This window comes from Drosophila busckii, chromosome 2R (assembly GCF_011750605.1).
Source record: "Drosophila busckii strain San Diego stock center, stock number 13000-0081.31 chromosome 2R, ASM1175060v1, whole genome shotgun sequence".
In the NCBI taxonomy this organism is placed as follows: Eukaryota; Metazoa; Arthropoda; class Insecta; order Diptera; family Drosophilidae; genus Drosophila; species Drosophila busckii.
In genome coordinates, this window is record NC_046605.1 from 6,121,661 (window position 1) to 6,243,556 (window position 121,896).

At 36.9% G+C, this 121,896-nt stretch overlaps 10 protein-coding genes across 15 annotated transcripts; 4 read left to right on the forward strand and 6 right to left on the reverse strand.

Annotated features, from left to right (window-relative positions):
* Positions 1-24,698: 24,698 nt before the first annotated feature.
* On the reverse strand, positions 24,699-42,188 carry LOC108596879 (protein inscuteable homolog). The gene is made up of 4 exons (XM_017983056.1): positions 42,103-42,188; positions 29,754-30,038; positions 26,908-28,623; positions 24,699-25,701 (listed from the first exon to the last, which is right to left on the reverse strand). The coding sequence occupies exons 2-4, from the start codon at positions 30,033-30,035 to the stop codon at positions 25,168-25,170; spliced, it is 2,532 nt and encodes an 843-aa protein (XP_017838545.1). The 5' UTR covers positions 30,036-30,038; positions 42,103-42,188; the 3' UTR covers positions 24,699-25,167.
* LOC108596880 (phosphatidylinositol 4-phosphate 5-kinase type-1 alpha) lies at positions 33,242-42,121 on the reverse strand. Of its 2 annotated transcripts, none has more exons than XM_017983059.1 (2): positions 42,103-42,121; positions 33,242-35,717 (listed from the first exon to the last, which is right to left on the reverse strand). In XM_017983059.1, the coding sequence occupies exon 2, from the start codon at positions 35,709-35,711 to the stop codon at positions 33,417-33,419; it is 2,295 nt and encodes a 764-aa protein (XP_017838548.1). In that variant the 5' UTR covers positions 35,712-35,717; positions 42,103-42,121; the 3' UTR covers positions 33,242-33,416. The 2 variants fall into 2 exon arrangements, with proteins under 2 accessions (XP_017838548.1, XP_017838546.1); XM_017983057.1 differs by lacking the exon at positions 42,103-42,121 and adding an exon at positions 36,860-37,472.
* A 16,937-nt stretch (positions 42,189-59,125) lies between the features above and the next one.
* Positions 59,126-62,287, reverse strand: LOC117134630 (luciferin 4-monooxygenase). Its single transcript, XM_033295084.1, has 4 exons — positions 61,925-62,287; positions 61,677-61,869; positions 60,515-60,637; positions 59,126-60,462 (listed from the first exon to the last, which is right to left on the reverse strand). The coding sequence occupies exons 1-4, from the start codon at positions 62,274-62,276 to the stop codon at positions 59,487-59,489; spliced, it is 1,644 nt and encodes a 547-aa protein (XP_033150975.1). The 5' UTR covers positions 62,277-62,287; the 3' UTR covers positions 59,126-59,486.
* A 683-nt stretch (positions 62,288-62,970) lies between these two features.
* Positions 62,971-65,607, reverse strand: LOC108594791 (CG17999). Its single transcript, XM_033293304.1, has 4 exons — positions 65,200-65,607; positions 64,946-65,144; positions 63,992-64,111; positions 62,971-63,934 (listed from the first exon to the last, which is right to left on the reverse strand). The coding sequence occupies exons 1-4, from the start codon at positions 65,540-65,542 to the stop codon at positions 62,971-62,973; spliced, it is 1,626 nt and encodes a 541-aa protein (XP_033149195.1). The 5' UTR covers positions 65,543-65,607.
* Positions 65,608-79,219: 13,612 nt separating this feature from the next.
* On the forward strand, positions 79,220-84,145 carry LOC108594792 (carbonic anhydrase 13). The gene is made up of 3 exons (XM_017979931.1): positions 79,220-79,376; positions 82,886-83,797; positions 84,139-84,145. The coding sequence occupies exons 2-3, from the start codon at positions 82,914-82,916 to the stop codon at positions 84,143-84,145; spliced, it is 891 nt and encodes a 296-aa protein (XP_017835420.1). The 5' UTR covers positions 79,220-79,376; positions 82,886-82,913.
* Positions 84,146-86,730: 2,585 nt separating this feature from the next.
* Positions 86,731-87,044, reverse strand: LOC108597273 (immune-induced peptide 4). The gene is made up of 2 exons (XM_017983736.1): positions 86,935-87,044; positions 86,731-86,870 (listed from the first exon to the last, which is right to left on the reverse strand). The coding sequence occupies exons 1-2, from the start codon at positions 87,008-87,010 to the stop codon at positions 86,818-86,820; spliced, it is 129 nt and encodes a 42-aa protein (XP_017839225.1). The 5' UTR covers positions 87,011-87,044; the 3' UTR covers positions 86,731-86,817.
* Positions 87,045-87,885: 841 nt separating this feature from the next.
* LOC108597272 (immune-induced peptide 14) lies at positions 87,886-88,176 on the forward strand. The gene is made up of 2 exons (XM_017983735.1): positions 87,886-87,995; positions 88,061-88,176. The coding sequence occupies exons 1-2, from the start codon at positions 87,929-87,931 to the stop codon at positions 88,132-88,134; spliced, it is 141 nt and encodes a 46-aa protein (XP_017839224.1). The 5' UTR covers positions 87,886-87,928; the 3' UTR covers positions 88,135-88,176.
* Positions 88,177-88,270: 94 nt separating this feature from the next.
* Positions 88,271-96,551, forward strand: LOC108597271 (inositol-pentakisphosphate 2-kinase). 2 transcript variants are annotated; one of them, XM_017983732.1, is made up of 9 exons: positions 88,271-89,039; positions 89,469-89,621; positions 90,064-90,164; positions 91,935-92,153; positions 92,231-92,289; positions 92,916-93,062; positions 94,445-94,976; positions 96,112-96,326; positions 96,385-96,551. In XM_017983732.1, exons 1-9 carry the CDS (start codon positions 88,721-88,723, stop codon positions 96,533-96,535), a joined length of 1,896 nt encoding a protein of 631 aa, XP_017839221.1. In that variant the 5' UTR covers positions 88,271-88,720; the 3' UTR covers positions 96,536-96,551. The 2 variants fall into 2 exon arrangements, with proteins under 2 accessions (XP_017839221.1, XP_017839222.1); XM_017983733.1 differs by having other exon boundaries at positions 96,395-96,463.
* Positions 96,552-96,753: 202 nt separating this feature from the next.
* Positions 96,754-99,969, forward strand: LOC108595785 (calcium and integrin-binding family member 2). Its single transcript, XM_017981077.1, has 5 exons — positions 96,754-97,073; positions 97,173-97,207; positions 97,449-97,591; positions 97,726-97,848; positions 99,440-99,969. Exons 1-5 carry the CDS (start codon positions 97,023-97,025, stop codon positions 99,655-99,657), a joined length of 570 nt encoding a protein of 189 aa, XP_017836566.1. The 5' UTR covers positions 96,754-97,022; the 3' UTR covers positions 99,658-99,969.
* A 755-nt stretch (positions 99,970-100,724) lies between these two features.
* LOC108594793 (homeobox protein orthopedia) lies at positions 100,725-121,641 on the reverse strand. 4 transcript variants are annotated; one of them, XM_033293010.1, is made up of 8 exons: positions 121,398-121,641; positions 120,821-121,111; positions 114,166-114,455; positions 113,542-113,697; positions 102,856-103,060; positions 102,630-102,743; positions 101,999-102,168; positions 100,725-101,939 (listed from the first exon to the last, which is right to left on the reverse strand). In XM_033293010.1, exons 2-8 carry the CDS (start codon positions 120,849-120,851, stop codon positions 101,562-101,564), a joined length of 1,344 nt encoding a protein of 447 aa, XP_033148901.1. In that variant the 5' UTR covers positions 120,852-121,111; positions 121,398-121,641; the 3' UTR covers positions 100,725-101,561. The 4 variants fall into 4 exon arrangements, with proteins under 4 accessions (XP_033148901.1, XP_033148902.1, XP_033148903.1 ...); XM_033293011.1 differs by having other exon boundaries at positions 113,542-113,676; positions 121,398-121,640; XM_033293012.1 differs by lacking the exon at positions 102,630-102,743 and having other exon boundaries at positions 121,398-121,639.
* Between the last annotated feature and the right edge of the window lie 255 nt (positions 121,642-121,896).

Consider the following 121,896-nt stretch of genomic DNA (forward strand, 5'->3'; position numbering starts at 1 on the left):
ATTTCAGCCAGGGCGCACTTCCTTTGGCTCGTTAGCGGCGATCCACGTGCAGATTTATGCTGCCCGCTAAAGTTTTCTATACAGCTTTGTTTTCTATTTTTTTTTACAATATTTAGAATTTACGATTGTTAAGTCATACAACTTTGCTTAACTAACTCTTGTGCCTGCTGCCTTTGTGCTGTTGTTTGTTGCTTTGAACATTTAATTAGTGTCGCCAGCAAGTCGGCTCAACTCGATAAATAAACCCAGGCAATGCTTTTGTTTTTCATAGACGCAGCTCACGCCTGTGGACTGTACAGTGGACACTCGGCCATTTAGAATGTCATAAATAAGTATAATTTAAAAGTCGTTGTAATTAAAGAGTGTACACTGTATGCTTGATTTATTTATTTTATTTTTTTCCAGTAACTTGTCATTATATTAAAAATACTTGCTTGCTTGCTTTTGACATTTAACAATGGCAAATGTTTTCTGCTTTTGACAATACTTTTAATGAGCTTTTCACATTGACAATTTCCGCGCGTTGCTTTGACAACAAACAATTGATTGTTAAAATATTTTGTATAAGTCGAAAAAATCGCTACAAATATTTTTGTTCATAAATAAATACATTGATATCGTTTAAGCGCAGAAAATGTGGCCATGCAAAAAGGATCTGCATTTGCGGAATGGTTTCTTTGCTGGCTTATCGCGCTTGCTTGGCTCGGGCTTATGGGGCTTGTGAGCAGGATAGTTATAATAATTATTATAAGGATAATGATTATAATAGTTAGGATAGTACGTAGAAGGATAGTTTTGTCCGTAATAATTGTGATATTGGGGATACTTTTGGGGATAGTGTCCATATTTATATCCCCAATTATTATAATAGCCGTGAGGATTATAGTAGGGAGGATAATATGGTTTCTTACTGGTGGGTTTAGTTGTTGGCTTTTTCGTTGTTGATGGATACCAAGGATAAGGATTCCATGGATTAGGATACCAAGGATACCATGGCTTTGGAGGTGGCTTCACTGTTGGCTTTGTTGATGGTTTCTTTGTTGTTGCTTTTGTTGTTGTTGATGTTGATTTTGTTGTTGCCTTTGTCGACGTTAGCCACCAGGGAATTGTTCCCCAATAGTCCCATGGATTTGGTGATGGTTGTGGCGCTTTTGTTGTTGATGTTGATGGAGGCCATGTCCAAGTTGGAAATGTCCATTGTGGTGGAGTCACCACAGTAGTCGGTGTTTCAGTTGATGCAGCAGCAGTTGGAGCAACAGTGGAAGTTGCAGGAGCAGCAGTCGATGAATCAGTTGGCTCCTCAGATGCCTCCTCCTCTACCACTTCGGGCTCCTCTGATACCTCCTCTGGCTTCTCTGATTCTTCTGGCTCCTCTGCCTTCTCTGGTTCTTCGGAAACTTCTGAAACCTCTGGCTCCTCTGTCACTTCCTCTGGAACCGCTGCATTATTTTCAGCTTCTTCGGCTCTTATCACATTATCCCAATACGATCCAGGATACTGATATTGCGGATAGTAATAAGGTGGGTATTCATATGACTCAGCATCTCCACCGAAAGCTTCACTTGCACTTCCCGCACGCAAGTTGTCCAGACTAAACTCCTCGTCGTATTGTCCTTCCAATTCAGTGGCCAAAGCCAAGGCACAGCCAAGTGCCAGCCAAACGCAAATTTGTTGCGTTAATCTCATTTTGCAAACTGAGCGACATCCAAGCTCGCGTCAATCGTTTATATACAGCATTTATACTAATCGGGCAAGCATAAATTTATAACTATCGCTTATCTTGCCAACTGACCGCATTTTTTCGCTCGTCTGACCGTCCATAGAGGCGTTGCCTTTTGGCTGTCGCTTTGAGTCTTTATCAAATTTGCATACATGCTTAGCTATAAAATTAAGTTGAGAACATTTTTTTCTTTGTATATGGTATCAATACGATTTACATGAAATCACATTAACGGTTTCTCCCAACCACCATTTACATATATTTGCTCGAATTTTTTTGTATTCTATTTATTTTCTTTTTTTTACTGCTTGCAAAAAATATAAGCAGGTGATTAAAACTGTTTGCAAATTAAGCTTTTTATGATAGCTAAAAATCACTTATGCATTTGTTTATTAAGCAAAAGACAATTTGAGCAATCAAGCAAGTCGTAATAAAAAGAAAAGAATAATATGCAATTTACAATTTTAATTGAATAAGTTTATTTCTTTAAATTCTTCTTTCTGCGTTTAAATAAAATCAGTTTAATTTGATTTGTATGTTGAACTTTCTTTATTAGTTTACTGAGAAAAAATATTTTAATGTTATTGCAGATATTAATCGCAAGCAAAAGCACCGCGGCGTATCTTTTATAATATATGCAACAAATCAACATGACCATAAAATCATCTAGTTTAGTCAAATGTAGATTATAGTTTTCTAAAATGTTTCAAAATAGAAATTTAAGCACGTGGTGCGACTGATCTATTTCGAAAAGAAAAGAAGTTATCCATAAATTCCAATTATTAGCATATTTATAGTGCGGCAGATTCATACACTGATGTCAGATTTTACTGCATGTACCGTAAGTAGTTTTGGGTATATAAGCCAAACTAACCTGATTTTTCAAACAGTTAGTTGCGATCCGATACGTTGTTCACAACATGAACTTCAAATTTGTTCTCTGCCTATCGCTGGCACTTTGGTGCAGTGTGGCCTTGGCCCAAGAAGAAGATGAGGTCGAGCAGAATGATGTGAGTGTGTCGGCGGAGGCCGCAAACGATGAGGATGAATATGAGCCCGGATTCGCTGTCATTGAGCCTGAAGCAATTGCTGCTGCATTGTGGAAGCCAGGACCAGGCCCAGGACCCGGACCAGGAGACAACGACTGGCCCGGACATGGACACGGTAACTGGCCCGGACACGGATCAGGACATGATCATGGACACGGTAACTGGCCCGGACACGGATCAGGACACGGCCACGGCCACGGACCTTGGTATCCCACTACACCAACAATTAAGCCAACACCCAATTTCCCCTGCAAAAAGGGATATCCATGCCCGCATCCCAATTACCCAGGACATCCTAAGCCTGGTCATCCAGGTGGTTTCCCAGGATATCCCGGCCATCCCGGCCATTACCCAGGATATCCTAGCTATCCTGGTTTCCCCAGCCATCCTGGATACCCAGGCTATCCTAGCCATCCTGGATACCCTCACTATCCTCACTATCCTCATTATCCTCACTATCCTCATTATCCTCACTACCCCCACTATCCTTATCCTAGCAAGAAACCCACAACAACAACTAAGGCACCCAAAAGGGAGGGTACTAAGTATTGCAAAAAGTGGCTGGGAGGTGGCTACATCTGCATCAACAAGGATGAGTAAATTCAAGGAAACAAATCAAATAATAATTTTAAATTAATTGACGAAAAACTGCATGTTGCATAAATTATTTATTTTTATTTATACTATTTAATTAAATAATTGACTGTGCTACAAACGAATTAATTGTGTTTTATTTTACTAAAAAGCTAGAAATAATTTGGCAAAAAGAAGTAAATTAATATTTTTTAATTTTTTTTATTTTAAGAAAGTACAAAAAACTGTTCTAGGCAAGACGGAAAAAAATTTCTTTAAGGCATTCAATTCGATGCTGTTTTGTATGAAATGTTTAATAACTAAATTTTATTATATAAGAATTAAGCTTCGGCTCAACATAACAATAAAATAGAAATAGTAACTCAGTAATAGAATGTGAAAGGCTTGTTGGCATTTCAAAGCTTAAATTAGAAATTTTTAGCACAAATAGTTTCTAACTAAACTCAACAAACACAAATTTGGCGAACTGACGTTCGACTAACAAAGACTGCGCAAGCCAGCGGTTTTATATGGCATAGCATAGACAGGAACATGGCCGATTTTGGCGTATTTAATTACTTGCATATGCAAGCTCAGTGCTTTATGTACTTAATGGCAATGCTGTTCATTAACGCGCAGTTGCACTCATTTCAAACAATTGTTGTTGTTGCCACTGGGCGTTGGTGGTGCTGGCACTGCATTCATTTTGATGTTAACTGTAAACTGATGCATCAGTTGTTTGGCGCATAATGAGCAAGTGTAACAAAATTTGGTCGAGCTGGTTGGGGGGTGTGTGGTGGGGCAGCCGCAAATTGTGCGATTTTACGCATTAGAAGCTTTGTGGATTTACAGGAATTTTTAAATTTCAACTCATTATATGTTAGTTGAGTGTGTGTGGGCTTTCAATTTAGTTTGGTTAACAATAAATGAAATTGCATATGCGCATAATTTAGAACAATTCATTTAGTTGCTGCTGCATGTTGCATGAGCTAAAGACATGCGCGTATAACAAGCATACGCAGCGTATGCTATGTAAGTTCAAATCAATTAGCAGTTGGTAGAGCTGCCAAGTGTTATGTATGTCATTGATGTTGCTTATTATTATTAGCATGATTATTAGACGCACACACGCGCACATAAATGAGCTGAACTTGGGTGTTATCGACCTGAACCCGTGTGCGTTAGTATTCAATATTTGAATTTAGTAACTGATACACATAACAATGGCCATTTGCCACACACACACACACCCAAGACCTTATAAGAAATTGTAGCTGGTTGCTGTGCCTACTACAAGCCAAAAGCCATATCAAAGCAAAGCCATTAGATGAAAATCGTTTTGCCGAAATTGCCACAATAAATGCTAAAATGTGATTGTGCTTTAATAGTGCTGCTTGACTTTGACTTTGACGTGCTCCCTCCCTCTAACTCTCTCTCCCTCAAGCTGCATGTGACATTTGTGTGTGTGTGTGTGTGTGTGTGTGTGTGTATGCTTGGCTAGACATTCATAGTTATGGCTGCAACAGACAGCACGTGGCAGCCAGCATGCGAATCATATGTCCACATTAGCAATCGTCTGTCTTATTTTGCTTTGGCTTTGTCAGCGTGAGATCTTCTATATGTCTCGCTGCCAAGGGCAAATCCTTGTTTCAATATTCGTAAAGCTAAAAGCAGCATAAATTGACCCAAAAAGCATTTTCAATTTTCAACTGCCACACACACACACACCCAAATTATAGCTTGAACTCATGAACTTTAGACTATTTGCTTTATTTATGTAGCGACTGCATTTAGAGACTTTATTTGATATGCAAATAAAAGGCATTAACAATACGACAACATTTTAGGCCAAAAAACACAATTCAAATAAAGCAAAGTTTTATTAAATGAGCTTGAACCAAAGATTTATGTCTAGACTAAGCAAAACAAGTGTTGAGCAAATTCCATTAAAATTGTAGCAGAAGTTGAAAAAATTTTACAATTTATGAACTTAATGCTTCGTTAGTTCAGAATTTGTTAATTGTTGTTAATAATTTGTGAAATTAATTCTTGTGGCTTCAAGGCAATTAATTTAATGTGACTAAACAGCAAGAGCAAACATTAAATCATTTTAAAATGCGTTTAAAACGTTTGCTTCCAAAAATTTAAAGCAAAACGCTATTATATGTTAAATATTCAAGAACAACTGCTATTGACTCGCTTGTTCAAATATATTGTTGCTATTATTTAATTTACTCGAGCAACTTGTTCACTCGTCAACAGTCGAAACACAAATGAGCAGCAAGTGATTCCACCAGCCTCTCACACTCGCTGATCAGAGCGTAAGAATAAAATCTGAGAGCGCACGCCGCTCAGAGAACGTGAGCGTCAGAAGCGCTGCTCGCAGCTTTGGCTCGTCTGCGCTCGATCGATCGCTCGTCGTCGATAGCGTCGCTGCTTTGCTAATGAGAGCGCTCATCGTATGTTATGTGTGGGTTTTGTTTTGATTGGAGGTAGACAAATTGAGTGTGGGAAGCCGAGCAGCCCTCAGGCATAGAGCTAAGCATTATCTGATTTAAAAACAAAGCACTAAAGCCGGCGTGACAACTAAAATTTGCATAATTTAAACATTAAAAGAAATGTGCTTATGTAAAGAATAACCCAAATTTGTGGAGTAGCTATTAAAAAAAGTCTCTAATAGTATTTTAGAATATTTTCTGAGTCTTACTTTTGCTTTAAAATTGTGTGTTTCCAATGTTTTGAATACAAATCGTTTGTAAAGAAATAAAAATAAAATGTGTTGCTTAAAAATCTTTCATAAACATAAATTAAATTATATATAAAAGTTCAATTTATATGCTTAATAAGTGAAACTAAGTTAATTAACAGCTATGCTAATAGAAAAAATAGAATTGCAAATTAAGTGAAAACGATGCGACAGCTTCAAGTCTTTTGAAAAGCCTATTGGAAATGAATTAGCAGAGCCAAAACTATACAAAAAAATTATAAAGCGCATTGAGCTAAAAAAATTGGGCACAGATATTTGCCAGCATAATTAGCCATTTGAGTTTGCAGCTCATAAAGCGATTTTTTCAGCCAATAGCTTTGAATCTATTACAACTTAGTTGCTTGTGCTGCTGCTTTACACTAGTCAATAGCCAATGTGCTTGCTACATACCATTTATATATGCATATGTGTGTGCCTGTGTGTGTGTGTATTTGTCATTGTGTTGTTAAAAGCCAGCGCCATTGACTTTGACAGGCTGATAAGCAACTTCAATCGCTACAGGGCTAAAACTCTAATTGTGCGCCTGTCTGTAGATGGCGCTCGATAGCAACATTGCAGGCAATTTATTTGGCTCACACGCATACATACGCATATGTATGTATATCTGTTGCCAAACATAAAGCAGTAAAATAATTGGGCATTTTGTTAGGGGCATCTATCAAAATGTATCAAAATCTCGCTCGTGTGCACACAATGCGCTGACAAACGAGTCTGACTTTGGCTTTAAAAGGTTTGCCACAAACACACGCACACACACACATGCACAAACATACATAGCTCGGCCTTTTTTTGGTTTGGTTTGCTGTTTAGCCGTCTTAGACACTTCGCACACAGCCGTGTTAATCCACACTAATTTGCTGGCCATAATTCACTGCAAGCACAACTGAAAGCTGTTTCAACTTGACTGCGCGCCTTGTGTGTTGGGGCTGGAGCTTGGGGGTTTTTCATTTTCATTGGCAGTGTGATGAATATCAAGCAAATTATCCTTTTTAATTGACAGCTGCTGTGTGTGTGTGTGTGTGTGTGGACTAGAGGCTCTGGCTGGACTGGCATTAAACCCTGATTACGCGCTAAATTTATTCTCTTTTTTGTTTTTGGCTAAAGCAAAAGGCAAGTAAAATATGGCCAAGGCACAAGGACAAACAAATGAGGACTAACACTGTGCCCATTTTCATGCTCGTAATTTCTTGTTGGTAGCCAGACTCGTCTCAATATTATCCGGTCAAGCGCATTTCGACTTTGTCTTTTGCTCGCTCGCACTTACGCACAATTTTCTTCCTTTTTTTTAAAGCATAATGAAACGGCTGCGTCATGCTGTGTAGATGGCCACCCACCATCGCATAAATAAAGTAACTGTATCTGTGACTTTGGCCGCGGGTTCGCGCGCTCGCGTCAGCGCCAAGGACAACAACTAAGCCGCACAGAGTTACGTGCGCTGGATTTAATCGATGGACTTAGTTTATTGTTTTGAAATTGAAATTGCCAGCCACTCTAGGCGGCTTGAGCTCAGCCCAAAATTAATGTCTGTCCCGTTGAAATTTAATTTCATAAATATTTGACATATTTTTTGAACGCAAGTTTATTAAATTTGTACAATTTGCCTAGCAATTATTTTTATTTAATACGCATTTAAAAAAGTAGCGCACGTGGCAAACTCTTCAAGCAAGTTATGTATATGTGTATGTATGTATGTGTGTATTTGTTTTATGCACACCTTTCGCCAAGTTGAAATTTAGCTTACATTTCTCTATATATATTTGTTTTTATCGCAAGAAGTAAAAAAGTTTTGTACGCTCGGCGTAACAAAATATTTTGTAAAAAACACAAAAACCAACTTTTGCTATTAAATGAAAATAGAAATTGCTTTGCTTTCACAACTTGCTTGGGATTTACTCAGTAACAACATATTGTTACTTCAGGCATAACCGCCCAACAACAACACGCGCTTGAGTTTGCTCAAAATATTTTGAGTTCGAAGCAACATATTGCCGGCATGCCAAAAACGATATCAGACCTAATGGTTTATTTATAAAGCTCGGCAGTGCAACAAGCAACAGTTTCAACGAGCTTTTTTGCGAGTTTCTAGTGTTATGCATATTTCGTTAATTGCCAAAGCCAAGGCCAATTATAAGCTCAGTGTGGGTGTGTAACAAATATTTAACAAATGTTGCAGTTAATTGTAAGCCAAGTGGGTTGCTGGTAAAGGGTGCGTTGCCTTACCTAACAAGCAGCTGCTAGTCTGTGAAGTTTGCAGTTCTTAGAAGGAATTATAATAAGCACTTTGTTACTAACTTGCTTGAATTGTTTATGCAGCTACAAATAAATAATAAGTAATAAATCAATAATAAAAGGTTAGTGAATATACCAATTCTTTGTACTTGGAATTTTTTAATAAAGTAGCAATGTCTACAATTGAATCTTAAAATAAAGCAAGCAGCTTAGTTTAGTTTTCAGAAATGTACGCATGATAGCAATTGATTTCACAAATGAAAATTACTCAGTTAGTTATTAAATGTGAAGCAGTGAGCCATAACGAAAGGTTATAGTCAAAATAAAAGGTAAAGCGTTTCCAAGAATGAAGTTTGCAATTGCAACTTATTGAACTTTAAACTATTCAACTAAGAATGCGTATTGAAGCTCAATAATAAGCAAGGATTATTAATATTGTAGCGTAAAGTAGCTGTTGGTGCTAGGCTACGGAGGCAATCTGTCGTGTTAGGTTGGCGGTTGAGCGATAGAGCGGGTTATGCTGAGCCGGGCTCAAGATTTATTCCAACGTTAGGCGCGGTTGATTATTAAATGTAGAACACTAAGCAGTTCTGTAGTTTTAATGGCATTTATTATAAAGATTACTAGATTTAAGTTGGTATCGTAATAAGTAAATTAAATAAAATAAATGTGCGCACATGCAATAGAAACAAATCTGATCTGCACGATGCCCGGAAGGAAAAGAGAACGAGCCAGAGACGGTGTTGGGCCAAGGCCTTAGATTAATTTGATAATTTGAACTGTTTTATATTTGAATAATTTTGAAGACGTATTGTGTCACCCTAACAACAATTGTTATATTATCTAATGTATTTTGTGCTTCACACACTCATTCTTAAGAAAGCTGCGCTTGCCTTTATAATTGTCATACCTTTTTTAGTATTGTAAGAGAAGTAAAATAAATCGGTCACGTACACTTGACAACTCGTGTTGTAAATATCACCGCCCACCCTTAAACAATTTCATGCTACGCAGGAAAACGCTCCTGATCCTAAAGACGGGAAGCGCACAGTGCTAGATGCTAAACGCGCGAAGGGACGAACGAGAACCACGGCCAGGTCTAGGTCTAGGTCTAGGTGTCCGACCGATAACAGAACTTTCGGTGGTGGTAGGCTGATTCCACCGAAGGCTCAGCTTATCGGCTCAGCTGATTTCGTTACAATATAACTCTATACTTTTTATAAATAATTTAATGCTTTAAACCTTCAATGCTTTGACCTTACTTCAACACTTACCTTAAGGCTTAGCAACTCATACCTCACATTCAATTCAATCTACTTGAATTCAATTGTAAGCACATTTGCCTAACGCTTTGTTTTTATAACAGCGCAGCTTAAATTTAATATGTTACTTGAGTATTAAAATTAATTGGGCATTTGCTGTCATTAACTTGGAACACACATTAATAACTTATTAGGCATTCTAAGTATAGAGCACACATATGTGCGTAGCTTGACACAAGATTTCAACAGAAAACGCTTTGTTGTGTAAATGGCTTTAATAACTGTGTGTAGCTAGAAAATTTTGCGGTTTCATTTAGCAAGTTTTGCAACTTGGCTATGCAGACTGACAGACACAAAAATTCATTAGTTAACCAGGCAGCACAAGAGGTAGAAATATACAAACTGTCATATTATCAAAGCCACAGACACAAAATAACACAGCAAAGCAAAGTTTGTATGCGTAGATACATTTGTTATGTCGCATGTCACACACACACACACACACACATGCATATAAACAAACATATACGCAAAATCTAATAATAAATGAAGCAGCTGTCTCATTTGTCTTTCATGTCGTTATGTTTGGCTACAAATGCACAGATTTTCAATTGGCATTATTACAAAGCAAATACACACACACACATATGTGTGTGTTGTGTGCGTGTGTGTGTAAATTAACAATTTATGGTTTTGTCATATATCAATGCGGCGAAACATAAATGCGCACATTAATATTGTTTGCTACAAAGTGCAACAGTTGAGCAATGTATGTGGCAGCAGCGGGTTGCGGCGCCACAAATTAAGCACATAAATTAACAGCCAAAAGCGTTAACGCTGCGTTTGGCCTAAAAAGTTAAGAGAAAATTTCCTTCTCTTAGCTGCTCATTGCGCTTGCGCATTGCTGGCAACTAAAATTTTAACTAATTTCAATGCACATTTATTACCTGACGCTGCTAATTAGAAATATCTTGGGAGCAGCAAAAGTTATGCCAGCCAACCAGCCCAAAAAATTAAGGCAAGCAAGCAAGACAAACTTTGCAAGCAAAAGACTAAACTAAGCTTGCCACATGTGGCAAGTAGCCTGAGGCGCACACGACACTTGCCAATAACAGCCGCACCAAAAAAACAAAAAGAAAGCATAAAGTATTCTGTGCGCTTCAAGGACAACGCTTGTCAAACTTAATGCTCATACGCAACGTACGCCCAGCAGCAGCAGCAACTGTTACTGCAATGCCAACGCATTTGGCGACGTGTGCTAAATTAAAAGCTTAGCTCGATATGACCTCAAGTGTCAATGCATTGAAAATTTATAATTCAGCCCAGCCTCAATGCGCTGACCCTGAACGACACTAACGCTTACAGCAGAGCGTATGTGTGTGTGTGTGTAAGTGTGCGCTGAGTTGGCCATTTTGCTTTATGCTGTGCGATTGTCTATTGGTGACGTTGCCACCTTTGATTTACTTTCAGCTGCAGCAGCAGCAGCTTGTGAATTTTATTAAATTCTTGTGGCATTGAGCAACTTGCAAGCTGTGGAAATTCAAATATTTTGCAGCAGCTGTAATTAATTTTATGTCACAGTTTTATTAAAAATGTTGTATAACAAAAGAAATTATTTGCTAAAGTCAAATGTAGTAAAAGTATTGTGGCAAAAATTTTGTTTATTTATGCGTATGCTTAATATTAAGTTAGCAAAGAATATTTTATATAATTGAGTCAATACCGCATTTAAAGTAAGAACGCAGAACCACGACAAACGCTTTTTATTGAGTATATTATATAGAAGAATTTGTATTCTAAGTAAAGCGAAACAAATGAAAAATGCTATGGCTTAGAGATGTGCAATTAACGATTTAATTTGCATAGTTCAACAAAAAATTATAGTAAAATTAAATAAAGTATAAGTTATAATTAAATAAAGTAAATAAAGAATAAGTTATAATTATGTTTGGAATAAATATCAAACTTAGATGTTGTGCCTCAAAATATTTTTTATTTTATTTAAAAAAAAGCATAAACTTAGCTAAAAATGCATAACAAAAACAATTTTATATTATTTAATATTTTATTACAATGCGCAGCTTACAAATCAAACTCATTGCATTTGCTTAAACGACTAAATCGTCTGCAGCCCATTTGCAACATTTAGTATATCGAATTTAAATGACAAAATGTTTAAGAACTAACGAAACAAAACAGTTATAGTTAGAGCTTGAAACCTTTTGAAAAGTACGTAAGTAGACGCTTATGCCTACTTTGAAATACAGCAGTCTTGAAAACAAGTTAGTCAATGTAAAATGAAGCCCTTTTTGCGCTCAGGCCCAAACCAAACCAAGCAGATAGCAGCAGCCAACAAAACGCGCAACGAGCAACAACACAAATTCTAGAAGAAATACTGCCAAACACAAAAAAAAAAGAGAAGAATAAAAGACGATCGACTTGTAGGTTAGGTGGGCGGGTGGTGGGTGTGCCAAAGTTCGACTGGCACCTTAAGCAACTTACCTGCGTTGCTGCGCCCACAACTATGCAGCAGCATTTGTATAAAGAAAAATAGAGAGAGCAAAAAAATAAGCAGCTATGCAGGCATAAAATAGAAATGCTAACTGCAGGCGCAGCAGCAGCAGCATGGAGTGGGTGGTGCGGGGCGGCGTCAGGTTTGCGGCAATGCAACTTATGCAAATTTATTGGAAAATGCTTGGCAATATTTTTGCGTTTTTTAGCGCGGCATTTTCTTTTGTGCTCATAACTTTCCTTTTTTGCCAGCGACGCTGCTGCTGCCATTTTTTTTTTTTTTTTGTTGGAATTTTATTTGTACATTGAGCTGACGTCTTTTGCAGTTCATCTTCAATTTTATTGTGTGGCGCAAGTGGGCGTGTTGGCTGCGGGGGCGTTAACGTCTCTTTGATATGCAAGTTATTTTTCGCCACAAAAAGGCTTCACACAAGACAACAAACCAACCCACCCACATGCCTAGGCGCGTGTGTAGTCAAAGCAATGGGCGCGTGAGTTCGTGAGTTGGGCATGGGCATGACTTTGAGTGCTTAGTTTGACATGCAATTGCTGCTGCAGCTGCGGCAAGGACCTTTTTGTATGCCAGCAAACATTAATCAAAAGCTGCTTGGCATACAGTTGATTGTTCTTATGCTTGTTCTACTGCTTGCTTGTTAGTGTAGCTGGCATTAACTAGTTTCTGTTGCGTGGGCGGGGGAGAGCGCCAGACTGGGCATCATTAATTTGTTGGCCAATTGTTCATTGCTGCGCCAATGTTTACACTATGCTGCAGCAACTGAAACAACAACAACAGCAACAGCATTTGCCTTTGTCATTTTGGCCATTTTCTGCACGACAGCACAAACATTTGTGCGGTAATTTTATTTCAGTCTCTAACTCTGATATGATTTGTTTTTGCTTTTGTTTTTGCTTTTGCTTTTGTTTGTTTCTGCTGTCACTGCTCTATACACTTAAGCAGCTTAAGCGAGTTTTTGTGCTCCTTCAGTTGTAACTGCGTAATTAATTACAACAATATCATTTATATTGCCAGTCAGTCTTCTTTATATGTGTGCATGTGTGTGCAAATCTATGCTGCATAAAGCTCTTCGGCTATGCTACCACTAATCGCTGTAGCTAGAAATTAAGCAAATGTTGCTCATTGTCAGACTTAAAGCAAAGTGACCCTACTAAATTTTTAAGCTGCATGACATTTTATTATATGAAGCAACCCTTTCGCTCACAGCGAAAGTTGCTTGTGCGCAACTAAAGGAATTCAATGGTTAAGGATTAAGCGTTTTGATTTACCAGCTCATAAGCAGCGTTGAGTTTGAAAGGATTAAATGCTGCTAACTGCATTGGCTAAATATTAAAATTATATTTTGTTCAATAGTAATTTGCTTTTCATAAGCCACCAAATTGCAGTTCGAATTCTGAAAGGGACAGGAAAATAATAATATTATAACTTAAAAATAATAATATATGTATGTCTCTCCATAAGCTTAACCAGAACTTATGATAAGCTATGAAAATAAATATATAAAATACCAATTTGCATTTCATAATCCATAAATTTGAGCTTTGATTGAGACAAAGTAAGATAATAATATCTTCAAAATAATAATATTTATTGTAAACTGACAATGTATATGCATAAACTTAAACAGAACTTATGATAAACAACATAAATAAATTTTAAAAAAAATTTAAAGCATAATAAATTTGATTTAATCCTTTATGACTAAATTGTTGAGTATTTATTTTACTGTGGAAAATTCTTTAGCATACAAAACTTGTTCAATTCTTCATCAAATTCCAAGTAACATTCACTGAAGTTCTTATTTAATTTACTTATATTTATCATTTAATGTTTTAACCAACAAAAGTCTAAAATCGAACATTTCAATTAAATCCTAAGCTATTTACGTCTCAAAAATTCTTAGGTTTGGTTTGAATTCAATAAATTAGCCTGTTAATTAGTTTCAACTCGATACACTTGTAACAATGTCTTGTCTCCATTTACCACATTAGTGTGACAAATGCTATATGGGGCTTTATGTTAGTGCGGCTAACTCATTTGCTAAGCTGTCACTTGTGCTGTGCTATGCTGTGCTCTGCTCTGCTCTAATGATGCACTTCATCTATGCCTTAATGAATAAACTAAATTACCGCATTTTGTGTGTGTGTGGGTCACTGTGTGTGGCAATTGCAGGCTCTGCATTTGAACAGACACATCAATTAGCATATATATGCGTATATGGCTATGCCAGCTGCTTACAGGTAGCAGTTGTTAGCAATTTGCTAACAAAATGTCGAGCTGATACTAATTTAATTAGCTGCCACTTTGGCGTGGCAACAGTCTCTGTCTCTGTCTCTCTGTTGCAGTTGCAGCAAACTAATTAAAATTTATACAGCACAAGTGCCTTGCACATTTGTTAGTTAAGTTAAACAATTTTTGCATAGCAGCTGGCGCTGGCAAGGGGGGCGTATGCGCAATGTGAGGCAATTACACAGCAACATGCTTTGGCAGCAGCTTGTTGGCGAATCAATCAAATGCTTTTGTGAGTAAATCAATCAGACAGTCAATTGTGCTCAGTGTGCTCAATGTTCGTTGCTCGTTGCTCGTTGCTCGTTTGGTGGAAAATGGCTATTGAAAAGCGTATAAATCACGTATACGCACGCACAGAAGGTCACACAAGCTCAGCTCAAGCTGCAGCTACAGCAGCAATCATGTTGCATGCTGTGTTGCACGCCCAGACAGACAAACAGACAGACGAACAGACTAGAGTATGCATCAAAGGCTTGCAAATGCTTTAGCTAAGCTATTCGTTATTTGATTTTGTGTGTGTGTGGGGCATGTTTTGAGTGGAATTAGCCAGTCTGCACCAATGCAAAAAGCTTTAAATTTTCACATAGCTATGGCAATTAGTTTATGGCACACTGGGGCACCTTATGCCAGACACGTTTCAACTTAACTGCCTTTTAAATTATCACACCACAGCTTTGCATAGAAATTCAATTACTTTTGCTCTACATCTTTCTCTCTCTCTCTCTGTGTGCTTTGCTAGGCTGCGCTGTTCACGCTTTGATGGCTTACGAAAATTGCTGAGCAATTTTTTAATAACCATCATAAAAATTCCATTGCTTGGACAGCAAATTGACATACCTGTCTTTCACAGTCTGAGCGCCATATTTGACGCAATCGATCATAATATACCTTTTTTTTCTGCTCATAATGTTATTATGGTTTTAAGCTCGCGCATCAAATTTACATTACACTAAATGCTTAATGACCAACAAGTATGCGCACTGCAATGTCGTTGGCCTCTCAATTTTATACGCTTGTTTAGCTGGCAGCGTTTAAATGGCTGCAGCGTGTCCATTAAAACTCAAAGCCAAAGAATTGTTGCAACGCCGGCGCTCGCAGTAAAGTATGCTATTAAAATTATACCTTTTGCGCTAAGAAGAAGAAAATTACAAAAGCCAAAGCAGCAGGCATAGTCATAAAAGTTTGCATATTAATGACGTGACTGACTCAAATTATAGCCACAGCATAAAATGCTAGAAAATATTTATAGATAGATTTGTTATCATTTTTTATGCAGCTTACATTTGCTTTTTTTATACAATTTTTATAAAATTCCAATTTATTCAAATGTGTATTTTGCTGTTAAATTAGTTTGCTATTTACCTAATAATATTTTACTAAATTATACTAAACTATACTATAATAGGATATAAGAATAACTAGGTTATAAATCTAGTTGACAAGTCTTGGGGGTGTTGCCTCTTAAGTCTTGAAAATAAATCAATAACCATTAAAAATTATTTTTATAATAAAAATCGAAAAATGTAGGTTTATAGACGGGAAGTATATACAAGTTAAGGTGTTTACAAAATTTTCCTAACACGTCTGCTTATATTTGATTTTTTTGCTTGAAAATTGTTCGATAACAGTTATTTTCGGTCCCTGTTTTTTATGCAGCTTACAATTTGCTTGAAATTCAATCTGCACTTAGCCATTTATTCACTTTCATTGTATTTGTTTTTCAAGTGCAGCCAATAATTATAACTTTTAAACTTTTTATACGCAGTTGAGTGCCATAAATAAACATTTAAAAATCGCATGCTATTGTGCTGCAATTTTAACAGCTTTATATTAAAGTTGCAGCAGCAACAGCGAGAGCGAGAGCGAGAGCGAGCAAGTGAAATGCGATAAAACTTTAGCGGTTTGCTTGTAAAGTTTTCCCTTCTTTTTACTTCAATGCACGCTCACAAACAAATTAAGGCATATATAACTATTTTTCAATATAAAATGCCAACAAGGTCGTTGCTGCCTGATGCTTTATGTTGGTGGCGGCGTTGGCGTCGGCAGCGGCTGCTGCTGCTGCTGGGGCTGCCATTTAAGCAACGTAACTTGAAATAATCGAACTCATATATAATCCAAGGCATGCAGCTTGCCTGTAGCCAAATACACACCCGCAGCTGCCAGCGGCATGCAAGAGAATTTTACACACACACATGCACAGATATAAAGCTGTATGTGTGTGTGTGTGTGTGTGTTTGATGCTTGGGCTCCTTAGCATAAGTAATAAATGTACTACGCCGCATGAGAGAAATCGCTTGGAATGGCAGCAAAATAAATTATCAAGCTTCGATTTCACTATTCGTAGATTTTCCTCACACACAGACACACACAAGCACACACACACACATATGTCTGTGCATACATACATATAACGCTCCAGTTTCATTTTATACTTTATGCTTGCTTTCACGTTTTTTGGGCTAAGGTTATAAAATTGATATGTAAAAGCAAACTTTGACCAAACACACACACACACACACACGCATACATACACATAAAGCAGCTCTGTTATTTGGCACTGACTTTAACTTAAATAACATACAAATTACAGTTTTAATGCCGCTGGCTTTGTGCTGTAATTTGAGCCGTTTGCCGTTGTTGTACTTTTTGTTTGCCTTTTCAAGCATTGGGGTTAGCAAAATATTTGCCTGCCATATAAAGTTACACATACGCTCTGGTCAGTCAAGGTCAACGCTAAGCGCATATTTCATAAATTTCAATTATTGAACAATTGACAAAAAAAATAGACGCTCAAGGCTAAATCTACAAATTGCACAATGCTTCAAATAAAAAAAAGCGCATACGACATGTGTGCAACTGTGTGTGGTGCTTAGCATTGGGTCATGTCAAGCAAATGTTCAACACTGTCTCATTAATCATGGCACAGCCTCTGTGGCACACTTTGGGCTGCTGCTCTCCTTCTTTTACTTTTTGATTAAAATTCAACTTTTGACTCGTCCATTGTAATGGCTGACATCATTTGCTTGCCCACTGCTGACCACCTGTGCCAAAGCACACACACACACACGTACACAGCATGTGTCTGTGTATACAAAAGAGTCAAGTTCTTTGTGTGTACACGTAGTAAGCCTAACACCCTTGGGCCGGTAATCTTTCAACTACCAACAAAATATTAAAATGAAAAAAACCAAATGACTTTAGCATTTGTTTATAATTACAGACTGCCAGCATGCGCTACAAAAATTTATAAAAATTACAATTAACATATAAAAATTATTAATTGCTAGCGCTTCATTTTTGCACTTTTGATATTTTGTTTATTTTTATAGCGCAACTGCTCGTCATGCTTTTACTTTTCGCTGTAACTAAACAAATTTTTTTTTCATGTTGGTCAGCAAACTTAGAACAATTTGAACTTTTTAGTCGCTTTCATTTTTTTATATGCGCATGTATATTTTGTTTGCGGCAGCAGCAGCAGCAGCACAACGAATTCATTTATTTCAAAATACGTTATACATTTTTGTTGCCTACTTTTTGGCGGCAGCTTTTTTTTTAGGGTCGCTTTCATTGTGCAGCTGTCACGTCCGTCATCAGCATCAGCTGCCAGACTCGAAAGCCCACTACGTGCCGTGTGGTTGCTGCCACACACACACACACAGTCTGTATGTATGTATGTGTGTGACTGTTTGTTAGTTTTCATTACATGCTCACTTTTGTTGGCATCAAGTTCGTAGAATTGTTTGCATTTGACAAATGAAACTGCCCAACATTGCTCTACAGCTGCTAATTATGTAATTAATTTAACGCTCTGCTATCGATTTCAATTTCAACTAAAAGCCATGCACAAATATTTGTCGGGGCAAGCAAAACAAAAGCAAAGCGCAAAGAGTTGCGCACAAAAAGCAAAAGCATTTGGTAAATTTGCTAAAATAGACAAATAAAAAAAAAGCGCAAAAGCGCAAGCAAAAGAAATTCCTTTTAATGTGCAAATACTTACGGCAGCAGTGCAAATGCATTGCGTTTTGTTTGTTAAATGTTAAAGGCAAGCGCCAATGCGCTCGCTCTCATTCTAATGACTTTGGCCATTTGTACAGCGCAGAGCGCAAATAGTTGCGTTAATTGGCATAAAATGCAATTGAATGTGCAAATATTTAAAGTTAACTCTTAAATTATGTGACTGCTTTAGGTACTGGCTGCGACCATGTGTCAATTTCTGTAGCTGCCAACTGTTTGACAGTTTGTGGCAACATCAGCCACAACAAGTATTTGCCATTCCCACACAACTGATAAAATGAGAGACACAAAAACTCCGACTGCATTTTTAGTTGTAAGCACTTGTTTTGTTCTATGCATTTTACAAGCGCTTGTCTTGCTTTATATCTTAACAATGCCACAACAGCATTCATGTCATAATAAAAGAGAAAAAAAAGCACAACAAGCTGCCACACGCTCAAGCAAGTTCGATCAAATCCTAACGCCAGCTAAACCACAAAGACAATCTCACCCCCCACAACCAATTGCTGCGCATTGCGGTCGACAAATTTTGATTGTTGCTGAAGTTTTAGCTTGCCAATAACACAGAAAGCTCTGCAAATTTGTTGGCCTAGGCTTGTTGATTGTCTGCGGTGCATGAGCTGCAGCTCCAGCTCCAGCTGCTGCTGCTGCTGCGGGTTGGCTGCTCTTTTGGCAAGCCCAGTTGGCAATAAAGCTGATAGCAAAACACCTCGGCATACAATAAATATAGTTTTTGGTTTAAGTGTTATGCAGCAGCAAATATTTTAGTTAGCAGTGGAAATCAAGACCAGCAAACAAGTCTAGCTGGGCTATTGGCTTAAACTTATTAGATTATGAATATGTCTAAAATAATGCTAAAAGCTCTTCATACAAATTAGATTAGCTTGCCTTAAACAGTTAGCAGTAAGTTAATTAGAAATGCAAATGTCGTTAAGAAACAGCGCTTAAAAGTATGCTATATTAAATTACAATTAAATTTAAATTCTCTGCGTCCAATTTAATTCATTGTTATAATATCTTATAATTGTGTATATATTAAATTACAATTAAATTATTTTATAATTTATAAATATTTTATTATTATAATTACAATTAAATTATTTTATAATTAATTCATTATTATAATTTCTTAATTTTATTTAGTTTCGCCTTTGGCTGCAACAGCCTGCAAAAAGTTTAAAGTCTTCTTAGTAAGCGTTAGAATATCAAATAAAATAGTTTTTAAATTATTATTAAATTGCGTATGCCTTGTTTAATTTAATCACCTCAAATATGCCAAAATTGAAATTTATAATTTCTTAAATTTAAATTTTTTACTGCAAATTGTTTACGTCCCCCTTTGGGCTGCGGCATCTGTTGTGTCCTGCGGCCACTTGCAGTTAACGTTAAAAGCCTTTTGGCAGTTTTTATGCTTATGCAAACCCCCCCCCCACCCAAGCGAAACTTTGCGAATTTTCAACTGCGGCCTGGGCATGGCATACATTTTATGCACTTGCAATCAATTTACGCTCATAAATTCCATGTGCTAAGCCCCTGCTCCCCATAGCTGTACCGCTGTCTGTCCGTCCGTCTGTCTGGTTGGCTGTCTGTCTGTCTGCGGCGGTTTGAGTGGTCACACCGTGTTGTAGCTGTCGTGCACGTCTGGGGCGACATGGGCCAAATAAAAGCTAAAAGCAAGCATAATGGTGCTGCTTCCAACACTCGCAACCCTTTTTCGGCTGCAGCAAATAAAAATTTATGTGCCCAGCACAGAGCACAGCAAGAAGTATGCGCGCTGCAAATAAAATATTGGCTAATAATCGCATAATAATACCAAAAAGGATTCGTTTTTGGCCAATGTGCGTTTGTGCACTGGGGATACGTGGCGTATGCGCAATCTTACCTACGCACTGCGTAAGCCATTTGCAATTTGATGCTGGCAGCGCTACTTTGTGGCAGTTAATAATGCTACGGCTGTTTATGTGCCAGCTGTGTGTGCTCAAGCTCGAGAGCTGGAGAGTGGGGGCGTGGTATTAATAATGACAACTCGTTTACTGCCGCGCATCAAATGAAGCTCAATGTTGGACTTACTATGCCATAAGCTAAAGCTGCGCCAGCTTCACAATTGTAGTTGCAACAGTGCCGCAAGTGTAGTATATAAAATAAAACGCGTCTCCCTGTGGCAACTGATAAGCTGCTGCCTCCGCTGTCTGTCTGTCTGTCTCGCAGTCTTTTAAACCACAGCGCCAAACTGCAGAACCCGCAGCATTGTGCTGCGTTTAAGTGCAATTTTCCTTACTGCCACTCACAGTCTTCCTCTCTCTCTCTCCTCGCTCCATCTCGCTTACATTGATACATATGTTGTGCGCATAGCAAGTGCCTACAAGTATGTTTAAGCTGTTGACTGCGCCAGCAGCGCTAGTAAAAGTTAACCCAGCTATTATTACAGTGCCTTTTGTAAGGCGTAAGGACTTCATCAACATGTTTGCCCAGGCTATTATAACGGAAAATACAAAGCGCTGCAGCAGCAGCAGTAAAATTACAAACATATTGTTGCCTTCAGGCGTGAGCTTAGTACAACTCAAACTACATTGAGCTAAATGCAAAGCAAGAACTTTTATTTAGCATAAGCCGCAGCATATTGTCTGCAGTATGGAAATCAGTATAAGTTACCTGATATTAAACATAGCACTCAATATAATGCTTAAAATTGATCAAATTGACTTTAAGTTTGCGGCAAATTATTATAAATTGCTTAAGTGTTTGTCAACATAACTAAAAAGCTAAAATTTTATACTCAAATTATTAAAATATTTATTAATAGCAAGATTTTAACATTTTTAAGCAATATAATATTAACAGACAAATTTTAAAACGTATTTGAATTTTTCTAAAATTAATTGCAAATATTTCATATTTTGAATTATTACAAATATTTTAGCAATATTTAAATATAATTATTATTTCATATATAAATATAGCAAGATTTTAACATTTTTAAACAATATAATATTATAATACAGTGAATGTTTAAAATTTTTAAACGTATTTGAATTTTTTTAAATTAATTGAAATTATTTAAATGGCTTTAATTACAAATATTTTAGCAATATTTAAATATAACTAAGTATAACTAATCTCAAACACATCAAAAATATTTATATGAAATTAATCAAGATTTAAACCATTTTCAACATAATTAAATGAATTTTATAGCAGCTCAATGAATATTCAAGTTAAATTGTTTTAAAATGCATTACATAAAAAAAGCATAAATGTAGTGAAAGTTAAATGAAAGTATTATTGAAAATATTGAAGAGTAACAAAAGCTGCTCACAACCATTTGCAAAATATTTAAATTATATTGCTATAAAAAATTACAAACATTTTAAAAATATTTTAACACAATCAAAAATGAATTTTACAATTTAAAATAAATGCTTAAAATATTTAGCTTCATTTATATGCAATAAATAGTCAGTAAAGTTAAAATAAAACAAAATTCAGCTGCAAGTAAAGCAACAAACCAAAAGTAAAACAAAGCAGCAATAAAAATGAATATGCTTAAAATATTTTACTTGATTTATAAGCAATAAAACAAAATTCAGCAAATGCAGCAATAAAAACGAATACAAAATGTTTATATAGCTAATAAATAAATATTTCATGCATATACAAATAAGTAATAGAATTATGTCAGTTACTGTAAGTTAGTCTACACTACCCCAACAGCTTTGGTCTGTTGCCTGTCATTGTTGCACCTACGCGCTGCAACTTTAGTGTAACTTGTTACTTTTAACGCTTTTAGCTTGTTGATAGTCTAAAAGTTGTGCAAAGTTTGTTAACATTTTTTTTTCGCTGCGCTACGCTTTAGCTCACTTGTTATCGTGGTTAAGTTTGTGGCTGTGGCTTAAGCAAACTTTAATTATGTTGCTAGCAAATTAAACATGCGTATGAGCTTGCAACTGATGTAAGCGCGAGTTGTAGCTGCTGCTTTGACACTTTAAACTTGGCTAGCAAAAAAAGAAAGAGAGAGAGCAGCAAACACAAAAGTAAAAGCGGAAAACACACATTTCAAAAACGCAAAATGTGTCAGCCACAATATGTTGGCTGTGTAAACAAGGCGTGGCAGTCACTAGTGTGTGTGAGTGTGTGTCTGTGTGTGTGGGCAGCCACATGCGGAAATCACTAAAGGCATTTCCTGTTCGCCAACGCCAACAACAAAATGTGTTGTGTTAAAAACGAAATGTATGCGAGCAAAAAATTGTGAAAGCAAAGAAGTTGCACCTATATATAGATAAGCTAGCGAGGCTTGGGGTCAATGGGTCGTAGCTTTAAACGCAGCCATGTCACACAAGCAAACAAGCTTAAGTCTCTATATGTGTGTGTGTGTGTAGCATATTTCTATTCACACACACACACACACTCCGACTTTAGCTACGGCGCAGTCATGCAAAATATGCCGACATTAAATAACTTCAATCTACTCTAAAGAACTTGTTTATGCCCAAGCTATGATATAGGTACGCGCTTCTATGGTATTTGTCATAGCATAGATATGCTTAAAAAATGTTGTGTGCATGTATGTGTGTGCATAGCAGACAGCTTTTGAATTTAAGCTGGCTGTCAATAAACTTATAGCTTGGGACTTGCAGCAATTTTCAATAATTGTAGCAAAATTATATTTAGACATAGCTTTAAATTTAAGCTTTGCTAATAATTGTAGCAAAAATGAGTTAAATTATATTTAGACATAGCTTAAACAGTTGCTTAAGTTAAGCAGATTTTGCTTTAATGCAAAGTTGAAAGCGCAAAGTCAATCATTTATAGTTAGCTCTAAGTACTTTCTAATTTAATAAACACAAATTTAGTTTTTTATTATATTTTAAGCAATGCAACAATTTAAAATAATTGCAAAAAATTGTAACAATTTTGTTTTAAGCATTTAGGTCATAGCTTAAACCAAGCTGCAAAGTTTAGAGCTCAAAGTCAAGCTCTAAATGCTTTCCTATAATAATAAGTACAAATTTAGCTTTCTATTGCATTTTAAACAATTTAAAAAAATTGGGACAAATTGTAAAAGTTATATTTAAGCATTAGGCCATAGCTTAAACTAAGCCGCTTTGGCTTTATGCTAAGTTTGAAGCTCAAAGTCAATAATTTATAGTTAGCTCTAAATGCTTTCTAAGAAAAATAAATAAATAAAAATGCAGCTTTCTATTGCATTTTAAGCAATGCAGCAATTTAAAGTAATTGCAAAAAATTTAAAAAATTATATTTAAGCATTTAAGCTAAGCTGCATTTGCTTTTATGCCAAGTTTAAAACTCAAAGTCAATAGTTTATAGCTCTAAATGCTTTCTAAAAAAATTAATACAAATTTAAAATAATTTCATTTATATTTTACAATTTCTATTACATTTAAGCAATAATTTCAACAAACTGTAAAAATTGTATTTAAGCATTTAGGCCATAACTTGAACTAAGCTGCAAAGTTTAAAGCTCAAAGCTAATAGTTATCAGCTTTAGTTATTAGCTCCAAGTGCTTGCTAAAATAATAAATAAAAATTTAGCTGAATTTCATTTATATTTTAGAATTTCTATTACATTTTAAGCAGTTTAAGCAATAATTGCAACAATTATTTAAGCATTTAGGCCATAGCTTAAACTAAGCTGATTTAGCTTTATGCTAAAGTTTAAATTCAGTCATTATAGTTAGCTTTAAGTGCTTGCTAAAATAATAAATACAAATGTAGCTTTCTATTATATTTTAAGCAATGCAGCAATTTAAAAAATAATTGGAACAAATAGTAGAAATTGTATTTAGGCCATAGATTGAACTAAGCTGCAAAGTTTATAGCTCAAAGTCAAGCTCTAAATGCTTTCTTTTATAATAAATACAAATGTAGCTTTTTATTATATTTTAAACAATTTAAAATAATTGCAACAAATTGTAAAAATTGTATTTAGGCTAAGCTGCATTTGCTTTTGTGCAAAGTTTAAAGCTCAAAGTCAATAAATTATATTTTAGCTCTAAATGCTGACAATAAATAAAAATTAGTTTGCATTTTAATTTTAGAATTTTCCCATTATATTTAAACACATAAATCAATTGATTTTTAAATAATCATAAATTTTTATTCAATATAATTTTTAATTGTTACAGCATAACAAACGTATATTTATATGTGTGTGTGTGTAAAAACAATAAAACAATAGATAAACAAAAAGAATTGGTTTTTTGTCTGCGCTGCTGCTGGTTGGTTATTAATTAATAACTTAATTGCTTAGATTACGTTTTATATACAAAATGGTTGCTTTAAGTACTGCAGTTTATAAATTTATGTATATTTGGCACAGAAATTGACTATAAAATAGATTTGGTTATGCTGGAAAATATTTACAATGCACTTTAAACAAATCAGGGCTGGGGCGACAATGCACTTTAAACAAGTTTGTTAGTAGCAACAAGCATGCAAAAGTTATGTTGATACAAGCTCCAGGGGCTGCTGCAGCTGCTTGGTAGGAAATATAAAAAATTACTTCGTTTATATTTACAAGCAATTCAATTCGAGCTGGAGCTGGAGCTGGAGCCGGATACGGGTCACGCAGTGACCAGACAAGCAATAACACTTGACGCACGTTCGGACTTGCTGTCTGTCTGTCTGTCCGTCGTGAACGTGCGCCAAGCTACAAAAAAAGAAAATAAAATACAAAATAAGCGTAGTGGCCACTCAGGTGTGGGCAGCGGCATCGGAAACTAGACGAAACTCTCTTGACGTGTTAAATTGAATTTGAGCGTTGGCGACTTTGACTTTTTTGTTGTCGTTGCCTGAGCCTCGGGCGTCTGGTGCGCGCTACTGAAAGCGCCACTTGGCATATCCTGTGACGTCGCCGTCGCCAGCAGCAGCAGCTGTTCCTGCTGATGTGACTGCAGCAATTGTCGCGCCAAATGGGAAATGTCTCCACTGTAGCCAGCGCTATTGTCCAATTGAGCAGCTGTAGCATTTATTGTCGAGCTGGACGCTAGCGATTGTCGCAGCAGCTCCGGCAGTCGCCATTGCTCCACCAGCTCAGCGCCGAGTGTGTGCGAGTCCTGAACCAAACGCGTCAGCGTATGCAGCACCGACTTGATGCTGCGACGCTGAGCATCGCATTCGGCACGTGAGCCGTAGGTCTTGTAGAATTCCGTTTGGTAAACGGACGTGATGAAATTTATGATGATGCCATTGGCCAAGTGGCTATGGCACTTCTTGTTCAGCGACATGTTGTGCAGCATCCCAACGATTTGCTCCTGCAAACGATATAAAAACCAAAATGTTGATGAGCAAAAAGTAAAGCAGCAGACATACATAAGTGTGTGTGTCAGTCTGTTCGTATGTGTGTGTGTGTGTGTGCTGGCCAAAGGCAAATGAAAAATCGTGGGCAAGATTGTGAAAAAATTGCTTTGCAAATGCACAAATAAATTTTACGAGCCACAAGCAATGCTTTCAATAAAATTGCGCTTAACCAGGGCTGCATAGCAAGCAAAAAATATTATGTAGTCATTTTTTCAATATTATTTTTAAGCAATGCAAGCTTATATTAAGTTTTGTAGCAGCTTAAATAAAATTTGGCATAAGTACTTTAAGAAAGAAATATATTTTCATTACTTTGTAGCATAAAAGTTGCTCAAAATATTTAAATCAAGCTTAATTAAATGTTTTAATAGCTCAAATGAAAATTATTATAAAATATAAAGATTTTCAAATACGATTTTTATTTATTTTTAGCTGCTTAAATATTCTTTCATAATTTTGCAGTTTGAGAATTAAAATATATTTTTGTACGCATTAAAAAAATTAATAAAAAGATTCAGAGCGTTAATGTTAGTGATAAATTATAAATTGGTTGTCAGTTTGAGAATAAAAATATATTTTTGTATATAATTAAAAATATTTAAAAAATTCAGAGCGTTAATATAAGTGTTTCAGCCTCAAAAAGTTAATTTTTAATGCTTGCAAGAATTTTAAGAGCAGAATAAATTTTATAAGCGCAAATTATTGAAAAATATTTAAAGCTTTGCTGTTTTTTTTGCTTTTGCACCTTTGACATTGAAAATTGAACATAAATAATTTTGTTGTTAGTTTGAGAATAAAAATGTATTTTTTTATATAATTAAAAATCCTTAAGAATTCAGAGCCTCAATTCAGCTTTAAAAATAAGTTACTTGGTATTCAAAAAGATAGTTTAAGTATTGCAAAAAATTTAAAAGCAGAAAGTAAAATTCATTTTTTTATATAAGCGCAAATTATTGAAAAATATTTAAAGCTTTGCTGATTTTGAAAAGGTAAATTTTTAATGCAAACATTTTGGAAGCAGAAATTAACGCAAATTATTGAAAATTATTTTAAAACTTTGGTGATTTATTTGCCTTTGCCTCTTTCGACTTTAAAATGTTTGTTTGCTGTGTGGCCCCCAGCCCTGGTTAACGAAAATTTAATGCTGAAATGTAACTTACATAGAGAAAGACGCTGATGCCGCTGCTTTGATGCTCCAGCGTTGAAATCAGCTTGAAGATGGCCTCATTTGACATAATGGAATAGTGGGAGGTCAGCTCCATGCGGCTGAGATTGTTCAGCGCCGCAGCGCAGAGCAGCAAAGTCTGCGAGCAGCAGTCCGGCTGCAGTAGAGCGGCAAGTCCAGCGACGAGCGACTCAGCAGCAGCGCGTAGACCAGCAACGCGATGCTCTGGGCCATGCCAACTGGCGGTGATTTGTGCGAGCAGCGAAACCGCCTCACGACGCTCAATGGCGCCGCGTTCCAGCTGCTGCTGCGGCTGCAGAATATCGCGCACGATTTCTATGCCGCCACAGCTGCCAAGCTGCACAATCGCAGGCGGCGCGCAGCAAAGCGTAGCAAGCGCACGCAGCGCCAAAGCGCGCACCGAGCTCAGCTTATGATCGAGCACAATGAGCAGCAGCGCGCGCACAGCTTCGTTCTGCACAAAAGCGTCGGAGAGCGAGGCAAATCCATCGTAGTCAATGTTCATCAAAGTGGCCAACATGTTGATGTTGGCGCGCAGCAGCAAATCGCAGCGACTTTGCTCAATGCTAAGCACCAAAATGCGCGCCAAGCGCTGGAAAATGAGACGCAAAGCGATAAGCGTATGTCGCTTAAGCAGCTGCACATCGTCCAGCAGCGATTCGAGATTCATGTAATGCTGTCGCTCAAGCGAATAACGCGCATCTTTGCCCACTGTGCGTATTTGCTGCAGCTGCTGATCGTAGCGACGACGCTCGAGACGATCCTCATTGAAAAATATGCTGCGTCGCTCAAGCGTGCGCGTAAATTCATCAAGCTGCGTTAGCAGCTGTGTGGCGCTCGCCAGCGCTTCAGGCAAAGTGCAGGCCTGTTGACCATTCAGCACGCGCTCGCAGCGTTCGAACTGCGACTGCAGCTGCAGCGCTTGCTGCTGCAGCTGGCGCATTAACTTGGCCACAGCGCTGTTGGTTATGGTAAAGTTTTTGTAAGCTTCCTGCGCTATGGATTTGTGCTGCAGCATGCACATGACCTCAGGCTCGCAGCTCCAGCGTTGATCGGTTAACCAGCTGGGCACAGGTTGTGGCTGCTTCTTGACGCTGCGCGCTGCCTTGGGCGTGCTGGTGCTGGCAGTAAAGCGACTGCGCAGCGGCGACAGCGGCTCCAGCTCCTCATCTATGCCAAAAGTAACAGTTTCATTGTTGTAAGGCGGCGGCGCTTCACCCAAATAAACAGTTTCATTGTTGTAAGCAGGCGGCGGCGCTATTAGCTCCAGTTCATTCAGCTGCTGCTTTGACTTGCGCTTGCGTCTACGCGCTGCACGCGGCGGCGTCGCTGCCGTCGCTTTGACAGTCATATCCTTGTCATCCAGCTGCATGCTATCCAATTGCTCAAACAAACGACTGCGGCTTGCCTCATCATCTTCAACAGCTTCATCATCAGCCACTGCCTGTTGCGTTGTTAGTCCACTAAACGAAATGCGACGCGTGACGTTCACCAATGGCGAGTAAAAGGCCGAGTTACCCACACGGCGTATAACAGTGGGCGGCGTTGCTATTGAGCGCAGCGATGTGGGCGAGGCACTGGGCGTCGCCTCCTCTGTGCTGCTGCTGTTGAGTCCCGCGCCTGCTGCTGCTGCCGCCGCTGCCTGCGTTTGGCTATTGTGCTGCTCCTCATTGTCCGAGAAACCAGAGTCCTGTCATTGAGTAAAAGAACACACAAGCTGCTCATTAGTGCATGCATAATAAGTTTGACAGCAAAAGGATGTACCCAGCATTGGTTAAGCAGGAATTTTTCAAATTGAATAATATCAAAAAAAAATATTAAAGTGCTAAAGAATTGCAGCACAGCCTCAAACTAAAGCAAAATAAGTGAAAGATACAGCACTGAACTGTTAATTTTACAAAACTAATGTTTTAATAATAAAAATTACGCATACGCTATGTGGCATATATGAACGCTGCTCAAATGAAATTCATAAATTTTTTTGCATATTAAGCGTGCAATATTTATTAAATATTAAAAGTTTCAGCTCAATAGCTGCAATATTGCCAATTATTTAAATATTCTATTAATATAGTGAAGTCTACAGACATTTTAATTATTATTAACTAATTAAATCAAACAAATAAAAACTCGCTTAGATATATGCCTACAATTAATTGGCTTGAAAGATTTTGGGCTAAAATCTGTAATAAATTGCTGCTTATTAAACATTGCAAATAAAAATAAAATTAAGCGGGACTTAAAGAAATTTATTTAAATTAAATTGAATAAATAATGAATAAATTGAAGCAAATAATAAATAAAATGAAATAAAAAATAAATTATGAATTTTAAATTAAATTAATTTAAAAAAGAAATGTTATCGTAATTGTAATTGATATTGCAGCAAATAAGTTAAATTAAATGAATTAATTTAAAGTTCAGTTAAAATCTGTTTAATAGGTAATAGCTAAAATCTTTAATAAATTTAAAAAAACATTGCAGAGAACATAAAATTGAGAAGAGAAAATAAAAATTTCTTAAAGTAATTTATTTAAATTAAATTGTATGCGATATTGCAGCAAATAAGATAAATTGAATAAATAATAAATTATGCACTTTAAATTAATTTTAAATGCTGTTTCAACTGTTCAATTATTTTCACTATATATTAAATATAATAAATTAAGAACTTTAAATTAATTTTAAATGCTGTTTAAACTGTTCAATTATTTCCACTATATATTAAATTGAGAAATACCAATTTTGAATATTCTACGCTAACTTCTGCTTCTGCCTTTGTATATAAATTTCACTTGAGTTAAAATTTAGATAACTCACCTGACTGCGCAGACTGCCGGGACTGTCGTGCTTATGCCAGGATAGCTTCGAGCAATTCTGCTCATCATCCTCCTGTATGCTGGACAAATTGCCAGCTTGATGTGATTGCTGCTTCTCCTGCTGCTGCTGATGTCGCTGCAAGGCGCTGTCCAATGATGCGGGTTGCTGCTGCTGTTGCTGGTAATTGTAATGCGAGTAGTAGCCACCGCTGGTGAAGCTGCCGCCCAACTGCTGACTCTCCGAGCCCCACCAGACTTTACTGTAGCTGCGCTGAAAGGACATGGTCTGCCAAAAAGAGAGAGAGAGAGAGAGAGAGAGGGACGTATGTAAATCAGTTGTGCGATGTCAATCATTTAATAAATTGCCTGGCATTTGCTACGAAAAATCAGCAAACAAATTGAATTTAATTAATGTCAGCTTAATTTATTTTCAACACGCCCACAAAATGTCAACAGCTTGGGGTGTAAGTTTTAAAGTTCTCTATATATTTTTTTAACACGCACAGACAGGCAAACAAATATATATATATAAACAAATACATGTGTATAGACAGACAGCCCCACGTGCATTGTATTAATATCCGTTTGGCAGCAGCAACAACAGAAAAGCAAAAAAAAAATAAAAATAAAACAAAATTAAATTTCCGCACAACGACACAAATCATGATTTTAATCAATATACATAGCTATCATATATACATATATATGTAAGTATGTGTGTGTGTGTGTGTGTGTGCTGGTCAGCTTTTGTTTGTGAGAGCGTCTGACAACTTGAACTTGCAGCTGATTTTCGTTTTGCACAAAAGTTAATGCAAAGTTGCTGTTATCAAAATGACATTTGACATATGGCAGACATAATTAGGAGCCTAAAAAGCTGCAACATGTTGTGTCTGCAACAGTTGAATAGCTAAGCAGTAGCGTAGTTTGAATTTTGAGCAGGATAAGTTTGCATTTTAAAGCAAATTAGCTATTTAGATCATTTTTGGCAGCGCTTTGAACAAAGTCTAAATAACTATTTATAAAAATATATAGACAGGTGCGTTGTCTAGTAAAATGTATTTTCTAAATAATTGTTTTCTTATATATAAAAATTTGTATGCAATTTTTTTACTTTAAATCATTAAAGATTTAAAAATCGCTGTGAATAAATTAAAAGAAAATCTTTAGACATTTCTACATTTTAGACTTAGGGTTGCTCTTCCTGCAGTTATATGAATAGATAGGGGCGTAGTTTGGTAAAATATATATTCTAAAAAAAATGTTTTTTAAAGGCAAATTTCGTATTTTAGAGTTTACTAAGCATTTAAGATTCTCCCTTTCAATGCTCTCTGACTACGCCCTTGTAGCGCCTTTTAGTTGTAGTCCCTTTCAAATTAATTGAATTATAAATTATTTCATTTGGCATTTCCAACTTGCCGCTCCCCACCGCGGCCAACCAAACTACACCCCTGCACATTTCTATGTAATCGCTGTAACTGTAACTGTGTTATAATTTCAAAGTAATTGATGTATATGTGGTCAAGTATTTATGCAGATTTTGTTACCCCAAATGACTTTCAGCAGCAACAGCAGCAGCAGCTGTGCACCTGTTTCAATCCCGAAATGCAAATGTTATAGCACATTTTATGCTCTATTATGCAAATAGACGAGTAAACTAATTATGCAACACACACACACACACACAAACAACAATTGTTGTAAATCGCGCTTTTAGCAATATTACATTAGTTTTTTGGCTTACTGACTGTTAGTCGGCCAAAATTATTATGCGGCTTGACATTAATAAATACAGCAAAAATTTGTGTATTTATTTATGTTTTTTGGGCAACATTTTTGTGTGTGTGTTGCGCTATTTTGTGTTACGAACTTTTTGTATTTTATGCATTTGCACGCAACTAAATAAATATAAAAAACAACAACAAATTCATGTGTAAATTGCGCGCACTGCATTTTTTTCGTATGTAAACAAATATTTTGTTATTTTTAATCAAGTGCAAATATATTTAAAGCAGCAATTGCTTTTATAATTGCACACGCAGCTGTAAATAACAAAACGGTGTTTTTTTTAATGTAATATTATACTTTAGGCAATTATTTAAATTAATATTTGCTTTTTGATAATTGAATACAAAAAACTTGGCTTTTATAAATTATTGCATATATGTATTAAATATATTTTATTTTGTTATTTATTTTTTAAGCTTTTAGTTGCTTAATAAGCAGACGTTATTTTTGTTAGTAGTTGATATTTAATTAAAGCTTATATATTTTTTTTTAAATTTTTGCGTATATTTATTAATTTTTATTTTGTTTCGTTATTTATTTTTTAAGCTTTTAGTTGATATTTAATTAAAGCGTAAATATTTTTATTTATTTTATTTAAATTGTTGCATAAATTTATTAAGTTTTATTTTATTTAAATTGCTGCACAATTTTTATTTTATTTTTGTTAGTAGTTAATATTTAATTAAAGCTTATATATTTTTATTTTTTTTTATTTTTGCATATATTTATTAAGTTTAATTTTATAGTGTGTTTTATTTTTTAAACTTTTAGTTGCTTATTAGTTTATATTTAATAAAAGCTTATATATTTTTATTTATTTTATTTAAATTTGCTGCATATATTTATTAAGTTTTATTGTATTTTATTTATTTTGTAAGCTTCTAGTTGCTTTATTTTTAGTAGTTAATATTTTTTTTTTTAATAAAATTGTTTATTTTTATATAATTTGCAATATGTTTTTAAATAATTAAGACTTATATTTTTTTAAGGCTTCAACGCTATTTATTCTGCAACTTTCCGTTGTTTATTCAGCACTTGCTTTTTTTTTTAATGGCTTGCATTATTTAATTAATTTTACTTTATATATTTTTAATCATTTTGGCTACAATGCAAACAATTTTTGTATGTTTTTTTATGCAGCTGAGAATACAAAATAAATGATGCCTGTGTGAAAATCTTGTTTTTTCGTCGAGCAAATTAATGAAGAGCTTTACGAGTGGGGATTTTGTCTCTGGTCTGGCTTTTGTACAATAATAAATATGGCCAAAATGGCTGTTGGCGTATCACGAAACGTTGGCCACAATGTTTGGCTGCAAGGCGATAAAAATTAACGGTACTTAATGCCAATATGGAAAATCATTAAGTGATTTATGGGCGCAGACACTGGCGGCGCTTTAAGGACAAACAGTTGAATATTGTTAAATATTTTATTTATTATGTACAATAATTACTTAGCAAATACAATAATAAACGCAGTTTTTTTTATATATAATACAAATAGACAAATGTCGAGCAGAAATAACTAAAATAATTAATGCTGCTAAGTAGAGAAACAAAAGCTATAAACTTGGCTATGAGTTAAGTTGTTCGTTTTTTTCGAGAGTACAATAATATCATAGAAAGAAACAGAAGTAGACGACAAAAAATATACAAAAAATAAACATAAATTGCCACAAACACACATACGAATGGGTGTGTGTGTGTGTGGCAAGTCAATTAACAAACGCGGCACATAAATTTTCATATTGCAAACAAATACGTTTATTTTTTTGCTGCTGGCTAATCAAGATAAACGAGCGCTGCGTTACGTATACGCAGTGGCGTGCTAACAAAAAAAAATGTTTGAAGTTTTTACTGTAGTTAAGCTTATTTATTAACATTAGCGCGGCACATCGTTGAGCAGCAATGTTGTTGTATAGCTTGGCGCTTGCATATGCGACGTTTTGCTTGTGGCATGCAGCGTAGCTGTGGCAACGCCATTGACGCCATCGGCAGCTGGCTGCTCATCCAAGCAGCCTACAGTGGTGACCTGCACACACGTTTTGGTTAACTGCAAGCTGCGTGTAGTGCGCGCTGGCAGCTGCTGCTGCTGCTGCAAGTTGCCATTGCTGCGCGTTTGGCTGACGCTGCGTGCGGCATGGCTAAGCGACTCATCATCGTCGCTGTAGTCGCTGCTGCGCAAGCTGCTGGCATAGGAATAGGGCGTGCCCAAGCGCTGCAGCTCGCCATTGTTGTTGTTGTTGCTGGCGCTGCGCTGCTGCAGTGTAGTAGTTGAAGCGCCTGCTGTAATATCCTCCTCGCTTATGTCATCGAAAGCAGGCGGCGGCGTAGACATGCCGGAGAGCATTGTGAGCGCCATGGGGCGCGCTGCATTTGTAGGCGTGGCACGCTGCAGCGGCGTGCGCAGCTGTGTGGTGGAAGTTTTGCGCTTGGAGGGGGAATGTTTAAGCGGAAATGTGGGCGTTTTCTTGAAAACCTGTTTGCCCATGGCGTCCTGAAAGCGTTTGGCATAAAAGCTAGGACGACATACAGAGACTGTGTCGCCATTGTATAAGATGCTCTTAAAAGTATGCTCCAGTTTCTTTTCCAAGCGATACGACTGCAATATATCGATAATTCCTATGTAAAGCAGCAAGCGCTCATCGTTTTCCGAGCGCGCGGGTATGCCGCCCTTAGGCTCATCCTCACACTCCTCCAGCGTTGCATCCAAATCCGCGGTAATGCTTTCCATTGCCGTCGAATGCGCTACTAGACGCTGGCGATTCATGCTGCGCGTGCGATTGAGTCCTTGCGCTGATGTACTCGGTATGGATGCATAACTTGCTACCGCTTGCAGCTGCTGCAGCTGATCCGCTTCGGGTGCATCATCTGCATCTGCAAGCGGCGCGCTTGTGCCATCGCGTCGCTGCAGCTTTGCGCGCGCATTGCGTATGCGCTCCTCACGCTTCTCCTTCGCTGCTATATCCAAATTATGTATGCCCACCAGCAGCGAATAGTCCATGATTTGAAAACTTTCCAGCACCATGCAGTCCCGTTTGATTGTATTCATTAGCGCTGTGTACGTATCTGACTCCAAAAAAATGCCATTCGGATGATGCTCAGCAAAGTCCAAATCCTTGAATGTTGGACTTGCTTTTTGTCGCTCCACTTTGCTTGCCTTGCGTCTAAATGTCGAACCCTTTAAATCATATTTGGCATGCATTTTAATATCGGAAGGCAGCAAATTGTTCATGGCCACCAGTCGCACATTCTTCGAATTGTAATTGAAGCAATAGAGTCCAAAGAATTTTGGCAGCAGCGTGCGCGGATTTTGCGAGAGATTCATATAATAGCCAGGCAGCAGTTTTTGCAAAAATTCGCACTCCTTTTTCTGCACCGTTTTGATAATAAACTCATCGTCGTTGGTCAAATAGAATATGGAACCGCTGGCGCCAGGATTCGACAGCTCACGCAGCGGTGAAGCGCACATGGACAGCAAAAAGTCATCGGGTTCGATATGAAATAAATCGCGAAAATAGCGAAACGCTATAGGCGCATAAACTTTGAAACGAAAGTCGCTATAATGATGCGCTGGCGTCAAGCTGGAACCATCTGGTGGAAATGCTATAGTTTCCATTTCCCAAAAGTCATTCATAAGCAAATCTCGCTTCGGTTTGCTGGCCAAACTGCCCACTGTATGTTGTATGCCCAGCTGTATGGAGCCCATAATTTGCTTGGATTGTATTTTCTTGTAGGTCACTTCGCCATCGTCTTCGACGCGTCGATGTCCAATCTTTTGCCTGCCACCGGTGGTTGAAGGATTACGCGATATGGCTGCATCTCTTATGGAATTATCGCTGTACACTTTTGTTAGCTGATTGGCTGCAATATTATTGAGCTCCGCTTGCATCAACGCGGTGGCATCTGCGCCGCCATGTGCAGCGGCTGCTTCGCTGAACAGCTGCCGCGATGTGCTCGGCGTCGTCGTTGGCGTTGGCGTCGCTGCCGGCGTGCTGCTGCTTATATTGTTAACTGTTACTGTTGTTATGGGTGTTGCCAGCTCATAGTCAATGGAATGCTGCTTCTGTAGCTGCGGCGGTGGCGTCGACGGCGTCTCTGGCTGTGGCTGCGGCTCTGGCGTCGTTGGCTGCTTCTGGCTAAGCGGCGCCAGCTCCAGCTCAATGTGTGACTCCATTAAGCGCTGTTGAAGTTGGGGGGGCAAAGGTTAGCCAAAGTAGGCAATAAATCATAAATGAGCAGTAGCTCGCAAACTGTAAAAGCGTTTAGCTCATTTGTATGTATGTGTGTGTGTGTGTGATGATTAAGCTGCAGTCGCTGCCTACAAAATTGTCACGTTTTGCAGCACAGTAAACACTCAATATAAAGCACAGCAAATTAAATAAATATTTAGCTGCTGCTTTTTAAATTTAATTTTATTACTTTTTTTATTGCTGTGTTTATTAGTTTCTAATTACACAAGTGCTTCATATCAAGTGTCTACTGTTTTTTTATCATAAATTATAAGTTGGCTGCCAATTGCATTTGCAGTTTGTTTAAATTGTTTGCTTACTCAGCGCCAGTCACGCCCCTTACAAACGCCCACCCAGCAGTTTAGCTGCTTAGCTTTGTGACTGTCAAACTGTAAGTCAGTTTGGTCTAGCGTTTATTTAATTTGCATTTTTATGTTTTTGTGGCCAAACAATTAGTTTAATGCAAATAGGCAATTCATTTATTTTGTTATTGAAATGGAAAGCGTACACACACACACACACACATGCAAATAGATAACTTTTGTGTGTGTGTTTATTTTTGTACTTTTTGTCACACGCTCTTTGCGTTTATGCGGATATAAAAAAGATAGCAAAAATATCTAAAGCAGACAGACAAAAAAAATGTATTTAAAAAACGACAAACGGAAAGTTTTTTGTTGAATGAAAGCATTATAGATATAGAAATTAATATATGTTTATTTGCTGGCTGGCTGTATTTATTATTAGTATTTTAGCGAATGCCAAGCTGTGGGCGTTACGCGGGGCCATTGGTATTTTATCTTATCAGTAAAATACAAAAATAAATAGCGCAGCATTAACATTGAAGTTCCAAGACAACTTTGAATTGCTATTAATTATGTGAAACGTTTTCTAACATTAACAGTGCGGCTTAACAGCTGTCATTAACATAGCTAAGGTCAGGCTTAACATTTTGTAAGCGCAACTGTTGTTGTTGCACTTTACACGCACACACATACACATATGTAGTTTTTTATGAGCTTGCAATTAAACGCGTTTGCTTTTAGTTTCTTTGCTGCTGCCCATTTATGAATAAATTTATTAGCGTACTTACAAAAAATGCTTAAGCCTCGAGGGTATAAAACGCCGCTAAAGGTCACACGCACACACACACACACACACACACACTGAGTGACACTCGTATATCTATTATACGCGCTTGTGTGTGTGCAACAAGTTGTTGAATTTCTTTAGTGCTCCAGTCGTTTAGCGCTTGCTTTGTTTTTGTAAAATACTTTCAGCTGTTTGTTGTAGGTGGCGCTGCCGTTTCGACTGCGCTGCTGCTTCTTCTTTTACACACGATCAAGGCGAAGCGAGCGCTGCGCTGTTCTCGTCGTTACGTTGTTGTTGCTGTTCGATTTCCAGTTGATAAATTGTTTTCATAATTTACAACTACAACAACAAACTCAATGAGCACATTCGAGTATCTATATGTACGTATATATTTTATTTGTGTGTATCTACGAATGACGTCGGCGTCAGCGTCAGCGGCAGTCCAAACACAAATTTTTACTAAATGTTTCGCCTTAGCCGCATGACGAAACAGCTGATATCGGCTTTAAATATAAACTATAGCCAACACTTGAGACGCGCGCGCACGTAGTTAATTTACTACTATTATTAACAAAGTGAAATCGTTTTTTTTTTTCTACTAGCAGCAGCGCTCAGCTGGGCGAACAATTCAGTGTGAGTCAACGTTGGTTAAAAAAAATTTTTCTACTGCTGCTGCTGCTGCTGCGCTTTGCACGCTCATTTAGCGCGTTGTGCGCTTTGTCTAAGTCATTCGCGCAGTGTTGAGTTTTAACAGTAACAGCGCGCGCGCTAACAGCAGCTGTTAATCGAGCAGCGCTAATCGGTAATCGAATGCAGCAGTGCTGCAAAACGCAGCAAACAAAAGACGTTACGATTTGAATTGCGACCGCAAGCACAAAACAGAGCAAACTAATTAAATAAAATGTATATACGCCAACAGTTAAGCGCATTTAGTTTGTTGTCTTGCCTAATTAGATTACGCGCCGACCACAAAGTATGCCCTGAAGCCTGCTAAGCTGACCTCCACCCACACCCACTGCTTATCCCACCACCCACCAACAAATTTGAACTCTAGGCGCTATTTGTGCTGTTAATTTACGGCAGCAATTTAATGCGCCTCATTAGCAGCCAAGTCTGCGTTGTAATTTTCAATTGATTAAAAAAGAAAAATAATAATAATATACAGCTATGAGTAATACTAATAGATGCTGCTGCTGCGTCTCATTAAAAATACAACGCAGCCTGGGCTATGACTAAATGTTCATTACGAATGCCTGGCAGGCATTTATAATATAATAACAAATGCCAATTTACAATTGAGTCTTGGCCATGCTGTAAACTTAAACAGCGCTAAGCCGCATAATTTCTTTTGTTCATTTTTTTGTGGCTGCTGCTTCTTGATTGCTTTTGTTTAATTAGTTAGCTAGTTAAACAAAAGTGGCAAACAAATCGCATTCATATGCAAATTAACACACGTAATAAAGTTGTTTACAGCACCAGAGCAATTCTTTATAAACAGGTTTTTAATTTATTTAGTAAGAAGGTGTCAATAAAAATTTAAAAAGCTAACAAACTAATAAGCTTGACGCTGTTATCAATACAAAAGTTAATAAGTTATGCATATTTTACAAGAACATAAACTTTTCATATTTTTAAGCTTTCAGCTTCAATCATAAAAGTTCACCTTTCGCTTTGTAAAAAATACATTTAAACTCATAATTTATGCAACACACGTGTTGTTAACGCTTGATATGGTAGCTAACGGTAAACTGTCTATATAAACTGAGCGCAGACGCTTAACAATGTGTATAACGATATGCGCTTTGATTAATTTAAGTTTAACACAAAAGTCAATGGCAGCAGGCACAGCAGCAATTATTTATGCATATTAAAATGAGAGACTACAGCAATAATAATATTAAATAATAATAATAATACAGCAGCAGCAGCAGCATATGGCAACTATTATATTTTATATATATATCCGTAGCACATATAAATTGCATTTAATTAATTTGATAGCGAAACAACAAAACCAAAAAGCCAACAATGTTTACATATACGCATATTAATGTTAATAGAATGGCATAAATAATAAAAAAGGGTTAGCTAGAGCATTGGAAATTTGTACTTTAATTGCAGCACTAAAGCTTAATAATTTGTTGTTTAGAAAGTTAATAGACAACTTGCATAAATTTGCAATCTATATTAAAAAATACTTTTGAGCATTAATTCAATCACTTAATTATTAATTAATAGCAGAGACCGTAACTGTTATAATTTTTATTAAAAAAAATTAAAAAACAACACTTTATTTTTTTTTAATTTTATAAAAAAATTATTTTTAATTATTAAAATTGATTAATTTATAAAAATTAAAAATAATTGTTATTTTTCAATTATTAAATAAAAATTAAGACATAACTTTTATTTTCAATTTTTATAATAAAAAAGTTACACATTAATTTTTTTAGTGTAGATTGAGCGCATTTACTTAATTAAGCGGCACTTTAAATTTTTAAACAGCCAATGAACAATTATTATAATAAATGCAATTTTTGTTGTTATTGCTTTTCAAGTGGCAAATAATGAAAATTGAATAAATGCAAAATAAGCGCAATAAATTTTAAGCGCTGTGTTAAGCATTTCCCATTTGTTTTCATTTTCATAGTTTATTGTTGGTTATTGTTGTTGTCATTTTTAATAATAAAAAGGCAGCACGCTAGCTGCTTTTTTTTTAATAAATATATTTTGTTGGCTTGGCAGCTGTTGCATTGATTATAACGCAAATTATTTATATAATGTGGTGGGCATAAATATAATTTGCCACTGTTTTTTATATTATTTGCCTTGATTGGTCATTGCATAATTAATTATTGTCATTCAAGTGACAAACAATTAAATAATAAATCAGTTTAAGTTTGTTATTTCGATTTTTGTGACCAATAATTATGTTAAATAGATGTCGAATGTGGCGGCTTAAAGAAATTCAATTGTGATGAGCTGAGCAACAATAAAGACGTAAACAATTACGCTACAAACAATGGCGCAACAATAAACTAAAATAACAATTGCCAAATGGCCGTTAAATAGAATTGCGAATGGCGAAATTTATTACAAAAGCAAACAAAGCTCATATTACGGTCCATTGTTGCATGCAACTATCGCACTTAGTTATGAACACTTGGCACACACACACACACAAAATGTCAAAGCTGCGGGCCATTGACCACGCCCCCCTACAGCAATTGCTCCATATTTGTCGTATTGACATTTTCAATGGAAAATCAATGAAACATTAATTCTATTTAATTACCAATGTTATCAATTGCAACATTTTTCGTTTCATTTAAGCCGCAGAGCCAGCAACTAACGGTAGCTAATGCTTTCAACTATGTTAAACATCAGTCCAGACATCTCGGCAAGAATGTGGATGTTCCAGTAATGAGAACGAGCTCAAGTCCAGTTCGCTTCTCTCTCTCTAGCTGTCACTGTGTGTATCTGTGTGTGGTCATCAGTTCTGCCGCCTTGTAATCAAGCCCAAGCCAAGTCGCCCAGGTGTTAGTCAGCATCTCCATTAATGTTTAATGACTGACGCTTTAACAGCTGTGCAACATTTTTTTGCAAATGTTTATAAATACAAATTGCAGGCAAATAACAATTGCAATTCATGGTGTTGTTATCATTGCAAATTAAGCGATAAGCTAAGCTCATTGATTGATTGATTAATGGCAATTAAATGCGATAAGTTGCTTTCTTTAAAAACAAAAAAACTTTCAGTTAGCTACTCAAAAACTTAATTAGTGTTTCAATCTGATTACCAAATTTTCAATTAGCTCAATTGCCTACAATGTTGTTGAATTTCTTTTAAATTTAATTCCTAGAATTTGTATCTAGTCGTTCAATAAGCCTACAAACTGTTTTAAGAGAAAGTTTCAAGCTTAAATTTGTTTTCTATATAAAAACAATCACAAATCTCCAATTTGTATAAAATACAAATTGTTTGTATAATATATAAATATAAAAATTGAAAGTGTAAAATTTTATTTACTAATTTCACTTTCAATTTTATTGGAGAAAGCTTATCTTATCTTAATCTTATTTAAATAAATAAATAAAACACATTTATTTTGCTGAAATCTGAATTATTAAAACATAATTCTAACTCTTAAATAACAAATACATTTTTATTAAGAATTGCGTAACTAATTCTACTTTCAGCTTTTAGAGAATTTGTTTGTTTTATTAATAAAATTATTTTGGATAAGTGTCAAGTTTAAAATAAAATATTATATTTTTGTATAAGAACTCGTAAGCTAATTCCATATGTTTTATTTTAAAATTCTTTAAAGACTTTTTAATTATCTTTAACGCTGAAGCAAATAAATGTAAAAAATTTGAATAAATCTAAAAACTTAAAGAGTTCTTAAATAAAATATTCTATTCCTTCTATAAGAATTTTTAACTTTAAGTCACTTTCAGTGTTTTGCTGTTTCAAACCAAAATTCTATTTATATTTATAAGAAATTAAAATGCTTAAATTACTTTCACATGTTACTTCCTCTAACCTTATAAGCATTTCAAACAAATCGCATTTGTATATTTTTTTCAAGCAACCTAATTAAAAATTTCCAAATTTTCTACTTGCTTTTTAAATGCTTAGTCAAGTAATTTTTTATAAACAAAAGCTTTGCAATTATAGCTCAGCTGCGCAAACTCATTTCACGATCAGTCACTTGCAGCTGTTAAATTGAATTAGGAGCGGGGCTGAGGTGGGTTAAATGGGTTGGGGGTTGTGGCTAAATGCCAAGCTGTGTCCCTGTGTGTCGTGCGGATGACTCATGGGATCTACAAATGCGGCACGATATAAAACCAGAGAGAGAACATTTAAGATACGCAAAAAGCACAAACAAAGCAGCGGCGGCTGCTGCTTACAAATCCCTGAGTCATAAACGACGCTTGTGGTTTGGGATTGGGGAAAACTCTTGGTGCCAGCCACTGGGAGTGCTCTGAATTAATACAATAACATTTCACACACACACACACAAACAAAAGCTACCGTGTTAATTACTACGCACATGGCTTTTTGCTAAGAGGGGGCGTATTAAATATTTTTTTATTTTTATTGATAAGGCGCAAAGTACTTGTTGTCTCAAGCGTTGGGGTTGGGGGCGTTTATTGAGGTCAAAACATAAATACCATTAAAGCTTATATGGTTGTAAAAATATGTTAACGCTTTTTATGACTAGGGCAAGTTAAACTTACCGTTTTATCAATAAATGTAGTAGCTAATCCCAAAAGTTTATAATAAAGTCTCTGTATTTCAAGCACGTGTCATTTGTTTATGGTCAGTTTGTTTACACATACAACAATAGATAAATACACAATGCACCAAGCACTTTAAACCGTTAGAGCGAATAGTTTTACACTAAGCGTAACGCGATAATATTTACGTATAAAACGCGACGTGTAACGATCGCAGCGCTGTCTGCGTTTGCGTCTGCGTAGTCTCGCAGCTGAACGTTGAATGACTCGAGGTTTGACTCACAGCCCAAGCAGCAGGCAGCGTGAGCGCAAGCAAAGGTGACGCACATTACCTGAGAGTGAGAGCGAGCATGTGTTGGCTCTCGCTAAGTCAAAGCAGCGCTGTCGCCGGCAGCTGCTAGCGCCCAAGTAACCCCTCTGCCTTGCATTTACCGTTCTTGTTGTTGTTGTTGTTTGCTTAATCATATTGTACACAAGTTTCGCATAATGCATGCGCATTGTTCGCTTCAACGCTTGTTGTAGTAGCTCGTGGTGGTTGTTTTTTCTTTTATTTGCTGCTTTCTTATCACTCGCTCTCTGCTGCTGCAGCACAGCTGTTCCCTCATAACAAATGCAAACCGGTAGCGCATGCCAAAGTGAGAGAGAGCGCGCCCGCCCAAGTGAGAGCAACTAAGGTGCGATCTGTCGCTGCTGCTGCGCTGCCTGCGCTCTCTTTCTCTTTCTTACTAAGCATGCGCGGCATTTCATTCATTTCGAACGTCAGCTGCTGTGATTTTCTTGTTTTTGCTTCTTATTGTTGTTCTTGTTGCTGCTGCTTTTGCGTTCTTTCAGTACGTAATTATATTTTTGGCGCTAATTTTGTACGTTGCGTAATTTGCATAGCAGACGAACACGTTAATTGAGTCAGAAATGTTGCCGCCTGACAACGAGGTGCGCTTTAGCAGTTTGTAGGGCATTTCCGTTGCGAAAGTTTGATAATCAAGGCACTGCTTATAGATAAGATTTCCCATATATAGTTTGATAAACAAGCGAGCCATCGATCGACTTACGTTGCCTAAACGGGCAGTCAATTATTTATAGCTGAGACAACAATTAAATAATTGCACAATTGAAATACATACATAATTGTTACGAACGCCCACCTGCCAAAACAATTAAAACCACCCACGCGCAATGCAAAGAAATTTTTGCCAATTTTATAACAATTTACTCATGGCAAGCAAAGCCAACGCTCAAGTTCTCGAGTGCCAAGCGCAAGTGCGTAAAAGTAGTTAAAAAGCAATATGCGATGAAGAGAGTGGGGGGCACAGAAGCTGTAGGCGAAGGGGTGGCGCGGGGGGCGCTGACGCGCTGTTGTTGGGTGTAAATACCAAGCGAAACGTAAGCAAATTACAATAGAAAATAAGTGAGAATGCACAAAGGGTTCGGCTACATCGACTAGACAGTATGCGCTACAATTGTTTAATTGGTTGAAAATGCTGCTGAATAAGAAAATTAAATGAATTAATTATGTATTATAATTGATAATTATTATGTTTTAAGGTATACATAGTATAAAAACATTAATAAAAAGCATGCATGCATTAAATTAATTATAAATGTTTCTGAAGCAAATATACAATATACTTTTTAAGTAGTACAATATTTTTGCTGAAATATGACTAAGCTGTTAATAAACTAAATTATTAAAAATAGCTTTGTACTGGGAATAGTATGTAAGCTGTAAATAATAATAATAGTATACATTACATATGCTTGCAAATATATGCTTGTCAAAATATGACTATACCGACAATAAATAAATAAATAACAATAATAATAAAGAATGTTTAAAATGTAAACGTAACTGTAAAATGTTTGTTAATGGTATACGCTATATAGAATCTAACTTTAACTAATACAAGATTTATAATCAATATGCTTGCCAAACAATTTAAGTTGGCAATAACTGAAGAAAAGGCTTTTCATAACTATGTATAAGTTAATTAAAAATATTAAGTACAATATGCAAAATAATATAATATATAAGCTGGCAATATTAAGAAAATGCTGCTGTTTATAAAGACTTTATAAAGTGAAAATTGAAATGTAAATAATTCCTAAGTTTGAAATTCTGAAAATCTGTCAAAACATGATTAAGCATATTTGTGATTTATTTCAGATTTTTTAATTATATTTTTTAATTGCGGTGTAATCAGTTTTATTCCGGGTGTAATCAGTTTTTTTCGATTTGCGAGGAGGGGGAGGTAATAAAAAATATAAAATAAAAGCGTTAGGGTTTGGGTATAAAAGAACCTACATACAAAATTTGGTTGCTCTAGCTCTTATAGCTGCTGCGAAACAGTTGCTCAAACATTCAGACGGACAGACAGACGGACATCGACTCAGTTTGTCTTGCTGATCAAGAATCTATATACTTTGTTGGGTCTGCCACGCCTCCTTCTCCCTGGTACATACATTGCAACAACAGCATTTTTAACCAAAAAGGCCAAAGTGTATAATAAATTAAATAATAAATAAATACAAAATGTTTTTTAGGCAAGAGTCTAACTTGAACTGATATACCCCACAGGGTTAGAGTAGTTAAGTCGTTGTCACTGACAATGCAGTAAAACTTTTGCAACAAGAATGTCGAACTGTTTACAAAGAACCGAATTGCAGAGGACATACGAGTACGAATACATATGCACACATATACAAATACATACATACATACACATACATATGTATAAAGAAAGTTCAGAGGGCACACGGCGAAAGGAATTTCGTTGAGTAAGCAAGCAGCATGCAGCGCGTACTACAAACGGGGCAATATAATTTGTCAGTTCAAAGACCTCTGCACGTAAGCAGCATCCACAGTAGCAACAAAAACAACCACAACAACAACAACAACTTGAACAACTGAAAACAGGATGCAAGGATCTACGTGCATATTTCTTTTTTTTGGGTTACTACGCTGTTTACATTGCTGAAACGAACTAGGAAGAGACAAATGTGCCAAGTGTGCCGACGTGAGCGCTGTCCGCGGCGTTTCCCCCCTCTCCCCCCTCACTCTAGACACACCCGCGCGTCATGTAAAAAATGTAATCAATGTATTTTTGTCACGTTAACGAAATTTAGACTGCTGAGCTAGAGAACGAATGTAGTAACAATAACAACAACAGCAACAAGGATGAGCATGTGAAGTAGCAGAGACAGAGTCTAGAGTGCAGCTGCCTTTGAGTTTGGATTTCAGATTTTGTGTTTGCTTTTGGTTTTGCTTTTGCGTTTACCTTACACGTAAATAAATTCAATTGCAGTTAGACTGCTGTACCCAAAAATTTTGCACACACACACACACACACACACATTTGCTGTAATTATGCTCAGTACAAATGTCGCAGCTGCCTTTGGCGCGAGCGAGTTACGTTTATTGCTCTCTCTCCCTCTGTTTGCTGCGCTTCAATTGCTCAATTGCATGTTTTGTTAGCTCCCCTCGCTCTTTCCCTCTCACTTTGCTGCTCTGCTGGCAGTGATGTGTGCCTTATGCCCTGACTTCAGTTTCACATTTCACCCCCCGATTTTCTGTGAGCGAAGAAAACTTAAGTGCATTATGCGCCTGCCAGCGTCTGCCAGCTGTCTGCACCCCCTAATGCTAGTGCGCTCTCTCTTTGCCTCTCGCTCGCACATGTAATTGACTCAAACGTTATCGTCTACGACTATGGGCTACATATTTTTCGTTATGCTGCATTGTGTAAAATTTATGAGCAGCGCATTTGTTCAACTATTTATAGCCAAAAACTGTAATTGCACAACGGTATGTTGGGCACAGGCGATAAGAGCGGAATTTCGAAAAGTTTATGTTTGCGATAATAAAATGTAGTGACTGCCCTCGTAGTGATGACCAAGCGCAAAGTAAATGAAAACAAATATGTACATACATGACCTATCCATAAGTCAGCAGCACATATTTTATTATTTTGCTAAAGTTCACAATGAACTTTACACGCGACTTATCAGTCAGAATGACAAATTAAATAAAACTATTTGCAGTTATGTTTTAGATAGCTAAAAAAGATAATTAAAACAAACAAAGCTTAAACAAACGTAAGCAAGGTGAATCATGCGTGATTATGCGAACTGCTTATGTGTCAGCATCAGCTTAAGAAAGAGAGCGAGAGAGTTAGCACAACTAAGAGAGAGTTAAATGATTAAGCGTCAGTCGCGCTCTTGACAACAGCAATTCTTATTTTTATGTTTGTGCTGTCTGTATATCAATTTATCAATATTGGCTGACTGCACAAAAAATTTGACTCTTGCACGGCGCTTCAAATTGCATATTTATTGTATTTGCATTTGTTGTTGTTGCTGCAGTCAGCAGCGCGCTGCTTATCGCTGTCAGCGCCGCCGTCTGCGCGGCTCTCTGTGTCATCATAAAATAATATGAAAGGGTATTGAAGAAAAAAAGAAGCAGAAAAAGTAGAAAAACAAACTTGCCGTCAAGAAAAATAATTTAACGACGCCGCGTCGATGAAATCAAAAAAACAAGCCCTGACAGCAGATAGCGACAGCGCATCGCGACGCCAGCGTTGGCTTCGATTTCAGCAGCAGCAGCAACAAGTCTGCGCTAGCGTCGCAGCTGCTGTCGCTCACTTGGCGTTGTCGCTCGCTTGTTTACCTTGTGTCAGTTGCCAATGCAGCGTGAACAAGAAAAAAAAAATGCGAAACAAAAGACAACTAGCGTCTAAAGTTGCAGAGTGTTATCAGCAAACAAAAAAAAAAAAGCGCACACCACCTCGCCCTAAGCGCCCATATGCGTTAGAGTGAGATGAGTGAGTGCTGGCAGCATTGACATTGTTGCCACTTTATGCGGTTACTTTAAACGCGCCACTAAAACGCGCTGCCATAAAGTGTCGCAGCAGCGGCAGCAGCCGCAGCTTGTGCGTGAAACTAAAAGCTTTAATGCAATCAGAACGCTTCGCTAGCAATTTTCTATATTCTCTACGGCGTAGCTTAATAGAATCATCAGCGAGCTGAAGAGAGTGAAAGAGAGCGAGCAAGAGCGCTAAAAATGAAGTTAATACTTACAAGCTTAGGTTAAGTAGCTGATTATATAAAATTATGCTGTTAAAGTAAGGGTAATAATTAAGCTGAAGTAACTTTTTACTACTTAATTAAATTAACTTGCAGCTTAAGCCTGTAAATGCATTTAATCATTTTAATTAACAAAAGCTGTTATATACTAAAAAATGATTATTATATTCGCATATTTTACTACAGTTTCTATTTTTGTTTTATTTAATTATTATTTTTGAAAGTAATTTTTATTTATTTATTTATTTAATGTCAACTATAAACAGTCGACGGTAAAAAAAAAAATTATTACAAAAAATATTTAAAATTAAATTTTTGTTTATTGAAGTTACTCATAATTTTAATTATAAAAATTTGCTAAATATAATATTACTATTCATAGATTTTAAAAGCGTTGTTTGTAAATTTTAGTATTTTGCTATAAACTTCACCAACAGCCATTTATTTATTTATTAAATATTTTGCAAATTAATTTTGTATTAAGGTTTTTTATTATTTTAAAATTTTAATATTTTAAGTACTAGATATTAGAAAAATAAAGTATGACATAAAATTAAGCGATTTATTTAAAAAATATTTAATTATGCAATTTTTAGCATAAGTAATAAAACTACAAAGATTTCAAAAGAGCAATAAATTTCTATAAACGTTTATTAATATATTACTTTAAAAGCTAATTTGTATTAAAGTTACTTAGAATTTTATGTATTTTTTTATGCTATATATTCACTTAATTTAAATGTACATGTTATTTTAAAATGAAAGCAATATATCTTGCAGAAATGATTGCTGCCCACAGATTTTTTACAAATGCACAAATATTTTGCTTTAGCAATTTTCCTAATAAAATATACATTGGGCAAACATGCGTGGGCATTGATTACGCAGAGCACTCTCTTATGCTTATATATGTATATATATGTATATAGATAACTGACGCATATACATAGTAAACATTGGGAGGATTTACATGCTTAGCTTCAAGCTGTTTGCATTGGCGTCAAAGCAACCTTGACCATGCAATAAGTATGTGTGTGCGTGTGTGTGTGTATTATCAATGTCTGTTGGCTTATATAGACTTTGCTAAAAGCGCTCAAGTGTCGCTTATTAAGTCATAGCGCATTGGGGGCCAAAAGCAAGAGTTCAGAAAGCACTTGACGCCCACATAAGTATGCTACACACTTATGCAAGTCTTGAGCTTGGAGCAGCTGCTCTCATAGTCGTTGTGTGTGTGTGTGTGTGTGCAGCGCGTAGTAATTTACTATTTTAGTAGCTTACCCAGCACACAAGCCAAACACGCGCTTTTGTTTTAACGCCTGACAGCGTAAGGAGGGGGGGTGTGGGTGGTAAGTGGGATGCGCACGCTTCACTTGAGCCGCATTGTTGTTTAAACTTGTGCTGAAAAATCACACAAATTTACAAGTGTTGAGTAGCAAGAACAACAATAGCAACAAGTAAACAATGCAGCGGCTTTTATATTAACAAGCCGTAAGGCTAAAGCAAAAAAAAGAGAAAACCATAGAACAAGCGTAAAAATATAATACTGTTGACAATGACGCAAAACAAGCGAAAAACATTGCATAAACTTGGCCGCATATGTGCGTTGGTGTGTGTGTGTGTGTCTATGTGTGTGAAAATTTATGCTGTGGAAAATAATGCGTTTGCACAAGCTGCGGCGCACGCTTTAAGAAGAAAGCGCCAAACTCTTTTTCGCTTTGCCATTATGGCTGCTTATCAGACTTTGTGTGTGCGTCTGTGTGTGTGTGTGTGTAATAAACATATGTCGCTACATACATGCGTGGTTGGCTTTATATAAGAGCGAGAGCAACGCGCTGCATTTGAACAATGTGGGCGCTTTGTTGTCGTTTGTCCTCAGCAGACAACAGCGAACAATTTTCGCTGCTGCTACTTTTTTTACTTCATTTCTCTTTTGCTCGCATGTGTGTGGCTTGCACTTGCAAGTTTACTTACTTTATGTATGTGTCTGTGTGTGTGCAAAAGCCAAAATATTTGAACAATTTGCGCTGCAGATTTCCTTTGGCAGTGTCAGCCGCAAAAAAAAGCGCCGCTAACTGCCGCGCGCAGCGCTCTCTTTCTTCACTCTCTCTTCGCTGCCGCTCTCTTCCACATGTTGTGCGCTTCTGCATATGTTTTGTCTGCTCTCTCGCTTGCTCTTTAGTAACTGCAACTCGTTTAGCATCGTTAAGCTTTCCACTTTCCGCTTTTGTATGTCGGCCACATTTCTCCTGCTAATATCGTTAAAATGTTATTACAACGTAGTTTTTGCTTTAAATTTTCGCACTCTTTGCTCCACAACCCGCTTCCTGGCAAAATTATCGTTAGTTTTAAGTTTTTCGCTTTATATTTTTACGTGTTTCTTTCCGCTTTTCTTTTTTTTTGGCTGCTGGATTTTCGCAACATCGTGTAAAATTAATTGAATGTAGTTTGCCTGCTGAGCAGCTGGCCAAACGAATAGCAGCATAAGTATCTGCAGCTTTCAGCTTCTGGCGCATAAAATTTAGACGCTTTTTGGCCATGTTGCCAGCCCTGGCCGTGCCCATTATGCTTACAAGCGATTATTTACTTAGTACCCAAAGCCACTGCGAGTGCCAATACGTTGGTTGCTGCGCTGCTGCTGCTGCTGCCAGCGAAAAGCTATTAAGAATTTATAGAGTTTGATGCTTTACAAGTTTTCGGGTTGAAGCTAAAATTATAAAGTTTGCTGCCTAATAAATGGGGTATTTGCCATAAGTTTTGGAGTTTAATGAGCTTAAATTGTTGTTTATAAACAGCAAAAAAAAGTGCAGTCTGCTGCCCGCGTTAATGCAATTTGAAAGTGTTTAAGAGCATTAGCAGCTTATCTATAGCAAGGCATTTTATTAAGTAGTGTTGCAAATAGTAGTAGCGAAGTAAATTTAATGCTATAACTGTAGCAGCAAATAAGTAATGAATTTAGTAGCAGCTACAAATCTTTAGTTTAGGGTTGCAGCTCTTATTTATAAGTTTGCGAAGAAATCATGCCATGCATGGAAAAACCCAGTCTAGTTACAGTTACTTCAAGCGCATGCTGCGTCGACAGAGAAGCCAAACGAACATAGCGAGCTTAGACGGCCGACGTCACAGCGCAGCAGCGAAGAGCTTCGTTCGCAGCTTACGCTCTCTTAGCTGCCTGCACTCAAATTTTCTTAATACGAAATGCATCCACCGCTCCCCCGTTTCACGAAACACACATCAATTATATTCTCGTACTAGCGCTGTACCTTCTAATGCTTTTGCATTTACATATTTTGTTAAGAGAATTACGAGTCATTCAGCTTGCTTAAGCTTTGTGAGAGTACTTGAAAGTGCTTAAGAGCATTAAGCGCTGATCCTTGCAAAGAGATTTTAATTTGTGGTGGTAAATGTAGAAAGAGTCAAAATTGTACTTCAATAATCTGTAAGTGAATACAAGTGTCTTATAAAATACACATTGGTAGTAATTGTAGTAGAAAATATGTATAAAACTTAGAAGAGCTACAAATTAGTTTAGTTTAAGGCTGCAGCTCATGTTTATAACTTTTGCTAACAAATCATGCCATGCATGGAAAAAACCCAGCCTAGTTACAGTTACTACAAGCGCATGCTGTGCTTAGACGGCCGAAGCAGCAGACCGACGTCAGAGCGCAGCAGCGAAGAGCTTCGTTTCTGTGCAGTCGCAGCTTACGCTCTTTATACAAATTGCCGCCACCTCTCACCCACGTGTAGAAACTCAAAACTAAATATGTTCTCGTTCTGGTGCTCTACCCTTGCATTTATTTGGTTTTGGTTTTTATTATAATAAAGAGTCATTCAGCTTGCTTAAGCTTTGTGCGAGTGTTTAAGAGCATTAAGCGCTAATCTTTTGTAAGAGATTTTAATTTGTAGAAATTGCAGGTGTAGTAAATTAAATTGTTATTTTCATACTGAAGAGTAGCTGTTAATGTAGAAAATAAGTATAAAACTTAGTAGCAGCTTAAGGCTGCAGCTCATGTTTATAACAAACAAATCATACCACGCAATGAAAAAAAACTCTGTCTAGTTACAGTCGCAGCTAGCGCAGGTAACGACAGCGAGCCGCAGCAGAGAAATCAATCGTATATAGCGAGGTTTTATCTGCAGCCGAGGTCAGAGCGCAGCAGTGAAGAGCTTCGTTACAGTTTGATATCAGTCGCAGCTTACGCTCTCTTTGCCCCTCTCGTCTAGAAACATAACATGCTAAGCTCTTTGCTTATATTTTCACAGAAACTCTTTAAGCTTTCTTTACGCATTGTTAAAGTTCTGTTTTATTTCTTAGACTGACTGTCTATATAATTTATAGCCATGAATGCATTTTAAACTAATGCCATTGACATATTTGCAAGTGGCTCGCTTTGTTAGTGAAGCTGCATAACTGTTAAATATTTAAAAACTGCAAAGTCATAATATCAAGAGAAGGCATTTAAATCATTAATGCAGTCTTGCTTTGATTTACAGGCAAAGACAGTTATGTTTGCTTTGAGCAAACTTCAAATCAAACATAGCACACATAACTTGACTGAATGCCCCATAGAATATGTCACACACACATGTGTGTGTGTGTGTGTGTGTGTGTGCATAAGTGCATATGTGTGTAGCTATGTACATAGATACACGCTTGATTTATCTTATCAGTCGGTATGGTGTAAACGATACTTGAAACGATTCAATTGCCCGCGCTGGTAACTTCTCTGCCGTTACTTTTCATAAAAAAAAAGTTAAGAAAAAAAGTGCAGAGACAGTAAAATTATAACAAATATTTGTCTTATGCTTTAAGCTTTAGCTTTTAAAATGCCCAGAGCGATAAGCATAGAGACAGACACAGTTATGCGTGCTGGCTGGGAAATATGTACATTTCCCATTTTTTTCTTTTCATTTTTTTTTGTTATTTGCTTGAGCAAGTTTGTCTCTCTTACTCCTGCACGCAAGACATAAATCTATATACATATATATATATGTATATATAAAATGAAATGCGCTTTCAGTTCGTTCTCGATTTAATAATGTTTTGCAAATATTTGTTCGAAATAAAGCATGGCAAGCATATTTTGCTCGGCAAATGAGTCAAGCTCTATATATAGTGTGAGTATAGTCGCTGTGCTCTGCTCGCTTATATAATCCCCACGACCTTGGAAATATGAAATATGCCCACGCATTGCACTAATGATAAACTCATTTCATCGCTGGGAGGTGCCAACAAGGACACGCATGTCCGCATAGCCGCCCACTTAATTAGAAGTGAATCTATATATTATACTAACTATAATCAAGCGAAAGGCTGCGGCTATAAGTAGTTGACGCTTAGTGATAGGACATAACTTTTCTAGGAGCTAAAAATAAATATACATTCAAATTAATTTTGCTATTGATTATTTTAGTTTTTAATCAATTCGCATTATTTCCAAAAGCGAAGAGCCACAAGTTAGTTATACTAATTATAATATGCATGCGACTATAACAAACTGTTGAGTTTAATAAAACATTAAAAAAACAAGTTTTGCTTACAAAATGTAAGAAAGTTGCTTCTAATTTAAAATAAATGCTAAGTGTATTGAATTTAATGCATATCTAAAATATGTAGTTATAAATTTTAACTATTTTTAAATATTTAGAATTTATAGCAAATATAGAGAAAACGGCCATAAGCATTTGTCGCTTGCTTAATATTAATATAAAACTAATTGTAAATCAATTCGGATAAATTCCTTCAATAGAATTCGCTTATGTATTTATTTTAACTTAATTAAATTTTTTTCGAATTATTTTCATATAAAAATTCTTTATTACAAATATAGATGGTGAGTCTATAATTATATGATAACTTTTAAAAGTGCTAAAAATAAATAAAAAATGTATTGTAAATAAATTCTGACTCTCAATTTAACTATATTAAATTATTTCGAATTATTTACATCTATATATAATTCTTTATAGCAAATTTAGAGAATGAGTCTATAATTATATGTATCATATAACTTTTAATATAAAATGAATTGTAAATAAATTCTGTGTATTTATTTTAAATAATTATAATAAATAATAATTCGAATTATTTTCATATACATATATAACTTTTTTTGTAGAAAATAATTATATGATAAAAATAAATATGCTATTAAATTATTTCGAATTATTTACATATATACAACTCTTATGCTTAAATTAAATATAAAATGAATTGTAAATAAAATGAATTCGCATTCGTAGCTCTAGCTAACTATTTTTAATCATTTCGTATTATTTTCTTGTTAGCTAAACCGCATACACTTCCAGCTTAAAAGAGTTTTCCTTTTGGGCCAGCTCATAACTTAAGTTCGGGGCTCTGCATAAATGATATTATGGCAGGCGAGTCCTTTTTTTATTTCGCTCACACAGCTTATCAGCGATGAAAAGTGAACTATTAGTTCAGCAGTGGCAGCAACTTGGCCAAAAGGCGCTCAACTGAGACGGGGCGAGTGTCTGTCTGTCTGTCTGTCTGTGTGTGTGTGGCGTGTGGCAAGACAGTCAGTGGCACGTAACCCAAACGAGTTTGCCTCTATACACATTTATATACAGAGACGTGTGGGTGCTGCCAAGCGTGGCACAGGGATAACAGACGGTGGGCAGGACACGCGTCCTTTTTCCTTAGGCCATCGCCTTGGCCTGGACTTAAAGTTATATGAAATTAAAATGCTACAGGCAGCTGCGCCTAGCGCTCTGAATAATGGCCGAACAACTATTGAGAGAGCTCTGGTATATTATTTTCTTTTAACGGCTTATCTTAGCGGAAATGTGTGTATTGACTGCTTTGACAGTTGCACTGCCAAAAGAGAGATGCAAATGCCGTTGCTTATCTCTGAAAAGAGGCGAAGCTTTTGTTGTCTATTCTCTATTGTTTGTCTATTGCGTGTGTGTGTTTATCTCTAACGCCCGCAGCCAAAATTTTGCGCTTTACACTTTTTGCTTTTAAGCCCAAAATGCCGCTTTCATCAATCAAAAGTGCGTGAAATCAAAAATTTATGCCTCATTGACTTGTGTGCCGTAGCGTTGGGGCATGCCCCAATGCATTTTACCTAAAAAACAATAAATAAACAAACGCAACCAGCAGCTAAAGTTAAAGATATATATGAGCATAAAATGCCAACATAAAAGTAGAAGCTGCTATATGTAAGATAAATACACGGATAAAAATATTATAAATATAGAATGGTATAAATTTAAACTAAATTGCAGCTTCTAGAATTTTATTTCAATTATAAAGAAACAGTTTTCTATTTAAAACTTATTATAACAAATTTTAATTTTTATGGGCGCTTGTGATAAATAAAAAATTGTGAACTGACCCTTAATATAAGCCTGATATTTTAAAATTATTATGCATTATTTGTGCCAATTTTATTAAGAGTACAACATTTGATATAATTAACATAATTAAGAGAAACATAATTAACATAAATACGAGTATAGCCTATAACATAATAAATAAAAAATGCAATAAAAAATTATATATAAATTAAATACCTAAAATAAATTTGTATTTGGAGATAGCATCATAATTTAATTTCAACATTTTAAATAAATAATAATTATAATAAGTTAACATTGAAAGTAGACACAAATATTTAATTGCATGTTAAAGAATCTAAGAAATTATATAATTAATTTATTTTTGCAGTGCGTAATGTGTGAATATTTTATTTAGAATAAAAAATAAAATATGATTACCTAAAATAAATTTGTAATTGGAGATAAGTAGCTCTAAAATTTAATTTCAATATCTTAAAATTATTATAATTTAGTTTCAATCTACTTATAATAAGTTAAAATTGAGACAAATATAAAATTGCATATTATGATCGATATAATTAATTTTTTTTTTCAGTGCAATAAATTAAATTCACTTAAGAAATATATTTTATATTAATTTGAAAGTATTTATATTTTAAAAGAAAGCACAATTAATTTTTAAATTGCAAATAGAAACAGCAATTTTAATTTCAGGAATTATATTTAATATGAAGAGTTATATATTTTAGCATAATTAATTTTTCTCAGTGCATGCATAGCGCCTGTCGACAATAAAAATACAAATTTTATTAAGCCCAACATCTTAAAATGCCAAATCCCAGTTGTTAAGCTTCAAACAGAGAACACTTGGACTATTAAACACGCACCTTTGCTTTTGAGGCTGTGGTGTGGCAAGTGGGCGTGTCAGACCCACACATACACAAGTCAGCTGCAATACAAAAAGCCGTTAGCAGCTGTGTCCAAGTGTGTTTTGGTTTTGGCATTAAAATTGCATGAGCTTGAAGTTGATTTGAATGTGGCCGAGAGCTGAACACAGAACACACAGTGGACACAAAGTGGGTCACATAGGCAACACACACACATGGACACATGAGTGGGTGCGAGGACGAGTGGGTGGCTAGAACTGAAAAATGTATCAGCTGTGCACACGGCCTTGCCACATGTTGTACTCCCAGGCGTCGGGACATGTTTGGAGACAGCGCTTGGACATACGCTCAACGCTCAGCGCTCAGCTGCTCAACTATGCGCATTGATAAGCGACTGGTTAGCTAAAAGTAACGGTCTGTTATAGTTGCAACCCTAACGACTCAACTCAACTCAACTCGACTCGAATTGTAATTTCATTTCGAAATCAACGCACGGCAGATGTGCCGCGCTCGCAGTCGCGTCGGCGCAGGACACGCACGATAGGACATGTGTTCAGCTGGGACATGCGGGAACATGCTCTCCCTCTCTCTCTCACTCTCTCTTAGCGCTAACAACCCTAGCACAAAATTATGCTTGTTTAATTATCAAAAGGCTGCTTGTTCATAAAAATTCTGTAGGGTTTGCTTGATAGACTGTCCGTATTTTGTTTTTGTTTGTTTATTGTTGCTATTGTGGTTTTTGTGTTTTTATAAGTACAGCCACAAGCTTGTTACATTGTTGTTGCTAACATGTTTCATATGTTGCGGATATCCTTCGACTGCAGGCTTTAAGAGTTTTGCATAAAACATAAGTTTTGTTTGTTAATTTCCCTTTAGCTTTTGTTGCTAGATTTATGAGTTGAAAATATCCATTGTTTGACTTTAAGCATTTTGCATAACTAAAAGTTTAAGAAAATAAGTAAATAATACTAGCTTATGGCTTACTTGCTTAATTTTTGTAACAGTTGGAGCTTAAAAATTTTCTTATTATTTTATTTTATTTATTTATTTAATGTCAACTATGAAAAGTCAATGGAAATATGAAGAACAAAAAATATCAAAAAATATTTAAAATTATAAATGTATTTATAAATTAAGTTTTTGTTTTATATTTGATTAACTTGTATATTGGAAGTCTTAAACCGACCATTATTTATATATAAATATATATTTTACTTAATAAGGCAGCTAATAAGTTATAAGCATAATTCGAGTTCGAATTCGATAGTATAAATTATTAGCAATGTTCGAAAAAAGTTTAAGATGCACTAAGATATTGAATTTAATATTTAAAGCGCATAGTTTGAATAGAAGCTTAATTCGAATTCGAATTCGACATTATGAATTGCTGGCAATGTTCGAAAATAGTTTAAGATGAACTAAGATCTTGAATTAAATATTTTAAACGCACAGTTGGCATTTTGTCGACAGCGAATTTGAGTTTAAATTAGCATAGAAAAATAATAGAACTAAAAAATTCTTTTAATTAAGTTTCAAATATGGCAATAATAACTTTTATGCTTGCATTTATTTTTAAACTTAAGCGCTTAGTTATTAACAAATATTTATTGCAATTTGTATTTGAATTGTATTTTTACTGTGAGTCTAAATATTTATTTAACAACAATGCAGAAAGTAGTAAAATATATTGACAAAAATTAATCAGCAGCTTAAATTGATTTTAGGCTTTGGCTCTTATAACATTTGCGCTTGAATTAATTCAAATGTTAAATTATGTATAAATATTTATTTAAATTTAACGTTCGCTGCAACAAAATTTATACAATTGTTGCATCTATCATTTAATTTATTTATTTATTTCATATTTCTGTCAAATAAAAAAAAGATAGAAATATTGTTGAAAAATGTTTATTCTAAATTCGCTTTATAACTTTTGTGCTTACATTACTTCAAATGCTAAATTCATGCTTAGATTGCTTACAAATATTTATTAAAATTCCCTTTTTTTTTGGTTTGCTACAGCATTTAAACTATTTTGCATTGATAGGTATTTATTTAAAAATAAAGCAACATGCTGATATTTCAGATGTTATGACAAAGGCCAAAACAAGTGAAAGAGAAAGAAAAAGAACAAGGAAGAAATATTGTCGAAAAATGCAAATTCAAAAATTGCATTTAACAAACGATTGCATTGCATTTTGTCTGCACAAAAGCCAAAAAATTTGTTAGGGGGGTGGGGCAAATTGCATAACAATTTGTGTTTTGCAATCAACAATAAGATTTAATAAAATTGTTAGGCCAAACAAAAGCACAAAAAAATTTGAGCATGTTATGCAGGCAACCGCAAAAAGGAAAAAAATAAATATAAAGAAAAACTATTTTTGCTTGAGATAGCAACAAAGACTGGAATTTGCTGTGTGTAGATTAAAAGTAAATGTAAATGTAGTTAAAAGGTAAAGGATATGTTTGCAGCTTAGGCTTGAGCCTGCAGGCAACTGTTTCGAGTTGTAACTCAACTCATTCAGTTGGACAACTCATTCATTGGCTATGCAAATCCCGAGCAGACAAATTTACACCTTCGGTTGCAGTTTGCAAAATCCCAAAGGATAATCCGCATTAGTTGCACAATGGCCACAGAGCATATTGGCCCAGAGCTTAGCTCACACACACACACACACACTCTATTGCTATCTCGCTCTGTCTGTCGACTAGTTGTTAGTTAGTCACTGTGGACTACAACTTTACGCAAATTGAAACGTGTTTTGCTGCTTTTCATTTGGCATTTGTCAAATGTCCAAACGTTCAAATGTTAACCTCAAAATGTTCCAGTTTCCAATAAAATATGTATGGCATATTGCAATTTTAATTTCCCAATTCATTTTATGTGCCCCGCTGTCTTTCTTCTTTTTCCCGCAGCCACAAATAACAAATTGCTTGTCATTGGCACAACAGCCAACATATCCTAGTAGACGCATATATAGAAACTCATTCAGTAATTCCCACTGCCAATGCCCAGGACCATTTTCCATTTAGACTCCTCGGCTCTGGCCAGCTAAAGCCTTTATAGCCAAGCTGTGCCTGTTCATGTCTCTATGTGTGTGTGTGTGTGTGTGAGTACATTGCATTTACAATTTCAATCTCGATTAAAATTCATTGAATCTCTTGCATTAGTTGCCCGAGTGTCTTGCCCCTGCACCGCACAGTGGTCTGTAGCTTATGTTAATTTGCTGAAATGTAGCTTAAGTTTACAGTTTTGATAAGCACTTAAGTGAGTGAGTGCATTGGTTGCCAATTGAGTTACTAGCTTAGTAGCCAAATAGTAATTAAGGGCGTAGCAGCAAAGTTCCTGTTAATACCAAAATAAAATTGCAGTTAAAATAATAATAAATAATTGGAAGGTTAGAAAAAACGAAGAGAAAAATATTAAAAAAAATGTCAGTGTATAAAAAATATATTAAGCAGTGATTATGAACTAAATTAACCCTAAATTACATGCTGACTACACCCATGTCAGAAGCTCTTGCTAGAGGATTAGATTGGATTGGATTACATTTTGATAGACAAATTCCCGATGATCTGAAGGGTAATTCCAAACAGAAGAAAGCGCAGCCTCAATTCTGCACTGCCTCGCTCTCTATTAAGTAGTAGATCCTGTAGTGAATTTGGTTTTTAAGTATTAATAAAATATATTAATAAAATTAAATACAAGTTTACACATTTTAAATACCAAAAAAATGTATTTATTTATCTGTTTATTTTATAAATATCTAAGCTATAGCAAGACATATCGCCCTTTACTATTTTGTATCGTTATTGTTTTATTTTGATAAATAAGAAAGCATTAAAAGTTAGGCGCAGCCAACAGTTTGATATACTTAAAGTCTCTAAGCTGAAACAGACAGACAGACGGAAATGGCTCAATCGACTCAGCTTGACTTGCTGATCAAGAATATATATAGCTTATGGATTTGCTGCGCTGTTGTGGCTGTTGCTCAACTTTATGATACGCTTTTTCATTCGTAATAAAATCGCCAACAAATAAATTCATTCATTTAATGAAATATGCTAATAAATATATTAAAAATGCTGCTGCTTCCTGTGAACGTAGCCCCAATAGTTATTAAATTAAAGTGCTACTAATCCCAGTTCTTGGATTAATGCTGGCACCTTGCGTCGCTGCAGCTTATCATTGGAAGTCTTGGGAAATTCACACATAAAATAGACGCCTCCACTTATGTGATACGCCGCACTTAGATGACGAGCGACAATGTTTCTAACTTGATCTGGCTGCAGTTGCTCACCCGCCACATCCGCTGAGCGCACCACAGCACAGGCAGTCAAATTGCTGGAGATTTCATGAGGCAGTCCAAATATGCAGGCTTCACTTACGCCCGGCAGACGCAGCACAAACTCCTCGATCTGCTCGGGATATATTTGAAAATTGTTCGACTTGAAGACATCAATATCACGCGTTTGTATATAAAGATTGCCCTCGCTATCCAGATAACCAACATCCCCAGTGCGCAGCCAAGCGCCATCGGCACTCAGCGCACGTGTCGTGGCCTCCGGATTGCGATAGTAGCCCGCCCATTTGTAGCGCAGGTGCACATAGATTATGCCCATTTCATTGATGCCCAAGGGCATACGCAGCTTGTCCAGCACACGCAGCTCGACATTGCGCATAACTTTGCCCTCGCTGCCCAGAGGACCGCCAAGGTTTTTGCTAATGCCACCCACCTCGGACATGCCATAGCCCAGCATGAAACGCATATTGCCTATGAGCTCGTACATGCGCCTGCAGACAGCCTTGCAGACCTTGGAGCCGGCGCCAATTAAAACGCGCACCGAGCTCAATTGAGCTCTAAGCGATGCCGCGTCGCTTTGATGCTGCGCGAGCAGCGCTATCTGATGCGATGCCAAGAAGAGAAAGCTCACCTCATGCTTGGCGACCAATTGCAGCAGATAGTCCACGCTATAGGCGCGACTGCTGATTATGCGTTTGCAGCCATTGAGCAAGGAGCTGAGCAGCACATAAGTGCCAGAGATCCAGTAAAGCGGACTAAAGCTGAAGAGCACAGAGTCGCGTGTGTGTAAATTGGGACTGCAAAGAGAGAGAGAGTTGAGCGAGTGTGTAGAAGAGAGCAGTTGCTTACTTTTTGCAATTGCAGATTAGACTGCGATGTGAGCGAGTCACACCCTTGGGCATTCCTGTAGTGCCTGAGGAGCAAATTATGAAGGCAGTGTGATCGCCATCAAAACCAGGGCAGGGCACGTAGCTGCAAAGATTTATTATTGAATAACATATTTTGAATAAACTCGAATATGTTAATACCGCATTGATTTGCAATTGTAATAATAATTAATTCAAAACATTTTATATCATATGGCTATTTTACAAATAATAATTTAATTGATAATATTTAACATTAAGCAAACAATCAGCATTCAATTTTAAGCTTAACTTAGTCAAATTGATTAGGCAGCCCTTGCTCTTTGCGACTCTCTCTTAGTACCTGCCTGAGATCATAATACAATAATATAAAGTAGCGGTTTGCGCTCTTTGTTTTGATTGTTGCGGCTACTTAGCTTCAGTCGCTCTCGCTCACATCGTGTATAAAACGGAAAGGGCCAGAGCGAGCAAGCAACAAAAATGAAGACGAATCTGATGAACCCAAGAGCACAATCCGTTACCTTATATTATTCTAGCATGCCTACGCTCTTTCTAACGGACTCTTTCTCTCATGCTCAGCAGCGTCAGTAGCTTAGGCAGCGACCCAGGCAGCACTTGAGCGAGCGCTTCGGCTCTCTGCTAAGGCAGCGACCAACAAGCTTCGTATTATGCGTAAGCTTCGGCCTTAGCTAGGCGACTGTTTTAGTTTATTACTAGTGCTCAAGCTAGTCAGTCGTCATAGCGTCGGTCGCAGGCTTATCGCTTAACACGTGATCGCTGACTGTCAAACTTTTTTCTTAGTCTGCTGCTCAATACATGGAAATTCATTTGCATAGCAAAGTTTCAACAAACGTTTGGCATATTTTAAATGCTTTTATATTAAATATGCTCAGCTATTGTTTTTAACAAATATGTGTAACAACTGAGCTGCTCATTCTGAATTTTGAGGGTAGTTAAAATAAAATTAATTCGTTAAAAAATTTTATTATCTATTTCCTGTACTTTTTTGCTGAGAATTTGCTGCAATACCTTATATATACCACTGAAACTATCAAACTACAGTAGAATCATTTATACAGAGTCTAAGAGCTCATAGTACACTTAGTTATCTAAGTCAAGATAACAGTATTCGTATTCCTACTTACGCAGCTATATTTATGTTATTATCCTGCTCCAAAAGCTGGCTAACATTACAGACTCCTTCGAGCTGTCCATTGACCAAATATATCAAAGCCGGATCAGCCAATTGCTTGTTAACAGCTTCAATTGTTGCAAAGTTTTCCACATCGCAAAATATAAGCTTGGGCGTAGTTATATCAAACATATACTTGATCGTAGCTGCAAATGTGAATTTAATTAAATTAAATAGATCCAGCAACTTACACAGACTTACCCTCATCGAATTCTGGATGCAGTGGATTAATGGGCGTGCCGCAAAGCAAAGCTGCAATGACAACAGCTGTGAGGTAAGTAGAATTCCCTGCGCAGATGCCAACAACATCACCGAACTGCAGACCTAAGCGTCTGATCGCTTGTTGCAAGCTGAGCGACTGTTGCGCTAGCTGCGCGCCTGTTAGTTGCACGCCCGTTAGATCGCAAACTTGCAACACTTGCTGCGCATTCAGATTCAACACGCGCATGGTCACTTCACCTAGCGTCATTTCGGGTCCGTAGAACTCTTTGCCACGTGGGCCGCACCAGGTGCGTGTGGCAGCTTCATAGTGCACTGCACAATTAGCGCTCATCGTTCGTAAGCGAAGCACGCTATTAAACTAAATGTTTTAGAGCGTCACAAAAGCGTTTTTATAGACACTAACTGGGAAACAGCAGTAAAGCTTATGGCCACTTGTTAATTGCTTAAACACGTTGCCAGACAAGCTGACGACCGAATCGATGCAACGTCAAAGTGTCGTCCCCAGTCGCTTGTTTTTGTTTAAATAATTAGAATATATGCTTGACTTGTTAATTCGAAGCGGACAATTAGCTTAAGCTTAACTCTGGTAATGACTGTGCTGTTCTAATTAGCTTAAGGCACTGTTAACAAAATATTAGAACAAAAATATTCATAAAATATTTTTAAATTTATTAGTGCAAAAAATTTGAAGTAAACTGCAGGCTTTTAAAAAATGCTAAGTAACCAATATATTGATTTCTAAATTGTTATTATTTTAAAATGTAAAAATATAAATTATGAAAAAAAAATATAAATATTTTCTATACATATTTAGTAATTTATTGTGTCGCATTATTTGTATTTTTATGCTCGGAAATAATTTTAAAACAATTAAAATAATGAAAATAAAAATTATATAAAAAATATCATTTTTATAAGATATGCATTTTTATTAGTGTTAAATTTGTGTAAATTTGTTTTGACAACAATTAACAACTAACATTTTGTTAATGAAATGTTTATTAAAATTTGAAAAAATATAAAAATTAAAACTTTTGCTTAAGCTCAGCCAAAATGCGTCTGCGTTGTATTTTATTGTTGGTGGTTTTGGGCAGTTTATGCATAAAGTATACGCCACCGTGCAGATGAAAAGCTTCGCCCAAATGCTGCTTGACCGTAGCGCTAATCAAATCCGTTGTAAGCGCCGCACCCGCCGCATTCGCTTCACGCACCACAGCGCAGGCAGTAAGATTGGTGGATATATCATCGGGCAGAGCAAAAACGCCCACTTCATGCACTCCAGGCAGCTGCAGAATCACATCCTCTATTTGCTTGGGACATATGTGAAAATTATTGGATCTAAACACATCCGAATTGCGTGTTTGGTAGTGTAAATTGCCCGCATCATCGAAGTAGCCATGATCGCCAGTGAGCAGCCACTGCCCAGCCTCGGATGAGCTGACGGCAGCTTGAGTGTCCAGCGGCTGGCGGTAGTAGCCGCCCCAACGCAGCTTGAGGCGTATGTTAATATGTCCTGTTTGATTGGGCCCCAAAGCTTCGCCCTGCTCACTCAATATGCGCACCTGCACATTGCGCAGCAGTTTGCCCTCACAGCCCAGCGGAGCGCCCACATTTTTGCTTACGCCACCCACCTCGGACAGCCCGTAGAGCACCTGAAAGCGCTGGCTGCCCAGCAAGTCAACGAGCTGACGCCAAATGCTCAGCGGCAGCTTCGAGCCGCTGCACACAAAAGATTGCACCGCCTGCAGCTGTTGCTGCAAGTCCGAGCGTTGCGACTTTGCCAGCAGCGCCATATGATGTGGCACGGTGAGCACAAAGGTTACTCCATGCCGCGCCAGCAGCTCCACAAAGTAATCCACATTGTAGGCACGATTGGTTATAATGCGCTTGCAGCCATTCACCAGCGAGGCGAGCAGCGTGAAAATGCACGAAATCCAGTAGAGCGGACTATAGCAGAACAGCACAGACTGCGAGCCAAACAAACAGGGTCTAGGGGAGTTATTTGGGAGTTTAGTAGGGTTCAGCTTAAGTTGCTTGCTAACTTACATTTTGGTATTGCTCAGCAGACTGCGATGCGAGCGGGTGACGCCTTTGGGCAAACCAGTCACGCCTGAGGAGCTAATGATAAACGCGGTATCATCGCCACTCATATGCGGGCAGGCAAAGCTGACAAGAAGAAGAAGAAGAATATGCAAGTAAGCACATGGGGGTAAGAAAAAAATATTTATACTAATTAACGTTAATTTCAAATTGAAGTTGAGGGATGGTTAAACTTTTACTTCTATCGAATTTACGACTTCTAAGAGATTATTTAAGTAAGCACCTAAGTATGGTAGGTCAAGAAGAAGAATAATAATATTTATGTGAGCATATGAGAGAAGAAAAATTATTTATGCTAATTTACATTAATTTCAAGTTGAAGACTGAGCTATGATTTTACTTTTACTTTTATCAAACTATAGTAATCACTTTTAGCAAAAGTTAAACAATTTTTAATATTTTAAAAAAATTACGTGTTAATATGTATAAGATTATTTAAGTAAGCACATAAACTAGAAAATATATTTAAATGATGGCTACTATTTTCATTATCCCTATTACAACACTTTATAACTAAACAAAAATGTGAGTTCATATATTTTCAGTTTTAGATAAATAAACTTTACTGAAAAAAATATTTAATAAATTTATTTTAATTCAGAACGTATAGCGCTCGTTTTTTATTTAAAACTTATTAAAAATTATGAAAAATATATTATAAATTTATTTTCATTCAGAACGAGCGCTATAATATTTATTTACATTTTAAAATATTTAATGAATTTACTTTAATTCAGAATGCTGTTTAAAAATTTAGAAAATTATATTACCATGCTTAAATAAATAAACTAGTTTTATATTCATATTAATTTACATTAAGTGTGTTGCTATTTGCTTATATTCTTACTATTTAAAAGAAATGTGACTTAATTTAACATAATTTTTGTTTATGGTACCTACAGCGTCTTTGGATCATAGTCAATCTCCCCCAGCTTCAGCAGATCTTCAATATTCCGCACCGCTGACAAACTGCCACTCAGCAGTATTAACTCCGTTTTAAATTTAAGACTTTGCTTAACTGCTGCTAGTATTTCATAGTTGGCCACATCGCAGAATATAACTTTCGGCTTGGTCAGCTCGTACATATAGGCGACAGTTTCTGGAATGCGCAACTTAAGCAACAAACTGAGCTAAGCTTAAATCTTTAGACTTACCTTTGTCAAACTCTGGATGCAATGGATTAATGGGCGTGCCGCTTAGCAGCGCTGCTATGACCACCTCGGTTAGATAAGTTGTGTTCGTAGCTGAGATGCCCACGACATCGCCACGTTGCAGCTTCAAGTGCTGAAAAGCATGCGCCAGACGCCGACTCTGCTCATAGAGCTGCGCACCTGTGAGTTGCTCACCTGTCGGATCAAATACCTGCATTACTTTATCCGCATGCAGCTTGAGTATGAGCAGCGCCACCTCGCCCAAGGTCATGTCGGGTCCATAGTACTCCTTGTCTTTGGGACCCGACCAGATCTTTTCAATGCTATCGTATGTTGTCGCCGCCATAGCACGCACTAACTAAAACTAATCAAGCTATAGCTGCTGGTCTATATATAGCCGAGATCAGCCTTCAGTCGCGTAGCTTTAACTAAAAACTGTTAATTGTTTAAACACGCTTGCAATTGTTTCAGTAGCTACGACAACAGCTAAATTATTGACATATAATACAAATATATTATTAATAGATTTATTAGATTTAGAGCTTGCAAATTGGAGTATCATAAATATTAGAATTGAGCTGTAAACAAAATTTAATGTATTCTTAATTTATTTTAACTTATTATAGTAATTCAATATAAATTTCGCATTTATAATGGTTTTAAAATTGTTTATTTGTAATATACAAATATATTATTAAAAGATTTATTAGACCTAGAGCTTGAATTTTTTAATTAACAGCTGAAATAGTTGTAAGCAAAATTTAATGCATTCTTAATTTATTTATTTTATTATGCATTTTTATAATGCATTCAAAATTGTTTATTTGTTTGGGTTGTTCTCTGACTATTTATTTAAACTTTAGTATAAATAGAAAGAGTTAAGAAATTTCTAGAAATTTCTGACTGCACCAATTAAAATTCAATCGCATATAATTAACGCTTTTTACTTTTCACAGTTGCTTTTAATACCATTCTTATTTATTATTTAAAAAGAAAAATATTTGTGAGCAAGAAAAGTTTAAAAAGATAAAAAAATATAATTTTGAACATCTTAGAGGCGAATTAAATTGTAAAACAATTGAGCATTTGTTTTATATTTGCTAAGTTATAATATGTTAAGCTCTCTATTCAAATTCCCATAACTTAATTTTATTCCGATTTTTACCCATAATAATTTACAAGCTCGTAGCTTTATTTTATTTCACTTCATTAATTTAATTTTTTTTCAGATTTCTAGCAATAAAATTTTAAAAGCTGTTGCTTTATTTTATTTCATTTCATTATTGCAGCAACTCGACACACTGTGCAGCTTTAGCGATTGCATAATTTTAACGATTAAACACAGTTTGATCTCATGGCTTTGGGTCGACTGGGCTCAGGACTCGCTGCTGTGCGGTTGACATAGGACGCTTGCCACAGGACTTGCCAATGCAGCAACAGAGACAGAGAGAGACAGGATAGGGAGAGCGGTAGAGACAGATAGTCGAGCTGCATCCTTGATGCGTACACGCTTCATTTGCGTGCTTAGTTAGGAAATCAAGCGTAAGGCTTCAGGACATCGTACAGAGAGTCCTAGTCACAAACTTAAAATGCAAAAGGCGCACACAGGCAGCGCACCCCACACAACTTGTAAACTAACTGAGTGGGGTGGGGGTGGGCTGGCGTTGGGCGTGCTTGCTACCTGTCGTTAGCAGTTTGTAAGTTGTGTGTGTGTCAAGTTGGAAGTTGAAGCAGGCAAAAGCAATGTACAATGCATTTATTGATATAGTTTAAATAAAAGCAACAAAAACGTTAATTAATTAACAAGCAAACTGCTGAGCTAAACAAGTTTGATATTGGCTCAACAACAACTTCAAATCTCAGCAATTACAACAGAGCGAACTGTCGCTCGCTCTCTCTCTCTCTGTCGCTGTCGCTTGCGCTGTTGGCAAATGTAATCAGGCTCAACATTATAATTAACCGCAAATGCAGTTACAGCCGCGCCTTTTTGGTAACAAACTCTACAGCCTCATGCCAGTTGCCGCCGCGGGCGCAATATGTTGTCAACTCCACGCCGACTGGTCTGGGCTGCGAGTCCTGCAACTGTTTGCTGGCCCCGTTGACCGCGCGCTGTGGGCTCAGCTGCTATTAAAACTTTTACGACAAGTAGGCGAAAAAAAAAAAATTACTTAATTAAAATGATTGACTAACAGAAAAGTTTGTGCAAAATCATTTTTGCTTGCTGCTCGGTTTTTTTTACTACTATTTTTTTGCTGCTGCTTTTTGCACGCGCGCGTAACTAGCGGGAATACTTTTCCGGAACAATAGTTGTTTCCGGCTGCGTCACTCCCGCTCTCCGCTCGTCGCGCATATTTATTGTTTGTCTTTGGGCCGCAGGGCATGGAATTTCTCTGTTGAGCAGAACGCGGATATGCTGCTGGGGCTACAAGTTAGATAAGGCTCTAGTCGTCGTCGTCGTCGGCATCTTGTTGTTCATCTAACAAATTAACGAGCGCCTCAAGTGTTGTTGTGCGGTTTGCTTTCTCTCTCGCATTCTGTTTTTTATTTTCTTGCCCCGGCACAAACTTTGAAGTGTTAATGAATTTCAAATGTTAGAGGGTGGCTGGCTTTAATGACCGTTGGTTTTTGTGGTTAATTTAGCTGTATTTAATTGAAATTATGTTTTAATTGAATTTGCTGCATTGGCTGAAGTGAGCAAACTGCACACTCAGGCACTTAAAACTATAACTAAAGTTAGTTTTTGCTTTGCTATTTAAGCAATTGAAGTGACAAATCAATAGCCTGTGCAGCATTGTTTATTACTAATTGAGCAAACGTGCCTTGTGGGGCATGCAATTCATTTGTATTGCATCAAGCTGCTTGCAACACACACACACACACACACACACACAAGTGAAGTGTGATTAGGCCAGGCCAGCATGCAGGCGATTTAATAATTCATAGCAATTATGTGTTTTAGGCGGGGATTACAAATCGCAACAAGACTAATAATCCGTTCAAATGAGCAATTAACAATTAATTAGAGCGCCTTAGTGCCACAGCAGCAGCCGAAGCAGCAACGGCAGCTTAAACTTTCAAGCTGTGCAACCACAAAACCAATTACATATTTGATTTTCAGCTTTTTGTGCACTTAACCCCAAGGAATTTATACTAACTGTTAATGTAGCAAACACACACACACACACACACACGCACACACAAGCACAAGTGTTAGGCTAAAATCCCAGTTGGCATATAAAACGCATTTAATTTGCGCCTTTAACTTGTCATAATGCCAACTGCTGGCTAAATTTTAATTACAAAATTCCGCACAGCTGGCTAAAACGTTAGCAGTAACAGCTAACAGTAGCTAAACTGTCTATGGTTTTGGTAGGCAGTTGCAATTGTAGTCGCAACTGCCAAAAGGTAATTGGAACTTTTAGCGCCTAGCTGCAGCACTTGGCTGAAATAACAATCATACGCAAAAGTTACGCTAACTTAACACCAGGTTTGTTGGCAAATATGAGAAAACACACACACACATACACATATATAGTTACATACATGCAACGCACTGTGGCGTGAATTCATTTAACTTTAGCACTTTACATTGCTGCCAATTCTTTGAATCAGCCATATATTTATATAAATATTTTATTAATAAATTTTTTGCATGCGCTTAAAATTGTTAAAAAATTAACACGCTACAGTCTTCAAATTGAAATGCGTTTCCTTGAAACAGAAACAAAAATATAAGCATATTTTATTTAAATTATTTTTTGCAGCATTTGCATTTGACATATTTTAAAATAGTATAAAACAAATTGCTTTAAGCAATTCCAATTTGAATGCAATTCTTGGTATAAGCAAAATATTAATAAATATATTTTTAACAAACTTTTTACTCTTTGGTTGCTGTTTGCATAAAGCACATGCAAAAAATTAATACTATACAGTTTGCCTTCAAAGTTAAATTCAATTTCTTGCACCGAAATAAATATAAACATATTTTATTATTTTATTTACTATGAGCAAGAAATATTAATGCTGTGTGCATTTGACATTTTGCAAAATAATAAAAATTGCAACCAAAACGATTTTCCTTAACGTTTGATATGAATTCTTGGAAAAAGAAATATGCAAATAAATATTTTATAAACAAACGTTTTGCTTATAATTTAAAGAGTGTAAGCAATAGCATTAACATTGTTTAAAAAATGCTGCATTATTTTTCTTAACTTTTTTGAGTAATGCAGTTAATTAAATCAGCTAAGAATTAAACTTTTTTTTACCACTGTGCTTACACTAGCTGCAATAGTTAAAAGCAATATACATTGTTGGGCGTCGTTTTTGTGCGCTCTCTTAACTGACAATTAAATTGTTCATTTAGCGCACTTTCTTTGTTTTACCGTTAGCGCTGCCAACATGACTGTAAGCACATACATATGTGTGTGTGAGCATCCGCAATGGCGACACACAAGTGCACCAATTTTACGTTATTTTTTGTTGGTGTTAGCAGCCGCGCCTGTGTGCATGTGTGTGTGTGTGTGCAAGTGGCAACCATTTACGCTTGTTTGCCTTTGTGTTTTATAGACATAATTGCTCATTATATGATGAAAACATATGTGTGTGTGCAATGCCTGTGGAGCGGCAAAAGTGCAGGGCAAATTGAAATTGAAATTTAATTAATCGCTGCATACTTTGTGGCTCAGTCGAGTGTCGACACTTAATTCAAGTGCAAACACACACACACACACACTGGCACACACACACGCGCGCATACTAGAAATAAATGCTTTATTGCATTCACAATAATGTGGCAAGTTGTGTGTCCTTCAGCTGCAATTGAGATTTAATGCTTAAAGCTCTGGCGTAAATTAAAAAAAAACCTTTACATTTGCCGCCAATGTTTATTTTATATATATGCATTTTTTGCAGCTTTACATTACCCCTATACTATGTGTATTGTGTTTGCTGATTTCTCAATCATAAAACAATAAAGCATAACTTTGCGCATATCAAATATAAAAATAATAAAAAATCATTTAACAAACAAATGCAATTTTTTTCCTACTGTGTGTGCAGGTGAAATGCGTAAAAAGCTGCACAACACAACAAAAAGTACATAATAATAGGCAAATGGAGAATGGCAATGCACAAAAAAGCAACAACAACGAAATTAATTTTTCAACAGCTACAACAGCCCGCATACAATTTATGTTTGGCCTGCATAAACAAAAGCAAAAGCAAGCAACAATTCAATTGGCTGCACTGCTGCAACATAGACGTTGTCTCGGCGTCGACAGCGCTGGCTGCTCTGCTCTGCTCTTCGACTATGTCTATAGCATTTACTGTTGTGTACTGGCCTGGTCAACGTGGCCTGGCCAGAAGACAAACTTTAAGCAAACTTGACCGAAACGATAGAATAGCAATTGGAATGGCAGCAAAAACTGTGGCCAAAGGAAGACAGCAAAAGAAGCTAAAAGCTATTCTGCAAGATTGGCTGGGCTAAATTACAAAAACGCTTTAGTAAGAATGGCAGCAAACAAGACTAACTGATGCGCTATGAAAAATTTGAATTTAAATTTGAAGCTTAACGATCAAGCACGCAGGCAAAGTCGACCGGCCGCCACAGTTTAAGCTTGCTGCGTGATCGTTATTGCGCAGCCGCCACTGCAATCGGCTTGCGTAAGCTGCTGTGCTTAAATAAAGATCAGTTAACAGTAGCATATATACCCTATAAAATTGAGTGAGCGTGGCGTATATAATAAAGATCAGTTAACAATAGCATATAAACCCTATAAAAGTGAGTAAGAATGCGTAACCACACTGGCATGCCAGTCAACTAGCATAGAACTCTGCTGTTTGCTGTGTTTGGGTTTTGTTCAGTTGCTGTGTGTTTTGCAGCCGACGTCGCTGCTGCGTTTTTATTAGCCGCAACGCAGTCACAATGCAAAAAGGCCGAGACTGGGTACAGGCCAACTGGCTGACTGGGGCTGGGCCGACTGTGCGTATAAATAATGAAAACAGAGCTGCAACAACCACAGGCAGTCCTGGCATAAATGGCTGCGCCAAGCAACATTAACACAGCAGCAGCGGCAGCGGCAGCAGCTCGGAAAGAAAAGAATAAAAAAAATATAAACAACTAAAAACTGAAGACTCAACTTACGCTTTGCCAAGTAATTTCGTGCAAAAAAACCGCATTTAAAGTTCAGCTTGCAATTGGAGCGCAGCAGCATCAAAACTTTTTACCATTTTCGCGAGTGTGTTAAGTGCACCAACACACAGATATATGCACACACACATACGCATAGTATAGTGCAATTGTATGCACTACCAATTCAGTGCCTCGAAATAATCATTAATCAGCTGAGCTGCAAAATACTACGCTACGTAAATAAAAGCAGCAGCAGCAGCAGCAAAGAAGAAGAAGAGTGCTAAACTTTAAACTTGCAACTTGTTGTGCTGCAAGTTTTCTTGCTCTTGGCTTTTTGTCGTTTGAATTCATTAGTGCGCCACAAATTTTATAAATTATGCAAATGCAGAAAAATTCAAATGTGCAACTTTTGCGCGATTTTAATTAAACAGCTGCCAATGCAGATTTATCAAAGGTCTGATTACAGCAGCTGCGTAAATTTAAATTTGTGCTTTAAGTTCTGAGAGCAAGCGTTTTATTATATTAAATTTGCAACACTCTCACTATACTATATATATTTATGTTATGAATAATAATTTCAAGTTGTATTTGCATTTTCTCGTTTTTACTTTTTTTTTGTCGCGACTTTTTATCGCAGCACAAGGCGTGCAACAAATTCACGCAAATGTCGCAGCATATCCTTGCCCGCAATGTTGCCAGCGCGCTGGCTTGAATGTCCTTGTGCCTGCATATGCGCCATGTCCTTGCTAGACCAACGAGTTATAACTTGCACTCAGCCAGTAACAGCTCAACGGCAGTTACAATGTTATTATATGTATATGTATGTGTGTGTGTGTGTATTTGGCATTAAGCAATTTATTTTGCGCTTTGATGCTCCGTAGCTGAGCTAAGGCTTGGCTATAGGTCTAGCTGCTGAACGACAGAAATGTTCTCGATGTAATTAGCGAGGTTTACTGTTATTTTTATGTGCCACACACACACACACACACATACAGCAAAGGAGTAGCGCAATAAAATGTAGCTCAGCTTGCAAATTAAGTCGATGCAAAGCAGCGCTGTTAGTGAATTTACTTTCATTAGCGTTTGATTAACGCTCGCAGTTTCTCAATGAATTTTTCCGTTTACCACTCCCCGCTCCCAGCCATGAATATGCATATGCAAGCAAGAGCAATAAATCACTTAGAGGTGTGGCGATAAAGCGAAACACAGCGCACAGTAGAAAGCGACAGCTAGAGAGTGAGAGAGAGAGAGAGCGAGAGAAAGTTTATGGTGAGTGCAAGTTCTTACCGGCACTGAGTGGAAAATTGTATGTCAATTGAATGGCCAGAAATCAGTGTTGGAAATTTGCATCCATTTGCAAGGCAATGCTGCCAAAGGAGCCAAAGGACAAAACGGAAACAGGTCAACGGAAGATAACACAATATCTCAGCAGTAGTAACGGTTAACGCGCAGCGTCCAAGCAGCCCGTTGAGTGGCAGAGGTGTAGGCATAAAGGGGTTAAATAAAATATAAATAAAAATATATTTTAATACTTATATGATTATTTAATATTCAAGCACTAGCATGGACAAATATTTATTCAATCCCTAGAGCTTACGATTTTGATATAAAAATAAATCCTAGTTCGTCTATCAAAAGTAACCCATAGCTTCTACTTCTTAATTAATGTTTAACACTCCCAATCCCTAATTTATCAAATTAAAAAAAAAAACGAAAACTTAATTTTTAAATACTTTTGAATTTAATTTTAAATATTTTTTTAATCATTTTCTTTTTTTTTTCATCGACTGTTCATAGTTGACAAATAAATAAATAAATATAAATTAAAGTGCTGTAAGTCTTTTAAGAAAAAATCATTAGCTTTGAAATTAGCTTTGAAACATATGACTAATGTAAGACAGAATTCTTAGTAAAATTATATATTTTTATTAATATAATAAACAAATTATGTAGCGTTTCTATTAATAATTCAATTTGCATCCAGCGCTAAATTATATTTGGAAATTTTTGTATATATAATATATGTACGCTTAATATTATTTCTTATGAAATTAATGTTCCTTAAATTAGTAAATGCAGAAATGCGATTTAAATCCCCTTTACAGAAAAGAAGCTGCAACGCCTTTGATGCTGACCGTGTTGCATGCATAAAACATAAGTAAAACAAACGTTGCAAACACCCACACACAGATCAGGAGATAGAGAAAGAGAAAGAGAGGGAGAGAGAGCTAGCATTGTATAATTAAAATTGCATTCAAATGCAAATGCAAATGCGTTTTAAAGCCAACAGAGGAACACGCGTTGAGTAAACTGCTTGCAATGGAAGTTAGGCCAGCTTAGAAGAGATATAGACAGCAAGGCATTCATTCATTCATAAATGAAGCTAGCCCGGGGCCAATCCTATTAGCACAGTCAGGCACACACATTAGGCCAGCGGCAAATCTTAGCAGTCGCAGCTCGTCGACTAATTTGTCTAAACAAAGGCACACATCCTGCTCAAGGCTTAAGACCTGAGGGCTATAGCTAGAGCTAGGCTATGGGCTATATTGAATTTTTCACTGAATGTGTAGCAAGACTGTTTTGCATGTTCGCACCTAGTGCAGGATTAAGAGTTAAACCCTTTGATCTGCAGCTGCAGCACGTGTGTGTGCAACTTGCAACAGGTAAGTGGCAAGTGCCCGCAGAGAGCGCGTGGCCTGGTCTGGCCTGGCACGCGTGGCAACCTATAGGGGCAGGCAGCTACTTTTTACACAGCTGTGTGGCAAGCAGCCAAGGTGTTTGCCACTTGTCGCCTATTTGATTTATGAGTGCGTGCCCCCAAGCCTAATTGAAATGCAATGTCTAGCGCCCAACATAGGGGCATATACAACTATATATTTCAGCTGCTGTTGCCATTGCAACATTGTGTGGCAGCAGCAGCGAGTCAATCATAATGCGATTAGAGGCAACAATTCCAATTTTGATGACAAATTCAGGCAGACAACTTAATGAACTGCAAATATGTATTTGCATTTGTGCTTGTGGCAGCTCGTTTTGCGTGTGGCATGCGGCATGCGGCATGTGGCACGTGGCTGGCGTTTCAATATTTGCCTTTGCCTTCGCTTTTTTCGCATTGAGCTCTGGCAATGGAGCGCAACAAATCGCAGCTCAACTGCAGCTTCCATATCATACTTTGCATATTAATCGCTAAACGCAATTGCAACAACAACAACAGCAACAACAACAGCAGCAACATGCAACAGTGGCAACAACTTTGTAATGTAACCGCCAAGGACAAGTCAAGCGTCAAGCACAGCAGCAGCAGCATTTTAAAAGAAAATTTCACTGCAAATGAAAAGCGAAAAAATAAAATAAAAAATTTATTTGTTTGCCCATTGCCTGCATTGGAAAGTTGAATCAAATACTGACGCAGAGCTGCAATTTTTGCGTTTCCTTTCTTTTGCTTTCTCTCTTTAGTTTGTCATCTTTTTCTTTTGCTTTTGCCCATGTCACCAATGTAGATTTCGAAAGATTGCAATATCAAAGCAAACGCTGCAGAAAATGCAAATGAATCTGCGTAAAAAAATTGAGAAAATGCCAAGCTAAACTGCATTTCAAGTCCCTTTTCGCCAAATGAACCAAATTATTTAATGCGCAAATGTTTACATTTCGCAGCGCTCTCAAATATGCCAACGAGCTTTAAGTTTGCTAATAAAATTTTCAAGCTGCAAATGTCTTGAGCGCAAGCAAGATTTAAATTTTTAAGAAATGAGTTGGCTTAAACGTTGGATTGAGCTGTAAGCTGTCATCATGCCAGCAATAAATTCAGCAGAAATGCAAATATTTATTTGCATTCTAAACGATTCACTCAAATTGCAGTTTTATTTATTTAGTTATTTAATATATTTTTTTTATTAGCAATGCTCAATTGCTGATGTATAGATTTACTCATGGGCATTTCTTTTTATATAAAAGTAACAAAAATTCTAAAAAAAAAACGGACCTGCTGTTATGTGAAAAATAAATTTAAAAGACACGCTGGACTTTAAAAAATTGACTTAAGTAGCGTCGCTCGACTTAACTAGTGAAATTTACCTTATTTGTCTATTGATCAGACCCCCAGGGTCTTACCGCCTATGAAAGGGTTAAAGGACTAAGACATAATGTGGATTAATTAATTAAGGGTTAGGAAATGAGACAGCTGAGAAAATAATAAACCAAATTTTTACGAACATATCAAATTATTCCACTTTAAATTGTCTTGCTGTTTGTTAACAATAACATTACAACATTAAACAATTGTTGGTTGCCAAAATTTACTTAAGAACTATTTAGTAGTAAAACCTATTTTATATTTACTCGCTTAAAATTTCCATTAGGTGAAAGCTTTCGCTTTTGATTATCTATAAAGCCTGCAAAAGCGCTAATATAAAATCTTTTAAAGCCTTTAAGCGAACTGCACATTGCTTTGTAGTTCTAAAAGCTCAATCAGAAGTGTTAAGGGTTTTATGTTGAGTGCTGCTTGGATGCATAATTTTGAGACGTACTACAAAAAAAGCGCTTTAAAGAGAAATAGCTGCTAAGAGCTAAAAACGAATTGCAGTTGCTCTTATGTGAAAGCAGCCTAAATGAAAGCTATCGATAATATCGATAGTCACTGCATAAAAATTTGAGTTTATATAAACAACTGAAAAATAGCTAAAACATTCAGCTTTGTTATGTGCTTGTTGCAAAGGGCATAGAGTCTGCGACGTGCCACAACCAACTGCTGCACTTCGCCTTAGCCCAGGCTGAAGCTTGGGCGAGCATATTTAGATCCATAACCATTAGACAGCGTTAGAAGCTTCGCCTGCAATGATACTTTGAGCTGTCTATGGGTGACCAGCACATTTGCATGAACCATTTTTTTTTTCACGAGTAATAAACGTGGCAGCAACAACAACATGCAGCAGCAGCAGCAGCTAGTAACTGTTATAATAGCAGCAGCAAAGTGTATGCACCAATACTTAATGTCAGTCACGTAGCTGAAACACTTTGCATGGCATTCGCATTGCACTTGCCACATGCCACTTGCTGCTGCCGCCCACCAGACATATTGTAAAGTGAGTGCTTCAGTTGAGTCCGTGTCCTGGCATAACGGTCAGTTAGTTTGCTATGCAAAATACAGCGTCCTTTTTTTTACGTTTTATTTTTTTTGCAGTTTTGCTTTTGCCTTGCATTGATTTGATTTTCATTTAGGAGCGGGTGATAGAGAGTAAAGTTATTAGCCAAGCGCCCAAGTGTATATTAAACTGTAATTTAATAAGCTTCACATCGATACACTTTTAATAGTTTTTAGCATAGCAACCAAAAACTTGTTGTCGAACTTCTTGGGAAAGTTTTCATGCGGCAGCAGCAGCAGCAGCAATAATAGCAGCTGAAGTATAATAACTGAAGTAGCAGCAGCCAAAAGCAAAAGTCAAAGCAAAGTGTTGACAGCTTGATGACACACACACACACACAGACACACGCATACACATGCAACTAAGCGAAAGTTTTTACTCAACAGCTCAAATGTATTGTATACAAATGCACTTTCAACGTCTGGAACTAAGACTCAAGGCACTCTTGGCCGAAAATAGCCAAGTTTTGCTTTTCAATTTGAACTTCTTGACAAAAAAGACGCTCTCACTCACACACACACACACACATGCACTCATACAGAAAAAAAGCAGCAGCAAACTTGCTGCACATAAAATAAAAAAAAGCAGAACTTGCCACGTGCAAAAAGTTTTTGGCACAAAGCAAAGCGTAGTCAAAGTTATGCTTTGGCATTATTAGAAATTGAATTAGATTGCGTTCTGCCATCACAGCCAAATGCAAATGCAGTTGCCACTTAACCTTACGCTCGTTAAACCACCGAGCAAACACCACCCACCACCACCCACTAACTGTCACATTCATACATAGTCAGCTGCTTTGAGGCCAATTTCAAGCCATAAGCTGCAACTGAGCGCATCAACATTTGAGCTTGAGCTGAGCTTCATTGCCGTCACATGTGTCTAGCTGGAATTTTAGGCATTATGGAATATATTAGACAATCAAATATTAAGGATATACGACTTGAATTATAATAACTTATAACTTATAGACAAGAATTGCAATGCAAAGTTATAACATGTAAATAATTGAAAAAGATGGCGAGAAATGTATTACACTCTTTTTTATTAAAGTATGATATGAGAAAATATAGACAAATAAAATAAAAGTATAATAAATATATAGAGTTATAAATTATATAACTTATAATCAAGCATGTCAATGCAAATGTAGCATCTAACTAAATAATAGAAATAGATAAAAAGAATTAATGTTTCTTTTTTTATTATTTTTTTTAGTATGATATTGTCAATAGAATTTAAAACTACATTTGCTTCTTATATGCATTACTTAGCATAAAATAAAGACTTAATATATATACTTTATAGAAATAAATTTCACTGCGAGCTTATGAGCTCAAATAAACTAATAATAAACTAAAACAAAGCGAGAGTGAGCACACTATTAAAATATGTTTTTTATTAGGGTTTGCTTTTAGAATATTAAATAAACTAATAAAGTATAAGATCAACGACTTGGAGTTGCTTTTCAAGCTCATCATTTATACTTTACGCTTTAGATCTGCCTACTCCAGTTTAAAGCTGCAAGCTTTTGAAAGTTACTGCTGCCTGTCTGCGGCTGCTTGCTATAAATTTCACATGTTTAGTGCGTTAACGTTTGTGTATATGAAAATTTGTAATACATTTAAAGTAAATAACTCACAACTACTCCTTAACAGGGTATGTTTTAGCTAAGCTTGCAGCTTGTGGCAAGTGTCAACTTGAATTGTATGTGGCAAGCTAATGCTATCACTTTCACACCAGTTGCTCGCTCTTGTAGCTTGGCGAGCTAATTTATCAAAAGTTTCAATCAAAAACTTTTTAGCCAGTAAACACAAAATTTACCTTTTGCTATTTGTATATACTTGCTGCATTAATCCTTTTAATTTTGAAAGTTTGTACATAGAAAATAAAAATAAAGTAAGTCTGGCTGGCTGGCAAACATGCGACGCACACTCCAAAAGTTTTTTAATAAGTAACAAAATCCAAAAAGGGCTAAAGACAGCGTTGCACACGCGGCGGCCCATTCAAGTTATCAACTTGCCCAGTAACGGGAATAAATTTTCCAACATTTCCGCACGTACAACTACTGCACTTGCTACAGAGTCAGCAACAACAACAACAACAACAACAAGGACATGCAAATGCTGTGTGACTTGTTGGCCCGCATGCTGGCCAAAAATTGTGTAAGCTGCCCGGGGGCTTGCCGAAACTGGCCGAAACTGCAAATATAAGTTATAATAATTTCTTTTCAATTTCCTCAAAGCAAACGCAAATAGCAAACGAGATGAGCTATGAAGCACTCTGGCATTAGATGAAAGTCAGTCTGGCCGACTGACTGACTGACTGACTCTGTATAAATAGCATCAAATGCTCGTTGTGCAGCAAATTTCTGCATAATTTCAAGTAAACAAGCAATTTGTTGCCATTTGTTGGCATTTCGTTGAGCAATGAGCGCAGTCAAGAGAGCTAAAAGCTTAAGCACTAACTACTCGTAACTCTGACAGTATCATGGCCAACAATATTCAAAACTTTTGCGCACAGCTAATTGCATCAAAATATTGTTAAGCTGTTGCACAAAAACAAGCTTGACAATGCTCATAAATTGCCAGGCAACCAAATCAAATGCCAAGAGCCTAGGTAATTGCAGAAAATTTCTCATCACAAAGTCTAGAGACTACAGCTTTACAACATAAATAATGATTTATCGATTTGCTTTTGAAAATATAGTCAAATTTTCATTTTGTTTCTACTGAGCTGAGCGCAAAATCTTTTATTTTTTGTTGCCTTGTGATAAAAGTAAAATAGTTTGCAGCTTTTGCTCTTTGTGCCTGACATTCGTCAAGAATCCAATTAAATGCATCAGGTGTAGAGAGAGAGAGGAGAGAGTGAGTGTACTCAGTGCCTTTGACTGCAGCTATCAGTAGGTAAGTTCACTTGATTGTACTTACAGCAACTCTAACAAATGACAAAACTTTAAATTTTTGGCAAAACACATAATTTAAAAACTTATAACAAACACTTAACTGCAACGCCAAAACTTTCTCAGGTGATAAAAGCCAGCAACAGCTAGCAACAACTGTAAAACAAATGTTAAATTGTATAGCGATAGCCTCTGGGTTGATTACAATAATACCCTGTATATTCAAATATAGAAAAAAGGTTTAAAGTTAAAGTAATATATAATGAAAAAGGCCAGAGGAATAATTTATACACGAAATTTAGCTATAAAGTAAAGTTATGAATTGCAAATGCATATTTATCGATACTATCGATTAGTCGTTTTTCTCGACAACTTACTATTAATAATTTTTTTTGACTTCTAAACTTCAATTGCACTTTTGAATGAATAGCTTTGAGCTAGAATTTTGTATTTTAACTGTACTCCAACAATATATCTGCAAGTTCTATAATTTATTAATATATCCATATGGCTTAGTTAGCCTTTGCTCTTAGCTAAATTAGCATAAATAACTAACTCTGCTTATTGCTGCTGTTAATTAATATTTATGTCAATTGCACTGTCTATTGACAGCTTTATTATACCCAAGCCAAAGCATTTTAATGACTGCAGGGTATTCTAACTACCTGTCAAGTGGGCAAGTGAAAAATTATATGCAAGCCTTGGCCATGCACAGACAGCAACAGCAACAGCCACAGCAACTGGCCACAGCAAATATAATAAATTCAATATTAAGTTGTGTGCGCCTGTCAACATTTCATGCAGGAAAATACGCACACACACACACGCACATTTTTGGTGTTAACACACGCATTCAACAATATTTGTGCTTTGCAAGTCAAAAGTTATCGCTTTGCAAACAGGCCAAGCATAGAGCCGAAAATTTGTTGCTTGCCCTGCAGGCTCTTGCCAAATATAAACCCAATGCAGCTTTCACTCCCCCTCTCGCCCTTTTAGCTGTTTACTGCCAGTTTGGCTTGGCGTACTTTTTGCGTGTGCTGCTGTTTATGACTTGCTTTTGCCAGCCATAAATAAACTTACACTGGCAGGTAATCATTTTCCTACCCAACACTTCTCAAATTCTCTTTTGGCCAAAAGCTCGTGCGCTATCCCGCTCGCTGGCTCACACACACACATACATCCCGCAATTTTCCTTTGTGCTGCGTTCTTTTTATACTACACGCTGTGGTTTCTGTTTAATTACTTCACAGCATTAATATTGACGTTAAACCATTAGCCCATAGGCAACCAACTGTTTGAGCTACAAACCATAAGCCTGTCAATTGCAAAGAGCGTTGGCTGCAACTCCTCGCCTTGATATGAGGGCTTGAAGAGCTTTTTAAAGCGCTTAAGCCCGAGTTGAGTACAGTTAATACTAAATTCAATTTAAGCGCATGAAGTTTAATTGATTTCACCTTCAGTGCTGGCATATTTCAATTAAAATTGCCAACACAATTATGTGTACTTCAGTTCTTCACTTTCAGCTTTGAATATTCAATGAATTTTGCACGGAATTCCAATAATTAAAATTTGTATTGAATATGCAAGATAAAAGAAGTTCTACATGTCTGAAATTTTAAAGTTTTGAATGTTTGTTCGTTGAAATTAAAACCAAAAGCTGCCAAATCTTTAACAAATTAGATCCACTTAGCGTCGTTTACTTATTAGGAATATTTCTATTTATAGCTTATCATCTAAATAGTTTTTATTATAACTATTTTTATAATATTTTGTTATTATTATTTATTGCAAATAGCACTTTTAACTATTAAAATGGTTTAATATCTTCTTTGCATATTAATACAATAATTTTGATAATTTGCATGCTGCTGTGGAACAGAATTTTTAATCTAAAACTCCTTAAGTTGTTCAAAGTATTGGCAAGGAATTTAATGAAATTATACAACTAAGAATTGCTGTTCTGCTTTGTACTTCGTTCTAAACAATCCATTCAACTTATTAATTAAAACTCTAAGCTGATTAGCAATGCAAGTGCTTAGCCAACTTCACTTTGAGCTTAGCTAATATTCGGGCAAACATTTTGAATGCATAAGAAACTGCTTTTATGCCTTAAACTGATTATTTTATGGATTCTGGCTGGCAAAAAATCCCCAAAGTAATTTACAGTTTTTATGCGCTAAGCGACTTTGCAACTTTTAATGGACTCTTTAATATATTTAAAACTGCACATGCACACACACACGCATACATATACATGGACATGTGCTGCTGAGTGTGCACGTATAATTACATGGCCAACATGTTTACAATTTGGCTTTAGCTTATGAGCAAATAGGCTATGAGAACGATAAGAGTGGCTTATACCTGTTACAACTTTTGCACAAAACGCCGTTTTAATTTTCTTTTTTTTTTTGGCACAAAAGCAAAAGCATTATGCGTATTTTATGAAGCACGCGTTGAAAAGTTTTTGGGCCCAACGTGGATGCAACAACAGTGGCCCATGGAGCTGTGTGCATTGGCTTGGTGTTTGTATATTTATTAAGTTGGACTTGTTATAGGCTCTCTGTGTGCTGCCATAAACGAACTTTGTAGTTGTTGTTGTTGCTGTTGGCAGCTGGCGTTTATGGCAAGCTTTGAAAAATGAGTCCCTTGGCTAAATGGTGAGAGAGTGCTGTCAGGTATTGAACAAGAGTAAGCAATTTTTGTATAAAATAGCTGAAATAAGCAATAAAATACACTATGGTGGGGGTAAGCTTACTATATTTATAAATTTGTTGATGTAAATTCATTTATAGCTAATTATTTAGACTTTAGAGCGCGTTTTTTTTTGATTTGCTGGCAAGGCGGCAAGAAACTCAAATTTTTTAAGAAAGCTGCAGCTGAGTTAAGCTTAGGAGTAACTACATAGCAAATTTGGTGTCGCTAGCTCTTATAGTCGCTGAGATCTTGTTTCTCATACAGACAGCTAGACAAACGGACCGTCTATATACACTTTATATAACCTAGTACGTCTCTCTCAGCCTTCTAACTTCATTTGCACAACTTCGTGTTAACCTTTTTTAATTTTTATAAAAATAAAAGAGCATAAAAATAGCTAAAACTAGCTATAAACTAATATGTGCTGAATTTTCAAAATTCATTTCGAACAAGTGCACTTCAAAATGAATTTTTAAATATTTATTTAAACAAATTACTCAAACCAGCTATAAAACCGCTAAATGCACAGCACTGCTGACCGTCTTTAGCAGTCAATCGCATGCATAGATATATGTCTATGCCCAATGCAGGCCAAACCGATGATATTTGCTTTCAATTTTCAACTTAATATATGCTCAGGCATTTCAAGTTGAGTTGAGAGCATGCCCCATGCTTAATTGCACAATTGATTTGAGTTGAGTATGTGAACTGAGAATGACGCCTTTGATCAGTTGCAAATACACACACACATACACTAACACCCGAAACTTAAACAAAGCCCTCTGTATTGCTTAATTAACTAATCTACTTGCCCAGCCCCCTCAATTATTTGCAGAGTTCAATTATGTTGGCTGCTTTGCTTGCTTTGCCGTCGACCATGCTGAATGCTCTACTCAATGGCTTTGGTTGCATTATGCGCTACGCCTACGCCTCCAAATGGGGCATCATAATGTTCAGCGTTTTCATGGCTCTGGTGCTGGTGCTGCATTTGAAATCGACCTTCATTATATTGAGTCAGCTGTGTGAGCCGTCGCCGCCGCCGCCGCCTCTGCCCGCCCAACAAACTGCAAGCAGCAAAGCTGCACTTTCAGCAATTAATATACAAATCAGCGATGTGCAGCTGCGGGCGCATCAACAGCAGCTTAGCTGGCACTACTATGACGAGCTGCCGCCGGCCATTTTGTTGGAGAACAATGGCAGCGTCGTTATAATGCGCATATCTTGTGCGCCACGCTCGTTGCCATATCTAAGCGGTGGCGAGCTAGCCGGACGCTATTACTTTGTGGAGGCCGCCTTCAAGTGGTGCCGCTCTGAGCACGCAATTGATTCGTGCAATTATGCGCTGGAGCTGCAAGTGTTGCATGCCACCAATCGTCGCAATGCGCCCTTTGAGTACCTAACGCTCTGCTATCTGTTTAGCCTGGCGCCGATGAAGCCCACGCCACTGGATCAAGTGGTGGCGAACTTGCCGGCGATTAAGCAGCCAGGCTCAGTCACTGAGCTGCCACCGTTTGATCTCAACTCGCTGCTGTATCCTTTCACCAGCGATTATTATAGCTATAGCGGCAGCTATGCCAATGGCAACACCATCCTGTCCACTCAGTGGTTCATCTGCTCGCGCATTTTTACCATCAACTCGGAGCAATTGGCGCAGTTTTGTTCGCTGCGTGTTGCCAATGGTCAAACTAAAATTGTCAAAAATGCGCAACAACAAAAAATTCAATTCAATCATTTAGCATATTAATTTTATAATTTTATTATATAATATTATTTATAATATTTATAGTTTTGTTGCAGTTTTCTTTTGCATTTATATTGACAATTAAATAATAATAAAAGTGTGTTTTATATAAATTGCAGTTTTTTCTTTTTTAGATTTTTAATATATTAATTGAATATAGTTAATTGTATATGTGTGGTAGCAAAGAATATTTTCAAGTAAAACATTAGAACTAAAGCCTGTTAGGTTTACAATCTTTTAAATGACAGAGATGTGTGCATATTTTTTATGTACATATATTTTATTTTAATTAAATCATCTTTAATTTTAATTTATTTTTGTTGCTTAGCCCGTAAAGATTCCTTGCGCATTGTTTGTTTGTATAAGTAAAGTGCCTTGTGCTGTAAAATAAGAAAAAATTATATAAATAAATTAAACAAAAACATTTTAAAAGTACAAATTTAAAGTTATAGACTTTTCAAGCTTCACTTTTAGTTTAATACTTACGCTCTGGCTCCGCGCTGGCCATGGCTACAATCAAGGCCAAAACAAAGCCGCAGATACGAATGAGTTGCATGTTGGTTGATTTGCTTGTTAGTATACGATACTTAACTGATAGTAGATCGAGCACTTGCTACGCTTTTATAGCAGCAGCTGCTGAGCCAGAGCTTGGGAATTGCCCCATAAGCAAGCTTATCAAACAAGCAGAGAATAGAAAACCCAAGTCAACAGACAGTGCGAGAGCGGGAAATAATCAATGTCGATGGGCTCGCAGTCAGTCTGGAACGCATTGAAGCAAATAGTCAAAGTCAGTTAGCCTGGTCAAAAGAAAAATTACTTAGGCCATAGACAATTTAGAGCCTTAAAGTGCGCTTAAATTAATTTCCAATAAACGCTCTGGGGGGTGCAAATTTGTGGGTGGTTTGCTGATTACGTTGCTCGACTTTTGGGCATCATAATTCTAATGCCCGCAAATTCACTTTGATGCAACATGAAAGTGGGTGTGTGTGTGTGTGTGTTTGTTTGTGTGCGAGGCATGCCACCAAAGGCCCGTGGGCGCCAAAATACGTTCGGCTTACAAAACGTTGCAAATTCTTTTGAACCATTGCGTTGTGGCAGCCAGAGACCGAACAATGGCAGCAGCACAACGTTATTGACTGCCCAGAATAAACACACACACACACACACACATACAATGAAACAGTTTGGTGTTTGGGCTTGGCTTACAGCGCGTATGAGTAACAGCGCACAAATTGTTGTTAGCTTGGAATTTGTGCAGTTTGAGAATCAAAAGGATTAGCTACAACTTGAGAGAGTCTGTGGAAGAAATTGGCGCCGCCGTCGACTGCTGTTAACCAAGGCAACTTCTATTACAATTTATTTCAGGCGTAAAACCAGCCCAGGAAATATTTGCGGCAAAAGTTTCAAATAATTGTTGATGTAACGAAGCATGCACCAGGCTACGATTGCAGGCTGGCAATTGTACAATGCAGCAGGACAGCCAAATAGTTTTCGTTCTGGCTAAATTGTTTAAACTTTAGCGCCAAGAACGCGCAGCTTTTGTTGTTTTTTTTTGCTAAACCGCAGTTAGCTGCGAGCTATGAGAACTTCATCAGCAGGAAAGAAATTAGCTTGGGTAATGCAAGTGCGTTGGCCTTAGCACAATTCGCAGTATCAGTTTAACTATTTGCAATAACAATTGCTATTTGATTGCTAATCGTAATTCAAAACCTGTTCTATGCAAATTAATGAATTGCGTATTTGCAATGCAATTGACGTGTAACTAAAAACGACTTGGCAAGCTTCGCTATTTCAATCATAACCATTAATTAATAAAGCATATCAAAGTATCTTATAACATTGCCACAGAAATGATTTTATGCATTTTATTGAATTGATAAGCTGCGATAAGCATTTCGTAGGAAATTTATATACATTTGCAGCAGTTTAAATTAATTTTATATGCACTAATGCATGCATATCAAATAGCACTAAACTTGTTTTCTAATGAATTCGTCAATTAGTGTTTCCAGCTAACTGTTGTTTGGCATGCTATATACAAATATATTATTATACTAAGCTTTAAGCACATAAAATCAACTAAGCTATATAATTCCAGTCATTTATTTATTTAAAGTTATTGCATCAATGCCAATAGCCAGTGCCTTGTTGCGTTGTTTTCTCAGTCTGCAACGGCAGTTTATCTGGTATAAATAAATAATAAATGTTAAAATGTATAAAACAAATAGGTTGATATACAATGACTACTTACATTCTGGCAAGGGCTCAGCGCTAGCATAAGCAGCTAACAAGGCCAAAAGCACAGCAGCAGCTTTGAAGAATTGCATATTGTTTATTGAACTGTTTAGTTGTGTTACTGAATCAACTAATGCTTAGACTTGAGTTTATATAGCTAACTGATAGTACATTCCAATCAGCATTAGCATAGGCTGTTACAGGTTAAATGTTCGTTTAATCAAGCTTGTAATCATTTTCTATACAAAGGAATATTAATATGCATTTGCAATTTTTTATTATTCTATACTACAATATTTTCAAACAGTAATTTTATTTGTTGATTAAAGTCAGCATATGAGGCAGCTATGCAGCTATTAAATAAATAATTAGGAAATGTTAAAATATATTTAAATATACGAAACTTACGTTTTGGCACAGGCTCTGCGCCAGCAATGGCTGCTAACATGGCCAAAAGTGCAGCATAAGCTTCGAAGAATTTCATTTTGTCCTTAGATTCGTCTTTCATTATGATACTGCATTAACTAAGTTAACTGCTTGAGTTTATATAGCTAACCAATTGCATATTTCTAACAACATTAGCATAGCAACCTTATAGGGCTAAGCAAGCCGGTTATGCTAGTTACTATAAATAGTTATTATAACTTGTAAATTAAAAATGCAGCAGATTTTATACACAACAGAATATTTTTTTGCATAGTTTTATTATTTATTTGTCAACCATTTAATCATTTTTGTAAACATTCGTCCGTTTGCTCATCTGTGCTTAAGTCTAACCAGTTCTAATGTACTGCACGTTGTCGGTCTGAACCAGCACAGTGCCAGCTATAAATAAATAATTTAAATTAATGTTTAATGCATTTAAATTTATGTTGTTTTTTAAACTTACGTTTTGGCACGGGCTCAGCGCTAGCGAAGGCAGCCAAGAAGGCCAAGAGCACGGCAGCAGCTTTGAAGAATTGCATATTGTTGATTGATCTGTGTACTTTTGATACTGAATTAACAAACGCAAATACTTCAGTTTATATAGCTGATTGGCAGTCGTTGGCTGCTACAGATAGTGGGAAATTCCTATCAGCATCAGCATGGGATTTCACAGGTTAAAAGATCGTTTTGGTGCAAGGTACCTAATCAATTGTCAATCGTTTGCTTTTACAAATTTAAATGCCAGCGGGGTTTTCTACGCAACAAAATATTAATTTGCATATATACTTATGTTTATTTATTTTTATAGTAAGGTTGTTGTTGCATTGGTCTAACAAGTAATAAAATGTTATCAGCTAACAATGTTTTAATTCAAAGGTAAACTTGTTCGTACCGTAGGTTATTTCTTAACTATTCTATTATATTATTTGCTATATATATTAATAATATTTCATTTAATATGTTTTAACAATATTTTATCATTTATTGGTTGGTTACTAAAATCGTTTAATTATATTGTGATGAATAATTGATATGAATAATTGTATTAATTTATTTATTAATATATCGATATTTTTTAACTTTATTATTAAACAAATTATATGACATACATTTTATTTCTTTTCTTTCACTTTAAAAAAATATTTAATTTGAAGTATTTATATTATTTGCATTTTTCTTTTACCGTCGAATATCCATAGTCGACATTAAATATTGTATATAAACTATAAAATTCGACAAAATATAAACAAATACTACAAGTACATTGCACTGTTTAGTATACAAACATATATGCATACTTGTGTGTATATATTTTCGCACATTTGTATTATCAGTGTTTATGACACTGGGAATTTCTCTCGAGCTGGAAATTCCAATTTAATCTCGCTGAGCTATATAAACAAGCTATAACCCAGATCGTTTGTCAATTGAAATTCAACAACCAGACATACTACAACATGAACTGCCTTAAGATCTGCGGCTTTGTTTTTGCTCTTATTGCTGCTTTGGCTAGCGCAAGTGCTTGTAAGTAAAATAACACACTACAATAATAAATATGTGTATATTAATGATTTATTTTGTATTTACAGCCACACAGGTGATACATGCCAACGGTCATACATTAGTACAAACTGCCAATGGACAATATATACGCAAAAACTAAATCTGTACTCAAAACATGTTAATAAAATAACTTTAAATAGCATATTGAATGTGTTTAGTGTTGATCAGCTGTTTTGAATTACGCGCTTGCAAGCGACTTATCGATAAGCAGCTACTTATCGAAATTGGCAGCATTTGGTATTTTTTCTTACCTACCACAACAATCAGCTGTTTACTTTAAGTAACTGCGGGCACACTTTGTGCATTCTCTTGCGCTCGATCGTAAACAAACAATTTAATTGCAGAATAACAATGAATTTAAAATTGAGAACTACAAATTTCATTCAAATACAAAGTGCAATTGTATCATCTTATCTACCAACTGCAAAACCAAACAGAGCCAACGTGCCAAGCTACAGCCCGGAGGGCAAACAATTGGAGCACCAGCAACAACAAGTATTGTATATAAAACCACAGAAACTCAACCGCAACAAGCCACAATCGGCAAAATCATCAACACTGGCGACGCCCTGTGGACAGACAAGAACGAACGAGTGCAGAGGCGTCTGGGGTTCCGTGTCCGTGTCCGTGTCAGTTGCATTTTGACAACGAACCAGCGAACCACAAACACCACCCGCGCAAAAGTCATGACAACGGCAGCAGCGTCGTCTGCTGCTGCTGCTGCGCCGCCGGCAGCGATGGCTAAGACTCTAAACGCGCTGCTGCACATGCCTGCACAGATGGAGCTGAGCCAAATTGAGTTGATCTATCGGGCGGAGGGTAATGCAAATTTGGTGCTGGCATTGCCGCAATTTAAAAAAGTTTTACGTTTGCCAAAAATGATATCCAGCAGACAGGCGCAGCAGCGTCAGTGCCCGCAAACTCAGCCCATACTGTGGCCGGAAGCTCAGCCCAGCGTTTCCGACCCAACCAAGACCAAAGGAGCAGCAGCGGCAAGCGCAAAAGGTTCGTATCATATTTATATATAAAAATGTATAGTGTGGCGTTATTGTTGTTACTTTTGGACAGGAAATGGTTGCGTGCAACTTCAAACACCAAAGCAACAACAACAATGACCAGAGCTCGCTTTCAAGCAAAAGCAAAAGTTACTATTTCTATATTTTCTATCTTTTTTTTTTGGCGCTGGGCAATTTGTGTATTGTGCTTTGTGCTTATTGCCCGCTTGGCTGGGCTTTTACTCTTGCTCTCATGGCATTATCTATATACATACAAACATATAGCCACCATAGCTTATAGCTATGAGCGCAGCAGCAGCAGCGGCGGCGTTTGCAACTGTTTTTGTGGCTGGGTTGTGCATCTTTTGGCCATTGCAGCAAATGTGTTTATTTCATTTATCTTATTTCTTTTGCCTTTGCTATTTCACTCTCTTTGCAGCTGGCGACTTGACAATGCCGGATTTTATGGCTTATATCGAGATAATGCGTCGTCTATTAGGAAATGAGTTTGTCTGCACAGCGGATATTGTTGCCATACCAAAGGAAAGCGATAGATTCTGGATAAACGAGCATATACGCGCCCACAGGCCGAGTGAGTTCATCCCTTGTAGCTCAATCTTCGGCTGGACTGCCTTGGCCTTTAGCCTGTGCTCCGTTGGCTGCTGGCTGTTCGCCCAAAAGCCTTTAGCTTGCCACTGCAATCAATCATAAGAGAGCTTTTACGCGAGCGCTCTGGCCCCTAAACTGTGCAACAAAACCGAAAGCACATGGGACTGATTAGTGGCAACGTTCAATATATCAATATGCGGTTCATGTTGCAACTGCTGGCTATAGCTTTTGAGCGCTCAGCAACAGGCTACGGGGCATGGCACAATTTATCATTGCCTAGTCGACTAGCCCCGCAGGCGTCTATATATCAATGAGCGGGGCGAGGCAAGGCGAGGCGAGGCTGAGCGTATGACTGACCAAGCCGAAAGTCCATTCGCCTGTTTTTGACTGTGTTTTACATTCATATTGCTTTTGCACTCTTGCAGTTGAACGTCTGGATAAAGAATTTGTGGAGCCATTCGGTCTGCTGCTGCCAGATGTGACCCAATTGCCTGCCACGCTGGATGCTTTGCTAGCCAATTTACAGGTGAGCTGAAGCTGCTGCTGCTGCTCGCTGGTCAAATATATTGTAAATGTTGTACAAGGACAATATTGGCATTTTTCTGGCCATATGCGCTAGTCGCTTCAAATGCTGCGGCTTAGTTTGCCTTTGTGGCAGCAACATAAAAAAAGAGAAGCAGTGAGCTAGCGAGCGCGCCGGTGGCAGGAACATGCGCATGTAACCATGTTGCATGCTACCAAAGCGTAGCTAAGGCAACATAAATCAACGGTTCTTTGTTTTGAATTAAAGTGGGCAACAGTGTAAACACTTTGTTGTTGCTATTGTTATAGCTGCTGCTATTGTTGTTGTTGCTGTTGCTGCTGTTGCTGTTGCTGCTGCTGTTATGTCCAGTTCAGTCAAAAACCTGCTGCTGCAAAAATAACCTTGCCTCCTACCGTTTCGATGGCCGTTTCGGTTTCGGTTTGTGCGGTTATAAAAGACGACGAAATTGCTTTGAAAGTGCCGCCGCCCGAAATCGCCAGTTGGCCATGTGCTATATGCATTGGGAGCAACTAGAAAGGGTAGATTAGACTGAGCTAATAGTATAAAGCGTTGAGGGAGTTAGCTACAGTTGAAATCTAATTAAGGTTCTTAAAGTTGTTGGCATTTAATATTTGCGTAATAAAATAAAACTAAGCTAAATATATAAAGCAAAAGTTGATACAACAAATGAAAAGCGAAATGATCGTTGACATATTTTGTTAAAAATTAAATTGTCATTTAAGTTATTTCAATTGAATAAAGTAAATTCTATATGAACTCAAACTGAATATCGTAAATGAAATAACATTCAAAACGATTGCAGTATTTAAAATGATGCTATATTTTATAATTAAATTACTTTAAAATTGAATATCGTAAGAAATGAATGTCGTAAAATTACAATTGAATATCGTAATCAGCCGATTAGCGTTTATATCATCTAAACTGCGTTACTTCTAGCTAAAACTTGTATTTCTAATATCGTAACTAGCTGCAAATTTCAAAAATTCCAGTCTTTACTTATTTTTCATTTAACAACAATAAGAAAAGAACAATACTTAAGCTTGGCGTAAATGTTTATTAGCTTGCATTTGCTTTTATGTGCATTTAGCAGGATATTTTTATATGCGACTCAGCAGCTAAATGAAAACCGCCTTCCAAATCGAGTGTATTTTTTGTTTTGCTGTTGCTGCTGCACTCGCTGGTTATATATTCAATTTATGGCTTTGGGTGCCAAAGCATTGACCGAAATAAAACTGCAAGTAAGAGGGCAAAAACAACGAAGAATAAAAAATAGTGGCATAGCAATAGTTACGGCGCCATAACTAACGCCATATTGTTTTGTATATCTGTGTGTGTGTTTGTGACCAGGCTTGCTTTTAATTGTGGCTTTAAATGTTAATTTTCAATTTCAAGCTGCTGGGGGAACGCGCATGAAAATGTGAAATTTTTCGCAAGCGCCCAGTTACCTGGCAAACAGCACATAACTCATCATGCAATCAGCGCGGCAAACAACAACTTTTGTTTTATGTCGTAGCAGCAGTAACAACAACAACAACAACAATAACAATAACTGGAGTTGGGGTTACAAGAGCGCCATGTGTCGAGCGATAACCTGGACAACTCTTGGCAATGGCTGCAACTCCATTTTTTGCTGCTGCTGCCTGTTGTGTTTTCAAGTCAAAATGGCGTCAACACGAGCAGGCAGCAGCAGCAGCAGCAACAGTAACAAATGAATAAAAAAGAGCATAAGCCAAATGAAATAATTTGTAGGCAAAGGACATGCACACGTTGGAGGACGGCATAAGCCGTCTGGGCGATACATATGCCATTGAAATAAAACCGAAACAGGGCTGGCTGCAGTTGCCAAGTGATGTCAGCGATTTATTTGATTTAATGCCGAGCGTAGGAGCGGCGACAATGGAGTTACCCAAAGTTCAAGCCAAGTGCAGCAGTTGTCGTTGTCGTTACTGCAGCATGCAACTGCTGAAGGTGAGTAAATGGTTGCGCTCGTTGTTGTTATTTGATTTACAAACGATTTTTTATACTTTTTTTTGCGCTATTTGCAGTTGCAGTCTGGGAAAATCAAACGATTGGGCGACTATTGTCCGCTGGCGCTGTTTTCCGGGTGCGTAGTCTCTGCGCTCTCTATAAAGTAGCAACTTCAACAAGTCTGCTGTGTCGCTTTATTGTTGCTGCAGCTGCAACACGCCTTTAACTCATAAATTTCAATCTGCTCCATTTGCGTGTCCTGTCGTGCTTCATAATTCCAACACTTTGCCAGCTCCAGTTACAGCTACAGCTCCGGCTACAGCTCCAGCTGCTGCGGTGTGTTGCGCTACCTCTAGCCGAGCCCACTGCGGCCTTTCATAACACGCTGTGTGGCCAGAACTCGCAGTCCAACTAGCATTTCTCTCTCTCTCTCTCTCGCTTTCTTTTTTTTTGGGGCGCCCCTGCGGCTCTTTCGTTTATTTGCAGCCCGCTGTTTTAAGTCATGCGTGCATCCGTGCACGAAATTCAATTTGCTTGCGCTTTCATTCCGGGTTACCGCCTGCTTCACATCCACTTTCATTTCATTTCTTTTAACGGCCTTTTTCTTTGCAAAAACGCAAACCAAAAAATTGTATTTTTTGTTTTTTGTCTCTTTTTGCTGCATAACATCCCAGCGTATAGTTGTATGCATTTATGTTTTTAATAGTGTTATTTTATTTTTAACATTTTATATATCTGCTCTTCATTTTTTTCTTTTGGCAGCACACCCAGTCGTATGCTTGATGCCTTGCATGCACTTTTCGCCTGCCCGCAAAATAATTTACGTGTATTTCAGTGCGGCAATTTAATTTACGGCGATCACGCGAATTCGATTTCCTATGAAGAGCTCCAATCGCGCATTTTTCCTGGGTGAGTGCCATATCTCTTTTTATGTTGCAATCAATCGAGAAGACAGCTGAATGACAAGGATATAGCGGGTGAGAGAGAAAGGGAGAGAGAGAGAGCCATTTTGGGAAAGAGGCTCAAGCGAAAATAAGGAAGAACTTTAATTTATCGATCACTGTAAACATTTCTATCGAAAAAATGCAACTACTACAGAAATATTCTACAAGCTAAGAATTTAGACTGAAGTAATAAATATACTTTAAATTTATATTTTTTCAATGAGATAAAAGAGAAAAGAAAGGAGAGAGCAGTCTTACTCATATAAGGCCAAAGAGTACTGGAATTAAGCCTGCCAATTTTCAAGCATAGGACTATATTTGTTTGTGTTATATAATTTTTGATATTTGGCTTTTAAATAATAAATAAATTTACGATCATATGAAAACAAGACAAGCAATTCTTGTGCCTGTTGGCTGAGTAGATTCCCCCGCGTCAGAGGAATGTCTGGTCAAGTTTTGTATAGAAGGAGGAACGCACCGATCTATACTTAACGGCAGTTTATTCACGACTGCTTGTGACTGTTAATCTACAGTATATACGTAACATAAGTAGCTTAACAGTAACATATGATTATACATGTATGCATTGTATGTTATCCTAGCAGATTTTCAACAGTGCCCTTAAAGTTTTACAAGCATAAAATATTTCGTTAAAGTTACTAATAAATTTAGTGCTGGAATGTTATATATGAACTTTAAAGTGTGCTATATATAAGCTTTTGCATTTTCTATTTAATAAGCTAGACTTGGCTATGATTATTTATTATGCTTAACGCTTTAAATTCAATTTCCAATTATATTTTGAATTCAATACAATCTTTGCTCGCCTTCATTGCATTGGGAATCGAACAAAACGCATAACGTAAATTCAAAATGTTTTCGCTGCTTTAACAATAAGTAACTGTGATTATTTTTGTCAATAGAATTTGCCATGTTGCTATTTGCAACATAAATTTCCAAGCAATTTCATAAAAAGCAAGCAAGACAAAAAAATGAAAAAGTTGCTTGGGAAAACGTAGTAGTGATAGAAAATCTCGCAACGATTGTTTTGCACGCAAATATTCAATAAATAATGCACAATAAGCAAGAGCCAACGGGACAGGAAAATTCTCGAGTGCCAAACCACTAACATTGCCATTTTTCCTTTCGCTTTTCTCCACCTTTTCTGCACTCATTTTAACACCTGACAACAACCAAACAACCGAAAACGTTCAACCGAAATTGGAATGTGCATTGAAAATGCTAACAAAACGAAAAATGTTTTGGCCAACAACAACGACAACAACCAATACCAATACCCAATGTCAACGGCAACGCAACGGTCATAAAATCACTGAAATTCTCCAGTGAAATTATGGCGCTTATAAAACATTTGCTGGTCGCCTGCCTGCTCAGGGAATACAACAGCAGCGAGCAGACAAAGGCAGCAGCCGATACAGCTAATGTTGATGCTGCTGCTGCTGCTGGAGCTGGAGCTGGAATAGTTGAGTTTGTCAAAGCTGTTGCTGGTCAGCCGCAGCAGCAGCAGCAGCAGCACACAGAGCAAGCAACCCAAAGGTACACAAAACGTAGCAGAATAGAAAAAAAGGCAACAACAGAAACAGAAACAGGAGAAGCAGCAACAGCAACAGCAACGTGCTGGGAAAGCACAATAACAATTGCGCCAAGCTGCTTGTCAACGACTGCGACAACAACAACAGTAACAGCAACAGTAACTCAAACGGAAACACTGCTGGCTACAACTTCAGCTTGCACTTTGACTGCTTTTTCACAAGCATATAGCAAAGCAGCTGAAGCGCAAATCAACAAAGCGGAAATATTTCACTTACCAAAAAATTGTGTGCTGCAAAAAATTTTGCATTTGCAATTGCTGGTAAAGGTAAGTGAAGCAGCAGTTGAAGTCTCTAGCCGTGCCAGCCTGGCTGGCTGGCTGGCTATCAACACTTTTTGTTTATTTTTATTGTGGCAAAGAGGCAACGGCAACGGCAACGCCAACAGTGACGATTCCCCCTAAACATAGCAACCTTTGCAGCAGTAGTTCATCTTTTTTGGCTACACTGTGAAAAAAGTGTGTAGCAGTAGTCATAATTAAACATAACTTAGCTGGATGTTATTTCATATTTTAATTGAAATAAATATGAAGCCCAAAGTAAGCCTTAAACTCGATTTCATATTTAAAAATATTTCATTTTTCAATGAATTTAATTTAATTTAATTATATGAGCCCAAAATTAGCCTTTAATTCGATTTCATATTTCCAAATTTTGCATAAAATTAAAACTAAATTTAATAGACAATCAATTTAATAGTCAATTAATTTTCTAAAATTTAAATATCTATTTAAATAATCAGCAAACAATTCCCATTGTCAAAACTTGTTATAAGGGTTGAAACTAAAAACTGCTCTTCAATTTTTGTATTAAATTTAAATAAGTCTACAAGAATTTGTATTTATTTATTGCATTTTTAATTAAATAAATTAGGCAGTAAATTAAATTCTACTAAGCAGCAATTGAATCGAATGAAAAGTAAATTCAATTTGATATATAATTCCTTTAAATAAAAGTTAAGTTTAAATCAAATATTATCAATCAAAGATTGAAGTCACTAATGAAGAATTGATACGAATGAAAAGTAAATTCAAATTGTCTCTAAATTTTATATATCTATGATTATCAATCAAAGCTTGAGCTCAACATATGCTAAAATCTTTTCTGCTGTGTAGTTTTAGTTTATTTTTTATAGCTTTTTGTCTTTGCTTTGCCTTCGTGGCATTGAGCTGCTGCTGCTTTGGCTGATATTTCAACAATGCTTCAAGTGAGTAAAGCAGAAATTGAAAGCACAGCTAAACGGCAAACGCCAGCTAACGGTCATTCGCTCACTTGGCCGCCAGCCAAGTGCCTCACTGCCTGCCACATTGCCACTGTCTATGTTGCTTTGTTAACTTGCACTCGTTTTCCAATCTTTCACTCTTTTACTTTTCTTCTCTGTGTCGTTTCTTTTGGCAATTACAGCGGCATTTTCATTACATGTGGCAGTCGGGTTACGCTGAACATGCCACGCCCAGCTATCAAGCGTTGCACAAGCTGCTTAGCCAAACGCCGCCGCCGCCAGCAGCAACATCAACGATGCTGACACCAGAGCAGGCTTACATGTTGGGCGCCACTGCGCTGGACTGCTCCATAATGCTGACATTTCAGGAAATACGCTGCGCTACCAAATACAACAGGTAAGCCAACACACACACACACACACACACACACTTGACTAATCAATTGTGATTTTAGCGCTTTGCAGCCTTGGCTAGTCTCGTTGCAGGGACGTCAGTTTCTCACCAATGTATGTGTGCTGGATTTGGATCCCAAGCCCGATAGTCACTTTTATAAATTCATAAAGCAAACGCGTGATATTGAAAACTGCTGCCGAGCATTAAATTAATTAATAAAGTTCAGTAAGCTAGCAAACGCACAAAACTGTGCTACGCTTTTTTTTTTTGCGGCACACCCGATTCGCCTTTTTGCCTGTCAGTGCTACCAAAGCGGCAGCCAAACCACAGGCCAGGCAAATACAAAAAAAAAAACAGACAGACGCAGAGAAAAAAAGTGGCACAACGTGAACACTCCTTAATTAATTTCCATGCGAATGCGAGCATGAACTAGCCGAGCTAGAGCTGTTACGCTAAAGGCGCCGCAGGATGTGTCAGTCCCGCCAACTGGGCTGCGCCCAGCACACGCTGCGTGTGTGTGTGTGTGGGTTGGCTATGCAAAGTAATGCTGACGGGCTTAGCTAGTGTAGTGTAGTAGCAGCAGCTTTTGCTTGTTTTGCCAGTCGCTGAACGATTGCTGTAGGCATCAGTTGGTTGGGCCTGCTGCTGCTGTTGCGCTTTGCCTGGGACCTGCATAAACAAACACAATTGGATAAAGCGATGGGCAACAAAGTTGTGACATTCACCGAACAGCAGTTGGATGACTATCAGGTGCTTGTTTATTCAGCTTGAATTGCGCCCGCCCCCCCAAAACGCCAAATGGAATTAAATTTCAATATGCTAACTCTCTCACTGTTTGTTTCTTTAAAGGATTGCACATTTTTTACGCGCAAGGAAATACTGCGGTAACGAAAGATTTAACATAATGAACTGCTGCTGGCATATGTAAAAAAAAAAAAACAGCTGCGCGCTATGTGGCGTATGCGTTATATTAATACATAACATAAGCACAAACTATTTTCTTAACAATACAAACGACGCTATTGTCATAAGCTTTTGTTGCACACACACACACACACACACACTTGTTTGCGTCACACGCAGCCTTTCATCAAGTTGTACGCCTTTCGTTTGATTCTCACACAGCGTGCACAAGCGTTTTCGTGAGCTGCGTCCGGACTTGGTGCCGCGCCAAATGACCGAGGGTCAGGCCTCAAGTGTCAAGGTTCCACGCGACTGCATTGAGAAGCTGCCCGAGTTGCGTGAGAATCCATTTCGGCGACGTATCTGTAAGTACGAAAACAATTCATAGGCCAAAACGCTTTAGACTATTGTTTTGCTTTTCCATTTACTGCTTTCTTCTTCTATTTTGGCAACGCCTACCTCTGGCACGCCCACTTGCCCACTTATTGCACACACGCAGGCGAGGCATTCTCACGCGATGGCCTGGGCAATTTATCCTTTGAGGACTTTTTGGATGCGCTCTCCGTGTTTAGCGAGCAGGCGCCACGAGATATTAAAGTTTTCTACGCTTTTAAAATTTATGGTAAGTTCTTTATTTATTACGACGCTCATTGTTGTGCCGCTGCAAGTTGCACGAACTGTTGTATTGTTATTTCTACTGCACTCTTTCGCTTATTCTCTGTCTTTGGCATTTACATGCTACGCATTTGCTTTTAGCGCCAAAAACTGTGCGGCACTGTCGTCTGGCTTAGTAATTTGTGTGTGGCACAGGTCCAAACACATTTGCTGTGTGGCTGCCACACAGTTCAAGGACAGTCATAAATTCTAATAAGCATTTTAATTGAAATTTAAATTAGCAACTGCTAGAAAAAATTGTCGTGCTCTTGCTTTTATTGCCTTGAGCTTGCAAATTGATTTTACTGCTTTTTTTTCGCTGCTATAAATTAAATCAACATTTATTTAGTGCTCAAGTCAACTAAATTAAAAGGAAATAGTAGAAAGTAAAAGCGGAATGTAAAAGCGGTTTTTATTTAAATAGTTATTTAGCTATAGGCAGAGATAATCAGTAGATTTAAGTAAATAAATAATAAGCTTAAGGTGGGACATGAGTTTAATAATTATTGAAGCAGCGGTTAAATTAGCAATATAAAATGAATTAGCTCATGAAGTTATGAGTCTCAAATTAAGTCTTAGTCACCTGTGAATTGCTTAGATAATAGCGAATTGCTTAAAATAAATATAAACGATTAAATTATGAATATAAAGCGAATTAGCCCAACAAGTTATGAGTCTCAAATTAAGTCTTAGCCACCGCCGAATTGCCGAATAACCGATTAAATTAGAAATATAAAACGAATTAGCCCAAGAAGCTATGAGCCTCAAATAAGGTCTTAGCCAGCGCTGAGGCGGATAAAGATTTCAATCAAATAAAAGCAAATTGCTTAATCAGTCAAAGAACTTTCGAGTCTCAAATTAAGTCTTAACCACCGTCATTGCGGGTAAATAAATTGCAAATAATTATAAATTTTGAAATATTATTTTCTACAATTTTTTTTTCATGTACCTTGTATTTATTTAGAAAATATTTGTGAAATATAAAAAACAACCTGAAGGCCTTTGTTACCAATTGTACCACAGAATTTAATTCTAGGCTACAAATAAAACAAAATAATAAATAAATAAATATATGTGAAATTTGATAATGATCGACTTGGTCTATCCGTTGGGCAATGTTGTTGAATTTAATAAAAATTAAAAATTAAAAGGTTTTTGGTTTGTTTTTTCTATGTAATGCTTAGTAAGCTTGGCTTGCTATATCTATATCTCTATGATTTCTGACACTGCTTGTCTTTAGTGCTTGCCAACTTTAGCTGCTGCATTTATTTTTTACACTTATTGTAACTCGATTCTCGCTTTCGTTGACTTCTGTGCGCTTTGCATTTGTAAAACTTTAACACAATGCTTTGGCACTTTGTCGCTCAATATGCATTATTAGATTGACACAAATTGAAGCATGCACACACATGCACACACGCTTTTGTTGTTAGTATTAAGTATACGCACTGTAACTTCGTTTAACATACAACAGTTGACTTTTATATGCATGAGAGTCTTGGCTTGCACACACACACATGTTGCAACTACTTACTGCTTGTCTGGTCATGACTTTACAGATTTCGATCAAGACGGCTTTATTGGGCACGCTGACCTCATGTCCTGCCTGACAACGATGACCAAAAACGAGCTAAGTCCAGAGGAGCATCAACAGATTGCTGACAAGGTAATCGAAGAAGCCGACGTCGATGGCGATGGCAAGCTCTCCATACTCGAGTTCGAGCATGTCATATTGCGAGCCCCCGACTTTCTCTCCACTTTCCATATACGAATATAAAGTGTGCAGTGCAGTGCGCAACATTTTGTGTTTTTGCATTTTATGTACATACATGTAACGTTTTATTATTGAATTGAACACACACACACACACACAGTTGCTGTGTCTGTGTGGCATACAAAACGCCATCAGTGTGATTAAGTCTGGCCAATTGTCGTGACAATGTGCATGTCAAATGTCAGAACGTTGCATACTACAGTTGCAGCTGCTGCTGCTGCTGCTGCAAACCGTTATAATATTTATAAGCTACGTGTATGCATACAACCTATGCCCAGCAAACAAAGAAATAAAATGTACAATGGCAAAATATCCTGTAAGCACTTGAAGTTGGAAAAATAAACTGCTAAAGTTAAAGTTGAAATAAATAAGTTTTAGCTGCTTGGCTAACTATAATTGCAGCTGACTTAACTAGCTGCTTATGTGGCTTTTGTTTTGCTGTATGTCTAACCAAAAGTTTTACTCACAGTCAGATTACAGGTCATAACCAGGTAGCTGCAATCGTAAATGTTGCATTGCTGCTGCAGTTGACCCCAATCATGGCAAGCAGCGTCAATGGCAGTGCTATGGCTATTTGGCCAATTGCCTCAAACCTATTACTGCATACCTATGTGTGCATGTGTGTGTAAGTGAGCTGTCAAACTTTTATCAATTTGCCAATTTGAGCTTAAAGTTGTTTGTGGCAAATGCAGTTTGGCATTTTTATTAGCTCGCACATGCAATTATTGTAATTGCTTTTCGTAGTCGCCAACCCACCAGCAACAACAACAACAACAATGTGCCACGCCCTTAAATGCAGCTAATTGAGTTTGCATTAATTCAAACGTTAGTTATGCCATTTATACTACGTTTATATATATAATTTTTTATTTATTTTTCGTTTTTGTAATTTAAATCACGTTCAATTCATATTTAATTTAGTTTACTATTTAATCATACGCATAGTCACATATATTAAGTTTGTTATTAGTTTTTCGTGTGTGTGTGTGTGTGTTTAATTAATTTTAGGCTTAAACATTACAAGAAAGTCTATTAAAAGTATATATTTTTATAATATTTTATATGTTTGAAAATGAATCCATTCAATGTCAGCTAATTAAATGTGCATTTTAAAAACTGTATACGTGTTTGATGACTGTCCAACTGACATTTGACTATAGTTTCGGCATATTTATATTTATAGTTATGTTTTATTTTATTGCATTTATAGTTTTAAACAATAAGCATATATTAGAGTTATAGTTTAAGTTTGCGCAAATGAACTAAACATTTAAAGAGTCTATACACAAAAACAACAACACTTAAGTAATACGAACTACACTGCTTACCATATGTATATGTACGTATATATATTATATTATTAGTTGCCAATGAAGCCAAAGCACATGAAGCTGCGCAAAATTTATATTTTGTTTTTTTTTTTACAATATTTCTGGCTACTTTTTGTAAATCGTATACAGCAAAGTTAAGTTTGTTTATGGCTAATAATTAATTCGTATATTTAGCACGTTTGAAATGATTTTTTTGCAATTGCTGGGCTTAATTTATAATATTTTTAAATACATTTATAGTTTGTGTGTATATGTGTTTAAGGTTTTTTTTGCATTTCGTATACATGGTTTACATTAATTATAGTCTTGTTTAGTTTAAAAATCTATGCATCGATGGCATGTGGACATTTTTCTCAATAACAAAAGCGATTCAAAAAATTTCGTAAACTCATAATCGAATTTCTAACGTTGCTCTCTTGGTTAGCCTTAAGTTCTAAAACTAACTTTCTCACTTGGGGGCCACAGGGCTGTGTGTGGGCGGTGGACTGTCAAACTGTGTGTGTGGTGGGCTCAAAACTCGTGTGAGCCGCTATTAAAACCGTAATCCGAAAAGCTTTCAAAGCTCTTCAACAAATTTCAGTAGACCGAATTGTGATGCTCGTAATTGTTGTGTGCGGCAGCAGCATGATGCAAATACGATGGTATAGCTGTGGCATTTAATTCCGAGGCGCGCCGCCGCAAAGCAGCAATGCTATGTCCTCGCCAGACATCCTCATCGGTGGCGCCATCTGGCGACTGCATGGATTGATGGCAATGCGGCAGCAAATTGCTGCTGTCCTGCTGCTGCTGCTGCTGTTGCTGCTGCTGTTGGTGTTGCTGCTGCTGCTGTTGTTGTTGGGTTGGTGTGCCAGCTGATTGCTGTTGATGATTAACTTGTTGGTGAGTTGGCTGCTGCTGTGGTTGATGTCCTTGCTGCTGCTGTTGTTGCTGCTGCTGCTGCTGTTGATGATGCGACTGCAAATTAACAGCGAATTAACAGCAGCCCTTATTTGATGGTTTGTGTCTTGACTTACCATGGGCTCAGTATTTAGCTCATTCTGACTCGCGTTGGGCTGTGTGGCAAGCGGCGGTGGCGTCACCGATGAGCAGCTATTCATATTGGGCGGCGTTGTGGCGCTCGGGGAGCCGCCCGGTCCACAGCCCACCCCCCCGCCTACGCTGTGCTGATACATCATCGAATCGCCTGCAACAAAACCAAACAATAATTATAACAATGAAAACGCAGCCGGAAAAAAAATGGTTGAACCTGTCTCCAAAATATCAATTAACACAACTATACGAAATCAAATAAAGAAGAAGCAGCAGCAGCAGGCAAAGACGTATGCCTTTGGGTATTCCTGACAAATTAAACGACTGTCTGTTAATTAAGCAAGCAAATACAAGCGGATTCAAAAGCGTTATAAATTATACGTTACTCTGCATACTACATTTTATTTATTTACGCAGCTACCGAAAATACAAAAAAAAAAAGTGTTATGAGTTCAAAGAAGTGAAAAAAAAAACGATGCGTGCGTGCTCGAGCAATTGTCAGTAGAACTGGATTGTGTAGAAATAAACTCAAAAAAGTGTCAACGCAAATGGAAAGTTTTGTTGTTTTTTTTGTTAACATGTGATCTCGCGAGCCAGAACTGACGCAACACCTACCCAAAGCATTTAGACCATAATGCTGATAGCTGCCTGCACCCAAAGCGGAGCCCATGTTAATGCCCGTATTGAGGCCGCTATTCAGCGGTGATGTTTGATTAAGCTGGCCAAAGCCTTTAGCCAATAGAGAGAGAGTTATAAAGAGAGAGAAGCAAGAGAGAATTGCATTTGTTTAATGCATTGTTAGTTTGTTAGTTTGGCGCAGCAATTAAATGTTAAGTTTTACCTGCAGTCATGGGATTGACGCCCACGCTCCAGCGATCGCCACCAAACATGCCTGTGCCGCAGAGTCCATCGCCCATGGCAATGTTAGTGATGTTTGCCCCAAACGGTGGCAGCCCATGTGAGGGCAAGAGAGCGCCCGGTGTGCGGAATACGTTTGTGGTCTTCTTGCGCTTCTTCCACTTGGCGCGACGGTTCTGGAACCAAACCTGCAAGCCAAGAAAAAACCATATAATTTTGAATGAATAAAGTAAAATATAATATATAAAAGCTTATTAATTAGTTCAAGCAATTGCAAATAAGCGCTGCCCAAATTATTAGATTTGTATTCTATAGCTTCTTAGTTAGCAGGGCTAATTGCAATTTCTTTGAAATAAATTTACTCTGAACTACACTACATGTCAATTTTATTTCCACGAAAGTGTAATATATTACTTTATATCGAAATTGAGCTCCGAGTAATTTATTCAGACGGCAGCGTCTTGAGCGATATTTTATTCCGCGTATTTGTCTATGGCAAAGCGGAGTGAAATTGATTTCAAATTTAGGCGTAAGTGATTTCTGTAGCAGTGCTGATTACAGCAGTAACTTTAAGACTTATTATGCGGCTTAAATTATATTTCATTCAAACTTGTTCTAAATTCAGTTATTCATATTTTAATAACATTCTCTATAGTTTTGCCAAAGCTTTTATAATATAACGCCTTAGTTTGAGGGTCTAACTTTAAGTCTTATATGGTTTTAATTATATCTTTGATACAAACTTGTTTTAAAGTCAGTCATTCACAATCTCTTGAAATATATTTTAATAACATTCTCAATAGTTTTCTAATATAACGCTTTAGCTTAAGGTTCTAACTTTTAGTCTTATATGATTTAAATTATATTTTATGTTTAATACAAAATTGTTCTAAAGTCAGTCATTCACAGTTTCTTGAAATATATTTTAATAACATTCTTTGTGCAGAAATTAATTGAAAAACACTAAGAGCAAAGACAATGGAAAGTCGCAATTTGTTTGAAAATACAAGTTAAATATTCAAAACGAAATTCTATATTATAGTCTATAGTTTTGAATATAAAATGCCAAGGCTTCGCTTATATAACACTTAACATATTTGCTTATCCTTATTCCACTAGCTCATCCTTTGCAATTGTTCTTTATTTTACACAATTGACTCACTCTGCACAGCTAAAGCGCAAGCCTAAGCATGCAAGCAAATTAAAGTAAATGCAAATTAAAGCCTTTAAATAGCTTTACCTTGCGTTTGCCTTGCCTTTGCCTTACCTTGCCTTGTTTGTGTGTCTGTTTGCGTGTGTGAGATTTTGTGGTTGTCTGCTTGTTAAGCGACTTCTCGTACATGGTCTTAATCGAGATCAATTACCGTCGTGACAGTCAAAACATGTCTCGACACACACACACACACACACACGCACAAATTGCATATGTAAATTCTTTATCTATAGTCAGGCCAAAGCCAAATTGGGCAACAATTGCCGCTGCCCTCAGGTCGGCAGCTTACGGTCAAGCCTTATTGCTATTGTCTTATTGGCAGTTAGTGCCTTTTGTATAAGGCAGCGAGGATGTGGCGGCGGCGGCGGCGGCGGCTGCGTATGTGTGGGCATCAAATTGGCATTTCCATATGCATAAGAAACAAGAGCGTTAACAATGGACGACAGCCAAGCCAGAAATAGCGACATGTAGACATGTTGAGGTTTTGACATTTACAAGCAGTCTGGCAATTGCGGCAAAGTGTTGCCTACTTCTAGGAGCTACCAAACTGCAACTGCATATATAACTATAGTTATTTCTCTAGCTATGCGCGCGTGTGTGTGTGTGTGTGTGTGCGAATGCGTTTGCTTGTACATACAAGATGGCAACAAGACTGGCTGACTGACTGACTGACTGACTGTGTGAGTGAGTGAATGACTTGTGACATGAAAAGCATTTTTCTGCCCTGTGCATAACAAAAACGCGAATCCACATCACACGCCCGGGTTGACAACTTAACCGTTTCGCCGTTGATATTTTTTTTGTTTCGTTGCCGGCGTATTTATAAAATGCCAGCCAGCAATCTTAAGCTGTCAACGCAGCAGCAGCAGCAGCAGGAGCCCAACTAATGGCCAAAGAAGTCAGACCAAAAAGAAAAATGGCAACTATTCTGTTTTGTTTTGCCAGCAAAGTAACTTTGCTTGTTCCGTCTGATGGTCCCCAGCGAGTTTGTCATATGTCGGCCAGCAGTCAGGCCTGAGAGTGTGAGCGACAGACAGACAGACAAGCAGTCGCAGTAACAGTCGCAATCGCAACTCGCAGTGAACTATTGGACAAGCTAGTGCCTGCCCATTGACAGTGTGTTCAACTAAATATGCGCACAATGTTACACTAGGGACGCTAATGTGCCACAATATGTGGCACTGGAGTGGGTTGTTGTGTGGGGTTGAGCTGCCAAGGGTTGCTGTTCAACAGCAACGACCTTGACTTGTTTATGCTTTTTACGTGTTTATGCATCGCTCTATTCATTAACTTTTAATTTAATAATTTAAGTCACAATGTCTGACCGTCTGGCTTGTCGCTCTCTCTCTCTCTCACTCTTTCTCTATCTCGCCCACTCACTTACGCGCTGGCAACAATTACATTTCGCTTCTTTTATTTTGCTTGCCATATTCGCTGTTTATGCTTTTTCGCTTGCGCTTAGTTATTTATAAAGCAAGTTATGCTGCTTCTTATTGAGTATAACAAGCGAAAAAAGGCCAAAAGTCATTGCCTGCTTTGTGGCGCCTTCGACCATTAAATCGGCATAACGTGCATGACGTGCTACGCACGTAAATAGGCGTTAAAATGTCGGTTAAACAAAGCATTTATTTTTTATACACGCACACACATATCCTGCGGGGTGTGTGTGTGTCAGCCAGACAGACAGACAGTCTGTTGTTGTTGTTGTTTTTGACGCTCCTTATGGCGCGTTAAATTGTGTTTTGACGGTAATTTTTTAAGCTTCGCCCTTATGCATAAATTATCAGCTGCTGAGTGGCTGTTTGGCCTGCGCCATGGTGAACGCCAGCTCATCGCATAGCAATAAAATTCTGTTTTGATTCATTGGCTTATAAAGCGCAAGCAAAATTATATAGAAAATGTAAATATGATGTGCAAATGAGGCAAGCAAAACAACAACTAAAAATTGAGAGCAGCTTAAGTAGCTGCATTTATTATAAATTTAAGACTACGCTAGCATATCACTGATTCCTAAGCAATTGAGAATTTATAAACAGAACAACTTATGACAAAAGAAATTGCAAATTATTTTAAAAATATATATAAATTATACTAGTTCAATTATAAATTGTAAAAAGCTTGAAAAATGTTTATGCTGCACTTATAAATTGCAAAATATTATACCAGAAAATATATATAACAATTTGTATTGCACTAAAATATAAAAAAATATATTAAAAAATGTTTATTGTTATTGAAAAATAATAATAGGCTTTTGTATAGAAAAGAATCTGAACAACATTAAAATCAGATAATTCAAATAATAGCAAATGCCTTAATCACTTTTAACGACTCATTTGTTGATTTGGTAATTTTACTTAAATAATTTTCATAGCCTTGCAGACAAGCTGTTATCTTAGCTATTAATTAATTTCTACTTTCTAAATTTGCTACTTCTTTTAATTCAAAAGTTTGCGCTTCAAGTTTTTGTTTTGCTACAGCCCAAAAAACAAAGTAAACTTTGCTCTAGCGCTGCAATTGTAGCTAAAAGTTTAGGAACGTGGCTGTGAGAAATTTTCAGCCATATGCTTGTAACAAAAGCATTTTCATGTTTGGACTTTTAATTTTCACTTGCCACTGACACCAAATAAAAAGACACCACCAAAAGCAACAGCAACAATAGCAAAAGGTGTGAGAGCAGCAAGACCAACAAAAAAAAAAAAAGGCAGAAAACTGTTGCAAATAATAAATGAGTCAAGTTCATGAAAAAGCAATTTCTTGCGGCAGGCCACAAATATTAGCAGGTCCTGCACCCACAATGACGTCGCTGATCCCTGAAGGGGGATGAAACGAGCAGCGAAAAGTCAGAAATTAAGTAGCTGCCAAATGACATGCAACGAGGCGAGGGTGTAGCGATGAGTTGGGTGTGTGTGTGTGTGTGTGTGTGAAATGAAATGGGATAACAAGTGATTTGCTTTGATTTTATGGGCTGCTGTAGCTCAAAGTTAGGGTTGCGACCCAACGGTATTTTTATTATGAACTTAAACCTGTTTATTGTAGCCTATGGCTGTGGCTCAGGCTTATGATTGCAGGTCGTTTATAATGGGCCTGTCATATGGCACTCGTTAGGCTTAGGCCAATGCCATTTGCAGTTGTCTCTAAGCAGGCGCTCGTTATGCAACATTAATTGCACATTATGGGCCTAATAAACAGCTGTCATAGTCACAGCTACGCATAGTTTCGGGGCCAGAGAGCAAAAGAAATGTCGCGCTAACTAACATAGCAACAATATTTGCATATGCCACACACACACACAGGACACACACACACAGACTCAAGTGCAATATACTGTTTGAGCAGCAACATAGAAATGCACTTTATAGTTTGCAAGCCAATTTCGAATAATATCAATCACAGCAGCAACCACTGACACTGGCAGCAGCAGCAGCAGCAGCCAGCAAAAGTCATAAAGTCAAATTTGCAAACGACAGAAAATTGCAATCAAAATTCGATTAGCCGCAATGCAAATATTATTTATTAAGCCAGCGAACAATATCATAACTGCAACCAGACAGCTTGGTAAACTATCTCTCTCTCTCTCTCTCTCTCTCTCTTCCTCTCTCTCTCTCGCTGTCATAACATTTGGTTTTGTTTTTATTGACAATTTGCGCTGCACTTAACTCTGGCCATAATCAAAAATCAATTGGGCAAGCTTATTGCTTTTTCTTTTGCAGCTGCTGGGCAACTGGCTAATGAAATGCCCACTTCAGTAGCGCTGTCATCTCTTTTTCTCTGTCGTCAACTTGAGAGCCAGAGCAGAGTCCTTTTTATTATGATTATTGGCTGACTACAGAGCAACTGTCAGAGCTGCTGCTGCTGCTGCCGAGTGGTTTATGAAAATCGCTTTTTGGCCAATATCTTTTCATTCGTCGCAGCGTATAAAAATTGCGTATAAATTCATAAACTGTCTAGCAGTTGTGCGTGTTGTTGTTGTTGTTGTTGCTTACACACATAAATGGCGTCGATTTATTTTATGTTATCCTTTAAATCCTGCTTTACGAGCGGCTGCCCTTTGCCATTGTCCTTTGCTCCAATCCAATTCCGCTCAGCCCAGCGATTTATTTCATTTGCCACCCAAAGCGAGCATCCAACCCGCTGTGACTATGCCCGTCTCACTCACACGCACACCCACACCCACATCGAGACCCAACTCTGATGTCGCTGCTTGATAGACATTCAGCTTCAACTTTAGCTTAAGGACCCCACACCCCTTTGAGCGCACAGCGAACTTGACTTGCTTAGGCTTTGCTTTTGCTGCTTTTTTTTATTTTACTCTATTTTGTTTGTTGATTTATGCAATAGTTGGCCAGCATTAGTTGCATTAGTTTTTGTCAGGCAGTTCAGTTGCAGCAGCAGCCCTTGGGGGGCGTATTTGCAACCCCCGAAAAATTATTTTGCTGCACTGCCTGTAGCTTGGAGCATGCGCAGTTTTTTTACGTGCTTGGGGCATTTGGGTTTGCTTTGCATTTTGGCAATGAAAATTGCAAGCTCTAGTCTACGTACATTTTTTTTTGTTATGGGTTTATCCCCCACACACTTTTGGGTGCGACACAGTGGACACTTTGGGCCACACGCCATTTTCACACAAACATTTCAATGAAAAGTATCAAGAAAATTGCTTTCGAAATTGCTTCATATGCCATAAACAGAATGCGTGCCAGATTTTCTTTATGCGCTTTATGTGCATTTTATACAACCCATAGCACCCTCAGCTTGCTCGCTCTCCCTCACTCTCGCTCTATAGCTGTCTCTTTCTTTGCTTGCTGCTGCTGCTGTCGCTGCTTTAAAGTTTTAGTTTTGCAACTTTTTCAGCGCTCACTCCCACGCTTTTCTTAGCTCGCTTTTCAGTCTTCATATTGCTGTTGCATATTTTCGTTTTTGGTATTTCAATTAAACTTTAATTAAAATGCGATGCCATGGTTATCAAACGCCCACGCTAAACTCCGTGGCCAGTTGCAGCTAAAAAGATTTTTCAAGTCCCTCAACTCAAACTCAACTTGTCGCTCTCATATTTTTTTCGTAGCTCTTGCTTTTTACACGTTTCAGCTTTGATTAAATTTTTGCGCGCATGCTTTTACTTATATTATGCGCATAACTGTTTTGCTTTGCGCTTTAATTACTGCTTAATTTAGCAACAAAGCTGCTGCTTCTTTCCACACACATAAATCTAGCTGACCGGCTATCAATCGAGAGCGCCCAGTGGACTATTATTAGAGCAAGCATTAAGCAGCTTAGTAAATAAATTAGCTGTCTGCAAGTCCGTGCTATAATTTATTACAGTCTGTAGCTTGTGTGTGTGTGTGTGTGGCTGTTGCTTTAGCCAATCGATAGCTTTGGCCAAGACAGGCAAAAGTTGCTGTAACTTATGAGCGCCAATGTAAATGCATTTCAAGCTTAAACGAAAGCTAGTGAAGGCAGCAAAAGTAATGCATAAAAATATGCAGAATGATTTGCTTTTTAATTCGTTTATAATTTTGTCATAAATATTGTAGAAATTATTGCGCTCACTTGTCAAAGGCATATTAATTATTGTTTTAAGACTAAGCTAACTCAATAAGCGTATTTGTTAAATTACAATATACAATGTAAACTTTGAAATGGTGTGTCAGAAGTTCAGCAAATTCAAAAAATTTTCTACGAAACAAAGCTCACTAAATTATTATGAAATTATTTGCAACAAATTTTTGATCAAAGCTTGCATGGTAACATAATTAAATTTAAACAAACTAAACAACTGAATTTCAGCTTGCACAAATAGTAAAAAACTTTTCAGTGGTAATGTTGCTTTTGGAAATTCACATGTTGTAATTTAATTGCTGTTAAAGCAAGTTTATAATTTAGCATATCTAGAGCAATTTTGTAAAGCATACTTTTGAGCACATTCGCTAATTAGCCTTGGAATTTGCATTGATGATTAATGTTAGAATTTTGTAATGAAAACTTGTATGGCAAATGTATAGTGGAAATCAAAGCAAGTGGCTTTGATTAAAGTAATCTCTACTTAAATGTTTGTATATACAAAATTTGTATTACTTTAGTTACTGAATTATCAATAATTGTCTATCTGTATTTATATTAAATACATTTTCAAATAAACCGAATCGCTAAGTCTGCGCAAATGCTTCAAATTATGTTGTAAGCTTTGAAGATTGGATTATGAAACAATGCTCAACCCAAAAACACACTTGGCAGGCACTTGTGGATAACTCGCTCCTATTTATAGCAATATTGCCTCACAACGTGCTGCAGTTGCTAGGAGCAGACCAAAAAACAAGCAAACATTGCAGGTTGCCAGGCAAATTAATCATGTGAGAAATTCGCTTGGCACGTGGCTGACCCAATGCAACAAAATTTAATAAACAAAGCAATAAATGTAAAACTAAGCCACGCACACACACACACACACACACATAGACAAAGCTACAATGTAAAATGATGATAAGTCAATTTTCGTAGCCCAAATGACAACAGGACTCACGTGTGTGTGGGGTGGACTGCGCTGCTGTTGACTTTGCAGGAGTGTGACAAACATATTGCTTAGCCACGGGTGGTGCCAAAGACGTTAATGCGCCACACAAATTGTCAATGCCAGCCAAATACAAAATTAACAATTGCAACGCCCGCTGTGAGCGGCAGAGACAGAGACAGAGACAGAACAATGTCAATGTTAGTTGTAGGCTTATTAAATTATTATTTTATTTCTTTGCATAATTAAGCAGCAGCTAAACTTAGAGCACTAAACTGCCTACAGATTATGCCACGTACGCCAAACTACGTGAGTTTCATAACTTACACACACACTCACATGTGTGCTTGTGTGTGTGTATTTTGGGGCACACACGTTTTCTTTTGGCTAGCGACTGTCTTTATGGCATCATTAGCTGCTAAGCCCGCTAGATTGATTTAGGGCCAAACGTGTGTGTGCAACACTTTTGTGCTACTAGTTGTTGCAAATTTAAAGGCAGCATTCTTCGCATGTGTGTCAGCATGCAAAACTTAATTTATATGCTAATTTTATTAACAACAACAATAAGTCCGCTTGCTAATCCTAAAGGTCTGACATGCCATAAGCCGCAAAAAGCCAACGCACCAAATAAAAAAAAAAAAATCAAACATTATAGCGTGTTAATAGCTGTTCAACCCCTCTACACTCGCAGCAAGTGCGCATCCCTCGTCTTTGACACACACACACAAGCAAAGCTGGACAGCCGGATGAGCAGGATACATTAACAGCCAGACACTGATACGCAATTATTAAAACAATTTATCAAAGTAACACAGCAACAACAGCAAAAAAAAAAAATTGCAAGTCAACACTTTTATTTCTGGCCTGGCCAACTAATTGTTTAGCAGGCCAATAAGACGGCACAACTTTTGGCATTTATTGAAACCGCAAAACAATTTTAGCATTGCATTAGTTTTTGCTTGCCACAGCGTGAGGCGTGAGTGCGAGAGAGCGGGGGGCAAGTTGATGTGGCACTGCAGGAAACGGAAGCTTAAACACAAATTTAATGAAGCAGTAAATTCGATTGTCGCATAAACAAAACCCGCCCGCTGCCGCATGCAAAAAGGACGAGGCCGCACGCCAGCTGGGATAATGGCATACAGACTCAGCCTCAAAAGGATAATGCCCACTGTACACTGTCTGTGTGTGTGTGTAACTTGCTGTTGTTGTTGTGGCTTTGGTAAACATTTTGTGCGCCAGTCATAAGTCGCACACACACAGACACAGCCAGCAAGTGTGTGTGTGTGCGCACTGTAGGGACTGCGCCGTCTAAATGTGACTTTATGTGCTTTAATAAAGTATAATTTTGGGCGCTTAAACAGCGTACTGCGTCGCCAGCCAACGTCGCTCATAAAACGCTGCGAAAATTGTGAATTAAAGCCGCGTCTCAAAAAGCCATTCAAAAATACATAAAATTCTTTCAATTTGCCAAGTCAAGTTGCCAAAAGCAGCTCAACAAATGCGCGCATTGCTAAATATAATAAAGTTTGGCTTAAAATGCGCTTTGCATAGAGAATGAAAATCTGGAATGTGAACTTAAAGTGAGTTGAAAGTATAGAAGATAATATATTGGCAGTAAGAGCCGCACGAAGTTGAAAAGTTCTTGCTTAAAGAATTAAATATTTGTTATAACTCACAAGAGTTTAATAAAGAAAATAATTATTTGGCTATTTTTATATATATTCCACAAGCATAAGATATGAACAAATTAAATTATTAAATATTAATCAACAAATATCGCAGATCATAGAACCTTAGATTTTTTGTTATTTATGCTTTTCTGATTTAAAATATTAAGACTATTCTTTAGATAAAACTAAGATCAAGGAATGAAAATTAATTTACAGCTCAGAATATAGCAAAGTTAATTTAGTCTCTTTAGATCAAACTAAGTTCAAGGAATGAAAATTCATTTCATATGAAAATACAAAGATTATTTATTGACTAAATGAAAAGCTTAGAATATAGCAGCTCAGAATAGAATAGAATAGAATAGAATATATTGTCAAGTAAGAACTGCACGAACTTGAAAAGTCCTTGCTTAAATAATTAAGAGAAAATAATTATTTGGCTATTTTTATATATATTCCAAGCATCGAGAAGTATAAGATATGAAGAAATTAAATAAATAAATGTTAATCAACAAATATTGCAGATTAAGAAACTTCAGACTTTGCTTTTATTATATAAAATATGAAGACTATTGTTTAGATAAAACTAAGTTCAAGGAATGAAAATTCATTTCATATGAAAATATAAAGATTACTTATTGAATAATTAAAAGGCTCAGAATAGAATAGAAGTGAATAGATTGGCAGTAAGACTTGAAAACTTCTTTCTTAAATAATTTTGTGTGACTATTTTTAAATAATTTAAAAGCAGCATACAAAGCAATTTCACAAGCATAAGATTTTTAGAAACTAAATAAATAAATATTAAACAAATATCGAAGATAAAGGAACTGACTATCATTGATTTCTGCTTGCTTATGCTTTTCTGATTTTAAATATAAAGACTATGCTTTAGATAAAACTAAGTTCAAGGAACTAAATTTAATTGAACAGCTCAGAATATAGTTACGCAATCTTTTTTTTAAGCAAACAATAGCATATTGTTGGCTAATCTTTTAGGAATTGCTTTCAGTTATTTAACTTGTCAAACAATTTCAGTTAGACAAACGATGCGATAATATTGCCTATCCATGCCCTTGCCAAAGAGATTGTCTGCAGCAGTCTCTTGTCGTGGTGTTGCAATTGCAACTGGCTGCGGTTTTGTGCAACACAAGCCGAAACGTCATGTTGAACCTAAACGCGTAAAGTGTCAAATTGACAGTTGGCAAACTGTAAGCTGTCAGGCCATCGAATGCTAATCAGCGATGCCGCAGCAAAGCCGCAGAAAGTTTTCGAACTCACCTGGACGCGGGACTCGGTGAGGCCAATGCGCATGGCAATCTCCTCACGCATGAATATGTCCGGATAGTGGGTCTTGGAGAAGCAGCGCTCCAGTTCATTGAGCTGCGCTGGCGTGAAGCGTGTGCGATGCCGTTTCTGCTTGTTTTTGTCCAGATGCTGCCAAAGAGCAAGAAAGAGAGCGAGAGAGCAAAAGTTGAGTTTAGCTTTTCAGTTTGTTAAATAATTAACTAAATACAACAAACAATTACTTTAGCTACAACTACTACAGCTAAGCAACTTTATTTAAAACATAAAATACAATTTACATATGGAAATAAAATCACACTTACTTTTTATATATTTTTTTTTTGTATTCATTGCATTATGATTATTTAGTTTATACACAATTCAATATACACACAATTTACACATTCACAGTTTTGAGTAAATAGTTTAATTTTGTTGATTTTTTTTTATTATTTTCGTTTCGAATTGGTTTCATAGCAGAGTTTTATTGAGGAATAAAAAAACATCGAAAAGAACATGGATTATTAAAAAAGTTCAGCATTTACTTGCTGCTAGAAGTTTTGAGAGTTTTTTCTTTTTTTTTGCTTTAACTTCAGAAAACTTTTAGCGCATGCTCACCTGATCCTGTTGCTGCATATTGTTGTTGTTGTTGTTGCTGCCGTTGCTGTTGCTATTGTTGTTGTTGTTGTTGCTGCTGTTGTTGTGACTGCTGCTTAGCGCATTGCTATTGTCACACAAGCCGCCACTGACATGCAAGCGCGCCACACCACCAGCACCACCAACGCCCGGCACAGCACCGCCGCCACCAAGATCCGCGATATTCGGCGCAACGGGCAGCTGCCCAAAGCTATTGACGCCCGCGTGCAGCGCTGTTATTGCTGCCTTGGGTAGATCACAATCCTTGGGGCCTATTTGTGAGAATAACAAAGGGGGAGAAGCATAAGCTAAGGGTTGACAAAGTGATATTCATTAGTTAACTAAACAATGTATAAAACTATATTGATGTATTTATAATTAAATTATATTAGCTTAAAAAATTCAGTTGTCTTTGCTGCAGATTAATCTTTTATTGTAATCAATTCAGTTTTGTTTACTGAGTCTAAATCTATTTTAATTTATTTTCAACTACCAAATATTATTCTTTATCAATTTCAATTTATTTTGTGATAAGCATAGAATATTCTAATCTCTTTGCTTAGAGTTGGGCCATTAAAAATTCCACATTTATTTTAAGCCAATTTCTTCAAATGATTAAATAATTTGCTTCTTATGCAACAAAATTTATAAAAAATAAATTTAATCATTTTTCAATCAATTGTTTATTATTTTAATTATGATTACAGATTTCTTCTACTAAAGTTGAACTAAGCCGTCAAAACAAAATTGTTTAAAAGAAAAGCATGGTGAGTTTATTTTTAACTTATATTATATTATTAATTATTTATTTTTAATTTTAGCGTAAATAAACTCATTTATAGTTGTAGGCATTGTTTTATTTGTTGCACATTCTGTAGAATCGAAACACAAAAACAACGTGATTTAGTTTAAACAATAACAATTGATTGCTGACAAAAATTGATTTAAATAACAACAACTAAATATTGTTAAGCTGCTTAATTGCGTGTGTGTGTGTTTGCATAATTAGACGCGCAATGTTTGCATTGAATTAATTACAAATTAAATAACAGCACAACAGGTACACACAAATTTGCACTCACTGTATTGAAAAGCCGACGGCAATTTGTATGCCTTTTATTATTATTGATTTATACAAAATATTTGTTGATTAAAACTTTTAGCTGCTATTAATTAAAGTTTGACACGATAGCTATGCGTTTATTATTGTTTGAATTGTTTAAAGCGTTTTTGAGTTCAGGACTTCGCGAGTTGCGCGTTGTAGGTTTCGACTTTGTGTATAGCTCGCAGCAAACTGAGGCGATCGGTTAAATTGAATTTTTCAACAACCTGTCATTCAAAAAAGTAAAAAAAAAAGAAGATGCCAAAAACAGTAACAAAAACTCAAAGAGACAGCGACAGCGACAGAGGCAAGCGGCTGCTGCTGCTGCCGCAGCAACTCAACAGTAAGGTGCGATACAAACACACACACAGACATACACACACACACATACACTTACATTTGCTGAGCTCAGACTGAGCTGAGTGTAACCCCTTTTTTTTGTTAATATATATTTTTGTACCTTTAGCTTGACTACGTAACATTTCAATTTCATTGTTGTTGCTGTCGATATTTGGGCAACAACAACAACAACAGCAGCAACAGTTAGGGTATTACAACAATAAGCTAGCTCGAAATACATAGCAATCTATATATATATATATATATATAGGTAGTAAGGAAAAAAATTCATAGGCAAATACAAACAGCGGCCCGAGCCGACAGCAGTTCAACTCAAAAGTCTCAAAGTCGAAACGTGTAGATTTTGGAATTTTTTAACATGTATGTGCGAGGCGCTGCCTGTGAGAGAAAAAAACAACAACAATAGCACTGCGCTCAACTCTTTTGGCATTGATTTTGTTGCTGTGTGCGTGTCTTTTGATATTTTCAACTCTGCTACAAGTTAAACATTTACTCATCGCCAGTTGATGCGAACTCTTAGCATCTACTATACATAAGTCATACCCCAGAGACGTTGGAGCTTGACTCAGACAGCGGCAATGTTGTCATGATATTCATTTAATTATGCGCACTTAGACTGCTCCTAGACAAATAAGTAAGCGAGAGAGTGCGCAAGAAAGAGAGAGACAGACATAGAGAGCGAGAGAGAGAGCGAAGCTGTGTAGGCGTGGAGCGTGCAAATTCTGTTGAAAGCGAAAAGCAACAAGCATTTAAATAAAAAACAAAGCACAGAGCGGCAAGTGAACGACTGTCGCATACACTTTGCCTGCTTGTAAGCTATGTACGACTATTTTATACGCTATGCTAAGCAAAATAATTGAAAGCACAAGTTAAATTTAAATTCTTGGTTGCTCAACTTTCATAGAAACTTTTATATTTTAAATGCAATTGTTTTGTATATTGCTGACATTGATTTGCACGACTACTAAATATATTTTCTTACTATATTTCTTGGCTGTTCAACTCTGATACACTCTTAATTTTTGGTAAGCCAAAAACTTTAAAGCGCCAAATAATATAAACTTGAAGTTGATCGCTCTACTTTCTTATACATTTTTCTATGCCACTGATTTTGATGTGCACGACTACTAAATAGACTTTTCTTAGTACAATTCTTGACTGCTCAACTTTTATACACGCTTAGTTTGCTTTATAAGTTTTGCTAAGCCAAAAACTATTAAGCGTCAAATAATATAAAATTTCTAATCGCTCAACCTGCTTATACACTTTTCTATTCTAAATGCAATTGCTTTGTATTTTTTCCTCTTTGAAATGCATGACTGCCAAATATACTTTGCTAAGCAATAAACTTTCAGCTGCTCAAGTTTTTTGCACACTTTATCTTAAATTTTTTATTCTTGCAATTATTTTGTTTGATGTGCACAACTGCCAAATACACTTTGCTAAGCAACAAACTTCTCTAAGCCAAAACTTTCAGCTGCTCAACTTTGTTTTCTTTGTTCTAAATACAATTGTTTTGTACTTTGCCGACTTTGTTATGCTATTGGGCTATTCAATGATTTTAATTGTTTTCAAATGGACTTGTTAACAATTTTTCGGCAACTTCAGACAGTTGCAGCGGCAGCGGCAGCAGCAACAGGTGCCTTGAACTGTACGCCTTGCACTTACGCTGAGACATTTTGGGCTATAAAAGACGAATGAGTTCAGCGCCACATAAAAAACTCATAAATCGAATAGCAACAACAACAACAGTCAAAGAGAAATACGGCGTAAACTCTTTTGTTGTTGTTGTTGTTGTGGGGCAATAGGCAATGGCGTTTCCCCCTTGGGCCAGTCGTCGTCGCTTTTTTAAAGCGTTGCCAGTAAAGTGCTAATTTTTACACATACACCCAGCGTAGCTACTGTTCATTAGCGATTTTTGACGCGCTTACACACACACGAGCACACACACACACACACATACACACACTTGTTGTGCCAGTTGCATTGACATTTGTTAAAACTAAACTAAGCTCAGTCTGTTTGACCAGCTCAGCATTTACAGTTAAGCAACTCAAACTGTAACAGGGACAAACGCTCAGCTCCTCGCTCATCGCTCAACTTTAGTTAGACGAACAAGCTTCGTGATTTGTAAATTTAAGGCGCGGTGTTAGGTGCTATATCTGCAGCCCATCATCAAGTTTACGCTTCAGCAAAAAAGAAGCGAAGCTACTTGTAGCCCAAGCTGCTCACTTGGGCGAAGTGCGACTTTTAGCATTCAAGTGTGCGCTGTTGGCTTAGTCTGCACTTTATCTAAGCAGCGTCACTTCTGGAAATCGCACTCTGTTTGGTCCAGCTTTGATTTCAAACATTGTCTGGCTTTTACAGTTGTGGCACATAAATATGAAAAGCAGCTGCAAGTGCAAACATCGCCAAACTGTAATTTTATGTGAGAGCCCAGGAAGTTGAGCAAACCAAAGACAGTTAATAGCTTAAGTAGCTGCAAGTCAGCAGAGAATTCATGACATTCTGCACAAGCTCTAAAGCTCAAAGGCAAAGCATTTTATATTAAATATTTTGTTGGTGTTAGGCTTAACAACAAATAATGCAAGTGTATAGCAAAATTCAAAGGAATTCTTTAAAATTTACACAACAAAGCAAAGCTAATTAAATTTAAATTTGCTTGAGCAAATAATGCACATTTGTTAGCTTGCAAAAATAATATTAAATATTGAATGAATTAAAAATATTTATAAGTTTTTTTAACACATTTATTTGGCTGTCCATTTGTATTTTTTAAATGCAGCAGTTTCATTAAGTTTTTTCTTTAGCTGAGCTTGACGTGTATTCAATTAAAAACAGTTGGAAATATTTTTATGCGCTTTTCACTTTTCAGTCTCAGCGAATGTTAAATGTTTTTTTATATTTTAAACAGCCACAAGTAGAAAAAGGCAAAGTCTTTAATATTGCAGCTAATTTCTTGCCTAGCTTAAAACTATTGAAACTATTGGCGGCTTAGTTAAACTAAACTATAGATAAACTTAAATTTAGCTACTAATAATAATAATATAACTTATAATAATATAACTTTGCCTATATTTCAATTTTAGTCTTGTTAATGCTTAAGCGCTGCTGTAAAATTTGCAACCATTGGCAGCTTAAAGATATTTGTTTTGAACTGTTTATAAACTTAACTTTTCTTAACTAATAACTACCTTTGCCTATATTTCAATGCCATAATTTAGCTGTTTAAGCTCTGCTGTAAACATGTGTTTGACTGCTTGACTGATTGCTCATAATGCTGACTAATTGTACATTGAATCAATCATATATGTTGCCTAATTTGCAATGACAACGTTGTGACATTAGTTGAATGCCCCTAGCTGTCGCTGTATGTGTTTATGGTGCTCACCCAACTGATTACACGCACACACACGCACTTTTGGGGGCGGCCATTTTGTATGTGCGGCTGGCAAACGTTTGCATTGGCGCTGGCGTTGGCGTTTGCGACTGTAGCACGAAAACCGCACAAAGCGATTAATTAATTAAAATTGGCAAACATGAATTTATCGCGCAAGCAATTTGCACAATTTGCGCAAATCAGTTTTGGTGGGCAACGCGCATTGCACAAAATGCAAACATATCTCTCGCTCTCACAGCAGCACTCGCATATAATAGATGGCTGGCTGGTCGGTTGAGCCTATGGGCGAACTAGTGCACTAGTCGTCAGTTGCACGCACTGTACATAATTATTGAAATTTGGAAATTGTGCGGTCAGCTTGCCGCAGAGGCACGCAGAGCGCAGAGAGCTAGCAGAATATCCACAGAAACCGCAAAACATTTCGATACAAATGTTGGGCATATGCTGTTGCTGCTGCTGCTGTTGCTGCTGTTTATCTGTGGGTGGGCAGTGTGGGTGGCACATATTTCACTAGCGACCGCAAAAATGCCAAAGCAAAGCGTCGCTGCGCGCAAACGTTTGGGCCTTGCCAGCCAAATTACAAATGCAATCATGAAATTAATTTAATTAATCCCAGGCACACGAAAATTTTCACTGTCGAAATGGAGATTTGAAGTTGCGACAAATGCAAATGTTTTATAGCGTAGCTTAGTGCGCATTTCTTTTGCATGCAAATTGCTTTTAATTGGGCTCAGAGTTTTGTTTGTTTGTCTCCAGCAACAGTTATAAGCCAACGGTGTACATAGCGTATGCGTAATATGCAAATGTTTGCATGTCTACCCAACTTGCTGTGGGCTTATGAAATTTATTAGAGACACACACAGCGTGCGCCACAGCAGCAAACTAAACGCTGCTTCTTTTTCTTTTTTTGGCGCGCAGGCAAAACTTATGAAAATTTATAGTTTTAGCTTGGGCAGCGCTTTAAAAATAGCAGAAATATATTTTAGCAAACTTTTATTTCGGTTACCTAGCGGCAATTGCTGACTTTATTTTATATATAAAACTGCACAAATTGCGCATACGCAGCGTACAGCTGGCAATAAATTAATAAATGCAATTAATTACAAGCACTGCACTGCACACGGCGTGTGAGTTGATCGAGCCTCGGGGTTATTAAATAAAAATATATTTAAAAAACGCAGCTGCCACATAATTCATTCGAGTGTTGCAGTTGCAGTTGCAGCTCCTTTGCGGCTGTGCTGAGCTATAAATTGATTGCCGAAATTGAAAGTGCTTGCGGTTAAAAAATATACTACATGCATTTATTTATATTTATGGGCGAACCAATATATAAACTCATAATTATGTTGCCTACAATTGTAATTCACAATTTGCGGCATATTTAAAAGAGCAATTATAGCAATTAACACGCATACACTTAAACTGTGTGAGAGCGAGAGCGAGTAGCCCTTGTTCACACCCACAAACACAAAAATGCGAGCTAGTTAAATACAACTTAATTATTGCTAAATGCACGCGACAACGAGCAAGCGCCAACAGCTGTTTAGACGCCTCAATTATAGGCCATTTAGCGCTGCTCTGGGCCAATTGCTGCTCAAAAATCGGAAGTTACATTCGGAATATATATGTGCGCAAGAAATTAGTTTAATTATGGCCAGATTAATGCACATATTATTATATATTAGCGTAATTCACTCAACGATCTTAATTACAATATTATATAAGCGCCTAGCTCACTTAGGCATGTTCGTTCATTCGTTTGTTTGTTTACTTACCCAGCACATTGGCCCCAAGATTGTTCAGCATGCTTGCCGAGAAGTTGCGTATGGATAGCGTCGACAGTTTGTCGCCGTTTCTTCAACGCTCGTCAATTGAAATAATAAATGTGTGTTCGAAATTCAATTTGATTGAATCCTTGCTCCTTGCTTGTTTGCTTGCAGTTATGAGCTGCTCGTATACTTGATTATCACAGTATGTTAATGCTAAGTGCATTCAAATCGTGGGTGAATTACATGTTCAATAATTAAACGTCGAGCTGTGCTTAGTAGAGCGAACGAAGCGGAGCGCTGAAATTTAAATTTAAATTGAAATTATTTAGACTAACTTAGTTTGCTTTGATTTTGTCTTTACTCAACAGCATTTTAATTCAATTAAATTTATAACTTGCAGAGGCAACAAAATTTCTACATAGCATACATTTTATAACATAATTAATTCAATAATTGTTTATGCAAATATATATATTTTAAAAGCAATTGCATTGCTTTGTAATAATTTGTTTAATTTCCAAATTGATTTGCTTTGAAATTTGACTTGTGCCTTAAGCTGCTTTCATTGCTCATTTCGACTTACCTTGGCTTATAGCTGCCGCTTGCTTTTATTTGTATGTGTGTGTGTGTGTAAGTGTGATGAGCTGTTAACCGCTTGGGGGTCAAAGTTCAGTCCAGACGGCAAGACATTTGAATTGCCATAGTAAAAATTAATTAAATGACTTGACCATAAAAAAGCCAAAGAAATTAAATCGAAGTCACTTGGCCGGAAGTTGAAAAGTTTTGCTGCTTCTTAACGTTATTGTTATTGTTGTTGTTGTTGTTGTTACAAGACACGCACACACATACACACCTATATGGCTTACACATTAACACATACACACGCACACACAGACACTGAGACACACGAACGTACAACTTGCAGATTTGAGCAAGCAATGTAACGGAAGTTGTAGCGTTTATTGATGAAATGTTTGACCAACTGACAGCTGCACACTGTGCTACACAACTTGCGGTTAGTTAACTTAATTGATTTTAAGCAGATTTCAAAGCATTTGATACACTGCTGTGCACTTTTGTTT

Excerpts from the sequence above, each read along its gene's own strand:
- LOC108597273 (XM_017983736.1), bottom strand. The coding sequence starts at position 87,010 with ATGCAATTCTTCAAAGCTGCTGCCGTGCTCTTGGCCTTCTTGGCTGCC. Across the intron at positions 86,871-86,934 it reads CGCTGAGCCCGTGCCAAAAC|CTGGCACTGTGCTGGTTCAG; the intron begins GTAAGTTTAAAA and ends ATTTATTTATAG.
- LOC108594793 (XM_033293010.1), bottom strand. The coding sequence starts at position 120,851 with ATGCTGAACAATCTTGGGGCCAATGTGCTGG. Across the intron at positions 102,169-102,629 it reads TTATGGTCTAAATGCTTTGG|GCGATTCGATGATGTATCAG; the intron begins GTAGGTGTTGCG and ends GTTTTGTTGCAG. Across the intron at positions 101,940-101,998 it reads AGCTAAATACTGAGCCCATG|TCGCATCATCAACAGCAGCA; the intron begins GTAAGTCAAGAC and ends GTTAATTTGCAG.
- LOC117134630 (XM_033295084.1), bottom strand. The coding sequence starts at position 62,276 with ATGAGCGCTAATTGTGCAGTGCACTATGAAGCTGCCACACGCACCTGG. Across the intron at positions 61,870-61,924 it reads GCATCCAGAATTCGATGAGG|CTACGATCAAGTATATGTTT; the intron begins GTAAGTCTGTGT and ends TCACATTTGCAG. Across the intron at positions 60,638-61,676 it reads AATAACATAAATATAGCTGC|CTACGTGCCCTGCCCTGGTT; the intron begins GTAAGTAGGAAT and ends AAATCTTTGCAG.
- LOC108596879 (XM_017983056.1), bottom strand. The coding sequence starts at position 30,035 with ATGTCCTTTCAGCGCAGCTACAGTAAAGTCTGGTGGGGCTCGGAGAGT. Across the intron at positions 28,624-29,753 it reads CCGGCAGTCTGCGCAGTCAG|GACTCTGGTTTCTCGGACAA; the intron begins GTGAGTTATCTA and ends ACTCAATGACAG. Across the intron at positions 25,702-26,907 it reads GCATCAGCGTCTTTCTCTAT|GAGCAAATCGTTGGGATGCT; the intron begins GTAAGTTACATT and ends TATCGTTTGCAG.
- LOC108595785 (XM_017981077.1), top strand. The coding sequence starts at position 97,023 with ATGGGCAACAAAGTTGTGACATTCACCGAACAGCAGTTGGATGACTAT. Across the intron at positions 97,074-97,172 it reads AGCAGTTGGATGACTATCAG|GATTGCACATTTTTTACGCG; the intron begins GTGCTTGTTTAT and ends GTTTCTTTAAAG. Across the intron at positions 97,208-97,448 it reads ACGCGCAAGGAAATACTGCG|CGTGCACAAGCGTTTTCGTG; the intron begins GTAACGAAAGAT and ends ATTCTCACACAG.
- LOC108597272 (XM_017983735.1), top strand. The coding sequence starts at position 87,929 with ATGAACTGCCTTAAGATCTGCGGCTTTGTTTTTGCTCTTATTGCTGCT. Across the intron at positions 87,996-88,060 it reads TTTGGCTAGCGCAAGTGCTT|CCACACAGGTGATACATGCC; the intron begins GTAAGTAAAATA and ends TTGTATTTACAG.
- LOC108597271 (XM_017983732.1), top strand. The coding sequence starts at position 88,721 with ATGACAACGGCAGCAGCGTCGTCTGCTGCTGCTGCTGCGCCGCCGGCA. Across the intron at positions 89,040-89,468 it reads AGCAGCGGCAAGCGCAAAAG|CTGGCGACTTGACAATGCCG; the intron begins GTTCGTATCATA and ends CTCTCTTTGCAG. Across the intron at positions 89,622-90,063 it reads TATACGCGCCCACAGGCCGA|TTGAACGTCTGGATAAAGAA; the intron begins GTGAGTTCATCC and ends GCACTCTTGCAG.
- LOC108596880 (XM_017983059.1), bottom strand. The coding sequence starts at position 35,711 with ATGGAGTCACACATTGAGCTGGAGCTGGCGCCGCTTAGCCAGAAGCAG.
- LOC108594791 (XM_033293304.1), bottom strand. The coding sequence starts at position 65,542 with ATGGCGGCGACAACATACGATAGCATTGAAAAGATCTGGTCGGGTCCC. Across the intron at positions 65,145-65,199 it reads GCATCCAGAGTTTGACAAAG|AAACTGTCGCCTATATGTAC; the intron begins GTAAGTCTAAAG and ends TGCGCATTCCAG. Across the intron at positions 64,112-64,945 it reads GACTATGATCCAAAGACGCT|CTTTGCCTGCCCGCATATGA; the intron begins GTAGGTACCATA and ends TCTTCTTGTCAG.
- LOC108594792 (XM_017979931.1), top strand. The coding sequence starts at position 82,914 with ATGTTGGCTGCTTTGCTTGCTTTGCCGTCGACCATGCTGAATGCTCTA.